We start from the raw sequence: 133862 nt of genomic DNA, 5'->3' as shown, positions 1-133862 counted from the left end.
CATCAGGGTATGGGGACACTAAACCCACCTGGATCTTTGGAGTGACAGGGGGACACCAAGAATTGTCTGTATTGGAGGCTGAGATGAGTTTAACAGGGGACAAGTGGCAAAAGTACACCATTGTGACCGGCCCAGAGGCCCCGTGTATCCTTGGCGTAGACCGGCTCTTGGTGTAGCCACTGTGAACACAGAGAAGATCAAACAGCTATCTACCCTGCCTGACCTGTCAGGAGATCCCTTCGTTGGGGGATTGCAGTGAGTTGAAGAACAGCCGGTGTCAGTTCTACCAGGACAGTTACACCAGCAGCAGTATCACACGAACCGAGACTCCCTGGCCCCCATCCAGGAGATGATGCATCGATTGGAAAGCCAAGGAGTGATCAGCAAGACTCGCTCACCTTTTAATAGTCTCATAAGACCAGTGCAAAGTCTGATGGAGGGTGGAGGTTAACAGCAGACTGTAGTGGCCTGAATGAAGTCACGGCACCGCTGAGTGCTGCTGTACCAGACATGTTAGAGCTCCAGTATGAACTGGAGTCAAAGACAGCCAAGCGGTATGCTACAGCTGGCATTGCCAACGCATTTTTTTGCAATTCCTTTGGCAGCAGAATGACGGCCACAGTTTGCTTTCACATGGAGGGGTGTCCAAAACACCTGGAAATGACTTCCCCAGGGATGGAAGCACAGTCCTGTCATGGACTAATCCAAACTGCACTGGAAAAGGGTGATGCCCCTCAACATCTCCAACACATCAATGACATCATCGTGTGGGGCAACAACGCAGAAGTGTTTGAGAAGGAAAAAAGAGTAATTCAGTTTAACATCTTTGCTGGCGACATGGACAGAGTGCACCAACGGCACCGAGCTGTGTGGTGCGGTGACACGCTGAGGGAAGGGATGTGCCATCCCGAGGGACCTGGACAGGCTGGAGAGGTGGGACGTGCAAACCTCATGGAGTTCAACAAGGCCAAGGGCAAGGTCCTGCACATGGGTCAGGGCAATCCCAAGCACAGATACAGGCTGGGCGAGGAGTGGATTGAGAACAGCCCCAAGGAGAAGGACTTGGGGATATTAGTGGATGGAAAACTGACTGTGAGCCAGCAATGTGCGCTCACAGCCCAGAAAGCCAACTGTGTCCTGGGCTGCACCCAGAGCAGTGTGGGCAGCAGGTACAGGGAGGGGATTCTCCCCTTTGCTCCGCTCTCATGAGACCCCCCCTGCAGTGCTGGGTGCAGCTCTGGGGGCACCAACATCAGAAGGACACGGACCTGCTCGAGCGGGGCCAGAGGAGGCCACGAAGATGCTCGGGGGGCTGGAGCACCCCCCCTGTGAGGACAGGCTGAGAGTTGGGGGTGTTCAGCTGGAGAAGAGAAGGCTCCGGGGAGACCTTAGAGGGGCCTCCCAGGACTGAAAGGGGCTACAGGAAAGGGGGGAGGGACTCTTGATCAGGGGGTGTAAGGATAGGATGAGGGGTAACAGTTTTAAACTGGAAGAGGGGAGATTTAGATGAGATCTAAGGAAGAAATTCTTCCCTGTGAGGGGGGTGAGACACTGGCACAAGTTGCCCAGAGAAGCTGTGGCTGCCCCCTCCCTGGAAGGGTTCAAGGCCAGGTTGGATGGGGCTTTGGGCAACCTGGGCTAGTGGAAGGTGTCCCTGCCCATGGCAGGGGAGGTGGACTAGATGATCTTTAAGGTCCCTTCCAACCCAAACCATTCCATGGTTCTATGGTTCTGAAAGCTAGTTTCACCATAAAAAGAAGCAAGGTCAAGGGAGCTGCACAGGAGATTCAGTTCTTGGAAATAAAATGGCAGGATGGACACTGTCATGTCACTATGGATGTGATCAACAAGATAGCAACTATTTCTCCCCCAGCTAACACGAAGGAAACACTAGCTTTCCTAGGCCTTGTGAGATTCTGGAGCATGCGTATTCCAGGTTATAGTCAGCTTGTGAGACCTCCTACTGAGTAACCCAAAAGAAGAGCTATTTGGAGTGGGGTCTTGAGCAACAACAAGCCTTTGAGCATATCAAACAGGAGATAGCTCGTGCAGTAGCTCTTGGGCCTGTCCAGAGAGGACCAGCCGTGCAAAATGTACTCTACACTGCAGCTGGGGAGCATGGTCTTACCTGGACTCTCTGGCAGAAAACACCAGGAGAAATCCAAGGTCAACCATTAGGGTTTTGGAGCTGTGGGTATTGAGGATCAGAAGCCCACTACAGCCCAACTGAAAAAGAGATCCTAGCAGCATATGAGGGGGTTTGAGCTGCCTCAGAAGTTGTTGGTACAGAAGCATATCTCCTCTTGGAACCACAATTGCCCATGCTACACTGGATGTTCAAAGGAAACATCCCCTCTACGCATCACGAAACCAGTACTACATGGAGTAAGTGGGTAGTGTTTATCATGCAATGAACTTGACTGGGGAAACCCAATCACCCAGAAATCCTGGAAGACATCACGGACTGGGCAGAAGGCAGAGATTTTGGAGCATTGCCTGAGGAGGTGGCTCATGCCCAAGAGGCACCACCATATGATGAGTTGTCAGAAGATGAAAGGCCTTGTGCTTTGTTTACTGATGGATCCTGTCGTGTTGTAGGAAACCACCAGAAGTGGAAAGCTGCTGTGCGGAGTCCCACACGACAAGTTGTTGAAGCCACTGAAGGAGAGGGCGAGTCAGTTTGCAGAAGTGAAAGCCATGCAACTAGCCCTACGGATTGCTGAATGAGAAAAGTGGACAGTGCTTTATCTCTATACTGACATAGCCCACTGATGGGAAGTAGAGAATAAATCTTTCGTTTTCGCTTGTTTCCATGTGCAGCCTTTGTTTCTGCTTTATTGAACTGCCTTTATCTTGATCCATGAGTTCTTTTCCATCTTATTTTCTCTCCCCCATCCTGCTGAGGAGGACAGTGATAGAGCAACTTGGTGGGCATGTGGTGTCCAGCCAAGGTCAACCCACTCCAGATGCCAAACAGGTTGTCGCCCAGCTCAGCGAGCACAGGCCCCAGGAGCCAAAGTTGCCCAGATGGGCAGGTGACTCTCTAACGTCTCCCAGTGCCTGTGGCTCAGCCTGGGGGCATATGGGGGCCCCTTGAGCATGATCAGGTGGGGCCACTGGCCCTGTGGTGTCCTTGGATGCGCTGTAGGAACATGCTGCCCTCCCTAAGCCCTACAGACAGCATCCCCTGAGGCTTTGGTGCTTGCCAGCCCTGCTTGGGGTGATCCAGTGTGCCAGGGCAGAGCACCGTGCCCCTCTTGCCTTAGCAGGATCTGTCCTGGCAGCTCTACCTCACTCAGGAGGTGTCTTGCCCCTCCTGGCCTTGGTATTCTGACAAGCTAAATTAGATTTCCAATAAATAAATAATGACAAATAATGGGATTAAATGGCTGCTGAAGCAGGGGGAGGTGTGCTGTGCTCAGAGGCTTGCCCCAGTGGCGGGTGGCCCTGGCAGGGCTGGTCCGGAGCGAGCCCCAGCCAGCGGTGGGGCTGGGTCTGCCGTCTGTATCAGCAGCACCCTGCGCTGCTGGGCCTGGAGCTGGCGCGTACGTTGGTGCCCCAAATACACACCTAAGGAGGACCCCCCTACTCCCTGGGCTCCCCTGGCCACAGACTACCAGCACTCTGCACCCTCGGGCCCTCCCCTGCTGCCCACTCCTCACCCCGCTATGCTTCTCTCGTTCCCCGTCTCCTCTGATAGATCACCGAGGCTGGTATTACTATAATCCCTGGCTTACTTTAAATCCTCCTCCCAGCTCATGTTTTTCCAGGGGGGAGGAGAGAATCAATGCACTTTTGTGGCACCCGCTTGGCCCTGGGGCTGGTGCTGAGCTCAGATGGCCAAAAAGCCCCGGCCATCCATGCGAGGGGCTCTGTCCCCCCCAGGGAAGGTGCCCGGGGTGTCCTGCAGCCCACAGCGAGTGGTGTCCCCAAGTTTCGGAGCTGTCTCTGGGTGTGCACCAGGCACTGGTAGGAAGAAGAGCTGATGATGCTGGGCGGGGCGGGTGGCTCCTGCTCCCCAAAACCCTCCCTGCAGCTACCTGGGGGACTCGTCTCCCCCTCCCTCTCACCTCACTGTCTTCTGCAGGCTGAGGTGACCTTGTCACTAATTTTCCTTTCAACCACCTGGAATGTTTGTATTTGCTGCTCTTTCCCAGAACCCTCCTTAAGGGCATTCTCCCTGCTGGTCCCAGGGGTGATGGGGAGCGCTGGGGGAGTCGCGCTCCCTTGGGCAGCTGCCAGCCATTTGCCTCCCTCAGCACTAAATGGGGAATCAGGGAGAAGCCGTTTGGGATATTTGTTAATTTATTTCTGCACATCCCCCTTCTGCAGCTGCTGGGTGAGGGAGAGGCTGCTGAGCACCCCGGAACAGGCGCGGGGGGACACGCGCGGGGCTTTGTGTGGCAAGGAGCTGCTGATAAGAGGGAATGGCCCCAAGCTGCGCCAGCGCAGGGTCAGACTGGCTCTTAGGAAGGATTTCTTTCCAGAAGCCTTGGAATGGGCTGCCCAGGGCAGGGGGGGAGTCCCCATCCCTGGAGGGGTTGAAGAGTCGGGTTGACCCAGCGCTGAGGGATCTGGTGGAGTTGGGAACGGTCAGTGTGAGGTTCATGGTTGGACTGGGGGAGCTTCAAGGGCTTTTCCCACCGAGATGATTCTGGGATTCAGTGCAGGGTGCCGCGGCCTCACCCATGGCCCCACCACCGCAGTGGGGCGCTCCCTGGTGCCGCGTGCCTGAGCCGGGGTGCGGGTCCCGCGGAGCCCGCCCTCCCCACCGCGGGGACGGGAGGAGGGCGGCGGGCGGTGGGGCCGGGGAGCACCGGGGGGACGGGAGGAGGGCGGCGGGGGCCGGGGAGCACCGGGGGGACGGGAGGAGGGCGGCGGGGGACGGGGCCGGGCGCTGCGGGCACACGCGGGACAGCGGCGCCCAGGCCCCGCCCCTTGGCGCGCGCGGCGGGTGGCGGGCGGGCGCGTGCGCTGCGCATGCGCGGGGTGAGGCGGCACCTGCGCCCGGCGGGTCAGGGGGCGGCGGCGGCGCGGAGGGAGGTAAGGGCGGGCGCGGCGCCATTTCCCCCGCGCCCCGGGCACCCCGCGGCGCTGCCGGGTCGCTGCTCTTCCCCGGAGCCTTCCGACGGGCCCCGGCAGCCCCCTCCTCGCGGGGGGCAGCGCCTCCCCGCTCCTCTCCTCGGCCGCTTCGGCCTGTGGGTCGGGCAAGGGCCCGCCGGAGGGTCTCGCCTCGGGCCGAGCTAGGAGCCAGGGCCTGGGGAGTCGAGGGGGGGGGGCGAGGCCCATCGCGCAGCTCCCACACCCGCACCCCGCTGTTTTTATCTGCAAACAGGTGCTGGTGGCTTGCGTGAGGGGCTTCGGTCCTGCTGCAAGTCGAGGTTGGCCTCTGAAATCTCTGGCAAAGGGCTGATGGGCGAACGCAGGTTGCAGCCGGCGTTGCTAATGCGGGTGTCACGGGTGGCAGCGTGCCCATCGGTGTCGTGGCTGTGCCATGTCCGCTGACCTGCCGGGCTCTGGAGCAGCCTCGCATAACCCATTAGACGTTTTTAAAGTGTCTGCTCATCACTTGCTAACAAATCATTTCTAAACGGAAGGTCTTGTCAGGGCTGATGGCGTGTGTCAGGAAGGGTTTTTGTGACAGGGGGCAGGGACCATCTTAAACCCCACTCAGCAAGGGTTTGGAAAAGCAAGAGCAAGGCTTTTGAACAGCTCACCTGATGAGGGGAGAGTTTCCCAAAGCTGTCAGCCCCAGGGAGCTATGCTGCAATTCCTGTTTGTCTCTGTGATATTTGCATTTTCGTCTTTGCTTTAGAACCACTGGGTTGCACAGATGCATCTCAGATGTCCCGTGGCACATCAGGTTAGTTCAGCTGTGCTTGATTTGGGGTGTTTCTGTGCAGGGGAAGTGAAATCGGTGAGGCGTGAGTTAGTCTCTGCACTTTCCACGGAAACTAACTTGAAACAGAAGCAGAAGTTTTTGATTTTGGCTTTGTGGTAAGCGCTGGTTGAAAGAGCTGCAGAAGAGCAGAAACAAAGTTGAGCAGGGCCCCCCGCGATTAATGCAGAAAGTGGGTTTTGACCTGAAAGTCAACAGTCAGAATAGGAGTGCTGATCTGAGCAGTGTCGAATGCTCCTGTTCCAGTTGGGTGGAGGCTGGTCTGGTGGTGTCATCACTAAAGCAGCACTACATGTCCACACCCTTCCCAGGAACGTCGGTAGCAGGTGTAAGCAAGTTAGATCTCATCTCTTTTCATACCAGGCTCTTGCCAACTGGCTCACTCTTCTGGTTAGCAGATTCAGGCACGTGTTCAATCCTCAGATCAGATTCCAGAGTGTGTGGGTAGGCAGGCCAAGCAGATCAAAGCTATTGGCATCCCCTGGATTGAGGGGAGACGTGGGTTACGCAGCCAGTGCACTCATGCCAGAGCACCTTCAATTTATAATTTTCTTATTTGGGTTTAGCATCTGTAATGTACTGACTCTGCCCTGGACAGAAATGGGCTGTGTTCCATTCTACTTAGGGCGAGGAAAACTCTGTCTGCAACGCCTTGTTCTTGCCTGGTTTATCTCGGCCATCAGCACTGCACTTTCAGCTTCCTAGAGCTTTGGTGTTGTTCTTCCAGCCTGGGTCCCATTATGAAACATTACAAATTGAAAGGCAGTGCACTGAGTGCAGCTCTGGCAACCTCACTGACTGGTGTTTGTTTTTTAGTGACTGTTATGCTGGAGGAAGGTGTTCCCTGGACAGTCCTGGAGACAGAAGTGCTGTATTTCTAGAGCAGGTACAGTACAGACAGCAGCCAAACAAACCTCTTATTCCGTGTCAGGCCTTTACCTTTGCTTGCAGAATGTCCCTGGGAGGGGGAGGACTGGTTGGCACTTGGCCTTTCTCTTGGACCGCTGACTGTGGTGCCGGGGTTGTTGCAATGGGAACTTGCAGCTGTGCCATAGCAAACTGGCCTGCAAAGAGCATTGCCAGAAAAGAGGAGCAGAGGAGCTGGGTCTCTGTGCCTGAGAAACCCCTTCTGAGCTGCAGAGATCATGCAGAAAACAAGCGCAGCTCCACTTGTAAGGTGAGTCAGCATTCTTGGGGTGATTAAGAACTGGTTTGCCAGATGACTTGTATTGATGCTGGGCCTGTACATCTTTTATATCTTTCCAGTAGAGCAAGTCAGATAGGAGGAATTATTTAGCTAGTGATTGCACAGTGGAAAGGAAGGCCTGGTGATGGTGATCCCTGGTGATTTTGCTGTTTCTGTGATAGCCTGAGGACACAGGCCAGAAGAGATGTTTAACTAGTGATGGTGTGTTTGGAAAAACTAGACAAGCTTTCAGATACAGAGTTTTCACCAAAAGTGGTATAATTGACACTAAACTCTCAACAGGTGTTCTCACCTGGCACTTACAGTGGTGACCTCCTGCTGCTTCCATTTTGGACCTGATGGAGGACTTGTGTGCCTGAAAACTTGCCCAATTCCCAGCTCTAATATCTAGTAAGAGAGGTTGCCTCCTATATACAAAATTTGTTCAGAAGTGGGAATGGAAATAGCATGTTCTGATCTGTGTGCAACTTTCTGCAGAATCCACAAGTCAAATAGCCATTTTGTACTATTTCTGAACCCTGCAGATTGCCTTGGTACGGCGCCACTCCGTCCTGCTGCAATGAGTGGGAAGTCCTTGCTCTTAAAGGTCATTCTCCTTGGGGATGGTGGAGTTGGGAAAAGCTCCCTCATGAACCGGTATGTCACCAACAAGTTTGACTCACAGGCTTTCCACACAATTGGTGTGGAGTTCTTAAACCGGGACCTGGAGGTGGATGGACGTTTTGTGACCCTCCAGATTTGGGACACTGCGGGACAGGAGAGATTCAAGAGCCTGCGAACCCCCTTTTACAGGGGAGCAGACTGCTGCCTGCTGACCTTCAGCGTGGACGACCGGCAGAGCTTCGAGAACCTCAGTAACTGGCAGAAGGAGTTTGTCTATTATGCTGACGTGAAGGACCGTGAACACTTCCCATTTGTAGTCCTGGGCAACAAGATAGACAAACTCGAGAGACAAGTGAGCACAGAGGAGGCCCAGGCCTGGTGCATGGAGAACGGTAACTATCCGTACCTGGAGACTAGTGCCAAGGATGACACCAATGTGGCAGTGGCCTTCGAGGAGGCCGTGCGACAGGTGCTGGCGGTGGAGGAGCAGCTAGAGCACTGCATGCTGGGCCACACCATTGACCTGCATTCCAGCTCCAAGTCAGGGTCTTCCTGTTGTTAAGAGTGGCTGCTGCTTCGGGAACGTCGCTCGAGCTGGCGGCTGGATCGGAATAAGCACAGGCAGCTCTGGGGCACTCTGAGGAGAGGGGCCACAAGGACAATAGGTGTTTTTGCTCACTGGGGAGTTGCAGCCTCACCATCTGAATTCTGGCTGGAATTTTCAGGCACAGAGCATGTATCTGCAGGAGGCAGCTGTTAAAAGAGCATGTGAGCGTAGTCCTGCTTCCATCTCTGCCTGTTGTAGCAGGTTGAAAGGACTGGGTTAAAGTCCTTTAAAGTCACTAAAGACAGTAGTGATCTGATCTGTACCAAGAACTGCCTGCGAAACAAAGCTGAGAGCTCTCTAGACACTCTTTGAAGTATTTTAGTCCTGAACTCAAAAGAAATACTAGACCCACTAAACTCATGACCTTACTGCCAAAGGAAAGTCTGCTCAACATACCGAACAAAACCTGTTGTAGAGACTCTAGCCCATGCGACTGTGAGAATGCCAAATACTAGAGTGGCTGAGATGTGTGTATCTGTTGTCTGGGGTAAGTGCTTTGTGTCCTGAGACTCAGTTGTGCTGAGAGTTGTTGGAGCTCTGATCTGAAGCAACGTACAAAGGAGAGATGGACCTGTGTTTGAGTGTGGCAGCATCGCTTCTTCGTAGCTGCCTATTTCTGGTCTGTTTTTCCTCACCTCTAACTTTGTCTTGTGCGAGTGTTATTTTGTGGAGAGACTGTCTGCTGCTTGTTTAATATCTGTTTCCTTGTCTCTTGTGGAGGCTCAACACCGGATCTCACTTCTCAAACCTTGAAGCCCTGGATGAAAAATACCGATGTGGACACTTGCTGTGTCATGTCAAAGGGTTTAGAGTTACTCAGGAGTTCAGGAGATCTGGAGCGTGAAACTTCAGCTGGTTTCTGTCACAAGTAATCGCTGTGTCCAGATGATATGCTCTAGCAGCCCGGATGGTGGGTGGGTGGGTGGGATGTCTCCTAGGTGTGCAGGTGGCTGGGGGAGTCATGTGTGGTCAGCTGTTAAATCCACTCACTGGGTGCGCAGGGCCAGTGACCACTGTGCTTCGTTAGCTGGTGCATCAGCACCTTCAGTTGCTTTAACACGGGTGTTCCCATCTGGATGCTGCGGCATAGAACCATTCACTTTATTTCCTGTTGTGTCAAGTGCAGTGCTGCTGAACGCAGTTAGCTCATGCCATTGTCCTGGCCCTTACTCCCTAACGGGGAATTCAGTACATTTTATCTGTAATTCATACAACCAGCTTCACTGGTAGAGGATGTCTGCTCTGTTAACTGGCCTTTGTTAGTGGCTGCTGTGCTCAGCCCACTGGGGAGAGAGCTGCACTGCTTCCACCTTTGTTCAAGGCGCCTGAAAAATGTTATGGGGGGTGGGCAAGGAACCTTCTAGAAAAGGGCGCCAGGCTTTGCTGATCCCAGCTCCTGCCCTTGTTAGGTGTTAGTCCCAAGCTGTCTGTGTAGCAGAGATGAGTGCTTGCTGACTGCTGTCATTACCATTATAACCTCATGTCCTGCAACTTCCCATGCAAGCGTTTGTCTAAAACTATGACTTTGCCCATAAGCACATAGGAGCCTGCCGTGGGGAGAGCTTCCCCGAGTACGTATCCTCTAGCTGCTGGATGTGATTCCCACTGTGACGTAGCTCAAATCGAGCAGCCTGTGCTTTGGAGCAGGGCAATCTCTGCCTTGGTGCTGGCTGGTGGCAGCTAATCCCCATCGCCAAGCAGTCTCTGAGCATGCAGGGAGTCTCCTCTGGGGGAACTCGGGGTGATCCTGCTTTCCTCTGCAGGGCACCCACGTGTGGAAGGGACTGAAGCTTTAATGCAAAGTGCTTTAGAAGGATCTGATTTCTAAACAGGACTGAACACTCATATTCACGAGTATAGATAGGAAGTGCTTGCAGTCTCTGAAAAACCAGGTCCCTTGAGGTATAGGAGAAGGCTCTGCCTCTGTAGGTACAGCAGATTTTTACGGGATATTAAAGTTATTGTTACTGTTTATTTACCAATGTCTGTTTATTTACCAGTGTCTGTCTCCCCAGGCCTCTAGATTTTTCTTCAGTTTGACACTGCTTGATATTTCCTTCAAAATCGCAGACTCTCTGATCTGTGGTTCTGATTTACATCTCTGACACATTCCTGCAGAGCTGGTTTGCGCAGGGACCCGGGGTTGGACCCAGCTCAGGCCCTTGTGTGCTGCTCGGCCCTGCCAGAGGGGCTGCTGAGGGAGCTCCCTGCAGCTGAAGCTGCTGCTTCCCCAGCACGGCTCTCGGGGGATCTGTGTGAGGACTGGCACCCCCGGGAGAGGGCAGAGACTGACCAAGCCGCGCTGTGGGAGGCCCGGGTGCAGCACGCTGTTTGCAGTAGCCTGGGTGCGTGTTGATGCTGACAGCTGAAGCTCGAGAGCCTCATTGTGCACAGGCTGTGCAAACAGTGTGTACTGCCAGAGGGTGTTACACAGCATCTTTCATTCCTAACAGACATTGGATCGTTGACTTTTTTAAAAAGCCACCTATTTTATTAGGCCTAGGTGTTTTACAAATCCATTTTAAAAAGTATAGTATAATATATTGTTTAACTTATTTTAAACGATACGCACAATTTCCAAAGGAGACAGGATTTTGAACTCTTGTTGCAAAGTTCAGTGCCAACAGCCACCCCCTCCCTGTGTCCACTCACGCTGCTGCGGTTGTTGCTATCGCTACAGAACTGGAATTGTAAAACCGAGATTCTACCTTTATTTAAGCAAATAAACCATGGATGTATTCAAGTGAATTCAGGAAGTGGCTGCCTTCTTGGTTTATCAAAGTTCAAGTTGGCTCCTGTTCTCCTGAGGGATGTGGACCTGGGTTGGTTATAGCATCTGGCAGAGAGAAGTCGCTAAGGGATCAGAGGGGTTGGTTATTCCTGAATGAACCTAGCGAGACCAGGAGCTGAAGGAATAGAACTTACCAGCTGAATCCAGTGACCAGTTTTGTTTTTTCAAGAGTATCAGAAAACACTTTTGTTGTAGAAATATTCCACGTTGCTTCCTTCTGTCACCAGATTTTAATTTTCTGCCTGGGCTATCAGCAGCAAGTCAGGTACTTTCCTTTTAATTTCTTCCTGCAATCTTGGAACCGGTCCCTCGAGCTCCAGGGGGTTGTAACCAGGCATGATTTCCATAGGATGCTGAAACAGAAATCAGCATATGGGGACTGTTCTCTTCCGCTGCCAGGATGGTTGCTTATTTTGGGATGCGTTCTCTGTGTTTGCAGAGTCTGTGCCTGCTGTTTCTGTTGGCAGAACCTCTGAGTTTATTTTTCTCCCATGTCTGCTTTCCTATCCACGCTTCCAGAGGCAGCGCAGGGTTTCAAGGCCTTGGGAACCCTGCTTTTTAAATGTGGGCTGGAGTGTCTGGGGGCCTCCAGCACCTTCAGCTGTTCCAAAACAGCTGAAAACAGGCAGCCAACATGACCTGGTGAGAGGAGTTGTGTGGTAGGGCTGTCTCAGGTCAGCGAGGGTCTGTCTAAAACCATCGGAACCAGTGACTCCCCTGATGGGAGATGTTTGTAAGAAAATGCGGGGCAGAGGCAGGAGCGAGGCTGTTCCCTTATTCCCAGCTTTGCTGCTGCAGGCAATAGCAGGGGGCTCAGTGTCACGGCCTGGGGAGAAGATGGATCCCTGGAGGGCAAAGGAGTGTCTCCAAAGGAAAGCAGTGAGCTGCTTCTGTGGGGAACAGATGCTGTAGCGTATCCCCGTGTGCTTGCAAAGGAGGAGGAGTGGTGGGGAGTCTCCTGGTCACATCCACCCCTCTCTCCCACAGCCCTCTTGAGGATTTTGCTGCTCTGGACCGGGTAGTGCAGCTGTAAGGCCATGCAGCTGCTTGGTGGGATGAGGAGACTGAAATCTTCTCTAGAACCACTAGCTGAGGAGCCCCAAATGGCTGCAGTTGCCCTGGGGTTGCTCTCTGGGTGATCGAGGCTGCTCACACACTGAGTGTTTCCTGAGTGCTGCTCCTCTCTCCTGGCTCCTCACAGCAGTGCAGCTGTAAGGAGGTTTGTGGGAGCACAGGCTCTGGGCACCACATGTTCTTGCATGTTTGAGGAAGAGCAGAAAGATAGAAAGTCTAAAAATGCCCTTTCAAGAGCTTCTGAACCACACTCCAGTTCTCAACAGGGAGTTTGTTGCTGCTCTGGTGCCAGGGGCGCTGGCACCCCCTGCTCTGGAGTAGGGAGCACTCCCCGTTCTGCTGAGGTAGGAGGCGATGGCAGCTCCCACAGTGGTTGCCCAAAGAGGTGTGAGTCAGAGTCCCGAGACTGGGAGTCTGGACCCTGGGGCAATCTGTGAAGTCAATGAAATAGTGGGCGACCTGCTGAGGCGATTGCTTGGGCAAAAGCAATCGAGGATGGACGGAGATACCCCTTGACCCCAGTGCTTGCGTGGCTGGTGGAGCAGCTCTTCCCTGGTGGCTTCAGGGGGTCCTTTAGGGGATGGTGCATGTGGCCACGTGCGGACACAGGACTCCTGTCTTCATGAGCAGTCAGGTACAGCATCTGCCTGTGCTATTGTCAGTCCTTCCCGCGAGAACTTCCCACTTGCTGTTGGCTCCTCATCCCCGGGCATCTTCCCTAGCAGAGCCAAACTGCGTGGGGAAACGGAGGGAGACCAGCTGGGTGCCTGAGAGGTGACAGGTGAGACCTTCCTCTAGGGCAGATGGGCCGTGGCCCTGCAGGCAGGGCTGCCTGCCAGCTGCCACCCCTGCCAGGGCATCGCTCGCTCTCACGGCCCTTTCCCTGCCCTGACTGAAGCCAGCACAGAGCTGCCGGCGAGGAGCAGCCTGCGTGTGCCCTGCCACGGCTGGAGCGCCCGCTGCCCGCTCCGCTGAGCCTCAGCGCCGGCGGAGGGCTGGGGGCTGAGCCAGGGCAGCCGCTGGGTTTGCCTCGAACTCCGCTTCCTTTCCTTGAGCCCTCCTGCTCGTCCCACACAGCCTTTCCCCAGGGCTGAGCCCGAGGCCTTGCTAAGAGAGCAAGCGGGGACTGTGCCTGCCTGTGTGGCTCCAGAGGAATTTGCTGTGTAGTTAGGGGCTTGCAGGCGGGCTTTGGAGGGCAGCATCGGGCTGTTTAGGGTAGCTTTTATTTGCGATTCCCTTGCTGCATTGTACAGGAATGAGCCCAGCGTAAATGAAGGCACTCGAAGGGGACAGTAGTTATTTTTTCTGATGCGTGGCCGGTGGGCTGGCGTTTCGGGGGCTCCCAGGGCACCCTTCCCTGGGGACGCACGGGCAGGGTGCCCGCCGTGTCCTGCTGTGCCACGGCACCGCCAGCCCGGGCAGCCGCCGCTGCGGCCGGTGGCCGCGGGGAGGAGACGGAGGACCGGGGATGCGAGAGCCCGGGAGCGAGGCGGCCGGGAGGAGCATCATCCTGCTGGGGCTTTGCCCGCGGAGGCCGCCGCAGGGAAGGGCTGGGGAATGGGGCTGTCCCTACATCTACACCCTTGAGCGCCCCCATCCCCTCCCCTCTCCTTGCTCTGCGCAGGGGGGGGTTGTCATCGCTGTCCCAAGGGCTTGCGTGCCCGGTGTCCCTTGCTAGCAGGGCACAGAGCCATCTCCCGGGGTGGCAGGGCATGGGGTGAAGGGGTAGGAGTTGCTCCAGGGTCCCTTTCTGTGGTCCAGCCTTTGTGGGAGCAAACTGCTGCCACATTTCAGCTGCTAGACAGGGGGAGAGTGTTTGATTGCACTGGCTCCCCTCCTTGGAGCGCTCGTGAAGGGCCAGTTTACAGAGGTGTGGTTTGGTAGGAGGCAGGGTTTATTCTCTGTCTTTTCTCAGCCAGCTCCCGGAGGGCACTGGGTGCCCAGGGAAGGAGCTGTGAGGGCAGGTCCCCTATCCCCAGGTGGGGTGGCAGCAGGACACAGCCAAGGGCACACCTGACAAGAGGCTGCATGTGTCCTTCAGCCCTTGGACTTGCCCAGTGTCCTGGCCATGCTGGCTGCTTTCACACGCTACCTCACACTGCTGTCCCCAACCCTCACCCTGGCCGGGGGGCACCAGTCTCTGCCAGGGGAAAGAGATGGTGTTTTGTTCCCCGGCTCGCTCCTGCCCAGCGGCTGATCGTGCACACACAGGGCCCTTTCAGCATGGGGAGAGGAGGGTGATGGCATCTGGGAACGCAGGGAACAAAGGGCCCCATTGATGCTGGCTGCAGCCCCATGGGTTTCTGTGAGCCCGGGGCAAGGCCAGGGTGCAGGCACAGCTGGGCACTGAGCTGGGGCAGCAACAATGCATGAGCTAAACCTCCCCTGGCTGGGCTGCTTGGGAAGCCTTGCTGACTGCCTGGACAGGGCTGAAGCCAGGGGAGAGAGAGGGGGAGCACTGGGATTTGGGCTAGAGTCCCATTTAGGAAGAGCAGCGAGGGTCCTGCCATGGGTAGGTAACAGCCTGCCAGCTCTCGGCCCACCCTGCTGCTCGTGGGCACCTAGCTGTGCCTGAAATCTGCCTCTCGGGCAGATCTGCTGCACATGGAAGCAGTGTCAGGGTTTGAGTGTGGGCTGGGAGCATCCCTCCATGGCCTTGCTCCCCAGAGGCTCCTGAGCACAGCTCCTGGGGGGAATTTCCAAGAGAAGCAACATCTGAATCGATAATTCCTGAGAGCTGCTGTGAACACGTGCATGTAAGGGCAGCGTTCGTCTGATCAGGGGCAGAAAGACACCACCTGATACACACCAGCACTGTGCAAGCTGTTAACAACCCTGGGGCAAATGGCACGTAGCCACCCACCAAGCGCGTGGACAGGCCACGTAGAGCCCTGCGACAGTCAAGTCCACCCTCGTGCCTAAACAGGACCATCCTACTTCACACAGGGCTCTCTGCAGGTGAGAGAATCAGGCATCCTGCGTGGCTCTGGTCGTGCTCGTACCTCACGCGTTGCCTGAGGTGAGCCAGCGAGCTTTGCTCCAGCCGTGCCGATTAGCTTTGCTGTGGTCGCGCTGTAGGTGCTACGTTAGGAGACGTGGCAGAGGCTGGCACTGCGTAGGCCGAGCGTTAAAGGGCAGCAGCACATCACCAAGCACGAGCAAGCGGCTCCTGCGAGACCCCAGCTTTCCTCTGGGTGGCTGGAGGAGAAACAGAGGTTTTAAGGGCTCCCCAGCTGGGAACAGAGATTTTGAAGTCAGGGCTGACAAACCTCATGGCTGGGGTGGGAAGGAGGAGTGGGCAGAATCCTGCAGGGGCTGCTGGCCCACACACTGGGCTGGTGAGTGCTGCCCCTCTGTGACCTTCTCTGCAGCCTCCCTTTCCCTGCTTTTTTTTGGCCAGGTGGGGTGGGAAAACCAGCACAACAAACGGACAGACAGACGTATATCTTGTTCAGAATGTTCTTAATTTTAATTTATTTTCTTTAATTTTTATAAAATACATCTTGTAAGATAAGTCTCTAAAAACTTGCTCCTTTTTATTGCTTGTTAACAAGTTGAAATTCTAGATCAGAAATGAAGGAAACACTTTCAGTTGATTAACTCTCTTTTTGCGTGTGTGTGTGTGTGTGTGTGTGTACACATGTGCGTGTGTGTGTGTGTGTTTGGGGTCTGGGGACAAGGGTGGGAAGGAGGATCTGGTTATTTTTTGTTAAATGAATACCAAAAAGACCCCAGCAAACCCCCAAGAGAGATAGCGTTGATGTGAATTTCAAGATCTTGACTGGTTTCTCCTCACCCTGCTGTCCCTCCTGGCATCTCCCCCCTCCCCAGCCCGTGTGCGTTGGTAGCCTGGCCAACCTGTTTCAGCACTGCTGGCAGCAAGGATCCTTCAAATGCTCTGCTCAGCAGATCTGCTCCTTTATCCTTGCCCCTGCTGAAACTGGCGCTTAAAAAAATATAATAATAATACAGACAAAAAAAAAATCCATGCAAGATGGAGCTACAGTCTGCCACTGAAAGTAGTTTCTCCAATAAATAAACACAAAGATTAGCATTAAGGAGAGTCAGGGAAGAGCAAAACAAAATACCAGTTGGCGAGGAGGACTGGAAACAGCATTTTGGTGGGTCTGGCTGGACCCATGCTACCCAGCCAAAGGGCTTTCCTCCACCTGCCGTGGAGAGTGATCATGGGGGAGAGGTCGTCTCCACCAAACCCCTTGCCCCACTGCCCCCTTCCACAGGAAAAGACTGAACTGGCACCAGAAAAGATCTTGTTTGCAGAGACGGGCCGTGTTTCCGCGCCATGCCCCCCAAACCGCCGCCTTTCCTCCCCTCCTCAAATCCTTTGTGGGTTTTGGCTGGAAGCGAGATGCTGCCAGTCCCTCCCGCCCTGGCAGACACAAGACAGTTGTCCTGACTTGCAGGAAACGCGGGGAGAAAAGTGAGGGGAAGAGGGGGACAGAACAAAGGAAAGTTACGTTGGACACGGGTGAGAAACAGATGAAGCTCTCCGATGCCGCGGAGGTTAGCGAAGCGGACGTCACCCCGGAGAAGAGCACCATTGCGAAGGGACGGGAGCGTGCGGCGAGCGTGGCGCTGGCAGGGCAGGGCGGGGGAAGCCGTGCAGTCCGGAGGGGCATCCCCTGCCTATGGAGGGACAGCTCTGGCTTTACGCTCCCGGGGCGCGGCGCAGAGATGTCCCAAATCGGTCAAACCTATCTGCTGCCTCTCTGCTGCCTGAAGGGTAAAGCCAAGAGTTGCCCTTGTCTGCAGAGACACCAAACTCCTTTAGGCTTTAATAGGGGCAGCTGGGTTAGGGCTTTATCAGCATTGGGGTCAGCACTCTCTTCTCCGCAACGGGAAGATCCTTGCCCTGAACTCCCTTTGCCTTGGCTGCAGCAGGCAATTTGGGGTAAATTAATCTTTCTTTGCTAAGGGAAAAAAAAAATCCTTCTCTTATTCTCCATCCATGGGTGGTGACAGCAGACAGCTCCAGGAGAGTCTCTAGCAATGGTACCAGGACGGGGCCAACTTCCTTTTCTCTCTAGGTAGCCTCTTGCTACTCATGGAACAACCTACACGGATTTCCTTCTCCCAGGAGTGTGAAGGCCTTTGCTCATCCCTAAGCAACATCAGGACACTGGAGCAAGTCCCTCCTCTTCTCTGGCTGGTTTTGATGGGCTTGGCCCTAGAGCGAACCGGTTATGGATGAGCAGAGAGAGAAAAGTGCATGAAGAGGTGTCCATTGGTGGGAAGCTCTCCTTCCTGGTCACGCTCAGCATGATGGATGCGAGGGAGGAAGAGGAGGGGAGTCAGCAGCAAAGGCAGAGTTAACGCAGGAGACCTGGTGTCAGGTGGCTGCAGTGTTAAAGCCTCAGGGTTAGAGAAAAGAAGGGCTTTTGGTCTGTCTGGGCTCCACCGGGCGGGCTAGAACTTGGTGCCTCGGCCCATCAGCTTGAGGACGGCAAAGTTGTAGGTGGCGGCGATCATGAAGGTGAGCTGTGGGTGGGAAGAGAGTGAGCGAGGGGGGAGGAGGAGACATGAAGCTCCCGCGGGCAAGGAGGGCACACAGGGTGGGACTCCTCGCTGGGGTGCACCCCAGGTGGCATTCCCCAGCCCAGCACCCCAACAGGGCAGTTGCCCCGCGGAGCCCTGTGGCCCCACTGTGCCGGTGGGACACCGTGGTGTCTCATGGCTGGTGTGAACAAGAGGAGAGGCAGGGAAGGGCAGGGGACTCGGCACACGGGCCACAGGGCCTCTCCCCGGTAGTCTCCTAAAGCCTCTCCAGACCCCCTCCAGCAGACACCTCTACCTTCTTAGGGCCTGAATTCACTGTCTGCACTTATGTGCCAGAAAATGACACAAGCGCAGGCTCTGTCACGTCCGTGCCCACCACCTCCATTGCCCTCTGCCCCCAAATCCTCGCCGGGTGGAGGAGAACGGCTGGGCGGGGGGAACACCAACTCACCAGTGAGACCAGCGTGGCAGCTGCCCCCACGAAGGCTGCAATGAAGAGGTGGAAAGTCATCTGGAACTGCAAGGGAAGAGCGGGGTGAGCTCCCGGGGTCCTGCACGCTGGCTGGGGAGGCCAGCGCCGAGGCCGCCCGCTGAGGGGAGCACACGTGGGGTGAGGGATGGGGGGGTGCTCACCTCGCTGGTCTTGCAGATGGAGAGCAGGTTGGAGCCGCACACCTTGCCAGGGAAAGCGTTCCAGGGCAGGACGCCTGGTGAGACACGGAGAGCCGGGTGAGCCGGGCACGGCGGCCAGCCAGCTGCCTGGATCAACCTCCCACAGCCACGTGTGTCACACACCCCCCAGCGTTTCAGGGCTTCTTCAGCACCTGCCCCTGCTTTATCCCAGACTTTTCCGCCTGGGCCCGCTCCTCCATCCCCTCTCCTCCACCCTGAGCCCTGGCAGCAAACCCAGCACTCACCATACATCCTGGCATCCGCACACAGGGTGCCGATGCTGGCCGTGGTCTTGCTGGGGTTGGCAATGGACTGGCAGGTGGTCCAAGTGTTAAAGTAGATGTAGACTGGCACCGCGGAGCAGGCGAAAACCAGGAGCCAGATGATGGTCAGGACGTAGGTAATGCCCACAAACTGCAAGGGGCAGGACAAGCCGGGGCAGAGCCGTGGTTACTGAACAGCCAGGGACACGGACAGGAGAGCACGAGGGTCCCCAGGCAGGAGAGGGCGTGGGTCAGGCAGGGGACTGAGCTGCTGCCTGCATCCAGCTCCGCACTGCCCGCCAAACCCGGCGCATCCCCAAGCAGCCAGTACGGAGCAGCAGCCTGAGCCAGACGGCCCTGCAGCTCACAGCCAGGGCCAGCATCAGCCCCAGGCTCGTGGCCTGCATGGGGGTGACTGGTGGTGGCAGCAGGATGGCTGCCACGTCCCATGTGGGGGGGAGAGTCGTGGCCACGGCCAAGCACTGTTTGGCCTCTGCGGGAGGGCAGCTGCAAAACCCACCTTGGCGTGCAAACGCGGCTCTCCTGCCCTCCCTCCGCGGTGCCACCCCGAGCGGCCCCCCCCGAAGGAACCGCAGCCATCCCCCTCTGCTCCTCCAGGCCATGGGCTCCCCTTGCCAGCACTCTGTCAAGGTCCCCAAGCACAGCGGAGAGGACAACCCCGGGGGCACCAGGTGCCAGGGAGCCTTGGGCTGCTGGGACCACAGGGATGCTCGTGGCTCTCCCCGCTGATGCTTAAACATGAAGCGGTTTTGTTAAATTGTGCTGCTTTGGTCCCCGGGGGCCACGGCAGGCCTGGGGGAGGGCGGCTGAGCTGCGCTTCCCTTTGGGATACCCCAAAACCCGGACCCGGACGGCCGCAGTCTCCTGCCCTTCGGCCACGCCGAGCGTGGCGAACCCGCTGCGGGCGCGCGAAGGGGTGCCAAACCCCGGTTAAGATCACCTTGTCAGGATGTCCTAGCCACTTTCCCAAACACTGACACACCCGCTGCAATGAGTGAGCTCGCTGGGGGCCTCGCGCTCCCCTCCCTTTCGGGCCCCCGGTTACCGTTGCGCTGAGGCCCTTGCCGCAGATGGTGGTCTTGTAGTCCCCGAAGATTTGCCGGACGGCGCCGGTGGTGTAGAAGCCTTCGGCCAGCAGCAGGGCTCCGTAGAGGAAGAAGAAGGAGGCTGTGCCATAGATGACATATTGAAAAGCGTGGATGCTGTGGGGGAGAGGAGCGGGCAGGGATGCTCAGGTGCCAGGGCAGTGCCAGGATGCTCAGCCCTGCATGTGGCGTGGCTGGGGCAGCCTGGCCACCATGACTTACCCTCCCCACGCCACCCCGGGGGACTGAAACAGAGGGTGAAGCCACGAGAGGAGCGAGCCAGGGCAAAGCTGTAGCGAGCAAGGCTGTGGGCCGTTGCTGACTCCCCCATGCCCCCCATACCTACCCAGTGCAGAGGTCCAGCTCTAGCCAGGGCACCTAGCGAGGGTCAGATAAAAACAGGCGTGAAACGGAAACAAGTGGCCACTGGACCCTGCCATGGAGCCACAGCACCGGCGCATGGCAAACACAGCCTGGGGTCTCCATGGTGCCTGGGTGACAGCATCGCCCCGGCCAGGCCAGCCGGACACCTCCTCCCGGCGCAGAGCAAGACGGAGACACGAGGGGCCCCTGCGTGAGGGCCACGCGCTGCAGCAGGGTACTTACACGTCCATGAGATACTCGTAGTCCTGGTAGTTTTTGGAGAAGTAGGTCTCAATGAGCTGCTCGGTGCCTGTGAGGGCTTCATGCCCACAGCCACAAAACAGCGCTACCCCGAAGAAGCACAAGCCAGTGGCAACCAGCGAAGCAAAGGGTGCCCCGATGAGACATCTGGCACAGCACTCGAGCAAACCTAGGGAAAAGAGAGGTGGGGTGGGACGGGACCGCGGGGCTGCGGAGCCCTCAGAGCCTGCAGCAGGCGAGCACAGCGGGAGGAGGGTGCCCGGCGGGAAGCAGGTTGAAGAAAAACCCAGAAATGATTCATTGCGGCGCTGGAGAGCCAAACCCAGCAGCTTCCCCGCGAGCTCTCTAAGCACCCACTCAGGATCGCACCCACGCCCGCCCAGGGACAGGGGGTGAGGGCGGTGTGGGGCACCGGGGCTGCGAGGCAGCCCCCAGGTGTGAGGTGGATGGGCAGCCGAGGCGAGCCAGCCGTGCTGACCCGTGCAAAATCGGATGGAAATACAAAGCGATGTAGCGTAACGCCAGCAGGACCTGGCAAACAAGCTGCGAACGGGCTCCCTGCGGCCAGCACAGCCCAGCTGCGAGCGACAGCGACGCCAGCTGCCCTGCCTTCTTTTGCCATCAGAGACAGAGGGGAACCCAGCACCTCCACAAACCCCAGCGGGGACCCAGCAACGTGGCCTTGGGGCAGTGCGGGAGGAGCCGACACCCCCCTCCAAGCACCCCGGGCTTCCCCCGGGTAGCACCCTGGGGTGCACCCGTCCCCTCTCCTGGCACCCCGCGGGCAGCTCGGGCTGCAGCAGCCCGGGTACGCGGGCAGATGTGCTTATGGAGAGGAGCCATGTTTGTTCCCCAAACGGCAGCGCTTGTGTAACAGATTTAATCCTCCAGGACAGATACTTGGCAAGAGAGCACATGTACCTGGGGCGGGGAGGGCAGGGAAGCAAGGGCACGTGACAGCGGTTGCTTGGATTGCCTAAACGCTGGATTTTTTTTTCAGCAGTGGGGCCACAAGCACCTGCTCCTTCTGCATGTCAGGGCTGTAATGTGCAGGATCCTCAGCTCAGGTTCGCGATGGGCTGGGTTTGGAGGTGCTCAGCCAGCCACTCTCCTGCCTGGTTTGGGGGCAGGCAGCCAGGTGAGTTTGCACCCACTGGCATCTGGCTCCGGAGCATCAGTTTGGCTCCAGCTAAGCTGTGATAACCCGCTGCTGGCTGCGCAACACCTCTGCTCCCCTTCCCCGAGGTGCGGGTTCCAGCACCCCGCTGACCCGGGCACAGCGGCTGCCTGAGCACATCCCGTCTGCTCATTTTGTGCCTTGAATGCCAAAAAGTCACCCGTGGGAAGCGTTCCCACAGCCAGCCTCCCCCCATGGATCCCGCACTGCTTATCTCCTCCCTCAAAGCACAGAAAGCCGTGGGGCCCTGGGCAGCAGTGCCCTCCCCTCCCCGCTGGGAGCAAGGGCGCGCAGTGGCACCGAGGACAATGGGGGATTGTCCTGGCACTGCCACCCGGGCGGCTGCCCTGCGCCGAGAGCAAACAGGGAACAAAGGCAGCGCTATGGGAGAGCGCAGGGACCCCTTCCCCTGGTTTGCCTTGGATGTGGCAGGTCCAGGGGGGTCCTGCTCCTCCTGGCCAGCGCTGCTCCCCAAACCTCGCTGGGCCCCACGGGGGCGGCTCTGCGCACCCAGCGGTGTGCTGGGCCAAACACGCCTTTTTTTTTATTTTTATTTTTGGCCACCCGGGAAGTCGTGTGGCAGGTGCCCGTGGCTGGGGCATGGGGAATGGCTCCGTTCCTGGGGGGCTGTGGGTCCTGGGATGCGGCAGGCCCTGGCAAGCTCCCTGACACAGCTCCGGCCCCTGAGGCTTTGGGAAGCCACACTGGGAAAACCAAGGAAGGGGAAGGGAGGAGAGAAAGAGCCCTTGTGCCACACAATCCCGGGCCTTGTACCCGGGCTCAGCTGCTGCCGGATCCAAACAATACGCTGCAGGCAGGAGGAGGAGGAGGAGGAGGAGGCAGGGTGCCAGCAGTCTATGGCACCCCTGGGAACAAAGCACCCCTGCTGCCCTGGGGGGTATACTGGTAAGTACTAGCTCTGGTGTATCGACAGGGAAACTGAGGCACAAGGAGTGCCTCTGTTTTTCCAAGGCTGCCGGCATACAAGTGGCACGAGCTGTGACAGGTCTCAGCGTCCTGCCTGGACCTCCTTAGCTCCCACCAGCCCCAGGCAGGAACTCTCATCTCTCCAGCCAGTGCGGCGAGGGCTTGGGTGGGACTGGCTGTGGGGAAGGCATCTGTCCCCACAGACAGCGCATGAGCACACGGGGACAGAAAACCACTTTGGGGGAAATAAAACCCGCTGTCCTTGCTGTGCCAAGGCATCCTCCCCCGGCAGGTGGCCATTGCCAGCATGGCAGAGGCCACCAGGACCTGACTGGTTTTAGGGGCTCTGCTCTGGGACAGGGTCCCCAGAGCCACCAGTGACAGCTCTCCGGGTGTCTGCCACCCTCACCCCATACTCACCCATGGCGCTGGACTTGGTCAACTCCCCCGACCGCCTGCTCGGCTGCGTTGGTGCTGTCTGCAGAAGCCCTCGCCAGGCGGTCCCTCGCCCTGTATTTCCCCCTCTGGGTGCCTGTCCCGCTCTCCAGCAAAGAAAAGGGCTCTCTGAGTGACAGCCACCCCCCTTAAAGGGACAGGACCCCGCCCCCCCCGGCCCCCCCAGCCGCACCCCTTGGCTGCCAGCTCCTGGGTGCCTGGTGGCTGCGTGGGCAGAGCCGCCCCACAGCCCCGCCTCAGGGCTTTTGGGGGAAAAGGCTTTTGCAAAAGAAAGAGCAGTTTGGGGGTCAGGGGTGTTCATGGGGTGTCCCCTTGTCGGTGGCTCTGGGGACACCCCCCGAGCCCGGCCAGGCTGTGACAGTGTGGGAGCCTGACCGCATGGGACAGCAGTTACCTCCCTGACCCCCAGCACCTGCCAGCAGGGAACGGGGGTCCCCTGCCCCAGGGGACCTGCTTTTAGCCTTGGGGGGATCCAAATCGGGAGTTCTCCCCTTTTTGCTGGGAATCCTGCAGCCGCTTTCCCTGGCCTCTTGGTCCTCATGGGGGAACGGCGCTCAAGTGGGCACAGCCCCGGGTCCCCAAGTGACAGATGTGGCTGCAGGGCTGCAGCAGACGGAGCCAGCTCCCTTGGGGGCTCCCATGGGTACCCCAGATCCCTCGGGTGCCCCACGTCCCATGGGTGCCCCCAGCTCCCCTGGGTGCTGCGGCTGCGGAGCCAGCACAGGGCCGGGGAAGCCTGCAGAGGGCAACCAGCCCCTTGCCAGCGGGCACGGGGTGGACAAAGCCCTGCTGTGTCCCTCAATGCCCCGCTTTGTGCCAGGCAGCGAGGTGGCAGGGCCTGGCTGTCCCTGGGGCTGGGATGCTGGTGGGCTGGGGGGGTCTCTGGGCTACAGCAGGCCAGGAGCAGGGTGGGCCACCCCTGCCCCTTCCTCGCCCACCCAAAGAGCCACCCCTTGGCTTGCCCGCAGGTGTGCTGGGGAGAAACAAACACCTCTTGGGCAGCTGTGCAAATGCTGCCAGAGCTTCAGGGTGGACACTTGCACCCCACATCGGTGGGACCCAGCTCTTGGCCCCCCAGCACCACTGCCTGGCTCGGTTTCCCACTGCAAGGCAGGGTGGCCGGGGGCTGCCCCGTGTCCCCAGCTGACTGTGGGATGGGAAGGGACGGGGAGGGACAACAGAGTGGGGAGAGCCTCCACCACCACTGTAGGTGGCATCTTTGGGCACCTCCCTTAACCCTCCAGGTGGCACCCAGGTGGCCTGGCAGTGATGTCAGCTGGCCACAGCCACCTTGTAATGGCCATGGGAAGGTGACAGCCTTGCAACATCCCTTTGGAAGTACCCCATGATCCTGATGGCCACTGGAAACCAGCAGGGCCCAACCTGCACCCCAGGGCAGTGCAGGGGGACCCCTGGCCACCAGGAGGAAAAAATATGACATCAAAAACCTCCATAAATATAACATATAAAATATAACAGAAAAAAAAATAAAATATGACATTGGGGAAAAAAATAGAAGCCCTTTTTTTCTTTCCATATAAATTCCAGTCTTGCCAATTCTGCAATTTCTGAACACCCTGGTGGGAAGCAGCAGCTTTACCCCATAGGGGTGAAAGTGGGCAGCTAAGAGCGACTGTGATTTCTGCTTAAAATTCTTTGTGACCGGGCAGTGTTTGCCAGCAAGCCATTCCCTCCTGGGATGGAAACTCCTCGGCGCTGCCACTGGCATCACTTGCTGGCAGCAGGGACCAGCCGATCTCCCAGCAGTGCTCCTGCCAGTGCTCCAGAGCGGCGCTGCAAAACAGGGAGATGGGAAAAGAGGGAAATCCTCTCCCTGGATTTCTAAGGCTTGAGGGAGAAGAAAGTGTGCAGGAAAGTGGCTGGGGTTGCCTTTCCTCCGCCAGCAGTGTGGGTACCCCGCACTGAGCAGCTGCACCTCAAACGCTGCCCCCACGCTGGGGGGGCAGAGCCCCAGAGGGTACATGTGGCCACGGGGATGCTCAAAAGGCCTTCCTGCATCCTTCTCCCTTTGCATTTCAGTTGGAGCGGCTGTGAGAGCCTCTCCTGCAAATCCTCAGTGCATAACTGCACGCTTGGATCAATCCTGCAGCTCAGCCCCTTCCTGGATGAGGCCCTGAGGGCAGCGTGTGGCTGCAGGGAGCCTGCCAGCCCGCATAAAAGTTTCCTTTTTGGCTTGTCCCTGCCAGAGAAAATGCTGCTATTTCTCAGGCAGGAAAGGGAGATGCATCCCTGTTTGCCAGCCAGGAGAGGGCCATGGCAGACTGGTAAAAATAAACGTGCTTATAAATCAATCTGCATCACCTTGCAATTTGTTCTGACCCTTGGACAGTGGCCAATTATGTCCAAAACCACCCCCCCCAGGGCAATTAAGGGCTTAGCTACCTGTGCTCATTAATAGAGTCCGGGACTGCCACGCTGCCCCGTGCGAGGCACGCCGAGGACTAGACATGGAGAGGCTTTCCTGCCCCAGCCACCCGCCACCTGCACTAAGACACTGGAACGGGCTGCACCAAAATGAAGTATTTGGAGGAAATCACACAGACACATCTCTAAATCCACACCCCACATGGTAAGGCCTCGCTGGGATGTTTGTGTGTTTTTCTCTTCCATCCTCAGTGTTTCACAGCTGCGGCTCAGAGTCGGGCTTTCCCTGGGCCCTGGGGAAGGCAAGTTTGGGACTGGGGGGACAAACAGGTGACACCAATGGCAAAGGGAGAGCCACAGAGGCGCCGCTGATCCGCACCACTCCACCGCATTAGCACAAAGAAGTGAGGTGGGAAAGCAAGCAGGAACATATGGGGTAGAGGACCAAAGCATCTTCCCTGTCCCTGTCCCTGTCCCCATAAGCAGCCGCTTCACCCATAATCACCACAGACAGCCTGTCACACCCGCTCCCATCATGCTGATGGCACAGGACAGGCTCCTGCTTGCCCTGGCCCCCACCGGGCACGCTGGGCACATGGGCAGCCCTCCCCGGGGTGAGCCAGCCCGCAGCAGGGACACCAGTCGCAGCGGGGACCAGCTGGGAGAAGAAGGTTTCCTGGGTTTCCTGCTCGCTCCCGGCTGCTGCAGCCCCACAGTTTCAGGGAGGATTTTTTTCTCCTCCTTAATTGATTTCTTTACTTACGTCCCCGCAGGCTAGTTTTCTGCGCTGCCCTGGGCATGGGGCCGGGTTTTCAAAGATGTACAGTGGCCCAAATCACACGCTTCAGTGGGTGCCGACCCTACAAAACACAGAAAGCCCCTCTGCTCTGCACCCCCAAAATGCAGGCTCAGCCCCAGTATCCCCAAGAGGAGCCAGCAGCAGCGTGTGCAGCACCTTTATCCATTATACACGGGGCAGTGGGAGAGATCCCAGTGCATCTTGTCACAGCTGAGAGCCTTCCTTGCTGCTATTTTTAGGCAGCCACTTCCCTGGCCAGGCTGAATTTCTCATAATCTGCTGCCGATTTTAACTGTCCCTCTTCACCCACCTCTCTGCTTTGGTTCACCCATCAGTGGGGTAAAAACACCCCGGCCTGGGAGCCCGAGCCACGTCCTGCGATCGAGTGCCCCAGGGCAGCTCTGTGGCCAGGGTGAGCCAGGTGGCTTCCTGCAGCAGCCAGGGATGCCCAGGGATTTTCCTGCGGTGCAAAATCTCCTGCTCTCCCCGGCAGCCCCATCCACGCAGAGAGGAGATGCGGGGACTGCGGGAAGGTCACAGTGGCACCGGCAGCATCTGCCCAGCTGCCTCCTCCCGGCGGTGCCAAGGACGCCAGCCGGAGCCAGCCCCGCTCGCCACTGCCCAGGCCTGGCTGCGCTCGCTGTCCTATTTGTATTCCTGGGTTGCTGCAAGGCCACAAAATGTGCTAATAAAAATTAAATTTTAAAAAAAAAAAAAAAAATCTGGCTGAGGCTGTCAGAGGACAGGAGGGCACGCTGAAGGACAGACAGACAGGCCAGTGTTGGAGGGTGACAGAGGAAGGGCGGGGGCTGTTTGGGAGAGGAGCGGGCTAAAATCCTCAGCGGCCTCCACGGTTACCAGCCTTGGGCGTGGGGGTCGGCAGCAGTGGGACCCCGCACCCCCAGCCCCCCAGGAACGCTCAAGGCTCTCAGGACAGTAACGAGGGCTGCAGGCAGCGCGACAAAGCCCTGCCAGGTAGCCCGGGGGCAGAGCCCTCCTCCCTGGCACCAGCACCCACCTGCCTGCATCAGCTGCCGGCTCCATCTGGGAGCCCAGCGGCAGCCACAGAGGTGTGGGGCGGCTGAGACCGCGCTGAGGCTGCCTTCACCTCCCCACCTAGTCGCCCTTTAGAGAAGATGAGCAAAAGCCCACACCTCCTTTTTGGTGTGCCTGGCTGTTCTCTCCTGCAGGAGCTCGATTCTTTAAAAATACCAAGTTTTAAAATTCGGAAGGTCTTCTCGTCCAGCCCGTCACCATGCCTGGGCTCACTGGTGTAGGAGGAGCCGCGAGGGCCACCAGCCCCACAGCCGTACCTGGGGCAGCGTGTCTGGCATCCTGGGGGTGATGCCTGCAGGAGCCCCGCTGCCGCCCCGCTCTCCCCACATCTTTTGCAGGCTGGGAAGCCCGGGGTGGTGGGGCCACACGGCGCAGGGGTGTGGGCACGGCTGCCCACACCTCGGGGGGTGGAATCAGGGGCGCAGGCAGCTGCTGGCAGCACAACCCGGGGCCCAGCTGATGTAAGAGGCAGCCCAGGCACCGCAGAGCCTGCTGGCTACTTGCTGCTCCTTTTACCCACCAAATAGCCCTGCTGTTTGCTGCAGAAATTGGGGATAATATGCTGGTCCAAACCGCTTTTTTGTCCTAGTTTCTAATTTTCCCCCAAAATTCTCAACAAGCTCCTCGCTCAGTGCAGCGAGTCCCCTGGGTTAATTACAGGTTTGGGGATGAAGGTAATTTTTTTCTTTCCCTGGCTGATTTTCCAGCAGATTTGCCTTTCATATCCACTGCCTTTCTCCTTGATTTTCTTCCTAAAGGAGAGTAAACAGACGCCTCGCACTGATGTTCTCTGGGCTGTTCATTACTCTCTTGCTCTGCTGTTCGTGGGGTCATATTCTTGAACTGTTCTCATTTACCTTTCAGAAAATCCTGGAAGGGAAAGACAAATGTTGTTCTGCCTCTTTGGAGCTGATGGTGTCCGAGAAGAGCAAACACAGCCCAGGATCCCTCTGCTTCTATTTGCTCCTGCAAAGCCAAAGCGGGCTCTGTAAAGGGAGGGTGCAGGCAGCGTCAGAGCCAGGCTCAGCTCTGGGGCACCCCCATTTATGTCTTGCTGCCCGTGGGACCCATTTTTGAAAGTGTCAGGTGAATTCATGTGCCTCCAATCAGCCAAGGAGGTGTTAACTTGTCTCACTCTTTCTCTGAGAGGAGGGAGAGTGATGCTGAGGGAGCTCCTGGGTTAACCAGGACAGTCCTTGAGCAGTGGAGGTTCTGCTGGTGATGTTTGGTCTTGGATTTCTACCCAGAGAGGGAGCTTTTCCCTGTATTTCCCTCCAGAGCCCAGGAAGATGCTTCTCCTCCTGCCTGTCCCCATGCCAGCCCCAGCCTCGGCTCACCCACACATGCCAGGGGTGATGCCCCTCCCAGGGGCGCACTGAAGAGCTCCTGGCTGGGCCGGGTGGCAAAAGGACAGCAGTGAGAGCCCCTGGGGTGGCATTTCTGTCACAGCACCTTGTGCCTGAGCCACAGAGAGCACACTGCAGTTTCAAACCCAGTGGTAGGACCAAGAGGTGGGTGTGGGAGACGCAGACGTTTCCTACCCAGCACCCACTGCCTCTCCCCAGAGTCACAGATGTGGGCAGCTCTCGGACAGTCGGCTGGACAGCCGCGGCCACACAACCCTCCTGCATCCCCCTGCAGCGGAGCCGGGTGGAAACAACGCACAGATGCCACGCAGGGACCACTCCCAGGGTGGCACCGGGGATGGGGGGACTCGCTGGCTGCTCGGCTGTTACATTTACTTGGGCGATACCACCGAGCAGCCCCTCCGTGCCGGCGGCCGCACCGGGGGAACCAGCCCCCTGGGGGTGGCGGGGTGATGACATGGCAGTGATGAGATGCCTTTGCCAGGATGCCACCTGCAGCGGGGACCCCAGGACAGGCACCCCAGAGCCTGTAACAGCATGGGAGGCAGAGGACAGAGTAGGGGAGCAAAGCCAGTGTCACACTTGGCTCCTCAGGGCACCATCCTCCACAGCCAGGCTGGCACCCAGCATACTGTCCCCCCCAGCCTCAGTGGCACCGTGACACCCACCAGCTCTGTGGGATGCAGGTGCCATCACAGCAGCCTCACACCCTGACTCCCGCAGCCAAGAGTCCCCTGGGAAGCAGCTGCTGCCTGAGCTGCTGCTGTTTGTGCAGCAGTGGGAGGATTTGCCATCTAAGTAAACAAATCCTTCATCTCCCCCGCGGCGGCCGTGCCAGGGGAAAGCCGCTGGGGGCACAGGGCAGGGGGCGAGTTTCTTATTACTTCTCCCCTCTCTGCTTGACACCTGATGTCACAGATGTGTAACGCTTCATTTTTTCAAACTTGTCCCTCCCGGGGAGTCTCCAGTGGAAAAAAAAAAAATCCCATCCAGTTAGGCTGAGGTGGGCAGCCGGTGGTTAACACCACGCAACGCTACCGCGTGTTTTGCTCCGGGTGATCTCCTTCCGCTTTCATGCTCGGAGACCACCGGGGCTGAGGGCAGGAGAGCCGTGGTGGAAGGAACAGCAAACAGAGCTCATCAAACCCCGCAAGCGCTCCTGCTGCAGTGAGGGATGAGCATCACCATGGCAACCATGGCCAAGGATGCACACAGCCTGGTACCCCAAAGTGGGGAGGAGACTGGGGGACCACGCTGACCCTGTCCCACATCCCCACCTGCCTCTGCTGGTACAACAGCCCTTAGCCCAGCACAGGCCGAGGCATTGATTTTGCACAGTAGTTTCTCTTCTCCCCAGGCTCAGGCAGGGTCAAGGGCTGCAGGGGGGGAGGCTAGGGGAGGCAGAGGGGCTGGGGAGTCTTGCAGTGTCAAAATCCAGTAAATTTTCCCCACAGTAATTGAAAATTCTGGTGGCAACCAGAGCAGGGGTGAGGCCAGTGCTGTCGCCCCCAGCACTGCTCCCCAAACCCCTTGGCAGATTCCAACCCCTTCCAGCCGCCGTCCTCGCCGAGCAGGGCCAGATAAGAGCATCCTCAGCCAGGAGAGAGCTCAGCTCCAGTCCAAGCTTCTTCCCTGTAATTCCCCTCCCACACCCCCAGCCTCAGGAGGGAACCAGCCTGCACCGCAAGGTGATTTGGGGACAAGGTAGGCAGCAAAGGGGTGACACATGGAAAAAGAGAAGGGACACGAGGACAGGAAATGGCCAGGCCACTCTGGGAGAGCGAGGTCCCCACTGAGGGTTTTGGAATCTGTTCCAGGCTTTGCTGCTGGCCCCAAAAGTCTCACTTGACACTTACCTAAATTAAACCTCCTCATTCAGCGTGTCCAGCTTGCCAAGGTCATGGGATCAGCCAGTACCGTTGCCCAGCCTTCCCTCTGCCCGCAGTTCCCTCCACGCTTGCTTTGTCTGCAGATACGACCCATGTAGTTTACTCAAAGCACCATCGGCGCCAGGAGGCACAAGGTCCGCAGCCCATGGATGGGAAAAGTCAAGTTGGGACCATCTAGGCCATATCTTCAGGCCAGGGTGGGAGTCCCCTGCTCGTACATGATGGGGGGGACATACACAAAATATTTCCTTGAGAAGCTGCCATAAAATACCAGAAATATGTCAGACACATGAGGATAAACACCTGTTAGACGAGGTTGGTTTTGAAGAACAAGCGTTGGACGCTTTGATAGCTTTCAGGAGAGCAACATCTGACATACCTCTGAGCTGCACAGAGGATGCCCAAGGGCTCCAGGATGCTGGGCAGGGCTCGGGCAGCCTTTGTGCAGGTGACAAAGCTGCAGAGCCACCAGCAGCCCTCCCTCGGCTGCCCGGCCAGCTCCCCTCCAGCACAGCACCCAGCCCCAGCCACGCGCTACCCGCCTCGCCTCCATCACAGCAATCCCCAGGATGGCACGACATACCCCAAGGCTGCACAATGGCACAGGGGACCAAATCCCTATGGATCACCCTGAAAAGTCCTGTCACGGATGCAGACATGGGCCCAGGGCCAGATCCTGCATTTCTCATTGCCTGGCTCTGAGCGATCTGCTCATGGCAGCAGAGCGGTGCGGGGCGGCGAGGAGGGTGGAGGAGGTGGATGGGGCTGGCCCAGCCGGGTCCTGCTGTGCTGGGACTGCCTCCGAGCCTGGGAGAGGCTTGCCAGCCTTGTCACCTCCAGCCACCTGCTCATGTGTCCCAAACTCAGCTCCCCACCAGCTCAGACTCTCAAGGTCAGGTGAGGTCCCTCAGCTCAACACCCCCCCAGCTGTACGGAGGGGCTGGGGGCACGTTTCCTCAGCACATGCAGCAGCCCCACAGCCACAGTGATGGGCTGAGCTCGTTAGGGAAATGAGCCCTGCTGCAGCATTCCACCCCCAGGCTGGTCCCCAAATAGGCCAGATGCACCCCGGGGACCGCCTAGATGAGCCGGTATGACCCTCAGCATCAGCAGAGGACCCAGTGCTGGGCTGAAACACAGCTCAGAGAGGTCACTGAGGATGCTCTCTCCCCACACGGTATTTTGGGGACTGCTGGCTGGGCGGTTGCATCTGGCACAGCCCTGGAGAGAGGTGCCAGGTTACCTCGGAGCGGGAGGAGAGACGAGGTGACCTCTGCGCCTGGCTGCTTGGGGAGCAGGAGGGCCAGCTCCAAGGCTGCTGCAAGGCCACCCCAGCCCCACCGGCCGGCTGCCCTTGGCCAGTCCCACAGCACGGAGCAGCCCTCCGCAGCCGCTGCACACAGCACCCGCCCCGCATCAACAGCAGGGGTATTTTTAGCCTGGAAAAGCGCCACAAAATCGTAGAGTGACATTAGCTGGAGTTGGGACCAACGTCTCATTTCACCTTGCAATCTCCTCCGGGTCGCCCCGCCCAGCTCAGCGAGGCACTGGGTCCTGTTGGCACTGTCTCATAAACACCAGGCACCCACTGGGCTGCCCAGTACCGCTGCCATCCTGTCCCCTCTTCCCATGCCACAGTGTCACCTTCCCCTCGGAGCAGCTCCAAATCCCCCCCCGCATCCCATGACCTTCCTGGGCTCCTGGAGGGGATGTCCCACCCTGCCCTGCTGGTGGCTACATCCGAACCCAGTGCCCGCTTGCCCGGCTGAGACACGCTGGGGGTTTGGGCTCTCTGCTCATGTGCTGGTGCTGGCAGGGCCCCAGTCTCCCCACCAAAGCACCACCACAGTTATTCATCCCTTAGCCATGCATTTGTTGCCCGGAGATGATTTTTGCTCCTGCTGAAAAAGGAAAGCGCCCGCAGCCCATGACACAGCTTCTGCAGGAAAAGACGGACCAGCATGACACTGGGGAACCAGACGGATGTGCCATTAAACGAGAAGGAAGCGCCCAAGCTGGGTGCATGCTGGGCAGCCAGGGAGAGCTGCGGGCTGGCAGCAATGCACAGCCACCCTCAAGAATGTGTTTTCCCCGGCATTAATTTCACACATGATTAGACACCTCAAAACGTTTGCTTTGGGGGAGCCTGCCACCGTGCCCACCCCAGGGCGGAGGGGCTGTCCTCTCCCTGAATGCAGGCACATGGGGCTTTCCTGTTTGTTTTGCTGCTTTCCTTAGAAACAGCAGCGAGACTGTGTCTGGTTTCCCTCGCTTTCACTGGTCAGAGGATTAAAAATGGAAAGGGGAGCTGGCATAGCCCTAAACTGAAGGCACAGAGGCCTTGATTCTTTCACAAGGAGCACTTTGCTCCCCAGCGCTCATTAAGCATTTAAGCAATTGGTACAGAAGCACACAGCAGCACTTGCACACCGAGTCCTCTGCACGCAGTGTCTCTGCTTCACGCCTTGGTTTCTGCAAAGGAATCCCAGTCCTAGGGCAAGAGAGAGGAAGATGTGCAGAGCTGGATGGTTTGGCTGGGAGCCTTGGGAGAGAGGAAGGAAGGCAGGAGGGAATTAGGAGACGGGGATGGAGATGCCTGCGGTGTGGTGCTCTCTAATTAAAATAAGCAGAGTCTCCTAGAGCGTCTGCCCCTGATTAATGGCAGAGTCGTTACCCTGACTTTGGTGGGAGGCTGGCCCTGGTGGGAGGTTGGGGCTGCAAGATGCAGAACACGCAATGCCCCTCAAAACGGGAGCTGCCTCTAAGCTGCTATCAACCCCCTCCCGGAGGCCCCCGCCCTCCGAGCCTGCTGGAGGGGAGCTGGAGCAGGTCGCTTAAAGCCCACCACAAACCTGTGCCCACCTGAAGCTTCTGCCACTCCTGGTGCCGAAGGTTCTCCTGTCTCTGGGACAAAGGTGAAGCTCCAAGCTGACTCCAAAGGACAGACCAAGGAGCAGAGCGGGCAGCAGCATCCCAGCCCCCGGCCCCCCATGGGTGGGGGAGCCCAGTGGGGCTCTGTGGCCCTACACAAAGCAAAATGCACTCCTTCGCCCACTGCCCTCCCTCCCACTGCCCCCTCAACAAGAACAGCACAAAACTGATCTTACAGGCAACTGTTCATCCTGAAATCGAGCTTAAGCACTGCTCAACCTTTTCTCTGGAAAAAAAAAAACCCAACATTTTCAAGGGGTTGAATCATTCAGCCCTTTGTGTTGTCTGCAAATGCACTACAGGGTTTATCAGGCGGGATTAAATATATAGATGTGGCAATGCGGGGGCTGAGCAGCAGAGAGAGGTCGGGATCCAGTCGGTGTGGGTTGGCACAGCCCTCCTCCAGGCTCTGGATCCAGGCAGATTTGCAGTGGGTAAGAGTCCGGCCCCAGGGGAACAGTTTGACGCAGCCTCAGAGATAGCGGAGGGAAAGGGAAGGGGAAAAAAGGTATCACGCTCTCCTCCCTGTCTTAGCAACCCCAGCCTCTGCTGCCTGCGTCTCTCCTATTAGCAGGGTCTGGCACCGTGAGGGGACGGCGTCGGGGCAGGGCCAGAGGGATGCCCCGAGAGGGCAGTGCCAGTGCCAGCCCTGGGGACTGCACCAGGACTGCCAGGGCATGGCGTGGGCCGTGCCCCCGCCGCGCTGCCCCCGCAGGACAGCCTGGCAGGCGATGCCTGCCGCCGGGAGCCCACTGCCCGCAGCTGCCTGCTGCCTGGCATCTTCACTGTTTACAGAAAAACCACCTCGTGCTCTGATCTGAGGCACACGGGGGAGAAGCCTGTTCTTGTCGCTCCCAAAAATCCCCCGGCCGGGATGTGGCGCAGTGACTGGGGTCCCCCAGACACGGCTGGGCTCTGCTTTCGCAACCTCTGCTCCATCCCCCCACCCAGCCAGAAGCAAACCAGTACTGCCTTTGCCTTCCCGATGGGATGCTCACTGCCTTCATTTTCTCAGAGTTTATTTTCAGCACCGCTTCACTCCTCAAAGCCTGCGGAGCTGCAAGGCGGGCAGGAGGGCCATGGCTGCACTGACCCCTGCAGCCCTGCTCACTGGGGAGCTGTGTTGCCACAGTGACTTCGCTGGCCTCTCCAAGGGCCTCGTTAGCTCGCCCCTGGTGCCCTGCTGGCCACAGCACGTGTGGCTGAGGCTTGTAGCTGGTTATCTTCAGAGCCCATGCTCATGGCTGTCTGCAGAACCGGCTCCAGAGCCACTCCAACCATCCCCAGGCCCCTCAGCGGGTGCGGGCACAGATGCAGGCACACTGCATGAGTGCCTCAGTTTCCCCGAAGGGTGGAGAGGATGTGGCTGGCTCCCCTCCTCCCAACGGTGTCAGGTCCACTTAGCTCGGACAGTCTCTGGAAGAGGAGCTGTCACACAGTGTGCGTTTGCTCTGCGCCCCAGGGATCCACGATCCTGCTTTGCCCCTCCCAGCACCGTGGCCCCATAAACATTAATGGCAACGGTAATCGGAGGAGACTTCTCCCAGCTCCTGGTGCTGGAAGAGCCGATGAGTGGGGACGAGGACTCCTGCACGCTGCCTCGCAGCTAAGTGCCCGCTGCCTACAGCCCCTGTCCTCTCCCCTGCGCTGGACAAGGCGCCCCAGGCTCGGCTTCGCATACCCAGCTCTCACTCGCGCTGCCTCCCTACAGCAGGGAGCTCTCAAAATCCTGCGCTGGCTTTCTGCCCAGGAGAAGCCAGCGCAGACCCGAGCCCCTCGCTTGCCCTGGGGAGAGAGGGGCCATGGGGAGTACCATGCTCTCCTCCTCCTCCTCCACTGAGATTCTCCTCTGTCCTCTCCCCTGCAGCAAAGCGGCTCCTAGCCATTACCGAATTGTAATTAATTCAGATAAATGAGATGAGCTAGCCACAGTAGGGTGAACGGAAACCTGAACGACATATCCTCTGGGAATCATTTATTCTGTGCTTTTCTCCTTTTTTTTTAATACTATTCGCTTTCTCATAAATTAATCACAGATTGCCTAGGACCAAAGGCGACTCTGTGGCTCGGCTGGGTGGCCCCAGGGAACAGGGCAGAGGCAGCTGAGCAGCCCGAGCCCCAGCCCTGCCTGTGCCGCCCTAGTTAACAAGCAGCTCCCCTCCCTCTGACTCGGTTTCCCTCTCCCTGGCAGCCTCTGCAGCTCCCCGCATCATGCAGACACGACCGTCCATCTTGCCTTCTCCAAGGAGCTCACCTGTCCCTGACCAGGGACGGGGCTGCCCATCCGCTGAGCCTCGGGGAAGGACAAGCCCAGGGAGCCCAGCAGGAGGGCTGAGCCCCCCGGGCTCTGTGGCCCGGGCAACCCGCGGGCCGGGCCTAAACTGTAGCCCCGGGGTAGGCACAGCCAGGCCAGGCAGAGGGAGCAGGGAGCCCGGCTATTCCCAGCCGCCCCCTCCCGCTCAGCCGCGCGGTACCTCCAGGGCATCCCCCAGCCCCGCACATCCCCTGACTCCGGCACATTTCTCGTCCCCGGGGCAACCCCCAGCCCCGCACATCCCCTGACCCCCGCCGAGCCTCAGCCCTGCCGCATCCCCCAGCCCCGGCGCAGCCCTGGACCCAGCGCATCCCCCAGCCCCGGCGCGTCCCCGGCCCCTCGCAGACCCCCGCGGGAGCCGCCTCCCTCCCCCAGCACGGGGACAGGGCCCTGCCGCCCCGCGCCGAGCAGCCCCCGCGGGGGACGTGGGCGCCAGGACAGCCCCGACGGGGCGGCAGAGGTCCCCGGGGCGGCGGTGAGGAGGCGGGCACGGCTGCGGGGAGCCCCCCACCGCCGTGCCCGCCTCCTCCCCGCCGCGGCGGGCGAGGCTCCGCCCGGCTCCCGGGGCCCGCAGCCGGCCGGCGCCCACCCCGCGGCGGGCTCCCGCTCGCCCGGACTATGAGGAGCGGGACCGGGCGGGGGGCGGCGGCAGCGGCGGCGGCAGCGGCCCCGGTGCGGCGGGAGCGGGAGCGGGGGCGCCGCCGCCGCCGGCCGGGTCATGCCCGTGCGCCCGGGGCGGCGGGGCTGCGGGCTGCGGCGGGATGGGCGCGCTCCGGGCTGGCGCCCTCGCCTTCCTCCTCCTCCTCCTCCTCGGCTGCCTCCTGCCCCGGCGCGGCCCGCTCAGGTGAGCGCACGGCGCGGGTGCTCGGCGCTGCGCGTCCGGCGGGGCGGGCCCCGCTCGCGGGCCGTGGGGCTGCGGGGGCCACTGCCCTCCGCGCCGCTCCCCCGGCATCCCCGCGTCCGGGCCCCCATCCCCCGAGAGCCACCTTTCCCCGCCGGGACCCGGGCATCCCCGCCTCTGGGAGACGGATCTCTCCTGCGGGACCCGGGCACACCCCACACTCCCCCACCCCGAACCCGGAGGAGCCCCGGGACCCGCCCCCCCCCCCCCATCCCGACCTCTCTCTCCAGGGGCTGCTCCCCCCCCAGCCCCAAGCCGGACCTCCCCACAGGCTGCCGGAGCTCCCCCAAACCTGGCCTCACCCCCCTCATTTCCCAGAACCCCGACCCAGCGGCCCGGGGACCCACCAGACCTTCCCCCTCCCGCCCAGCCGCACACAGCGGGGCTCTGCCTGTCCGCAGCGGTCCCCGTCCCAGTGCTGGGTCCGCGATGGTCCCCCTGGCCCCAGGCCAGCTGGGGACGCTTGCCACAGTGGGAGTAGGGGCCAGCTGAGCCAGGTGATGGCCCCGGCAGCTCTTTCTCCAGGGCCGCAAAGCCCCTGCAATGCCCAGACCCAATCCTGGCTCAGGGTGTTTGGAGGGGCTCAGGACAGCCCCTGACTCAGCCAGTCACCCAGGCCAGTGGGTGCCTCAGGTCCCATGGGTGCAGGAACAACTCTTGGCCCACTTGGGTAGAAAATCCAAAGCCCCCAGGTCCCTTTTTCCCTCTCTGGCCACCTTGGGTGCTACGTGGGACAAGGCGGGGTGCAGGGGAGAGCAGACCAGGCAGGGAGGGGTCAGGAGGCTGCAGAGCCCCCGGGCTGAGCCTGCTCGCTGCCCCCACCCTGCCTCCCACCACTGGGAGCAGCGCAGGGGGGAACAGCAGCTTTTGTGGTGGGGAGGGGGGAAATCGTATCAAAATGTCATCGCTTCACATGCGGAAACTGCTTGTCTCAGGGTGGCATTTTTAGGCGGACGCGAGCACTTTCCAGCCCCGTCATCCCCTCGCTTCACAGAGGTGCTCAGCCCCCCAGTGCCTGGGCCAGATTAGTGGCAGAGTCCCCCGGGGCAGCCAGTGCCCGAACTAGGGGGGCTGCAGCCAAACCTTGAGAAGAGCCAGGCCGCAGGGGCTGTGCCAGGGACTGTGTGCCAGCGTGGTGCCAAGTGCTGCTGCTGGAGGTGGCTGTACCCGGGTCCTTTCTGCACCCGCTGCAGTCCCCAAGGTCCGAGCATCCCTGGGGCTGCAGATTTGCAGCTGCTCGGCCAGTTAGCTGAGCCTCTTCAAGGAGGCAGCTGCTTCGTGCCAAGGGAGCCTTCCTCCCACATGCTCCAGGGGACAACCCTCATCCTCCTCTCCAGCGGAGGAGGACATGGGTCACAGCTATGTGGCAGGCAGAGGCCTGACTTAACTCCTTGCTACCCTGGCCTCTTGCAGCCCTCCTCCCAAAGGCTCACCTTTCCATGCAGCTCCTGGAGGGGCAATTTCTCCCAGCCTTTCGCTCTTGGTCAGGACCAGTCTCAGATGTGCTCTGCTGCCCGTCACCAATTAAGGGAAAACCTGCCCATCTGGATCATTTTGAGGTGGCCATTGTGGCCATTTCTAGCTGGCAAGGGTGCACATAAGCCCCTCCAGGATGAATCCCACTCCCCTGAGAGGAGGTAGGAACAAAGTGTGTTGGTAGGAGCGAGGAGGTAGGAACAAAGACTCCAGGGGGTCCCAGCTCCCAGCATCATCCTCTGATTGTGATAAAGAGGTTGTAGCTCCGAGCAGGAGTGGACATGGACCTGACGGAGTTATGAGGCAGCGTGCAGCAGCACCAGCAGCGCGCTCAAAGCTCCCTTTGTGTCCAGAGGTCTGCGGCTAATTCCTCTCCATCACAGCCACATGCCTGGCAATGTGGTGAGCAACTGTCTCGCATTGTTCCTTGAAATGATCATTATAGACTGACGGAAGGAGAGAAACTGGCAGGCTAAGATGTGTTCACAAAAATATCCCCTCCAAGGTCAGTTTCAATAAGTCTCCATCATCGTTGGGAGCGCTGCGTGGGAGAACTCATGTCAGCTCCGTGCCACAGCCAGTGCAGAGGTGGGCCTTGCTGCTCCTCTCCTGCCACATCGTCTGGACCTCTGGCAAGGTGTCACAGCCCCAGCTGTGCTCCTGGGCACCTCCTCACTCACGCCAGGCCAGCTCATGGCTCGGGTGTGGTGTCCCCCAGGCCCCCCGAGCCAGGCAGCGTACGGATGTTTGCTCAGCAGCTCAAGCTGGGTCTGGCTGTTGAACCCAGGTGGGACCCTCCCGTCCCACTTTCCCCCTCCAGCACTGGCACAGAGCCTGGCTGCCATGCACAAGGCCATAGAGCTCTGCGCCCCGTCCCCACCACACCGCAGGAGCTGGGAGGCACCCAGGCCCAAACGCCATGCCAGGGGACACGGCGGGCAGGGGCTTTGCTGGCAGGGACACAGGCAAAACACGGGCACGCAGCGCTCAAGCTGTGGCAGGCGAGGGGGGAAGCTGCCGGCATCAGAGCAGGAGGAGGGAGGGGTCCCGGGGTCAGCCGCTGACTTGGTGCTGGAGCGCAGGCACAGCTGCTTCCCCACAGGGTGCCAAAATGTGCCTGCACACTCGGGTCTCCTCTGCCCCGCAGGCTGGTCTCAGGGCGGGAGGAGATTAAAGCTGCTTCCCGAAGCTCGCCCCAGCCCATGTCACCCTCTGATTTCCTGGACAAGCTTATGGGACGAACGTCGGGGTATGATGCCCGGATTCGACCCAACTTCAAAGGTAAGGGGAGGACGTGAGGCTCCCAAACCTGGCAGCACCCCACGCTTATGTCTGCCCCAAACCAGGGAACGAGCAGGTATGGGTCTGGGGGCAGGACTCTGACCCAAGTCCCTCCGTCCCAACACCCTCCCCAGCGTCCGGCAGCTCCTGTGATCACAACCACCCCGCGTGCGCCTGCTTTGCCTGGCAGCGCGGGCAGCTGCCGTGCGTGCGGGGTGTGCTGGGGTTCACCCTGACCCGCCGTGGGGTGACCCCAGCAGGCAGGGGGGTGTTGGTGTGCGCTCATCCGCGCAGCGCGTGCGGGAGGCGGCATCCCCACGTGTGCCTGTGTGGCCCACGTGTCTCCCTGACCAGCGGCGAGAGGAGGCTTCACACTCTTTTCCAGGTCCGCCTGTCAACGTGACGTGCAACATCTTCATCAACAGCTTCGGCTCCGTCACCGAGACCACCATGGTGAGGGTTTTGCCAGCGTGATGGGCTCCTCTCCTGCTGCCTTGGGGCTGTACGGAGTGCCTGAGCCCACGGCCGTGCTGACGGGGGTCCTGTGAGTCCTTCTCCAGGGCTGGGCCTGGCACGCAGAGGAGACATGCAGAGCCATAGCAAATGGCTGCGGCTTTTCTGGGATCAGTTAATCGGAGCTTGGCTGTGTGGGACACATTCCTCACGCCTGAGCTGGGAGAAACACCCTGAAGGGTCGGAGCGAGGCAGCCAGCGGTAGCTCCCTGCTGTTCACAGGCTCGGCTGGTGCCACACAACACAAGCGAGCTCTGTGTCCCCGACATCCTCAGCCTCCTCAGGTGCATGAGGAACTCCTCTGAGGAAGTCCCAGGGCTAAAAATTCCCTGTCTGTGCTGCTGCAAAACCTTAATACCATCAATCATCACATCAACCTCCCATAGGGCCACAGAGCCCTGCGAGGAATGCTGCAGGCAGCAGCTCCTGGTCCTTCTCCTCTCAGTTGCTGTGGCTTTGACTTTTTAATTTCCCCTGGCTGCCAAGGGTGTGGGAAGGCTCCTGAGCTGCCCCTGCTCTGTGCATGGTTAGTGTCAGGCAGGCAGCACCTGCAGGGCTGAGCCTCAACTGAGAGACCCCCTTCCACCTTGTCCTCTGTCTCTTCTTCCTCCTCCATCTTTTCCTCCTCCTCCTCTCCCCGGGCACTGTGGGGTGCTCCTGGCTGACGCTGTGCCCTCTACCCCAGGACTACCGGGTGAACGTCTTCCTGCGGCAGCAGTGGAACGACCCCCGCCTGGCTTACCGCGAGTACCCCGACGACTCCCTTGACCTTGACCCCTCCATGCTCGACTCCATCTGGAAGCCAGACTTGTTCTTTGCCAACGAGAAAGGGGCCAATTTCCACGAGGTCACCACTGACAACAAGCTGCTGCGCATCTTCAAGAACGGCAACGTGCTATACAGCATTAGGTAGAACCCTTCTCCTCTGGTGCAGTGCCCAAGGGGGAGGTGAAGCTTTCCTCTCACCTTCTGTGGGACAGCTTTCCCCACCACCAACAGCCCCAGCCCTAAGCAACCCCCTCCTTTCATTTGCCTCTTCCAGGCTGACGCTGATCCTGTCCTGCCCCATGGACCTCAAGAACTTCCCCATGGACATCCAGACATGCACCATGCAGCTGGAGAGCTGTGAGTACCTAGGGGGGTTCAAGCTGTGCTTCATCCTCCCCATCCCATCCCATCCCATCCCATCCCATCCCATCCCATCCCATCCCATCCCATCCCATCCCATATGATCCCATCACAAAGGCTGACATTTCCCTGCTTCTGGGGGCAGTGAGCATGTCCCACCCCGCCCCATGGCTCCCTCCATCCCCTCCAGTTGGCTACACCATGAATGACCTCATCTTCGAGTGGCTGGAGGAGCAGGAGGCCGTGCAGGTGGCAGAGGGCTTGACGCTCCCACAGTTCATCCTCAAGGATGAAAAGGACCTGGGCTATTGCACCAAGTACTACAACACAGGTGAGCACCCCAGGGACCCGCTGCCACCCCCCTGCCATGGCCCGGGGGTCCCTTTTGCCCATCAGGGCCATCTTTCCCCGCAGGCAAGTTCACCTGCATCGAGGTGAAGTTCCACCTGGAGAGGCAGATGGGTTACTACCTGATCCAGATGTACATCCCCAGCCTGCTCATCGTCATCCTCTCCTGGGTCTCTTTCTGGATCAATATGGACGCGGCACCGGCCCGGGTGGGTCTGGGCATCACCACTGTGCTCACCATGACCACACAGAGCGCTGGCTCCCGTGCCTCCCTGCCCAAGGTCAGTGTGAGCTCCATGCCGGCCCCCCACGCTGCAGCCTGCCCGGGGCACCCAGGGTGCCCACTGCTGGCTCCAGAGCTTTGCCAACGGGGGCACCGCGTGTGCCGAGGGGGAACATGGCCCTGCTCGCTGGGTCAGCTCAGGCCCCTGTGTCCCAGCTGAGAGGGCTCCTGTGCTCCTCAGGTGACACTGGCAGTTGGGGGGGATGAGCGAGGTGGGGGGAAACAGGTCCCTGAGCCCCCTCTTGGCCTCACAGGTGTCCTACGTGAAGGCCATTGACATCTGGATGGCGGTGTGCCTGCTCTTTGTCTTTGCCGCCCTGTTGGAGTACGCAACCGTCAACTTCGTCTCCCGCCAGCACAAGGAGTTCATGCGCCTGCGCCGGCGCCAGCGACGGCAGAGGATGGTGAGTCCCTCCCGTCACTGCTGTCATGACATCTGCCTGTTCTTAGCCACCAAGAGGACACCCCAGGGCTGCAGGGCCAGTTCCTCAGCAGCTGCCGGGGCAGGGCTCGGCACTGGGCTGTGTCCCACTGCCTGGGGCTTGCGGCCAGCCCCTCCGGCACATCAGGGCATCTCAGTCCTTCTGCCTGCCCGAGCAGCACAGTGCACAGCACCCATGGGTGCCCCAGGCCCTGCCAGCACAAACACCCAGAATGTTGTTGTCCTCCTGCCATGATATCCTCAGGCTCTGCTTCCTCTAAAAAAGCAGAAAAATAAACAGCAAGGGTGGGGGAAATGGCTTTTCCCCTTACCTGCAACCCCAAACCCGGGCTCCTCACTGTGCCACAGTGGTGACAGGGGCTCACTGCTGCATCAGGGCGGGGGAGCACCAAAGGGACGTGGTGACACCCAGAGACAGGGACTGGGCTGCAGATGGGAGTGCAGCAGGGCCTGGAGAGGCAGGGTCCCACACTTGTGGGACAACCCTCCCCTCCGTCAGCCCCTCAGCGCAGGCATCAGGCCTGCGAGATGCTTGGGGGAGGCACATGGCTGCCCTACTCTCACTTCCTTGCCGTAAGCACACCACGAGGCACCAGACCTCCGTGGAGAGCATGAGTACACAGACACAGCACACAGGCTCCCCTGGGCAGCCAAATCTCTTCAGCACGTGCTGAAGATGGATCCCAGTGCCCAGACACTGCTGGGGGGCTTTTCCCCCACCACGTGGAGCCCCCCATCCCCTGCCGTCCCCATCCCGGTGCCCAGATCCCTGGGGTCGGGGCAGAGCCATCGGTCACCCGCTGTCCTGTTTCTGTTTGGTGCGCACTGTCGGATGCCAAAAGGGCCTGAGCAGCGGGACGGCCAGCCTGGAGTCCCTGCGGCAGCTGAGCGGCCGGCACAGCGGCGAGCACACCTACGCGACGCTCTCGCAGCTCTCCAGCTCCCGGGTAAAGCACGACCCTCCGGCAGCCCCCTGTGCAGTGCAGTGTGACCCTGGCCAGCCTTACCCTCCCTCCCTCAAAACAAGCCCCCCAGGAGCTGGCCCCGAGGGCCACCAAGGGTCTGTGGAAGAGGCAGGGCAGTGATTGGCACAGGGCACGTGCCCGCAAGATGGAGCTGCCACTCCTTGGGCTGAAAAGAGATTTGAGAGGGATGGGAATGGAGCAGACACCCCCGCACCGTGCCTCAGTTTCCCCTTCTGTAAAGCAGGACCAGCGCAGCCCCCTTTGCTGGGGGTGTGTTGCTGGGGCGGACAGATGGCCACTCCTGGGCTGCTGCCCAGCTCCCCAGGCCGTGCCCACACCTCTGGCAGGCTGAGGGCTCTGCCTGCCTGGCTTTCCCGGCGCAGGCAGCTTTGAGGCACTGGCGGCTGTGTGCAGGAATTCCAGCGCAGGGCACACGGGTGCTTTGTGGGGCAGGGCAGGCTCCCAGGCTGGCAGAGTGATGCTGGGGGGGCGACCGCAGCTCCAGGGAGGAGATCAAGCCTGGTATATCCTTGTCTCCCCGCCCAGCCAGGCTGCCCTGAGCCTCCCCTCGCCATCATCAGCCCTTGGATGCCAGGGGAGGCTTCCCAGCTCTCCCCAGCATGCTCCCTTGCTCCCTGCCTTTCGCACCCCCTGAGCACTGACTCCTGGAGATGAACACCCACCCAAACTGGGCAGGGAGCCCTGACAGCTCTGCCGAACCCAGGAACCATCTACCGGCTTAAAACAGGCCAATGTGCAGCTGCCCTGAGGTGGAGGCTGCAGAGCCACACCAGGGTGCCACTGGCAAGGCACTGGGTGCAGGCAGGAGCATCCCGGTTGCTCCTTGGTCAGAGACGGGAGCAGAGCCCCGCTGCCCACAGCTCCCGTGCCAGAACTGCCTGATGCAGCACAGCCCAGGTGCACCTGCCTGACGGCATATCCCTCCCACAGACCCCGCAAAGCCCAACCCAGGGAGCTCCCTGCACCCAACCTTGGCCCCCAGTAAGTGCCCCGGGGTTGTCCCAGCCCAAAGGGACCCAGCTGGGAGGACCTGCACTGCCATTTCCTCCCCCAAACACCCTGGCTGGGCCTGCTGGCTCCCTGGGGTGAGGGTGTTGCTGCTGCCCCCCCCGCAGGGCACCCCAGCTCCCCAACCCTGGGGATGGCCACAAGCTCTCAGCCTGGGACAGGGGAATAAAACTCCACTGCAAATGAGAACTAATCTCAGCAATTTGAGCTGCTGCTCTCCCACTGAGAAATCTTGCTTAGCCGGCAGATTGCTGAGTTAAATAAAGATGCCAGGGCGCAAGCTCTCCGCATGAGAGCCCCCTTGCCGGCTGAGCACCTGTGCAGGCTGACCTCAGCGAGGAGGCTGCTCTCCGTGGTTTGGAGGGCAGGGCCAGTGAGAGATGGCATTTGGGATCCGGCAGCGGGGCTGCATGTGGGCACGGCGCGAGGCGAGGGGCTGGCCGGCAGCACGCCCCGGGAGCAGAGACTCACTGCAGCCAGATATGGCACCGGTGGGAGAGAGGGGGTATGAGCCACAGAGACCAAATGAGTGGCCCAGGGGCTCAGCGAGAAGGCAAACGTGCAGCCCAGGCATGCAAGCTGGTCCCTCACCAGATCTTTGACCCACAACCCCCCCAAGGATAAAAGAGCAGGACGAGGCAAGTCACTAATGATGTGCAGCTGTCAGTGGGGAGGAGCGGGGGCACCGCTGGCCGGCACCCGAGGGGCCACGAGGCGAGCAGGGCTGTGCTGTGAACGATGGCAGTGGGCTGCAACCCGCGGGTGAGGGCAGGCACGCGGCGCTCTCGGCAGTTTTGCAGGCTTGCTCATGGGCACGCAGCCCCATGGACACGCTGCTCTCCCTGCCAGCCTGGGGGCAGATGGGGTGAGCAAGGGCAGAGAGACCAGCAAGGAGTCCAGCTCTCTTTGCCTCCCTCCTCTGCTGCACCAGGCAGCTTCTGCCAAGCATCTGTGGGGAGAAACAGAGCTCTGGGGCCTTGGAGGGACTGGGAGGCCCTGCAAGCCCTGATAGTAGCCGGGTTCCTGCATCCCTGCCCAGCTCTGCCCCAGCAAGCTGCCTACCTCCTCCTATTCAGTCACAGACATGCTTCCACCCTGCAGCAAACACGGCTGCGGAGCAGTGCCTGTGCCCCTAAGCCCTCTGCACCCCCAAGCTCCCTACACCCCTATGTGCTCTGCACCCCAGTGCACCCTGCACCCCCTTGTGCCCATTTCCCCCTGCCCTAATTCACCCCCATCCCCCCAGCTGCCAGAGAGCCGGGCTGCCCAAGCCCCCAATCCAGAGCTGGGAGGAGGCCGGAGGGGGATCAGTGTTGACCTGCCAGCGTCGGTGTTGCCCTTGGATGCACCCTTAAAACACTGCTGGATGACAAGGCAGTCGGTCAGTGCACACCACTGCCTGCCTCCATCCGCAGCCTGCCAGCCCCGTGCTTTTGCCTGCACGCTTTGGGCTTTCTCAAAAAGCACCTAGCCTTGCGCTGGACACTTACAGGACCGTATCGCCCAGTGGGGGGGTGTATAGGACACGTGGCCACAAAAGCCTGCTCGCCCTCCAGTATCAGCGCCCATGGGATGCCTTGGCTGACAGCCTTTCCCTTCGCCAGGAGGAAGAGCTTGTCCGTGAGAGCCGCTTCTACTTGCGAGGCTACGGGCTGGGCCACTGCCTGCAGCCAAAGGACGGGGCTGGGGAGGGCCCTGGCATCTACAGCACCCCTCCGGCTGGCATGCTGCTGCGGGAAGGGGAGAGCCTCCGCAGGTGCTACAGCGACCGGGCCAAACGCATCGACACCATCTCCCGAGCCGTCTTCCCCTTCACCTTCCTGATCTTCAATATCTTGTACTGGGTCATCTACAAAGTGCTGCGCACGGAGGACATCCACTCGGTGCCCTGAGGCCTGGAAAAGCATGACTGCCTCTTGGTCTGACCCCCCCAGGGCGCCCAGCACCACGAGCTCAGCCAGAACCACGTTTTGTTTCCCTCTGTCCTTTAGCAGTGGCACAGCTGGGCTGGGCCTCGGAGCCTGGACATGTGGCAGCCCCCATGTCCCTTTGGATGCCAGGGCACCAAGGTGGGGGAGCAGCAACCTCAGATCCCCGTGGTCAGCTGGAGAGAGGGGCCCCTCCTGCCTCCTGCATGGTGTCACCCCTGGGTACCAGGGATGCTGCGCTGCTGGCAGAGCCCCAAGTACCCAGGGATGCTGCGCTGCCAGGGCACAGGGGAGCTCCTGGTACCCAGATATGCTGCACAGCCGGTGGCCAGGGAATACCACCTTCCAGCCAAACACCCTCCACCTCTCTGCACCTTCCATGTCTGGCTGCTGCTTCTCTGGGCTGCATCGCTGAGCTGTGGGCTACGAGCATGCAGGCGAGAGGCTGCTGTCCTCTCTCCTCCCCTGGCCTGGAGCTCGGTTGCAGGAAACAGCAGGCAGCACCCCTGCCTGCCCCCAGACTGCGTGGGGTGCCGCTATGGCCCCATAGCCCCCAGCCCAGCAACAGAGAGGGCCCTGCAGCCCCCAGCCAGCTCCAACGCAGAGCAGAGCAGTGGGTCAGGGATGCTTCCCTCCCTGCAAGAGCCCAGAGCTGCCCATCATGCCCGCAGCTGCAGGCAGGACTGTGGCAGGGATGCTGGGCAGGAGGCTTCTTTCCTCCAAGGAAACGCCAGCTCTGGGGCAGGCAGCAGGCAAGGCCGGTCCCGCTGACAGTGAAGGGGCACAGACAGTGGCAGGCAGGAGCCGCTTGGCATGGGGGAGCTGGCACTGCACTACCTGCAGGTAGGGCCCATCTTCCGAGGGAGATTTTTTGGGATGAAAGTAGTGGGGGCAGCTTGGCCGGTCCCTTCGGAGGAGCAGAGTGAGTGGTGGCATCCCCAGACTGCTGCATTCCCATGGCCCCACAGTGCCAGCAGAGAGCCGGAGGTGAAAACTGCCCCGTTCCCCAGCTTTCCCCTCACCCTGTCACCCACACGTGGTGTCCCCGAGCAGGTTCACACCTGCTGCTCCTCCACGGGAGAGGAGAGCGTCTGAAACCTCAAAGGACAAGCTCAGCAAGACTTCCAGCCCCCCAGACCTGGATATCCTCCACGCTTAGCAGGAAATAAAAGCAGTAGGTGATGTTTATGTAGGTGCTACAGAGAGAAATGTGTTGATGCTCTCCTTTCTCCCTGCTCACAGCCAGCCCAGGGGGGCTCAGCCCGGTGTGGTCTGTCCCCCCACGGCCCCAGGTGCAGGAAAGGGCCCAGGGTCTTCCAGGCAGGGCAGGATGGAAATAGGATTTTCCCCTTTCCTTGGAGGCTGTGGTGCCACCATGGCACAGCAAGGGCCCCGGTTACTCACCGGTGATGGCAAAAGGGACTCTGCAGGGCAGGAGGTTAGCGCTGCCTGCTGAAGCCAGACCCAGGCAGACACCCCCACCGCAGCCCCCGGCCCAGCTCCTCAGGCAGGCATGACCCTCTCCCTCGCACGACTCACCAGGAACAAAGCCCTGCACCCCCCGTCCCCTCCCCAGCCCCCTGAACCCTACAGAGCGCTCAGCTGCACGCACCCATTTCACACGTTGGGCAAGTGAAGGAGAACCAGCCCAGGCCACACCCGGGACCCAGCGCTGTGCATGCCTTCCCCATTGCGGGGGTCCCTGTGGGGCCCCAACGTCTGCCCAGGCTAGGCTTTCAACTCTTGTTTTTGGGGAGGCCCCCTTTGGAGGCAGAGGAGGGGGTGCACCTCATCTCGCCTGGCACCCCGAGGCAGCGCTGAATGGGGAGGTGCCAGCACCTGCAGGCGCTGGGCGGCCAAGCCACCCTCTAGCAGCGGTGGGTTTTTAAACAGCAGCAATCTTCCGACGCAAATAAAGCCTTTCTGGGATTTTCAGTGGTGTGCTGGGAGTTTGTCTCTGCTAAGGACTCTGTGGCCAGCCCCAGCTCCTGGCGGGGGGCCCCCGCATGTGGGAGGGACATGAGGACAATGGCACAACAGTCCTGTAGGGACAGGAGCCCTGATGTGCACTTATACCCAGGCATCGTTACCTCCATGGGTGATTTTTCTGACTTAATTGGTGGTGACTATCGGGTTTTATCTTCCACGTGGGAGATGCCAGCAGGGCTGGGCGGGAGCCCCCCCCCCGTGAGCTCTCAGTCCCAAACCCCATCACTCTCCTCCCCCTGCCAGCTCTGTGGGGTGCTCCCTGTGGTCACCCCAGCTCCCTTCCATCCCATGAGGCTTGGCCAGGGGACAGGACCCAAGATGGGGCAAATGTGGGGCCGGGGTGGGGGGGGGGCTTCGGCTCAGCGCTGGAGCTCAGACACCCCAACATGGGCGAGCGTTCCGACGGGCGAGCCTCCCTGCGCGGCCCCTTTGCACTGGCTTGCTGGGCGGGCGCCAGCCTTACAGAGCTGCCAGCTGTCCTGGGGGGCTTACGCCAGCCCTGCAGTGCCATCCGGGGCCAGCGCTTTTGTCCCCAGCTGGCGCAGGGGCAGGCAGAGCCCGCAGCTGAGGGCCGAGCACCCAAGCAAACATCAATCTCCCTCTGTCCTCCTGGCCAAGTTTCACAGACCGGCTCTGTTGGTACCTCGCAGCCCCATCACCCGCCCGCCCCGTCGGGGTCTTCTGCGGTGGGAAGGAGAGAAAGCGAGGTGCACCCATGCCGATTTGGTGCTGGGGTTGTTCTTTAGATGGGACAAACCAAACCGAGTTTGGCTCCTGCCCCCACCCCAAACCGAGAGAGGATGCGGCCAAGGGGAGAGCCGGGAGCCGTTTCACACAGTGTGGTACGCCTGGTTTCTTCACTCCCTGCTCTCCTTTCCCTCCCTTGCCAAACTTCAGGTCTGGGCACCCAGCATCTGTTCAGAGATAAACACTGCAGTCAGCTCTAAGCCACTCGGCTCCAGGAACTGGTGCATCCCCCAAAAATTAAAATGGTAAAAACCCAACACATCCTTCCTAAGCTAAAGCCCCTGGGTCCCATGCGCTGGTCGCGGCGAGGCGGGGGAGCCTCACTGCTGGCACCGTGCTAGCAAAGGCATGAGGAGAGCGCTGCCCCACGGCCCTGCAAGCCCTTGTGGTTCGGCTGAACCCGGGAGCAGTTTCGTGGTCAGGAGCAGCACTCAGCCCCTGCCCCTGGTCCTCTCAGCAGCCCAGTTTGGACTGGGAGATGCTGGGACACCCACACAGCTGCAGGGCTGTCACTGCCCTCCAGGACACCTTCAGTGGGTCCCTCACATCTTGGGGACAGCTGCAGTGCCCAAGATGGGAGTGCTGAGCCCTGTGCCCTCCCACCTGTCGCAGCACAGCCAGGGGCCAGCCCAGGTGCTTCCATCCCCCAGCAAAGCCCTCAGCCTTCGACAGAGCCAATTTTCCATTTCCTGCCCAAGGCTGTGCATTGCGGGACATATCCCCGGGAAGCAGCTGTGGGCACGGAACCAACAGCCATGGCCAAGTTAATTGCTGGTTTAAATGGAAGTTAATGGAGTTACACCAGGCTAACAGGACTCCCAGACAGTAAAATGAGCCTCATCAGCACGGCCAGCTTCCCAACAGCCTGCCAACAGCATAGCCAGGGCTGGGCGGCCACAGCCACACAGAGGTTTGGGGCAGCACGGCCTCTCGCCAGCCCCAAGGGCTCCCTGGGGTGCCTGCATGGGGCCAAGGAAACGTGCCCTTAGCCAAGCACTGCGGTGGCATGCTAGCCGGGCCCCCGCTCCACCAACCAGAGTGCCTGATCCTGCTGGAGCCAAGCTCTGCCACTGTGCATGGCGGCATTGGGGCACCAAACCTTCCCTTCCTCCCCCACCTCCTTCACCAGGTGAAGCCTGGAGCTGCCCTGGGGCAACTGCCAGAGGTTTAGCAAACCACCCTGCCTGAGCGGAGCAATGCCGCAGGACAGCCTGTCCCACCGCCAGCCTGTCCCACGCTGTTCGGGGCACCGGGTTTAGAGCCAGGGGAGTTCAGTGCAGCAAGAACAGCGACAGCTCTGTCAGGGCTCTGAGCGCTCAGCGCCCTTCGCATGTTGCCTGGGCATGGATTTTTTTTTTAAAGAAAATATCAAGCTCCAAAGTCAGCCAGCCAGCCCTCAGCAGGCCAGGGCTGCTCCTTACAGATGGGGAAAGCGAGGCACGAGGAAGGTGCCAGGGTCTGGACTGGCAGTGTGCCCTGCTGGGATCCGGCCATGCCACGGTGCACAGGGCCCTTGCAGAACTGCAGATGCGCTGCAGCCAGCCCCCTGGGGGCAGGATCCTTCCACCACAGGGAAGGTCCAGGTGCGGGGTGCTCAGGCAGCATGGCAGTGCCAGCACCCCAGCCCTCAGCACAGCTCTGCCAGCACTGCCCCCAGAGGAGCCCCAGGAGCCAAGGGGCACTTTGGCCCCCAGCACACCTGTGACGTCTAAGCTGCAGCATCACACCACAGCCCATCATCTCCGCCTGCTCAGAGGGGCCTCACCAGTGCCCTGCCAAACCCCACACCCTCCTTCACCTCCCCCTGCATCGCCTTGGGACCAGCCTGCACCGCTCAGGGGATGCCAGCCACGGGGCACCCCACCTGCTCCCCAGCCCAAGGGGGGTGGCTGTGCTAGGTACAACCAGGGGCAGGGCACCTGGGAAGGGGCAGCGAGGGAGGGCTGGAGCCTGGACACAAGCAGGGATCAGCCCTGCAGCGCTCCCAAGCCCTGGAAATACGGGATAACTGCCCGGCTCCGGGCTGTAGTTTTGCACAAGAAAGAAGAAAGCCATGAGGTTTTCCAGCCCCCGAAGCGGCTTGTTTTGTCCCACTTTGAGAAGCCTCTGCGCTTCAGCCCAAGGGGCAGGGGGAGGACCCCGGCACTGAAACAAGGAGCGATTATCAAACCACAGGCTCTGAAGAGCTTTTGTTCCCTGGCAGCGCCAGAGCAGGGATCGGAGGACACCTAGCGAGATGCCTCGCTGGCCCCGCGCACCAGCGGCACCCAGAGCCCTCCCCCGGGGCAGCAGTCCCCCCCTGTCCCCCCCTGCTGCTCCCTCCTGCTGCGGCAGGGCCCGTGATGAAAGCTCCAACGGGGCTGCAGGGTTGGTCCAGCCCTGGGGGGAATGCCCAGGGGGGAAGAATAGGCTCCTCGTTTTCCATTTCCCACTGCTCTCCCTGCCAGCCCACAGACGCTGCCAACGCCGATACCTCCAGCAGGGTGAGGCCCAGCAGTGCTCTCAGCTGTGTGACTACTGCAAAACCAGGGATTAAATCTGGGGTTCATCTGAGACACCGACTGGGATGTAGGTGCCCCTTACAGCTCTCTGGGTCATGCTGACACCGGCATTGCCCCTTCCCAGAGGTTCTTGTCTCAACCCTCAGTCAAGCTGGTTTTACTGGTGCAGAGAGGGCTATGCCCAGTGACTATGACTTATTCTTGTGGCTGAATTTGTTTTGAAGAGAGACCACAATCTTTGAGTGCAAAGGTCTGGATGGGCACAGGACCCCAGGCAGAGACACGCTGGATCCAGCCCCCAGGGATCCCCACAAGCAGGCAGAGCAGCTGCACACCCCGGGCTCTGTATCAGCCTCTTGCCAGCGCTGGGTCAGGCTCTGGGCTTCACTCTGATCCTTGGATCCCTGCAAGAGGAGAGCCAGGCTCTGCAGAGACCCCATTCCCCTTCCTTACCTCCCAACCTACAGTACCATAAAACACCCTGAGCTCAGCGCAGAGACCCTGCCAGCTCCTCAGCACAGCCGGGAGACCTGTGCTCTGAACACCGCACACGCAGACAGGACAGGCAGGCTGCAAGATGCTGTGGCACCTGAGGCATGGACTCTCCATTGAAGTGCAGAAGGAAAATCCTTCATTATTACAATGGTACACACTTACACTCTCGCTACCTTAGCGCTGACGTCACAATAAGCAAATCAGCAGCTAGACAGTCATCAACGCTCTTATCCCACAAACAGTTCCATACCACACAGGCAGTCTCGGTGCTGCCAGTTTCTTCACCACACTAGCACAGCCTGGTATCTCTCTTCCAAGGCCTGTTTCTCCTCCAACCCTTGCTGCTCCTCCGGGCCAGCACAGAGCCGAGCTGACGCTTCTCCAAGCCAGCACAGGACAGAGCTCCTGCCTGGCTCCCCAAGCAGAGTTCTCCCAAGCAGAGCTCTCCCAAGCAGAGCTCTCCACCTTCGCCGAGCTCCCCAAACAGAGCTCACCCAGCAGAGCTGACCAGCTGATGTCCACTTGGCTCTTAAGTACTGAATCTCCCCCAGCTGTGCAGGGCTGACAGCCCAATGCCCACTTGCCTCTTAATCATTGACCAGTAACACATGATTTGACTCTTAACATATGGAATCTCCCACAGCTGCACAGAGCTGACACTCCCACATCTCCCCCTTCCTTGTTTTACAACTGCACCTGCAAAGGCTTTACCAATTAAGCTTTAGGCAAACCTCAGAAAACAAAATATCCATAGAATAATCACAAAATAAGGAAGGTAACTCCTTGAGGGGCTCATTACTCCAGTCATACAAGCAGTTTCTCTACTGATTACAGTTTATCCCATCACACAAGCCTTAAGCTTAACAAATACTCCAATCTGCATTATCTTATTATTTTCCTTAGGCTTAACAAATACTACAGTCTACATTATTTTTAACAAATACTACAATCTACATTATTTCCTTAAGCTTAATAAATACTACAGTCTGCATTATTTTATTATTTTCCTTAAACTTACCAAATATTACAATCTACATTATTTTTAACTTAAATACTACAATCTACATTTACACAAAGCCATTGCTTGTTGACCATGTGGTGTATCCAGAGATTTCCCCCTTCTTTGTTTTTAAATCAAGACTCATAGATTCTTAAGCTTTTTAATCTCTTGGGGGAAGGATGCTTATGTACATATGACTCTGGTGGATTCCAGTGTACCCAATCGTAATTCACTTTGTCTTCATCACAAACTACGTATCTTGCCCAAGGTGAAGCACGATAGAGGAGTTCACCATTTTGAGCACAAATCACCACTTTGCATATCAAAGAGCCTGCTGTCTCAGAGCTGATGGTTTCCTCTATGGCCGGAATGGAAGAAACAAGAATCTGCACCATCAAATTTGTTGAGATCACCTCTGGAGTTTTTTGATACACGGCTGTGCACAGCATCCAGCAGAACAGGGATGCCCATTGAGTGAGCAACGTCAGTCATTTCTTTCAGGTCATCTGGAGTTCCATAACGGCTTGATACTGCAAAGCAGCTTGTGACCTGATAACCAAAACTGGCATAGTCCACATGTTCCATAATACTTTAGTATACAAATTAGTCCTTTTAGAATAGACAAGGGACACCGCATCACAGTGTCAACACCTTCTGTAAAAAACCGTCGCTTTTTGTGTTGAAGGGAAGCCGGGATGGACGATGGCATTGCCAGACTCGGCCGCAGGCAGTCGCTCCGTGGCAGGGGGAGGCCTCGGGGAGGCCCGGGGCCGCCACTGCCAACTCTGAGCTTGCAGGTGGGGGGATGTGAATGCTGGGTACAGCCATGAGCGATTGCCTCCAGTATAGCTGTTGTGAGTTTAAGTCTGTCCTCATTAACGCTCTTCTGTAGTTCTTTAATAACAGAAAATTGGAGTCCTTCCCAACATGGCTGACGTCCTGCCTCATAAATTAGAGGAGCAACAATCTTTCTCGCCATGTCCATATCCCCTTGCGCCAAGGCTTCTTGCCTCACTTTTCCCCATGGATCATCCCCCGCTAAGGGAGGACACAGGCCAGGGTCTCTTTTAGGATTTACAGTGCCAGGGTCTAAAGGATTATCGCAGTCAAAAGACCCAGCACATAAACCTTGCTGCAGGGGTTCAGAACACGTGTCCTCATCCTCTGTCTTAACAGACTGACCGCATTCCTTATCTTGTCTTTTTATTATCTCAAAAAGAGTTCTCCATGTCGGCAAGAGTTCTGCCGCAACCTGATACCCTCGTGTTGCACACTCCCACAGTCTTCCTCCTGCTTCCTCCCATGTCAGAACAGTGAATGCAGTAACCGCAGCTGCCACCCACTTTAGAATTCTCTTCAAGGCATGTGAGTTAATATGCACCTTATATTTTTCTTCCGAGGATATTAAACTCCCCATCACTCCCCCCAGCTCACCTTACTCACCCTGCAGCGGTGATTGATGCCAGCTCCTGCTTCCTCACAGCAGCTCTTAAGTTCTGTGAGGTTTGCCACCGGAGTGATCCAAGCTGGTCACACTTATCACCGCCTCACACGGGGCAACATCTGTGGCAACTGAGGCACAGACTCTCCATTGAAGTGCAGAAGGAAAATCCTTCATTATTACAATGGTACACACTTACGCTCTCACTACCTTAGCTCTGACTGCACAATAAGCAAATCAGCAGCTAGACAGTCATCAACACTCTTATCCCACAAACAGTTCCATACCATACAGGCAGTCTCGGTGCTGCCATTTTCTTCACCACACTAGCACAGCCTGGTATCGCTCTTCCAAGGCCTGTTTCTCCTCCAAACCTCACTGCTTCTCCAAGCCAGCGCAGGACAGAGCTCCTGCCTGGCTCCCCAAGCAGAGTTCTCCCAAGCAGAGCTCTCCACCTTCACCGATCTCCCCAAACAGAGCTCACCGGCCAATGTCGATTTGGCTCTTAAGTATTGAATCTCCCCCAGCTGTGCAGGGCTGACAGCCCAATGCCCACTTACTTCTTAATCATTGACCAGTAACACATGATTTGACTCTTAACATATTGAATCTCCCACAGCTGCACAGAGCTGACACTCCCACAAGATGCTGCCTGAAGAAACGCTGTAACACCCAACCCCTGCCCTGCCATTGAGGCTGGACAAGCTGCCACGGCCAAGAAGCAGCAGTGCTCCAGGTGAAAGGCAAAGCAAGGAAGATGAACCCAGTGGTGTGTCTCAGAGGGGTCCAGGAACCCAGGTGGGTTAAGAGAGTAGTGGGGAGAGAGGAGGAAAGGGAACAGGGGGAAGAAGGCGCTCTGAGGAGGACGGTACCGTCAGAGGGCTCATTCGGGAGCTGCTCACAGGTTTTGAGTCTGGGCTGAAGTCCAGAGCCAAAGCCAAGCCCCAGGCCCGTGGGGAGCCCCTTCCACAGGGCCCCGTGTGAGCACGCCCGGGCCCGCGGGCGCGGGGCGACGCTGCTGCAGGACCAGGACCGGGCCCGGCAGCAGGGAGGAGCCGCACGCAGCGGCTCCCGCCCCGACCGCGGCCCCCCAGCACCTCCCGATGGCCCCGGTGCAGCAGCCGGGAAAAGGCGCGGGCACCGGGCAGACCGGCCCGAGCAGACCCCGCCTCCGCCGCCACGTGCCCTTCCGCCTCGTTCACGTGAGCTCCCCTCACGTGACCGCCCGGCGAGGGGGCGGGCCGCGGTGCGCGCCGCTCCCGGGGATTGGCGGAGGCGTGGCGGGTGCGGCGCCGCGATTGGCCGGTCGGACAGTCCGTTGCCGCGGCGGCGCGGCGGGGACCATGGCGGCGGTGCGGCGGGTGCTGCGCTGGGCTCTGGCGGCGGCAGCGCTGGCGGCGGCGGCGGCGCTGGACAACGGGCTGGCGCGGACGCCGCCGATGGGCTGGCTGCATTGGGAGCGCTTCCTCTGCGCCATCGACTGCGCCACCGACCCGCGCCGCTGCGTCAGGTACTGCCGGCGGCGGGCGGGGGTGCCCCGGGGCCCGGCCCCGGGAATGGGGCGGGGGATACCGGCGCCAGGGGAGCCCCAGACACCGGCCCTGGGGCTGTCAGGGTTGGGGACAGGCGGCCTGGCGCGGTGCTTTGCGGCCCTGGCACCCGATGCGCCTTCCCCATGGCAGGGCAGAGAGCCGGGCTCGCCCCTGTACCGGGGCCGGGGCCTTCCCCGCGCTCCTCTGCCGTTCGTGTGCTCGCGGCCGGCCCAGCCCCTTGGCGGAAGAGCGGCACCCGGTTGCCGTGTTGTTGCTAGAAATCGGGCTGCCACGTTCTCCGCTTTCTTTCCTGGTGGTGCTGCCTCCCCGTGCCCAGCGAGCAGCTCTTCGTGGAGATGGCCGACGTGATGGCTGCCGAGGGCTGGAGGGATGCGGGCTACGAGTTTGTCTGCATTGACGACTGCTGGATGGCCCCGACACGCGATGAACACGGCAGGCTCCAGGCTGACCCAAAACGGTTCCCCAGTGGGATCCGCAAGCTGGCCGACTATGTGAGTGCCACCTGCCACGATGCAAGCAGTGCCAACAGTCGGCAACCCGACCTGCAGCCCTGCTGGGAGCAGGGGAGGAGAGGGAAGGCCGGGTGGGGAACGGCTGCGCAGCTGCTGTGCTAAGGCCCTGCCTGCCAGCGTGGGGTTTTGCTTCCCTCAACGCCCCAGCTCCACTATCTCCTGCCTCACGGCTGCCCCATCCCCTGTTCTCTTTCTGCCTGCAAGCACAGGTCCACTCCAGGGGGCTGAAGCTGGGAATCTACAGCGATGTTGGGAACAAGACGTGCGCTGGCTTCCCTGGCAGTTACAACCACTACGACCTGGATGCCCAAACGTTTGCCTCATGGGGTGTGGACCTGCTGAAGTTTGATGGCTGCAACTCTGACACGCTGGAGCTGCTGGCAGAAGGTAGGCGTGGGCTGGAGGCAGCACTGTGCCATGGGGTGGGAGTATTCTGCAGGCAGCAGCAATTCTAGGCCCAGGGTGGGCTCCAGGGAGTTGCTTTTCTCTGAGCGTACTCATTTAAGGGATTTGCTTACAAAAGCAGGCATGAGACTCTGTTCGCAAGCCCAAGGTAGTGAGTGTTGCTGGCCCAAGTGTTTTTTACCTGTTCAGCCTCCTGGAGCTTTCACTGGTGTGCACAGCTTGAAAAAGCAGCTTTCTCACACCAGAGACCACATCATGCTGAGCATGGAAACATCGACTGTGTACTCTGGGGGCTCTCTGTGCAGACTGCTGCCTCAGCTCTTAACGCAGCAGAGGCTTTGCCCTTCTGCAGTGCCTGTATTGGAGAACTCAAAGCATTTCACACACTTAACCCATAGTCCCTTTGGGAGGCCATATCAACGCAGATCAGCTTGAAGCTAGAACAGCTTGTGTCAGCTGTAAAAGGGGCAGTTATCAAGGCTTTTAAGAAAAAAAATGAAGGGAATTCTGGCATGAAAATCCGACTGGGGTTTTCGTTTTAAAGTATGCCAGTGTAAATCCCAGTTCAGAAGTTATTTGCATGCAGGCTGGCAAGTCAGCAGCTCACCGTGCCAAGGGGGCTTGGCTACAGACTCTCTGCAAGCACAAGCAAATCCCAGTGCTGCAGGAGCAGATCTGTGGAAAGAACGATGCAGCTCGGAAGGTGGTTTTCTCTTGACTGGGCTTTCACTTGCTGGCACAGTCAGCACCACGGTGTTCGGCAGCAGGAATCCTGCACACGCTCCTGGTTCTGCCTGGCAGGGAGAACCTGCCCAAGGGACAATCCTCTTGAAGCCAGCTGGTGGGGCATATGCCAGCTGCCACAGCCAGGAGCACAGCTCAGCCCTGTCACAGCTGAGCTGAAAGCTCTTCTTGGATCATACATGTAACCCAGATACAATCCACTTGTATTGAACCAGTTCCAGGCAGGAGAGCAAACTTTTAGTTCCCTGTCTGCTGGTGAAAAGGGACTTAACAGGGCTGTCTGGGGACAAGGACAGGAAAAAAGTAGTGCTTTTGCATTCCTGCCCAGTGCATATGGTGCAAATGCCTCCTAAGAACATACTCCTGCAACATTACCCAGCAAAGCTGAACCCAGCAGCTTGATAGATACCAACTTGTATTTCCCAGATACCTAGAGGAAAAAATACCATACAGCAAAACTGCAGTCTTGTCCCATGACTGTATGTACAAAGAGATCAGCAGTCTGGGAGCGATAAGCCTGCCCATGACCTGTAGCAAAGCTGTGAAGAAGCTCAACCTGTCCTTAGGAGGCAGGAGACTGGCTGCAGACTAAGCTCCCCTGTCCTCCCTGTGCTGTTTCAGCCACGATAATGTGTTCAGCCTTGATTTTGCAAGAGTGGAACTGAAACCTGAACCTGTGACACTGGATTAGTTCCTCTGTTTGACCAAGGAGCTTGTGTAACCTCTGTCTGTCCTCTTCCCTTAGGTTACAGGCGCATGTCTCTGGCCCTGAACAACACTGGGAGGAGCATTGTGTACTCCTGTGAGTGGCCTTTCTACTTGAGGCCCATACAGCAGGTAAGGAGTGTTTCTTAAGGCTTATTGTGGGGCTGAAAGTGAAAAGAACAGAAAAGCATTAAGACTGCAAAACAGCCACCCAAGAAACTTGCTGCTCTCTGGTCTGACAGAGAACAAGACTGTAAGGTGAAGGAAAACCACTTTTTCCCCTAGAGCCCTGAAGTATTCCTGAGGTGAGTCATTACTCTGCTGAAAAGAATTCAATAGGATCCTGCAGCATGAAGGCACGGCCCAGCTGGAGCATGCCAGAGGACACAGCAGCATCCATCTGCTTTCTGTTTCCAGGGAGCCAAGCAACAAAACGCTGGCAATGCAGATACACAGCTAGCGGATAGTTTGGTGTTACTCCTCCGGGACACGGAGTGCTGCAGACTCAGCCTTACAGTCACCTCTAGGGACCAGGAGAGAGATTTTAGGACAGCGTATTTAATAGGAATTCTCCATATTGTTTGCTGACAGATTTCTGCCAGCCAGGCTCCGTGGCCAACATGTTGCTCTGCACCCATAGCTGGCTTCCCCTGTGCCACCATGACAGGATGGTGCCATTCCCTCTCCCTGGGAGTTAAATGCATTAGTCACTGAAGGGTGTAAACCCAAGAAATGGCAGTAATTACTGGGATGTCACACTTTAATCCCACTGGCCCCATCACACCTTCAGTAAAATAGCGCTCAAAGGAATTTTCTAACAGAGCTAGGTGGCCACAGCTCTTCTCCCAGGGGAAGCAGTAGTGTTGTCTGGAACGTGGCAGACTGGAGTTACTGGGCACAAGGTGTCCTAGGGAACCAACATGCACTAGGTCATGCAGAGAGCTGGTGGTGGAAGGTGTTACCATAGTTCTCCCCCAAACTATCCCTGATCCAGTCTAGCCTTCTGTACAGTCCTCTTCTTGTACAGCCAAGCCCTCTGGCTAATCACATTCATTGTTTTGGCAGCCCAATTACACAGAGATCAAACAGTACTGCAATCACTGGAGGAACTTTTTTGACGTCTATGATTCCTGGAGCAGCATCAAGAGTATCTTGGACTGGACAGCACTTCACCAGGACAGCATTGTGAAGATAGCTGGGCCAGGGGGCTGGAATGATCCTGACATGGCAAGTAGAGCAACGCCCACCTCCCTTGTGGCACCAGCAAAAAAGTCTTTTCAACAGCTGTAGGCTCAGAAGGATGGGAAGGGAGGGAAGCATTGAGGGGAAGGGCTCTGATGGGGTCCTAGGATCAAGAACTTGATGAGAAGATCCCTGGCTGGAGAGGGAAAGAGAACTACAGCTACAGACAGTGCCGAGGAAGTCTCTGTAACGCAGCCTGCAAGCAGTGCCAGCTCCGAACACAGGCATGGCAGCGGGAGACAGTCTCGGAAGTGCTGATCTCCCACCAGAGGGAAAAACCCTGGGTGCCAGGCTAGATGCCAGCATTGCAGGGAAGGAATAGCTGTATCCAAAAGCAGATTCTTCAATGCTGCCTAGCCAGTTAAGGATCCTTCTTTAGCTCCACCAGTAGTTCATCCTAAATTGCTACACTAGTCATGCCTTGCCTTTCCCAACCAGCTGGTCCTGCTCCTGGTGCTCAGCCTATCTAACCAGTCCCCAACTAGGGGTCCCACCCTCAGCATCCTGTCATTTACCAGTGCTTGGGTTGGTGGCCCAGTTTCTCCTCAGCAGGCAGCACGATTGAGCATTTTTGTTTTCTTGTCACAGCTGGTGATTGGAAACTTTGGGCTGAGCTGGGACCAGGCGGTGACTCAGATGGCAATGTGGGCTGTGATGGCAGCTCCCCTCTTCATGTCCAACGACCTGCGGCACATTAGTCCTGAGGCCAAGTGGCTGCTCCAGAACAAGGAGGTGATCGCCATCAACCAGGATCCGCTGGGCAAGCAGGGATACCAAATCACCAAGGTACAGCAGGACCAGGCCGGGGTGCAGCGTGGCGCACAGGCAGCCAGTCTCTCAGCTAGGGGACACTGGGAACACACGGGCTACAGGGGAGTGCTCAGTGTTTGGGAACAGAGGCCCAGCGAGCCCGCTTGTTCCTGAAGTCTGATTAAACAGGCATGAGGACCACCAGTTCTGCCTCCCCTAACATAAACACTGGGTTTATTTTCTCCTCTGCAGGACAAGAACTTTGAGCTGTGGGAGCGGCCCCTATCTGGCCGAGCCTATGCCGTGGCAGTGCTGAACCAGCAGGAGATTGGGGGACCCCAGAACTTCACCTTCCCCCTCACCTTCCTCGGCAACGGGCTGGCCTGCAACCCAGCGTGTGCCGTGCAGCAGGTCCTGCCAGCCAGCAGGGACTGGGGGGTTTACAGCTGGGTCTCCTCCCTGAGCGTGGAGGTGAACCCAACCGGCACCGTGCTGCTGAAAGTAGTGGCACTATAGGAGGCACAAGGACAATCTTTCTGTAAGCCTCGGACTCTGTCTAAACTTCTTGTCACAAGAAGCCTGTCTCCTTCCTCCAAGTGGGGTGCCTTCGTTCTCTCCTCAGGCTTTCACTACTCAAGTGCTTCTACGTGGACTTTGAACCTTCATGGACAAATACCCATCGCTCCATCACCAAGAGGTAACAAAGAAAGGGGTGCTGCTTCTCTTCTGTTTACCCTTTCTCTGGCACCTCACCTAACTCCTCCAAGGGGCCGTAAGGGCCCCAGCAGGGCAGCAACTCCCGTTGGTGCCCACTGCCACTACCAGCCAAAGAAATGCAAAGGACACATGCAGCATCTGACACCTCTCCGTGACCGTTTCAGGGACAACAGGGGAAACCCACTGCCTTGCTTTTGCTTTGCCAGGCTGGGGCATGCAGTTGAAGAACAAGAAAAGCTGCTCCTACCCCTGCAGAAGAAACCCAGCACTCTCCTCAGAGCATGGGCATCTACCTTCTGACAACTCAGGGTCTGGCCTAAAGCACCGCACTTCTTAGCAACTGCTCTCGACAGCTGCCTGCTTAGTATAAATGTGATTATCATGCCTTGGGCCTCAGCTTTTGAGGGTTCCTCCTTACCCCAGGAGTCTTCCCCTCACCACTGGCTGTCACTTCCCTTTAGATGACAACTCCCTCCACCCTCCGCCAGGGTCCCCCTTGCTCAGGGAGCCGCCTTCCAGAAATACCTGTGTGCTTGCTGTACTGCTGGCAGTAGCCTTTTGGCTGAGTCACACAGGTCCTTCCAAAACAGGAGATGGATACTTAAACACTCACACAACCATCACATCCAAGTATGTTCTCTTCTGACTACTACACAATCAAGATATCTTGATTTGTTCTTATTTCTGTGATTAAACATTCTGTGATAAACACAATCTTTGATTAAAATGTCCCTTAAAAAGGCTTTTTCTTAGTTTCACTGTACAGCATGGTCTCTGAGATTAAATCAGATTTTAGATAACAGGCCAGTTTGTTCTAGTCACTAAGTTCTTGTGAAATTTGTCACAATTACTCCAAACAGCACTGGGTAAAGCTGACAGTGTAGCCATACAGTCCATCTCCCAGGCGGAGGCCAGTGCTGCTAACAGCTCAAGCAGCCGGAGTTTGAAAATGCTAATCACATCAGCCAGTACAGAATAAGCAGAAGCACATGTTCCATTACTGTTCAGTGACTGAGCGCTCTCAGTCCCTGTGAAGAGGCATTTCTCCATCCTCCAGCTCTTATTTTCACTACAAGGAAGTTATTCTTAAGAGAGCGCTCTGCATCGCGTTCCCAGCACCCGCTGGCAGTGACCTCCCTGCTCCCAGGAGCACAGCACTGCCTCGAGGGGTGATCCTGTCCATGTCAGGTACCACACTCAGTCACATCTGAAGCTTAGTGCTGTGCTTCAGCTTTTTCTTTTAAGGAAAATTCTAAGGGGTGCCAAGAGCAGTCAGAGCGCCGCATCCTGGCACACCATTGCCATGCGTGACAGCACAGGGCTGCAGGAACCACGGGCACGGAGCTGTCCCTCGCCTCCGAGCTACCGTGACACACAGGTCCCCACCGCGCCGCAGCACGGAGCCACTGCTCGATGGTGCAGGGGACACTTCACTGGCTGGAAGCCCCCAGTCCCAAACCCACGAGCAGCTCCAGCACGTGCGTTGCCCCTTCGGGCAGCACAAGTGCTCCCCGTTTGTAAAGAGGGGCACAGCCAAGCGCAGGGGCTGCTCCGGGGTTACTCTGGTCCCTACTCCCCGTTGCTGGGTGCGAGGAATCTCATCTGCCTCTCCTCTCAGGCAAGGGCTTGGAGAGGGAAAGAGGCCTACTCTTTTTTTTTCTCCAATCACTACTTCATCTACTAACAATTCAAATTTACCACAGCATTCCTGAAATGGAACTGCTATAATAGAGACATAAACTGTTTTAAATAAAACCAACTGCAGAAGTTTAGAGGAGGCCCTTTTGAAGACTGCCTTCTACCACAGCTCATAAACGAGCCTGGAGAAAAGCAGCAGCACAACGCTCAGGCAGAGAGGCCACTGGTGCAAAAATCCATCAGAGCCTCACGCTCTACATAGTCTAAACCACCTCTTGGTAACACAGGAGGGAGATCCCAGCCATCGGCAGGGTTTTTTCAAAAGCCTTCAGACTGCAAACTGTTCACTCACTGAGCAGCTTTGCAAGCAGCACCTTCCTGTTGGGTTGATGTACTTGCAAGTCCCACCCCACCAACAAGAGAAGATACATAAAAACAAGCAACTGATCATTCCAAATACTTTAATGTGGTCCATAATGACAAGATGGAGCTTAAAACTGGATCACCTGGCCCTGTAAGAAGGAAGAAACAGAGCAAGTTTATTCACCACTGAATGTCACCACCCTTTCTCAGCCACTCACAGTACAGAAACCTACCTTTCTCTTCTTGTCTCCTCCCAGTTCAAAGTGCTTGCACCTCTTAATGGCCAGCATCCTCTTGGACCTGCAGTTGGGCTCCACGCACTCCAGCCTCAGCACAATCTTCTTTGTGGTCTTAGCCTGGGAAGAGAGGAGCAGAGCACATAAATGAACAAAATGTCCGCAAGCAGACAAATTGCTGCTTTCAGAAAAAGCTTGTTATCTGCACTCCTGAAGAGTCAGCAGCTTGTTCTCAAACTGTAAAGAAAAATACTCCCAACACGGGCTCCATCTGTTAAAAACAAGAAGGCACCTTAAGCATCTTAGTGGATCTGTACCTTCACGATAAAGGACAGTGGCAAAAGCATTCAGTGGGTCAGGGCTGGTCCCCTGCAGAGACCAGTCATGCTGGAAGACTCTGTGCCAGCGAACGCACCAAGGAACAGGCACTTCTGCAGTGGGGGAGAACAGACCCACAGCGCTCAAGAGAAGTTCAGCAGAAAGCTGGGCAGAAGAAACACCTGAAAGCAACATGACTGTCAAACCTTCCCCAGAAGAGCAGCGCCACAACGAGCTCCACGCAGGCCCACAACTACTGAGAAGTTAGATGAAACCCAGGACGACAGAGGGAAGAATCCCAAGCTGCACGGCTACACAGCTGGACAGAGCTGTAACTACCTGTCATACGCCTCGGCCAGTCCCCCGTATAATGCTGACTAGGAACAAACAGAAATGGGGATGGCAACGTACAGGTGCCAAACTGTGAGAGCAGTACAGATGCTTCAGGTACCCCACTTGCAGAAACATCTTCTCCGAGGTCTCCCCACTTCCTGGCAGAAAGTCAACTTGAAAAACAGCTCTCACTTTTTTCGTCTTGCTGGAAGGCTTCCTGAATGTCTCCAGCAGAACACCAGGGCTTTCCAGCAACAAACCAAGTAGTTCTATAAGCATAACTAAACAGTTCACACAAAAGCTATAATAAATCAGCCCGCTGGGTTTTCCTTCCCTGCTGGAAACACCACAGGTTTTCCCCTCGTCCCAACTATTTGGCAGGAGGTGGAGACACAGAAGGAAAACATGTTGCACAACTACAGTCCCAGGTACCTACACTGAAGAGGGAGGGTGACAGCAGCAGGTTTCTGCAACTCATCTGTAACAGAATGCACTGCTGCCCTTCCACTGCTGCTCTGAGACTCTAAAGAAAGGCCTAATGCAGCAGCTCTTGTTTCCTGGCTCAGCGATATGGATTTCCCCGGAGACAGCAGACTGCAAGAAAACGATGTCAAGTTCTGCAGTGCCCCCAAGAGTTGCACACATTTTGCTTCTACCATACCCTTGTCAGTGAAGGCAGCCTCACTGTGCAGAGCCTCACAAACCCAGCAAAAAGTTTCAGTGATAAACTACTGACACTTCAAGAACGTAAAGAGAGCAAGCAGCAGGCTCCCCTTCCCTTCGCCATACTCTTCATCTGCGGCAAGCAATGAGGAAAACATTCTTTGCACTAGAAGTATCACCTCCCATCACAGAATTGAGGCTCTCTGCAGAACCTGCTCTGCAAACACATGCTACATCACTCCTGCAAAAAAGAAATCGCGTCTACATGAGGTGGAACAGCAAAGGAAGAGGAGCGCATGTGGCTGGGGAGCTTACACTCCCCGGCCAGCACTACCAGCACACAGCTGCCACAGCACAGCGTGAGCACAGGACTGCCACAGGCTGCAGTGTCCCCCATCGGCTGGGCGCAGGGACTGCCAGCAGCAGGCCCAGGAGCAGCACTCACCTTCTTACGGAAGATGGGCTTTGTCTGGCCCCCGTAGCCACTCTGCTTCCTATCGTAGCGTCTTTTTCCTGCAGGAAGAAACGGCTCTGTTCAGGCAACAAGCCCAGAGGGGCTGCAAGCACAGCTGGCACTCTTCCCAAACCCCGGCAGCGCTCCCCTGCAGCCGTACAGCCCAGCACAAACACCCCCCCTCTCCCCCCGCCACGTGCTCGGCCCACACCCATCCCCCGGGGCCCCCCACAGCACCCCCCGGACCCCCCCCGCGCCTCACCCTGGGCGTACAGGGAGTCCTTCCCCTTCTTGTACTGGGTGACTTTGTGCGGCTGGTGCTTCCCGCATTTCTTGCAGTAGGTCCGCCGGGTTTTCGGGACGTTCACCTGGAGGAGCAGGGAGAGGCCGCTCAGCACAGGCAGGAGCGGCGGATGGCGCCAGAAGGCCGCCGCGCTCCGAGAGCCCCTCGGGGAGGCCCCGCGCCGCCGGCCCGCGCCCGCTGCCTCCCCTCGCCCCCCGGCCCCGTCGCCAGCCCAGCGTCCGGAGCCGCGGGAGGGCGGCGGGAGGCGGCGCTGGGCCGGATGGCGGCGGATGGAGGCAGCGCCGCTCCCCCCGCACTCACCATCTTGTCGGCGGCCGCCCGGAGAGAGGCTGCGCCCCGGAAGCGGAAGCAGCTGGGAGCGACTGAGCCTCGCGGGGAGCTGCAGCGCCCCCTGGCGGCGGGAGGAGCAGGGCCGGGGGGGGCGGGGGGGGGCAGGTGGCCGCGGGGTGACAAGGGTGCGGGTCTGTGGGATGCGCAGGGTGTGGGACGGGGGGCAGGGGCAGGCAGCCGGCAGGAACATGGCGCTGCCCCCACCCCGGCCACACGGCCAGGCCCCCCGGCTCCCTGGTGCGGGGCAGGCCCAGGCCCAGCTGGAACCCGACAGCCCCTTGGAGGAGACCTGACTGTCTCCAGAAGGAAACACAACTGCTGCTTTTGAGTCAGAAACCAAAAAAAGGGGAACCGAAAGGGTGGGGTTGGCCGGCCCCGTCCTTCCTCCCTGCGTGGCCGACCCGCCGTGCCTCCCTGCCTCCCCGCTGCCACAGCCACCCCCGACCCGCCGGGCTCTGAGCGGGCGCGGGGCGGCGGGCGCAGCGGGCCCCTGGCTGGCCGGAGCGGTGGTGAGAGGGTTTGGTGAGTGCGCCGGGGCACGGAGGGCCCAGGGGAGCCGGGTCCCAGCACCGTGCGGTGCGGGGAGAGGCACAGCGGGGAACACGAGGCTGGCGGTGCGCCGGGTGCCAGCACGGCCCCGTAAACGTCGCTGCGGGGCAGCCATGGCAGCGGGAGGCCGGAGCCTCCATGTGGCACCTGCTTGTGGCCTCACACCTCTGCTCGCCTCGGCGGTGCCGGGGTCCATGGTGCCTGCCGGGGGCGGGAAAGCCATCCCGGGCGCAGGCCACATGCTGCCAAGCTGCGCGTGAGCCGAGCTGGGAAGTCTCAGCCTTGTCCTGCAGCCTGGGCAGCTCTGAGCAAGTGACATCTGACCGGGGGTGGGACAGCTGCCGTGGGGCCACAGTGCCAGCGGCCATGGGGGTGCAGCAGAGCAGGGCGGTGGGGTGGTGTGGGGGTGCCACTCTGGGGCTGCACGGGAGCACAGGATCAGGGTGGTGTGCAGGTGCCAGGGATGCCAGGGGTGCTCCAGAGCAGGGGTCGGGGTGCTGACAGTGCCTTTGACCGTTCCTTGCTTGTGCTTTTTGCAGTGGGCGCTGCTGTGGTGCAGCTCTTTGTTCCTGAGTCTCTCCCATGCAGGAGATTCTCTCCTCTGTGCCTCCCACCCTTCATTTTTGTCACCCTCCAGGCTGCACCTGAAACACAGGGGCTGGGGAGTTTGTCATTCCCAGACACCCTGTCGTCCTTCCCACTTGTCCTGAGCATGCCAGCCCCCTGCCAGCCCCCGTTAGCCAGCAGCAGCAGGCAGGCTTGGCTCCTTAGCAGGACACCACGGGCAGGGGCCAGGGAGCCCCAGGACCGTGGTGGGCTACAGCATCCGGTGGCGCAGGGCTAGTGGTGTGTGCTGGGCCCAGTGGTGGTGTCAGAGCACGCTCGGCTGAGGTGTGACAGTGGCAGGAAGTCACATTAGCTGAGGGGACACACACAGGACATGCTTCCACCCACCCACTCGCCACCTCTGCTGTCGCAGCGGGGCAGCGATGGCTGGCTGCGGAGGTGAGTCCCGTGGGGCACCCACCACCCCAAAGGACAGACCGGGACGGATGAAGGCTGGTGGCAGTGCCGGGGAGAGGGAGGCTATGCCATGCTGGGGACAGGGAGGCTGTGCTGGGGACCAGGTGGCTGTGCCATGCTGGGGCAGAACAGCCCTCTGAGATGCTCATCATCCTTTCCTCTCTGGCGGCACTGTCCCAGAGGACACAGCGAAGACGTGTCCCATCTGCCCAGCACTGCTGGCAGTGACCCAGCTGCTGCGACTCAAGGTAAAGCTTCTGGGGACCCGGCACTGCAGTCAGGATGGGCTGGAGCCCAGGGCCGCTTCGCTCAGCCCCCGCGTCTGGTGGGGGGGACACACGATGGGAGCCCCCCTGCTCTTGGCACACAGGACCAGCAGCCACATTATATAGCTCGGGAAACTGAGGCATGGGGTCACTCTGGGCTCGCCCACCACCCCACCAGCAATTTGGGGTCAGTGGCCACTCCAGCCACCTGCCCTGTCCCCAGCAGGGACCCCAGTTCCCTCCTCCCCAGGCCTGGATCAGCCAGCAGAGGCTGGTGTTTTTTCTAAAAGACTCTGATGATTAATTTTTAAACTTTTTTTTTTTTTTTTTTTAAACCAGCCAAACAAGCTGGAAAGGCCTGAGCCATGAGGGCCACAAGGGGAGGGAAGGGGGGACCCTGGGAGCGGGAAGCCCTGCTTGTGTCCAGTCTCTTCAGCTGGGGCAGGACTGCAGCAGCAGGATCTGTGCTGGGAGGGTCTGGGGGGGGGGGGGGGAACGCCCCTGCTCCTGCCCCCGGGCTGGCATGCCCTGCAGAGAGGCACAGCAGGTGCGACCAGCTTCTTTGGTCCCCACCCAGTCCCTCTCACAAGTGAGCCAACGTATGTCTCCCGCTCAGACCCACCTCTGGAGGAGGAGGGCTGTGGGCACCAGGGGAGGGAAACAGCTTCTCCCAGGTTGGTCTCCAGAGCTGTGTTTGTGGGAGAAAAAAGGGAACAAGGTGGAGGTGAAGGAGGGAGCAGGGCATGTAGGGGGTTGGACATGGAGGAGTGCTCCAGCGGATCGCAGGTCAGCAGTGGCTCCACACCATCAGCTCCCTGTTAGGTCCAGGCTGGAGGCAGGTGTTGGTTCCAGCCCAGGGAGGAGGAGAAGCCTGCAGCTCCAGCTGCACAGCTCTGCGGGGTGCTGGGACCGTCTGGGTGTCACAGGGCCCGGGTGCAGCATGGAGCGGCAGAGGGAGAGATGGACGGGCTGCTCCAAGAGACGGGCCAGGGTGGATTCCCGGCCCCCTGAAGGCAGGGCAGCAGTGGGGTGCGGGGCTCTCACTGAGCCCTTTCCTGCCCAGGACGCCCCTGGAGAGGCCCGGGAGGAGAGCTTCGCCGAGGAAGGCTGGGCTCTCCCCTCTGGGTGCTGGCTGGAGACAGCCCTTCAAGCCTGACCCCAGCGAGGGCTGCTCACAGGGGAGGAAAGGGGGTTGAGCATCGTCCCTGCACTCCTGCGGGCCGTGGTTGCAGGGGGAAGGAAGGCGTTAGGGCTACGCCGTGCTCTCGGCAGCACGTCTCTGCGGCTATTCGGGGCCAGGACCTACCCACGACTTATTAGGGACTGGCCTCCCGCGGCCATCCCTCGCACACTGCCAAGTCAGCGCCTCCCCGGCACAGAGCCTGCGGTGCGGCAGGAGGAAACGGCCCACACAGACAGACACACACGATGTTGGAGGGGAGGAGGGAGCCTGCTGGGTGTTGCTGCTCGGGCTCTGCGCTCCTCCCCAGGGCTACGCTTCTCACAGCCTCCCCGGCTCCCTCCCTCTCCAGCCGTCTGTTTCTGTCTGTCCATCTGCACACCCGAGGGGGCCCATCCAGCACCCGGTGGGAGCCAAATCCAGCTGGGTGGTGGCTTGGTCCGCAGCCTGGTGTCAGAGAGGGGACAGGAGAGGGAGAGGTCGCATTGTAAATACCCCACGCTGACCTGCCCACACACCTCTGCAGCTGATTCCCCCCCTCCGTGGGGGTTCCAGCACTCTCTGGCTGCCCCTCAGGCAGGGGGGAGAGTGCACCTGAGCGAGGTCCAGTGGTGGGCAAGTTTTCAGCTGAACAAGTGCTGTGTCGGTGTTGTCCTGCTCACAGCAACCTGCCGAGCACAGCGTGGAGGAGGCTGGAGGGGCCGACATGGCCAGTGTCATCCTGGAGAGCATCTTCTTGAAGCGCTCGCAGCAGAAGAAGAAAACATCTCCCCTCAACTTCAAGAAGCGCCTGTTCCTGTTGACGGAGAGCAAGCTGTCCTACTACGAGTATGACTTTGAGCGGGGGGTGAGTCGGCAGCCCCAGGGCCATAGGGGCTGTGCCATGGCGGTGCCCACGGGTCACCAGTTGCCCCTTGCCAGCACCCAGCCCCAGGGGTGGTTGGACGGGGATGGTGGTTGGCTTGAGTCTCCCCAGATCTCCCCCTTGGCAGTCATTCGAACCAACCCCGTCTCTTGCAGCGCCGGGGCAGTAAGAAGGGCTCAGTGGACATCGAGAAGATCACCTGTGTGGAGACAGTGGTGCCCGAAAACAACCCTCCCCCTGAGCGGCAGGTCCCGGTGAGGAAGGTCCCAGGGTCCCCGCTTGTGTCCCCCTGCCCCTCACTGGGGAAGCAGGGAGTTCCCCTGCCCTGGGGTGGTGGGAATGGGGCACAGCCCTGCCTGCCCTGGGGGCTCTGCACCCACAGCTCGTACCATACCAGGGGTCTGGCTTGATGCAGGGCGGGGGGAGCAGGGGGACGCCAAAGGCTGTGGGTGCCAGGGGAGATGCCAGCAGCCGAGCAGCAGGATGCCAGCGTCCATCTCTGCCTCTCTCTTCCAGAGGAAAGGAGACGATTACAACAACATGGAGCAGATCTCAATCATCGAACGGTTCCCCTACCCCTTTCAGGTGAGTCCTCACTGCAACCCCTTTGTGGCTCCGCTCTGCCCGGCTGCAGGGTGCTGGGGGGAGGACCCCAGAGGGACCTGAGGGCAAACACAGCATCACTTCCCCAGTGCCAGGTGTCACTCAGCTGTTTGGGGCCGCCCTGCTGCTGTCTGCGCTGTGTGGGGCAGGCAGGTGAGCCTCTGCCAGCCCCGAGGAATCGGGCAGATCTATTTAAGGGGGCTGCTTAGATGGAAACCTGCTTCTGAGCTCTGCCTTGCCCCTTGCTGATGCTGGAGGGACACTGTCTGCTGGCTGCCCACTCAGCCCCCAGCCCAGCTGCCTGCCCCTGCTGGCATCCAGCACGGCCCCCCAGTGCACCGAAAGTCACAGAAGGAAGTGGAAAGTCTCGGGGGAGGGGGCTTATTTATAACCTCTCCGTCACGGTCCCGCGAGCACCGTGCAGGGCCGGCACACACCGGCAACAGCTTGTGCTCTGCACTGGCTGCTTGGGGTGGCCACAAGCCTCAGCTCCCCCCCGTCCTCCCCGGGAGACCCCCAGCTGGGGCGCTGAGGCATGTGGTCCTGCAGGTGGTATATGACGAAGGGCCCCTCTACGTCTTCTCCCCGACGGAGGAGTTGCGCAAACGCTGGATCCATCAGCTGAAGAGTGGTGAGTTTGGGGGCTCTGCGGCTCCCTCGGAAAGCAAACGCAAGCAATGAGCTGTGTGTGTGGCACAAGCCACAGCGCCGAGTTTCTGGGGACTCACTATCTCGTGGTTATATTATCTCATGTTTATGGAAGAGCAAGTGCTGATCAGAAACTTCTCCCCTGAGGAGCGCACTTGCCCCCACATGCATCCTGAGCTGACACCAGCTGCGCCTGCCTGGGGGAGGTGGACACTCGCCTCTGTCACCCTCTGACTTCTGCAGCACTGCAGCCACCTCAGATGAGGCTTCTTGCCCTCTCAACAAGCCTTCTCCAAGTTGGCTCAAGCAGGCTCAAAGTTCCAGAGGGCAAGAGGAAATAGCACACACGGCATGCAAGGCGAGGGCAGGGCCGCCAGTGCTTTAGGAAACCCGGACAAAAAGCCTGCTGGAACCTAGGGAGTGTCTCTCCCAACCCACCCCGAGCCTCGCTCAGTGCTGCCGGGCTCAGGCTCAGCTGCATGGGTGCTGTCGCCTCGAGCTGGGAGTGTGTTGCAGCGGCACTGCGCAGAGGGGCTCGGGTGCCTGCAGTCGGCCAAAATCTGCTGGAGCTGCCTGTATGTGTCTCTTGGTGCATGTGTATCTTTCTGTGGCTTTGTGCGGGTGGGGGTGAGATTAGCTGCTCAAATTGACACAGGGAAGTTTGCCTGAGCGAGGCGGAAGCAGAGCAGGCTGATAACGGGGAAGTCGGTTATTTCACGAGAGCCCTGCTGCTCTGCCCTGACAAGCAGCCAGCCCGCTCCCCACTTCCCTGCTATGGGAGGGGGGTTGCTGCAGCAGCTGAAGCCACTGTAAAATCCGCAGGGAAAAGGGGAGAGAAAATGCTGGCGTTTTGCTGCCGGGATGCCCTCATCCTGCTCCACCAGAGAGGAGGCGCTCTGCACCCTGCGGAGCTGCTGTGGCCAGCACCCTGCTGCCGTGGTGTTCAGGCACATCCAGTTGTCCCTCCAGCCTGGGGAGAAGTACGAGGAAGCTGGTCAGTGCCTGCCCGGCAAGGAAGTGGTCTCCCAGCAAGGGAAGTCTCTGAGCAGGCAGGGGGTCGTGGCAGTGCCCGGCTCTCCCCATGCACAAGCCAGGCACAGCACTGGCCTTCCACCCCACTTCTGATAAAAAGGGTTCAAAAGAACTGCGAACTGTCAGCAGCCCAGGGGATGCTGGACTTTTCAGCTGGCAGGAGGGCCGATCGCAGCAGGATTTGGCCTTCCAAGCATGCTTGTGTCCTTTTGCGGAGCTTCTGAAGAGCCTTGATCAAATCTGAGGGGACATCCCTAGCCCTCCCCAAGCTAGGGGCTTTGTGGCACAGGGTTTGCGTAGCCGCAGCACCGAAACACGAGCGATGAGCTGAGAGCTGAGGGAAACCTGAGCAGCAGGGCCACATCTGACCCCGTGTATCGGTAGCACAGCAGAGGTTGAAACGGTTCAATGGGGCTGATCATCTGCATTCAGGGAGCAGAGAGCATTCCACAGCGGGCTGGGGACACAGCCCCGGGTCACACGCATCTCCCCTCCTCTGCCACAGTGATCCGGTACAACAGTGACCTGGTACAGAAGTATCACCCCTGCTTCTGGATTGACGGCCAGTACCTGTGCTGCTCCCAGACAGCCAAGAATGCCATGGGCTGCCAGATCCTGGAGAGCAGGAATGGCAGTAAGACACCGGGCACCCTCTCCTTGCCCCATCCCCAGCCCCTGGGGATTACTGCAGAATGACGCCAGGGATCTCTTCTCACCTTAGTCCCTTTTGTGTTTCGAAGGTTTAAAAGTTGGCCGGTCACATCGCAAGACAAAGAAGCCTCTTCCCCCCACTCCTGAGGAGGACCAGGTAGGGGCCTCGTGTTTAAGGAAAGTCTACCTGGGGAAAGCCAACATGTTCAGTGACTGACAGGGCATTGCTCTGAGATGTACAGGCCAGGGCTCTGCTCTGGAGAGGGCTGTGAAGATGGTGCCCTAAGGGAGAAGGAGCTTGAACCAGGGGATGGAGCCCAAAAGCCTGGAGAAAAGTGAAATGATCTCACCCCTGAGGTTCCCCAGGGGGAGCTGGGAGGGTAGAGAAGGACTGATAATAGGGTAGAGGAGAGAGGTAGAGAGAAAGCAACCTTTTGTGAGGACAGGTCTCCAAGGAGGAAATGTTGCAATAAAAAGCGCCGGGGGGGCGGATTGGTCTGGTGAAGATACATGTGGGAGCTGAGGTGAACACTGCGCTGACCTGGCCTGAGCCCACTGCCCTGCCAGGCCTGGGGAGGGTCTGGCCTGGGGAACAGTGTGTCTGCCAGCCTCACCATGTCCCGTGCTCTCCCTCGCTCTGGGGAAGATGGTGATGAAGCCCCTGCCTCCCGAGCCGGCCCCCAGCACCGCAGGCGAGATGAAGAAGGTAGTGGCCCTCTACAACTACCTGCCGATGAACGCGCAGGACCTGCAACTGGAGAAGGGTGAGGAGTACCTCATCCTGGAGGAAAGCCACCTGCCCTGGTGGAAAGCCCGTGACAAGAACGGGTAAGAGCTCCCACTGCCCACGGCACTCGCCCCGCCGACGGTGCCCTCTCTGGGTGCCAAGGCCCTGGTGGGCAAAGACACCCCTTCAGCATCGCGGGGGTTCGGACAGGCCGCCTGCCTGCGGGCTACCGCCCAGGGTGGCATGTGAAGAGGGTGAGGGAGACTGAAGCAGACTGTGGTATCAGCCCTCCCCAAGCGTGAACCCCGATGGGTGTGCGCCAAGGTTTTTGAGCCTGTTTCTACTCAGCCTTCTGGGGCGGGAACCTGCTTTCCCCTTGGCTTCCTCCATCAGTGTGTGACCAGCCCCTTTTCTCCTGCAGGAAGGAAGGATACATCCCCAGCAACTATGTCACTGAAACCAGCAATTCCCTGGAGATCTTTGAGTGAGTAAGAGAAGGCGCAGGGACGTGGCATGTTGCACTTAGTTGGAGACTTTTTACATTCAGTTCTGTTAACCTACGCAGCCTGCGAGCCCAGCCTGGCTGGGTCGCTCTCCCTCCTACACACCCTCTGAGAGCCCCCAGCCCCCTGACAGCCATCCCTGCCCTGCACCGCCTGTCCTGGCTGGGCCAGGGTCAGACCAGGCTGGGGGCACCGGTGGCTGCGGTGATCTCCCTGACGACTGTGTCCCTGTTCCAGGTGGTACTCAAAGAATATCACTCGGAGCCAAGCAGAGCAACTGCTGAAAGAGGAGGTAAGTGTTGACTCTCAAGGCTGGGTCCTTTCTATGAACTGTCCCTCTGTGGGCTGCTGTCACGTTGTGTGCAGCACGGGACCACCCCTGGCTTGTTCTGGGAGGGGAGTGTTCCCCCAGCAGCCCCAGGAACCATCTCTACCCCAGCGTGACCTCCTCCCGACAGGCACTTCAGGAGGTGGTCCCCCAGGCAGGGACTGGAAGTAGGATTCCTCTGACTTACTGCACCCTCTCTGGCCATACTGTGATCTTCACTCACTTTAAGTCTTGCCTGTTACAGTCATGCCTCCCCACAACCATGCTGGCCCCTCTCCTCTTTCTGTTTTAGGGTAAGGAAGGGGGCTTCATTGTCCGAGACTCTACCAGCAAGACAGGGAAATACACCGTCTCCGTCTATGCCAAGTCCTCTGTGTAAGTGGCTCTAAGAACAGCTTGTTCCTACCTCAGAGGGCCCCTCCAGGCACCCCTCGCCCTCTGCCTGCCCTCCCCATGCTGCTGACCCCACGTAATGCCTCTACAGAGACCCCCAAGGCACGATCCGCCATTACGTTGTATGCTGCACCCCCCAGAATCAGTATTACCTGGCAGAAAAGCACCTGTTCAACACCATCCCAGAGCTCATCACATACCATCAGCACAACTCTGCTGGTTAGTGTCTGGGGGGCGGGGTGAGGCCAGCAGTGTTTTTACTGATACGACAGTATCCTCACCTTCCTGCACTGAAGGCAGGAAGCTTGTGTTCCCTGCTGGAATGTGAGAGGTAAGCGTGGCGTGGCAATCTACCTTTTTGTGTTTCAGGGCTCATATCCAGACTGAAGTACCCCGTGTCTCAACACCAGAAAAGTGCTCCTTCCACAGCTGGCCTCGGCTATGGTAAGCTGGGCTACCTCACAGTTCCCTGGTTTAAGGGCCTGTCTCTACCAGCAGTAACCTTCCAGGGGTGGGGTCCTCGCTGTCCATGGCAGCAGGGCTCGCAGCCCTCCCAAGAATCACTTCCCAACACTCACTGGCCCTCTGGTGACAGTACTGACCAAGAGACGCAACAAGCTACTTTGCTCCCCATCCTCTAGAGGCACAGCTCTTGGATTCCCTGGATTTTTTGAGATGTTTTTTCAGGCAGCGCGTGCTCATGAGCTCTTCTGGGGCTTGCTAGATGAGATGACTGGGAGCAGCCTGCAGGGAGGTCACCTGCACCCACGTTACACTTGCGCTCTCTGTCCTAGGGTCGTGGGAGATTGACCCGAAGGATCTGACCTTCCTGAAGGAACTGGGGACAGGGCAATTTGGTGTGGTGAAGTACGGGAAATGGAGAGGCCAGTACAACGTTGCTATCAAGATGATCAGGGAGGGCTCCATGTCAGAGGACGAGTTTATCAACGAAGCCAAAGTCATGATGTAAGTGGTGAGCAGCCTGCAGGTCAGTGCTGGGTGTGCCTTGCCAGAACGGCTGCACTCCTGTGGTGTGGAGGGACAGTCTCAGGCAGCCTCGCACTCTGTAAAATGCATCCAAGAACTTACTGTCTTTGTGCTCGTTCCCCAGTGAGCTTTTCCACCGTCAGCTGGGCAAGGAGCACCTTCCCTTCACAAACTCTCTTCCTTCACAGATGCTTCTTTTGCTGCTTGGCCTTCTAGATGCTCAGAATTGCCCTTCTTATGCCCAACACAGGAACCTGTCTCATGAGAAGCTGGTGCAGCTCTATGGGGTCTGCACCAAGCAGCGTCCCATCTTCATCATCACTGAGTACATGGCCAACGGCTGCCTCCTGAACTTCCTGCGGGAAACTCGGCGGCGGTTCCAGCCTGCTGAATTGCTGGAGATGTGCAAGGACGTCTGTGAAGCTATGGAGTACCTGGAATCCAAGCAGTTCCTGCACCGAGACCTGGTAGGGCTGTGGCTGAAGGACACATCTCCAGCTCAGTGACAACCACAGCATGTCCTAGACAGGGTCCAGCACATTCACCAACATGAGAGGCAGTTCTGCAGCCTTTTCTGGAGATCTTCCCTCTAAGCTTCCCTGCCCACCCGAGCATGGGTGGGATGCGCTGAAGTCACTGCTCTGCAGTGAGTTAGCAGAGATGGAAGAAAGGGCAGGACTAGGTAGTTTTACAGGGGATGGGAAACATTTGTGGCTAGGGCAGGGTTTGCGTTAGGCAGCACAGGCAGAATCGCAGGCTCAGACATGAAAAGGGACCTCCTGACCCCCACGAAAAGCTGAGCCTGCAGTTTGTCAGGCCTTGGGCTGGCATTGCCAGCTTGCAGTCCTGCTAGGTGCCGTACCTGATCTCCTTCTGGTGCTGCTTTGTTCAGCCCGCCAGGGAAGTCTCCCCTCTGTAGATAAACAGGATGCCTGGAGGCCTCTCTTGCTATCTTTGCTGAGGACTTTGTAGCTTGCTCCGGTCCGGGTGAACCTGCAGGAGATGTGAGGCAAAGTGTGAAGTGGGTGGGGGCGAGGTGAAGTTCCAGGTGGTACAGGGGGATGGGCGAGGCAGGAGCAGGTAGGAGTGACTGCCTCCATCTCTCCATCCACAGGCTGCTCGCAACTGTTTGGTGAATGACCAAGGAATTGTGAAAGTATCAGATTTTGGCCTTTCCAGGTCTGGTAGATACATCTGTGTCACCTTCCCATCTCAATCCCCCATCTCCTCCAGTCTCTCTATGCTTTAGTCTTTCTCCCCACCATCCTCTAGCTCTGTTTTTCCTTTGTCTTCTCCTGTCTTTCTGCTTTATCTGGCTGAACCTTCTGCCCCTCCACTTTCCACCATCCCTTTCTTTCTTCTCTGTCCCTTTTCCCACTCTCTTTGCTTCTTTCCCCCACCTCTAGTATCCTGGCTGCAGCTTTCTCTCGCATCCCCTTTTTGCTATTATCCCTTTTGACTACTAGTTTGAAAGGGACATTTCTGCCTGTTGAAACCCATGTGGAGTGCAACCTCTGGTCAGTCTGAGAGCTGTTGATTCCTTTTGGGCTTGATGGGTTGCATGGAGGAGTGAAATGTGAAATCTGAGACAGGCACCACGATCCGTTTATCTGCTGCAGGTATGTTCTAGATGACGAGTATACAAGCTCCATGGGGTCAAAGTTTCCAGTGCGGTGGTCCCCCCCTGAAGTGCTTCTGTACAGCAAGTTCAGCAGCAAGTCTGACGTCTGGGCTTTTGGTAAGAGCGTGGCGTTAATGACATGGATGCTGGGAAGAGAGGGTGCCGCAAGCACAGCGATCTCTGCAAACCACCTTCAGGCACAGGCGCTCCCCTGCCGTGACCTGTCCCTGCCGTTTCCTCTAACAGGTGTTCTGATGTGGGAAGTTTACTCTCTGGGAAAGATGCCTTACGAGAGGTTTAACAACAGCGAGACAACGGAGCACGTCATCCAAGGCCTGCGCCTCTACCGGCCACAGCAGGCCTCCGAGCGGGTCTACGCCGTCATGTACAGCTGCTGGCATGAGGTGAGTTGCTCTCACCCTCGGTGACGGCTCCCAGCTGCCCTGGGGGGGCTGACACAGCTCTGCGGCTGCCCGGGGGGCGGCTGGCAGGCTGCAGCAGGGCTCCCCCCTCTCTCCCGGCAGAAGGCCGAGGAGCGCCCCACCTTCACGGCGCTGCTGGGCAGCATCCGGGACATGACGGACGAGGAGCCCTGACTGCAGGCTGGGCCGGCCCGGCCTGCTGAGCCCCTGCCTGGCGCCGGGGGCTGGCACTGCTGGGCCGGTGCCGCCTCACCGCCTGCCGGACGGGACCTCAGCACCGCTCTCACGGACACGGCACCGGCCACCCGCGGGCGAGCAGGCGCCCGAGGGGCCCTCCCGGCCACCACCGCAGCTCCCGTCACCGGCAGGGCCCCTCACGGCCAAGGACAGAGGCGAGGCCCCTGGCGGCCGCGGTCCCGGTGCCGGCCAGCCCCGCCGGGCTCCGCGGGCGGCGGCTGGCCGGGCCCGTGCACAATAAACGGTTCCCCACACCGACGCCTCCTCGGCGGGACCGGCCCGGCCCGCCCCGCCGGCGGGGGGCGCGCGCGCGCGGGCATGCGCGGGGCGCGCGGAAGGGGCGGGGTCAGCGCGTGCGCGGCGGCGGCGCGGCGCGACACGTGAAGGTCGCGGCGGTACCGGTAGCGCCGGTAGCGGGATGGACGCGCCGTCCGCCGCCGGGCTGGGCGGTGCCGACCCCCAGCTCCAGCGCTTCATCGAGGTGGAGACGCAGAAGCAGCGCTTCCAGCAGCTGGTGCACCAGATGACCGAGCTCTGCTGGGTACGGGCGGCCCGCGAGCGGCGGGCGGGGCCGCCGGCTCCGGGGCCCGGGAGGGACGGGGCGGGGTTGGGTCGCGGTGGTGGGGCAGGCGGGCTGGGACGCTGCGCTGAGCTTTGCCCCCGGGGGGGAGGAGGGAGCTGGGGACAAAATGGAGTCGCCGTGGGAAGCAGTCCCCGCTCCGGTGAGCCCGCGGGAACGGGCCAGGCCGGGGGGAGCCCCGCGCGGCGGCCGGGGGGATGCGCCCGAGAGGAGGAGGTTCCCGAGGGGGGATGCCGCCGGTGTGCCCGAGGGCTGGAGAAGCGCGGGAAGCACGGCCGCGGGGGGCGGGAGGGTCGGGCCACGCTTCCCCCGGGCCAACGGGTGCCCCGCTGTGTGCAGGAGAAGTGCATGGACAAGCCGGGGCCAAAGCTGGACAGCCGGGCCGAGACGTGCTTCGTGAACTGCGTGGAACGCTTCATCGACACCAGCCAGTTCATCCTGAACCGGCTAGAGCAGACGCAGAAGTCCAAGTCGGCCTTCTCCGAGAGCCTGTCCGACTGAGCAGGAGCCGTGCCCCAGGGGACACCGGCCAGCCCCCGCGGGGCCGGGCCCTCCGCCGCGCCGGCTCCGGGTCACTCTGCCGCCTGAACGAGCCGGCGTCGGCTCTGGGGTTTAGGATTTAATTAAATGCCAGTCTCGGGGAAGTTGCAGCCAGATGAGAGCCCACGACAGAGGCACAGTTGCTCCGCCTCGGGGTGATGTGGCCCTCCCGGCCCCGTGGGCCAGTAGCCGTCTTTGTGCTGGGACTCCAGGGCTACCGATGCTACGCAGGGAGCATTTGGAACTCGCACGCTCAGCGGAACGGAGGGGTGAGGATGCTCGCATCGGGGGGTGCTCCCAGCGCTGATGTGAACCTCAGCTCTGGGCGAGGCCAGCCTGCGACTGCTGACTTACACGGTGCTGCACAAAACCACCCCTCCGGGGTAGATGCTAACAAGCCCCGCGGGCGCCGTCGCTGTGCAGCGCGGTACAGGTACCCTTCGCCAGAAGAGGTTTTGGGCACAGGGATCATCCGAGGCACTGTCACTACTGGAAAATACTTTCAGGCTTCCATAGGTAAATCATTCATGTGGCCAAGTGACAGATTTTCAGATTGCAGCACAACTCTGTCAATACTGACTTGCTCCATTAACTGCTTTCCCCTGGTCAACGTAATAAATATTAACTGGGTCAATTTTTAACATGAGATTCTCCTTTGTTCAGGTAGATGACCACTGAGAATTGGAAATCTGGCCTTCTTGTCACTCCCCCTCCTTCCCAGGGATCCCGTTTATTGCAAAATTAGTAGGGAGAGGGCATAATTGTCTTCTGGCTAGAAGGTTTGCTCTGAGTGCTGATTTGTTGCTCAATTAATTTGGTGCCATGAATCAAACTTGTTTCTGGGAGAGGCTGTGGCCGTTCCTCCTCTTCCCCAAAAGGTTCCTGCTGTCCTGTAAAGGTGTAGTTTCTTTAGAGAGACTAAATGCAGGAAATAAGTAACCAGCTACTTCCTGACCTCATGCGGCTTTACCTGTGGCGGTCACTGGAAGGAGGCCTCTGGCTGTGTCTTCTGGGCCTCTGCCCCCAGGACACAGAGGAGCTTCTAAGTGGATAAACAGAGGACTGATCCGCTCTCTGGAAAGGCAGCACAGCATTTCAGCAGTGTTTACGTACAGCACGGCTCTGGGAAGCCTGGAGCGACCCCCTGACCGTGTCTTGGGACCTCTACACAGGAACCTGGTAAAGCAGTTCTGCACGTGCCCATCTGCCGTGGGGGGCTGGACCGGGCACCCGAGTTCCTAACACGGGTGGCTTGTAGCTAGCAGCCTTCCTGGGAACAAACGCAGGCTCTGTTAAGCAGAGCTATGCAGATACAAAACCCACGTAAGTGAGGACACAGCTGTCTAGTTACCTTTCAGAAACTTACCTCAGCAGCTAAGGACTCTTAGGTCACTCCTGTTCCCAGGGTAAGTGATTCCTTCTCCCTATCAAGTTTGTCTCAAGCATCCACACGGTTCTTCCTCCCCCTGTAATCCTTTACACCTTTCAGTGCTGGCTCAGTTCTCAGTACAAATGGATCACTAGCCACTTGGTAACTGAACAAACAGGGTTTTAATAGAACACGGTAAGCAGGTGCTTCATCAACCTGCACAGCAGATGTTGCGTGAAGGGGCTGCTCCCTCCCCAAGAGCCACAGCAGCATGTGGCAGCACCACTGAAGTTTTTGAGTTTTGGCTGTATTCTGTTCTTGGATGCGAATCTGTAAATAAATTCTAGCAGAGTGAGCAAAACAAGTACTTGACAGAGGAATTTTTGAATTAATATTCTGGGTATGTCATCTTTAAAGCCAGACATCCATCTTCTCTCCGTGTAATCTTAGCGCAATGTTAAATTATTCTGTAACTGTTAATCTTTATAACAAGTACATTTTTAAAAAATGCTGTGAGGCCTCCCCAAACGCGTGGTCCTCACATTCAGTAAGGGTTAGCACTGTGTTAGTGCTGCAGCCCTCTCCACACCTGAAGTGAAGAGGCTCTGGATTCCAGGAACCGGGTGGTTCCCAGGGCTGCTGCCCGTAGCCACAGGAGGCTGCTGTCCCTGTCAGCCTCCCTGCAGCGGCAGGTCACCCGTCACACCTAGGGCAGCTAACTGCCAACTCCTGCTAGTGCAGCAGTAGCTAGCAGCAGCTGAGGCAGCTTGTTCAACCTCGCAGTAGAACTGCCCAGCAGTGGGAGCAGAAAGCTAGCAGTTTAGAGGCTTCCTCACACACTTTTCACCTTTCTCCTCCTCTTCCTCCTCTGCGCTCTGAGAGCCTTTGTCCTCTGAGGGCAGAAGAGGCTGGTGCTGACATGCCTGGTGTCTGTCTGCACTCCTCCACGAGGCATGCAGGTCTGCCCTGCCTTGCTGCAGCAAGAGGGGCAGGAGGTTGGGGCTGAAGGGCATGTCCCTGAAGGCGTGCAGGAGGAAGATGCCAGACACGATGGTGAGGAAGCCGCTGATGGTGCCAATGATGTTGTCTAGCACCATGTGTTGCCACTCCTTGAAGAGGATGGCAGAGCACATCATGACTGCTGTGGTGAACAGCACGTAGTACACGGGTGTGACCACAGATGTGTTGAAAATGTCCAAGGCTTTGTTCAGGTAGTTGATCTGGATGCTGATGCAGATCACCAGGCACACCAGGAGCACCCAGCCCAGTGGTTCTTTCAGGACTGGCTTCCCAGAAAACAGTTCTTTCAGGGCAATCCCCAAGCCTTTGACGCAGGACACAGAAAGCGAGCCGATGGCGGAGCAGACCAAAACATAAACCAGGACGTTGCTCTGTCCGTAACGGGGTCCAGCCACAAAGATAAGCAGAAGGGAGCTCACCAGGACACACACAGCAAATACAATGAATCCTTGGGGAAAGAAGAATTCAAGAGCTCTATCAGAGAACAGTAGCACCAGTAGCAGATGTAACTGCACAGCAAATAGAGACGGAGGACAGGCGGGTAACTGCCCCATCAGTCTGTCTTTAGTTTCCAGCTGTAGGGACCGCAGTGGGGAAGCAGAGCTGGTCTGCAGCCTGAGCAAAGTTACAGAGACAACAGCAGCTCTTTACAGTGCTGATCACAGCACGGCCTCACAAGTCAGCCTGTCGGGGGATAAAGCTGCCCCTCCTGGAAGGGGTAGGGGCACAGCCAGTCGCTACAGCACTGGACGAGGTGGGGGGCTTGCTGACGAGGAAGACGAAGGAGCACAGCTCTGCGGGAGACCCAGGGCGGGGGCAGAAGACTTGGGAAGCCCTAGCTGAACTCTGCAGGCTGTGGTGGGATAAAGAGGAAAGTGCCACATCGCGGGAGTGCGAGGCCCTGCCAGAGTGCTCCCTCCAACGAGCAGCAGCATCTACCTGTTAATCTGCTTTACTCTTCTCCCTGTGCCTCCTTCATTTCCTGGGGCTTATTCTGCCATTCATGCTATTGCCCAAATCATATCCTTGCAGCGTGATTCACCCTCTAACATAAATGTCGGGACTACTTGATCTTGAGCATAACTCCTTGAATTGCTCATTCATCTTTGCCTGAAGTTCCTCCTCTATCTTGCTTCAGCCACATCCCTGCCGCCCTCGTGTACAGGAATTCCCTCTCCTATCCTGGCACTGCCACAGGCCAACCCTTTCTGCTGACAGCTGCAGCTAATTCCCATGCTCTTCCCTTTTTGCATCTATACCTCATAGACAGTACAAAAAAAAGCCCCACACTTGGTAACTGTTTATGACCCAAGTTCTCACTCTTGCTTTGGCACAGACCCAGTGACTTGGGAGCATCACCCACACTCCCTCTCTGGGAAGTGGGGTGCCTGTCTGCTGCTTCCATCTGGGGTTAAGAGGACCTGACAGTCCTACGAAGCCATTCTGAATCTGACACGTCCCCCTGTGTTTTGAGCTAGTTAATAGGGTGTAAATCCTCTGAGCACGTGCATTAAACGCTGTTTGACTGCCACCAATCTTTCACATTTAGAGCGTGGAGACTCCAGCCTTTTTCCACCACAGAAGGCAACCTACAAGCTATCCTGGACACAGGAGTGTTTCCTCCACTGGTGCACAGAACAAGAAACAGCTCAATCACCCTTTAGTTCAGTCCTTCCCAACCTAGCCAAGTTGTATCCTACCTTCTACTGTCATTTCCAAGCCTAAAGTTGACAGGAGCCCTTTTAAGTACCTGGATCTTTCAGCTTCTCTGCCATTGACTCGAGGCTGGAAACCCCTTCTTCCTGTGGAGCATGGATCACCATCACCGTGGATCCCAGGATACACAGGATGCAGCCAATCTTCCCATGAACATTCAGCTGCTCATTCAGGAAGGTGGAAGACAGAACTGCACTGAAAGATAGTAAAATAAACCCAGAACCAATTAGGCCAAGATATGGAATACCTGAGGGAAGAGACAGAGAAAGCAGAGCAGCTGCTTTCACCACTAAGGGGTGGTAGGTGAGGGAAGGGTGTTTCTGAGGCTGCTTACCTAACAAGGACACTTAGAGCACCCAGGGGAGTTACCAGCGTTGCAGGGGCAAAGGCGTAGGCAGCAAAATTTGCTGCTTCTCCAACTCCCACTGCAGGAGAAACACTGTCAGGTGAGCATCAAAGTAGGAGCAATTCGGCATAATAAAAGTTTGAGTGCAGTCAGAAGAAAGCCTCAATTTCCACCTGAGCATCCCGTGTTTCTCTGAGGTGTGTGGTGTAACCAGGAAAGCACAGCACCAGCAAGAAGCCTGATACAGGTTCTCTTGGGAAGAGAAGGCTCGTGGTTACGCACGGTGATCCTTAGTCACACATGGCTATGCAGCTGAGCAGTAACCACAGAAAAATATTTCCATAACGTCCTCAAAGCTGAAAGGAGTTTTGGCCCTTTTCATATTTATAAGTCATGTTCTTCTCCTGGAACACCTTTTACAGCTTTTTAAAGGGTAAATCCAGTACAATTGGTTATTAATCTTGAAAAGTGTAAATTAGAGCTGCTAAGGGCACTGTAGTGCTGGATGTGCCGCTATAACTGCATCAGCCGGGCAGAGCATCTCGGAAGCACCTGACCCAACCCAGTCAGACCAACTCCTCAACTCCTGTTCAGCGGTAATGCATGAGAGTTTAGAGTATTTGTTATAATTACATCAACGACGTTCTCAGATAAAAATCAAGCAAACAACGATCATAGTAATAAAATACGAAAGCAAGTGGGAACAATGACAAACTCTTTAAGTGTTTTGCCTCGGTTTCAGAGCAGGTACTTACTGCACAGCAGCCCTGCCCACCAGAGCCACTCCTGCAGGTACGCGTGACCTCCTTGTCCTACGCCAGGGAGAAAGAGTGAGAAAAAAACCTGAAATGAAGCTCGTAAAAAGGCTCATTATCCTGCCAGAGCTGCCTCGGGGACGCAAGCGGGGACAGCCGGATCTCTAAGCACAAGGCTGCCCCCTCCCACCGCGCCCTGCCCCAGCCGTGGGCAGACACCCAGTACTTTTACCCCAAAAGCAAAGATTTTATCCCCTGGTTCTCCCGCAGTTTGAAACGCGTCTCTGTTGACTATCCCTGTGCAAAAAGCCGACTTTTAGACCAAAAAGCCCCACAAGCCAGGCGGGGGGCGGCCGGGGCCCAGCGCTGCCCGGGCCGGAGGCTGAGGCGGCTCCCGGGGGCCGCGGCTGCCCGCCAGCACCGGGCGCTCCGCGCTCCTCCGCCCCGGTACCGCGGCGGTACCTGCCCTGGCGCGGCCGCGGCGGCACAGCCGGAGCAGCCCCTTCTTCTTGAGGACGAAGCTGCCGCCGATGAAGGCGCTGGAGGCCAGGGCCAGGCCCAGCCCCACGTAGAAGCCGCCCCCCATGGCAGCGCCGCCGCCGGGCGCTTCCTGTGCGCCGCCAACACCCTTCCCCCGGCCCCGGGCGGAACGGAACGGAACGGAACGGAACGGAACGGAACGGAACGGGCGGGGCAGCCGCTGCCAGCGCACCGGGCCTCGCCTCCGCCGGCGGCCGGCCGAGCTGGGCCGGGGAGGCTCCGGCGGCGAGCCCGGGGCTCCCGTGAGCGCCGGCCAGGCCCTGCCGCGGGTGTCGCCCCACAGCGGCGCAGCGCCGAGCCCCGGAAAGGCCCCAACCCCGGCCCTGGGCGGCAGCGCCCGGCCCGGGCAGGAGGTGACCGGGTCGCGTTTTCCGAGCTGAAGCAGAAGGGATGAGTAAGAGCAAGGACGATGCCCCGCACGAGCTGGAGAGCCAGTTCGTGCTGCGGCTGCCCCCGGTGAGAGGCGGCGCGGCCACAGGCCCGGTGTGCGCGGCCAGCCCCGGGCTGGGAGGGGGCTGGCGAGGTGGGGGGGGGCAGCGGGGAAGCTGCGCACCTGGCGAGGGGCGGGGAAGCAGGGGGGATGCTTTTGACCTTGGGGAGTGAAACAAAAATCAACTCAACAGTCAGAATCCAGTAGAACTGCTAAGCCCTCTCAGTAGCCCGTGGCCACTCTTTTGAACAGATTTTTCCACGACCCCCTCTTCAGAGGTGCTCCTGCCACCCCGAGCGGGAGGCCCAGAAGACAACTTAGAGGGTTAGAGAGGAAATTTCTGTGCGGGTAGAGCTTTAGTCAGTGCTGGGTCTTCAGTTGCTGTGGCTGTCAGCGCACTCGATGCTATTTGTGAGGTTGTTTGGGGCCTCACGCCTCTGTCCCGGCCGTGGGGTGTCAGGAGGTGTGAAGGGCGCTGGCAGCGGCAGAGCCGCAGGGTTCACATGCTGTCGGGAGGAGGGGGCAGCTTTTATTGGAGCTCTTGCAGTCGTTTTTCTGCACTGGGATGGCAGGGGTGTTTAAAGCTGGGTAGGTTGGATAGAAGCCTTCAGGGATTCTCAGAGGAAGCACACCCAGCCCTGCTATAAGTCTGTCCAACCTCCCCAGGAATACGCCTCCACCGTGCGGCGAGCGGTACAGTCTGGAAATGTCAACTTGAAGGACAGGCTCACCATTGAGCTACACGGTGAGTGAGGATCAGGGCATCTTAAAACTCCTCTGACTGTCCACAGGCTGTGCCACTTGCAAGTGTTTTCCTGTGAAATTTCTGCTCCCTGTGAATGTGTTGCTCAGTTTAGCCGTTTAGTGACAGCACTAACCTGTCCCCTGGCTTTCCGCAGCGGATGGGCGCCACGGGATCGTCCGCGTAGACCGGGTGCCGCTGGCAGCCAAGCTGGTGGATCTGCCCTGCATCATCGAGAGCTTAAAAACCATTGACAAGAAAACCTTCTATAAGACAGCAGATATTTGTCAGGTATGGGCTGTCCTTCTTGCCTGCCCCAACAGCTTAATTCCTTGCTCCTGTCTCCAGGAAAATCCTTCTACGCTTTGGCAGCTGGACACCCCGTGTAACGTGGCCAGTTTCTGTGTTTTTGCAATGTTAGCAGTTTAAAATTCCCCACCCTGCTTGGGGTTTAGAAATCCCATTTCTGAAGCATGAAATGTGATTGTGCTTGTAACAGCTTAACTGCTGCTGTGTTTGGGTAGGAACTGAGCTGGGTGTGAAACATTGTGTTTCTCGTGCCCCGTGCTGTGAGTCCCTTTGGCTCACAACATGCAGTGGGCAGTCACCGTTCGTTTTCCAGAAAAGTTTTCACATCCTTTTGTCCTTGCATTACGATAAGCACCCTTTATGTTTATGTGGGGATTCCAGATGCTTGTTTGCACTGTGGATGGTGATCTCTACCCCCCTTTGGAAGAGCAGACCGTGAGCACTGACCCCAAGGCAAACAAGAAGAAGGACAAGGACAGAGAGAAGAAATTCATCTGGAACCATGGCAGTGAGTAGAGGCTGTGCCCAACCCCTCCATCCCACCACACCAGTATCCCCACAGCTGTGCAGGGCACTCACCACTGCCGTGTCCTGGCTGTGCTGCTGCTCCGTTTTCAGTGCTCTCTCTGTTCCTTCTCCCTTTTGGCATGCAGCTCTCCCTTTTGCCTGACACATGCAATCTGTTTCCTCTGTCACAGTCACTCTTCCCCTGAAAAATGTACGAAAGAGACGATTCCGGAAGACAGCTAAGAAGAAGGTGGGTTGCTTCTCACACATAGAGATGCAATAACCAAGGGATGGGAAGTCAGAGACTTCAGAGCTGTAACTGTCTATTAGTCCAGAAAACATGTAATTTCTTAACATTGCTTCACATGTTTCCTTTCCCAAGATGAAGGTGAAGGGAGGGTAGTAGATTTAAACACCTCTTTGGGTGCTTCCTCCATGTTTTCCAAGATGCTCCTGAGGGGAGAATCCTCTGTGCAGAGAACTGCTGGACTCCGTTCCTGCGGCTGCCTTGCCATAGTGCATCTCTTCCTGCTCACAGAGAAGAAAGGAAGACTCGCATGGAAATGAGGCTTCACTCATTCCTGCTTTCCCAGCTGAAATCTTCTCTCTATGCATGGCCCGTTCACTTCCCCGACAAGGAACACTACAAATAGAATAACTGTCATTTCAGCTGGGGGAGTGACAACAGATGGAGCTCAGAGACTGTCTCTGTGCATATGCAGAAGCCAGGCAAGGTGTTGGGGAGATGCAGCACCGTGAGGTTGGGAAGACTTGTTCTTCTCTACTTTGCAGTTTCTGAGAACAGGATGGAGTGCTATTTTACATGACATTTGGGAAACAAATTACTTGAGACATTCTTATAGCCCACAGGAGAGGTTTGATGTCACTGCATTGAGATTCTCGGCTAATGTAAAAGTGAAAAATGAAACCTTCTTTTGGATGAGATGGGAAGGAGTTGAACTGACCATCCATCAGGAAACGGTACCTCAAGGACTTTCTGCATACACACGGAAAGTCTCGTTTCATAAGTAGTATAAGTAGAAAAGTGAGAGCACACAGCCCACCGAGGAGCTCTGTACAAAAGGGATGGATTGCTTTCTGGAGGTGCATAAATTACTTTCAGGGTAAGCACGAGCAAAGACTGAGCAGAAAGCATAAAAGAGAGGGTTGAAATATGGCTCTGTCCAGAGGTGGAGGGTTGGAGTTGATCAGCACCAGCAGCGTGCGTGAGGCATTTAACAGTGTCTCTGTTCTCTTTCCCCTCTCTGGCCCAGTATATCGAGTCTCCTGATGTGGAAAAAGAGGTGAAGCGTCTCCTGAGCACAGATGCTGAAGCTGTCAGTGTCCGTATCCTTTTAGGAGAAAAAAAGCTCAAGCGGGGGAGAGGACACTGTGTGTGCCCTGGAGGTTGTGGAAATGAGAGACAAGTTCAGCTTGGTGTGGGTGTGAGAGACTGGGAGATAAGCACACAAGAGGCACTGAAGTTTTGGAGCTTCATCTTTGCCTTGTTCAAAGTTGTGCCAGGGCAGGGTCAGACTGGCTCTTAGGAAGTATTTCTTTGCAGAAGGGGTTGTTGGGCGTTGGAATGGGCTGCCCAGGGCAGGGGAGGAGTCCCCATCCCTGGAGGGGTTGAAGAGTCGGGTTGACCCAGCGCTGAGGGATCTGGTGGAGTTGGGAATGATCAGGGTGAGGCTCATGGCTGGACTGGAGGAGCTTCAAGGGCTTTTCCAACCGAGATGATTCTGGGATTCTGTGAAAGCTCATTGTTTCTTGACCTTCCTTGCAGATTGTACTGTTGTCCTGAGCAGGAGCTTAAGTAAGAGCAGAGGGGAAGTCAGCAAAAAAGGGGGCTGGGATGGTTTGTCCTGGATGTCCCTGGCTGCAAGGCCAGACTTGGAGGGACAGTAATCATGTGCAGTTTCTAGCATTCTTTTGTCATACTGCATCTTTCGTGTTCCTCTTTTTCCCTTGACTCGTCTGTTCCTGCTGTCAGGCTGGGAAGTCATTGCTGAAGATGAAACAAAAGAAGTTGACAACCATGGTTCGCTCACCAGCTTGGACATCTCCTCCCCAGGGATGTCAGGACATAAGCAAGGCCATGGCTCCTCAGGTGCAGTGGGGAAGGCTGTTGTTTTCGTTCTAGCCACTAAATAATCGGTTGGGCACATCCTCTCTGGAGTAAGCCCTAAGCAGAGCAAAGGAGAGAGGGTGCTGAGACGGGCACCCTGCACTTACGTGGTTCCTGGCAGGCAAAGGGTGCTGGGAGGTCATCAGCTGTGTTTTTCCTCTTCCCTTTTGCACCCTTTAGAACATGATGAACTGCGGGAGATATTTAATGACATCAGCAGCAGCAGCGAAGATGAAGATGAGAGGGATCATCATGATGACGAAGACCTGAACATCATGGACACTGAGGAGGACTTGGAGAGGCAGCTGCAGGACAAGCTGAATGAGTCCGATGGGCAGCAACAGGAGAACGAGGGGTCCAACCAAATAGGTGAGTGAGCGGCAGAGCGCAGCAGAGTCAGCGGGGCGCCAGGCAGGCTGCCCACTCTGCTGCTGCTCTGGGTCCGAGCTCACTCTCTCTTCCAGTCATGGGGATCCAGAAGCAGATTGACAACCTGAAAAGTAAACTCCAGGAGACCCAGGACAGGAGGAAGCGCCAGGAAGATCTCATCATGAAAGTGGAGAACCTAGCCCTCAAGGTGAGAGCTCTCCTGGGGTCTCTTCAAGTCTTCTGCTTAGCGCTGGCTTGCCATTAGATCCAGCAGGGTGATTCAGCTGCTACCCTGGAAAAGCCAGCGGGGCCTTTGCCTGCTGGGTTAAAAATAATTGTGTGACCATACACACTCCAGCATTTCTGCATGGAGGCAAAACAATCCATGAAACTGCAGGAGGTAAGGGGGTTGGTTGTCAGTGCAGCTTGGGACTTGCTGCACTATTTGACGTGTGCCAGCTGCCCTTCAGTTGAGAACACATTGGTAACTGTGGTCTGGCGTGTTTGTCTCTGCAGACCCGTCTCCAGGCCGTGCTGGATGAGTTCAAGCAGCAGGAAGAGCGAGAGAAACAGCAGGTGAGGAAAATCCCCCAGTGGGTGGGAAGGACTGGGGCACAACACGGTTCTAGGCTTGGCCTCTGACAAAGTTTCCTGAATGTTTACACCACACCAGCTGCTTTGAACTCCGGTGTTACAGGTGAGGTGAGGTTGTACCTCATGTGTAGTTGCATGGAGCTTCCCAAGACACAAGGAGGTGTAGGAAATGGGGTTGACTGCAGCCTTCTGGAGGTGCAGTGAGCCAAAACGTGTCGAGTCTGCAGTCCAAGGCTGCTGAGTAACACATGACACAGAAACCCACTGGCACACCTGCATGAGAAAGGCAGTAGCTGCAGGCTCGTTGCAGATTTCTTGCCTGGGCAGCTCTGCTGAGTTTTAACCAGGCACTAAGGCAGGAGGTTTCCACTCCTGGGTTCCTGTTGTGCAGCTTCCCCAGTGAGTTCTGCCGCAGAGGTGCCCAGGCACGGCTCCGGTAACATACGGGCACAGCAGCTCCTAGTGAGGGGAAGATCTGCAGGAACCCTGAGTGCTTGGGCTGGAGCTGCCGTGAGTCCCAGCCACGCCTCACTGCAATCCCTCCCTCCCTCTTCCCAGATGACGTCCCTGCAGGAGCAGCTGGAGTCCCTCATGGAGAAGTGAGGAGCAGGCCTGGGTCTCTGTACCTGCAAGCAGAGCTGGAAGTGTTGCTCATCTGCCGTGCTGAAGTCTGTACTCACACACTTCTGCCAGATGTGCTGCTGGGCAGTGCTAGAGGCTCCGTGTCCAGAGCTGCTCTCACATACATCGTGCTGGGTTTGGCTGGGGCAGCTAAAGAGTCAGGCTATGCCCGCGAGAGCAGCCGAAACGCTGGATTTACTGTAAATATTCAGGACCATTCTCCCAGAGGGCTTTAGTTCTCCCTAGGACAGTGCAGTGCAGCTTTCTGCATCTTCTTGGTGGGCTGTGGCCTGGCAGGAGCTTGTTCTTGTGTTTGAGGCATGCTTGTGTCTGCAAACCAGACTCAATAAAGTACTGTTTCCAACCCTGGTGTGTTCCCTTCTGGTCTCTGGAGCACAGAGCAGCACTGCTGAAATCCTTCTTGCAGGGCTGGGCCAAAGGGAGACTGTGTGTGAAGGGGACCCTGCGAGCTGTCACTCTGTGGGAGGAACAAGGCCCTCCTGATCATGGAGTTTCTTTAATTCCTTACAGACTAGGCAGGCAAATCCCAGATTGACCTGGTAGGGTGGAAAGAGGATTAGAAAGGCAGTTCCAGAACGCAACGGAGGGCACCAGGGGCGTCAGCGAGGGTGTGCCACAGCAGGACATCCCTCTTGCAGCCTAAAGGGCAGGGGAAGGGGAGAAGGCTTCCAAGCTCTGCCCCCAGCACAGAAAGGGAGAGGCCAGCAGCAGCCCTGGGAGATGATGCGTCCAGATAGTCAAGAAAGGGAGATACCCTGAGGAAGACAGGGAGCTTGGGAAGGGCCGGAGTGCACCCATGTGTGTCAGGCTGTGACCTGCTTCTGGGGGCTGGCAGGAGCGGCCATGGAGGAAACCTACCTGCTGAATGTGGAAGGGGTCAAAAAGAAGATTCTGCACGGAGGCCAAGGGGAGCTGCCGAAGTTGCAGGATGGGAGCAAGGTAAGTTGTCTTGGTTGTTACCCCAAAGCCCTAGGAGAGGGGAGTGGGTGCGACACCCTGCCCGTTACGGTTAGATTCCCTGCTCACAAGCTGAGCTCCAGATCTGTGGTTTGGGGAGGTCCCATCTCCAGGAGATCCCTCGCAAGGCGGGGGCAGGAAGGGCTGTTCTGGGCACGTGCAGCCCCATTTTTCTCACAGTGACCGCTGGTACTGCCCACTGCCTTCACCTTGCACTGGTGCTGTCACTTGCCTCCTCCCTCGCTCCTGGGGCCGTCGGAGCTCAGCACCTACGATGGGTTGCTGGAAATCTGCCTTTCCTGATGTGTGTCAAACAGGAGTGAGGGGTGCAAGGCGGGAGCTCTGGGGGGGTTTATGAGATTTCCCAGCCCAGGGGTATGGGCAGATGAGTGTGGGTACTGCCAGGTCCTGGTGTATGCTGTGGGAGCGCCGTGTACTGGGTTATAAAGGGGGATCCAAAGAGAGCAGCAGGATGTAGTACCGATGGGTGTTAAGATACTCCACCATCTGCTTGCTGTCAAAGCAAGTGGGTAGGAGGCACAATCTCCTGCTGTGGATGGAGAGCTGCCAATCAAACCAGCACCTTACTGGGAGCAGGCTTGGCCCCACATCCTGGCCCCGTGGCAGAGGGATTCGGGGCTGGTGAGGGGATGGAGGGCTCTCACTGTGGTGCCTGCCCCGGCTTGACACTGAGCTTTCTCTGGGGCAGATCACCTTCCACTTCCAGACGCTGAAGGATGACTTTGAGCGGACAGTGATCGATGACAGCCGGGAAGCTGGCATCCCCATGGAGCTCATCGTGGGCAAGATGTTCAAGCTGGAGATCTGGGAGACGCTGCTCAGCTCCATGAGAGCCGGGGAGGTGGCCGAGTTCTGGTGCGACGCCATCGTGAGTGAGGGGCCCGTGGGCACCCACTCCCCCTCCTTTCTGCAGAGCCAGGGCACAACACCATGCACCCAGAGGTGCTCCAGCCTTGCCTGGTGCAAGCACAGGGGGCACAGGTGTCACTTAGCCACAGCAGCAGGGGCGCTGCCCCAGAGGAAGGGGGTGCAGGCTGGCCTCATGCAGCTGAGCAGGGTGCTCCCCCTCCTTGCAGCACACGGGCATGTACGCCCTGGTCTCCAGGGGCATGCGGAGGATCGCAGAGGGCCAGGACCCCCTGGAAGGGCAGAATCACCGCTGCGGCATGGGCAACATGTTTGACTACCACAGCACGGGCTATGACGACCTGGACGAGCTGCAGCGGACACCGCAGCCCCTCATCTTCATCATGGAGTTGTTCCGGGTAAGGGGGATGGTGGGGATGGCTGCCAGCACAGGGGCTGCCGGGGCAGGCAGCTCAGCTCCTGGTGCCTGTGCAGGTGGAGGAGCCCTCAGCGTACAAGCGGGACACCTGGGCGATGAGCAAGGAGGAAAAGCTGGCAGCAGTGCCTGTGCTGCACAGTGAGGGCAACCGCCTCGTCCTCCGCAAGGAGTTTGGGCAGGCAGCGGCAAAGTACCAGGAGGCTGTCATCTGCCTGAGGAACCTCCAGGCTAAGGTGAGTGGGACCCAGCCACCTCCTGTCATCCCTGGCTGGGTTTCCTCAGTGAAGCACTCCCCTGGGGGCCCTGGGTGCAGCTGTGAACCACCCACTGTGGCTCCCTGGGGCAGGAGAAGCCGTGGGAAGAGGGCTGGCTGAAGCTGGAGAACCTGGTCACGCCGCTGGTGCTCAACTACTGCCAGTGCCAGCTGGAGCTGGGCGAGTACTATGAGGTGCTGGAGCACATGACGGAGCTCCTCCAGAAACACAACGGTACCCCCCACCCCCCGCTGTGCCCATAGCCCCCATGGACACTGTCCTCTGGCTCCCCCATCCATGACAATGCTCATCCCACATCCCTCTACCTGTGATGGTACCTTGGTCATCTGGATCCCCATGTCCACTGCAGAACCTGTGTCCCAAATCCCCCTGCCCCTGCCCTGGTTTTCCCTGCCCACAATGGCACCTGCAACCCGTGTCCTCTAGGTCACCCTGCCCATGATGTTGTCCCACACCATCCAGCTCCCACTGCCCACCATGGTTCCCCTTGCGCATGACGATCCCTGCACATCACCTCCCCAGATGTCCCTGCCCATGACAGTACCCCGACCTACAACTGTCTTCCCCCTCTCTTCCCTTGCCTGCGATGGCACCTGTGCTCTCTGTCCCCAGGGTCCCCAGCTCCTGTGGCTGGTGGCACTGAGCTACAGGACCCCCACGGGGGTCTCTCCTCTCCCGGCAGACAATGCCAAGGCCTATTTCAAGCGGGCGAAGGCCCACGCTGCTGTCTGGAATGAGCGGGAGGCACGGGAGGACTTCCTGCGAGCGTCTAACCTTGACCCCTCCATGGCGGCTGCTGTGAAGAAGGAGATGAAGCAGCTGGGGGAGAGGATGAGGAAGAAGCACGTGGAAGATCGGAAGCGCTATCAGGGACTCTTCCAGCCACCCCGGGGGCCACGGGTCAGCATGAGGCAGGAGAGGAGGGAGGTGGGTGACAGGGTGATGCTGCAGGAAGAGGCACCCCAGGGTGAGCTCGGTGTCCCAGAGACCCCTGCACAAGGGGAGCAGGGTGCAGGGACCAAGGAACAACCAGGGGCTGAGCAAGCAGAACAAGGGACTCCTGGGGCTGGGTGTGAAGGGGCAGCACCAGACGGAGAAGCAGCCCAGGGGCAGCCTGTGGGGGTAGAGCTGGAAGCAAGAGATGGGATGGGACTGTCAGAAGAAGCAACCCTGGGTACCTGTGGGGTGGAACCAGAGAGCTGGGGAGCAAGGAGGGAGGCAGAGGAGGAGGCGGCAGAGGAGGAGGAGGAGGAGGAGGAGGAGGAGGAGGAGGCGGCGGAGGAGGAGGAGGAGGAGGAGGGGGCGGAGGCAGAGGCAGAGGAGGAGGTGACAGAGGAGGCAGAGGAGGCGGGGGAGGAGGAGGAGGCAGAGGAGGAGGAGGAGGTGACAGAGGAGGCGGCGGAGGCAGAGGAGGCGGAGGAAGAGGAGGCGGAGGTGGAGGCAGAGGAGGAGGTGGCAGAGGAGGAGGAGGAGGCAGAGGCAGAGGAGGAGGAGGTGGCAGAGGCAGAGGAGGAGGAGGAGGAGGTGGCAGAGGAGGAGGAGGAGGAGGAGGTGGCAGAGGCAGAGGAGGAGGAGGTGGCAGAGGCAGAGGCGGAGGAGGAGGTGGCAGAGGCGGAGGAGGAGGAGGCAGAGGAGGAGGAGGAGGAGGCAGAGGCGGAGGCGGAGGAGGAGGCGGCGGGCCCAGCAGCAGAGGTGGAAAAGCTGGCTGTAGGGCAAGATGAGGCAGCAGGGCTCAGACAGGGGCTGGAGCAGGGAGCCGGTGGGGCAGAGGGAGCTGACACAGGGAGCGTGACCGGGGCTGAGCCAGGCGAAGCCCCAGAGCCAGGGCCACCCAGAGAGGGACCAGGGCCAGCTGAGGGGCTCCCGGAGCTAGAGGACGAAACACCCACAGACACGCTGGAAGAGAGGAGCTGCAGGGAGTAGCAAGCAGGCAGCCGCTGAGGAAATGCTGGGGAAGGCAACACCCCCCCAGACAGCTTCACCCCTGGGGCAGTGTCCCAGGCTGGGCACTCAGGGGCAGATGAGGAGCTGGGCGGAGGGGCAGAAGTAGCCCCCTACCCCGTAGCAGCCAGGGAAGGGGGTGATGCACCCCCAGGGCAGTGCAGAGAAAACAGAGCTCAGGACCACAACCCTGGGGCACAGCCTGCCCTGAGCAGGGCCCACTACCCCTGGATGGGGGAAGGCTGCTGGACCACTGACGAGAAGGCACAGCCCAGGCAGCGGGGCTGCTGTATGCTGAGAGGGAGCCCCAGGGCACAGGAACAATGCTGTCCTCACCCTGGGGCCACCACCCCGCTGTGCAGCAGAGCCCGCTGCCTCCCTGCCCTGACTCATCGGCTCCAGTGCCTTTCAGCTGGACCCTGCTGAGCTTTGCTGGCTGCGAAATAAAAGCTCTTCCCTGGCACCGTGTGCTGGATTTGTTTCTGGACATGACCAGCTTCCCTGATAAAAGCCCACACCTGTGCCTTACGCTGGGGCCTGTGGTGCAGGGATGGGGATGGGGCATTTTGCTCTACCCTCGAGAGGGGGCGTTAAAGAGGTTGTATTTTACCCACATTTAAGCTCCTGAATCTCTCCTGTATGAGAGCTGTCCCCGTGCTTTCCCTGCAGTAGCACCACGTGAGCTTTTGCCCAGCATCACCAGCCCTTCCAGGCAGGGGGGAGAACAGGTCCAGCCCTACAACTATCAGTCCTGGGCAGGCTTCACTGTCAGCTGAGGCTGGGCTGCACCCTGTGCCTTGGGGAGGGCCTGAGAGGCCCCAGCCTTGCCCTGGGCTAGTCCTCAGCTGGTCCCCTCACTGTGCCACAGAGAGAACATGGGCAGCACTTGGGACAGAGGCACCTGGACACCTCTGGGCACTGGAGACCTAATGGGGCTCCAGGGAGAAAGCACGGAGGGAGAGGACTGCCTGCCCAGCGTCCCACTGCTGCCTCCATCCTTCCTGGGGCTGAAGGATTTCCTACAGCAGAAGTCCCCAGGTGAAGAAGAGGGACTGTCCCTACACAGCCCCTGTCCCAACCCTCAGGCTGCCATGTGGCCCCAAGCAGACCTTGCTGGAAGACGACGAAGGAAAATGGTGGTCAGGGGATGCACCTGCTCTGGGGAGCCCAGGGCTCCGCTCACAGCTTGTGCTCTGACGTGAATGGTGTGGACAGCCAGGGTGACACAGGGACATCCGTGTCCCAGCAGCTCTGCAGGAGTGGTGCCAGGATGGCACAACGCAGGAGCTGCCCTGACTCAGCCAAGGTGCACAGATAGAAGAGGCCAGAGCACCAGTCTGGGTCTCAGTATAAATACAAATTTATTCTCTTTCCAGAGCAGAGATGGCGCGAAGCAGCAATGACAGCAGCACCACGGTACATGGTTACCAGAGCGTTAGCCAGCCTGCTCCCCTCCCTGCAGCATCCCAGCTCTCAAACACAGCCTGCGCCCCCAGCCCGGCCCCCACTGCTCCCTGCACTGGGGCCAGCAGCTCTGCCCTCATCCCGCCTTTTCCTTCCTCCAGCTCCCCCCCCCAGCTGGGTACTCCTGTCCTCATCCTCAGGCCAGAACCTTGCTCCTTCCCACGCTCCCCCCATCCTGCCACTGGGATAATGGGGGGGGGTCTGGCCAGGTGTCGCAGGCTGGCCTGTGGTCCCTCAGCACACAGCATGCTTACAGCCAGGCTAACACCAGTGCCACGTGGCACCACTGCACTCCTGTTGCTTGCCCGGGTGTGGGAGGGGATGGCAAGGACAGCAGCCTACACTGCTGCTAGCGTGCGGCACAGGACCCCAGACACCCGGCCGTAAGGCTCGCCCTGCCTCCTCCCCGAGGCTTCGCGCCTCTGCGGCGCACCGACGCCGACTGCACAGACCTGTGCCTCCAGACACTGCCTTGGTCCGAACCTCCCTGAACAGCTCACCACCGCATCCCGTCCCAGCCAGCGACAACAGCCCCGTCCCTGTCCTCACAGCAAGCCCTGTTTTGGGCAGAATGTCACGCTGGCATGCAGCCCTGCCTGCACCCTGCCCTGTGAGCTCAGGTATCTCATATCCCTTCACAACCTGTGGCCCCAGAGCACCAGGATCATCTCAGCCTCCGCTCTGGGGCACCCCACAGCACCTGACTCTACCTCTTTCTCGACATAACACTGCATGAGACAGCCAGCCTGAAGGAGCCTTTGGGACCAGGAGCCACCACCACCGAGCTACCCTGCCAGCTTGCAGAACAGCCACCTCTGCTGCCCGGCGGGACTCACTTGCTTCCAGGGAATGCCTCTGGCCCCTCAGCCCAGCTCAAACTGGGGGACAGCAGCAGGGCAGCTGCTCCTTGGGGGCAGCGAGGAGGCACCCTGCCTGCCCACACCACTATGCTCCTGCATCACAGCCCAACGTCCTGTGGGCCCCAGGGCTGGAGCTATGGCTGGAGAAACCCCTTCCTGCAGCGCCATGGGGATGGGCTGCCGCAGGAGCCCAGGCTCCCCAGGGATGGAGCTGGGGCTGGGCAGGACAGGCTCTCTGTCTGTGCAAAGGCACAGCTCCCCAGGAAAGCAGGCGGGACAGAGTACCTGCTGCCGGTCTGGCCCTTCACTGGGCGCCCAGTCCTGCTCCAGGGCAGCACCAGCAACACAGAAGGTGCTGGTCCCCACAGGAGTGGATGTTGGGCTGGGCTGAAAGTGAAGGACAGCTACACTTAAAGTGTTAGAATTTAATGGAGTGAGTCCATGAGAGTATTTAGGTACAGAACATGTATATATAATATATAGAAATATATGCAAATTAAATGATAAGGCTCTGTTATAAAGACCCTCTCAGGATAAGGCTACTAGCTGGGCTGAAGCTCTAACATGGACTCATCCCTACTCCATAAATCTCGCAGACTCTCCCCACCAGACAGTATGTGCTGGCTGGCTGCAGAGCCCTGGGTGGCAGAGAGAGTACAATCCGTAAGGCTGGCAGCTGGATGCTGCTCGAAAGAGTTCTTTTAAAAACCGTATGGCTCCAGGAGTGTTTTGGTGCCCATAAACCTGGAGGCCCCTGGGCAGAGCGGGGATGCTGAGCTTTGCATCCCCCGAGGGCTGCAGCCTGTGAGCGCTGGGGGAGGCAGGCAGCTTTCACCTTTCACAGCTTGAGTTCGTTCTTCTGAACCTTTCCACCCAGGCTTGGACACTGTGGCCAAGTTACCGAGCCAGCCTCCTGGGGAGCCCACAGTCCCACTCCTGCATGACCTATGTTGCCCTGAGATCTTCTGGAGCTGACAAGCATCCTGCACGACCGTCTCAGAGGGAGTCTGTGCGAGGTCTGCCGCAGCACAGGGAGCATGGCAGGGAGAGGAGGGGGAGGAAAGCAGCCAGGTAGCTGGTTAGGAAAAGCCTCTGGCTCACAGGAGTTGTTAGATAAGGGAGGTCATACCTGAAAGAGAAATGGTCAGGAAAATAGGACCCAGAGCCACCTGGTTAGGATGGGGCTGCTGCAGAGCCAGAAGGATCCTGCTCAGGAATGACAGAAAGTGGCCAAGGGTCTACGTGGGCAGAGGGGGAAGCTCTCCCCCACCTCATATTAGTGCTGGCACCGAGCAGTGTCTCCCCGCTGGCACACACATGGGCAGCCTGGGTGAGGGACCGAGTGCTGGTCCTGGGCTGGAGCACAGAGGGGCAGCAGAAAGACCAACACCAAAACCCACTGGGCAAGTGGACCACTGTCCACACATGCAACTCCCAGTCCCCATCCCTGCTGGGAAGAGCCATCCATGAACAGCTAGGAGAGCTTGCACCATTTCTTCCATCGTGCCAGGTAACTGGGGCCTCGACCTCTCCTGGAAAGGGGTCTGGGCAGGGATGCAGCGAGGAGGTGGCTCAAGGTGATCACTGCAAACTTGATGCTGACAGGTCTGTCCGTCTTCGCAGTGGAGAGCCCCGCAGGGTGCGGGGTCCCAAGCAGGGCAGGAGGCTGCCTTGCAGCTCATCTGAGGAGATCTAGTTGGTCCGTACTCTTGGCAGCTCTGATTGCCTCTCCTTGCAGGTGTGAAACCTCCTCCTCATCCTCTCTGCACCCAGGCCACACACCAGTCCCAGCAGCGCCGCGGCAGCATAGCTCTTGGCTGTAGGCGCTGCGGGGGATCGGCCGTCGCAGGGAAGCTAGGATCAGGGCAGGGGTCTGTGGGGAAAACCTCATCTGAGGGAGCAGTAAGAGGCCAGAGAGGGGGATTTCACTCGAGTACCTCGAGAGTTGGGGAAGGCGCTCCGCAGCTTCTCCATGATGTCTTCCAGGCACACGCTGACTTCCTGGGTTTTGGCTTCCACCTCATCTGCAGTGGGAAAGAGGGCAGGGGGGTGAGCAGCGTCTTTGGGCATCTCTGCAGGATGGCAGGGCACAGGCAGCTTCCTGCAGCATTAAACCAAGGGAGCGGAGCCTAGAGCTCAGCCCAACCCCAATCCCCACCTGCAGTTTCGGTGTCAGGGGTGTTGTGCTCTTTCTCCTTTGCCTGGCTGCCTTCAGACTGATGTGGAGATGAAGCCAAGGAAGATGCTGCTGAACCGTTGCCATCTGACTCTGTCGGAGGCTGGAGAGAGAAGGGGGGGTTGTCACAATCCTCTGTCCTTGCTCTCCCCGCTTCTGACCATCCCTTTCTGCCACTGTCCCAGCTCTGTTATGGCAAAGCCCACCCCAAGGATGGGCTTCCCCAGATCCTTGCTCAGAGTACCTGCAGCAGCAGCTCTCTCAGCCGGTGCAGCTGGGACTCCAGCTGCTTGTTGTGGTCCTCCAGGATCTGCATGCGGGTCTCCAGGCGGCTCTTGTGCTGTCGGAGGATTCGTGCTTCCGCCAGGAGCTCATCATTACGTGGATCTTGCACTGATTCAGGGGAGCTTGTAGCCAAGGTTGGAGACTCCACCGCCTCATCATGCTGCCATTTCAAACGTCTCAGCTCTCCCTGGAGGATCCTGCAAGATAGCCTAGGTCAGCATCACCTCTCTCCTTCCTAGAGACTGCTGGAAACACCCGACAGCTGCACACTTGGGGGTGGCCCATGACTCGGAGACAAAACACCCCTGGAGGCTTTGCCACATGTGAAGCTTGAGAACCAGCACACTCTGAGACTTTTTCCCTGCACTGCAGGGTGGTTTGCCTGCAGCTCTACCCAACTTGCGTAGTTTACAAAAAGACACACAACTGCTTCCTAAGAGGCTGAGAACAAAGGCAGGGAAAGCATCACCTCCTCATGAGCCAACCTGCCCTCCCCAGACCCTCACCTCATGTGGTCCAGAGGGGCTCAGGGACAAGGGAGACAGCAGTGCCCTGGGTCACTTCAACCATTTTGGGGTTCAGGAGACAAACAGGTTCTGGGGATGGGGGCAGGAACATTTTGGGGAACAGAGTCTTCTCCCTTCCTTGGAGAACACACCATCACTGAGTGCTCCCATGAAGGTTTTAGGGCTCAGCCTAGACACCCTCCAAACCAGCCCACTTAGCTCCTCCAATGCCCACCTCTAGCCCCAACAGATATCTCCTGGCTACACTCTGAGCTCTGCCAGGCTTCTCCGGCCCCCTCCCCTTAGGCTACAAACCCCACTTTCAGAGTTGCCCATGCCCTACCTGTTTTCATCCTCTAAGTGGGCCAGGATTCGCTCCAGCTCTCCCTTGTCATCCATGTTGAGGCTTCCTGGAACCTGCTGGCTGCCCCCAGGCTCTCTGTCAGTGATTGGGCTGGAATGGCGCAGCAGGTACTGGTCCTCGTCCCTGTTGCAGCAGGTGGAGGAACATGAGTCTCATGTGCCCTTGGGGAAGGACAGCCTGGAGGGACGTGCTTTCATATGGGAGCTCGTTCTAGCTGCTCCAGGTCTAGAGCTCAGGAGTGGCTCAGCACCCCCGGATAGCTGGGGGTGCCCAAGAGCCTCAGACTCAAAGGAGCTGGGAAGGAAAATGTTTCTATGCCCTGGCTTGGCTGGGATTGAAGCCACAGGAGCCCTGACTCAGCAGGAGGTGAGGAGGAGGGAAAGAAGGCAAAACTCACAGGCTATCATCAGGGGACAGGCTGTCACTGAAGAAGGAACAGTTCTGATTTTCCATCTCTGCAAGCCTGGAGGAAAGAGAAACAGGTTGAGATACGATCAGAGACGCCCCAAATATCTGCTCAATGCACCCTACATACAGCAGCCCCTGCAAGACCCCTCTCTGGCAGGGTCTCCCAGCTGGCCTGCACCAGTCTGGCCCTCTTTACAGGCCTTTGAGAAAATAAAAGACACTGCTGCTCTGGGTTAGTCTCCAGACAGTCTCTGGAATAAAGGGCTGCTGCCATGCAGCCGGCTCAGCCTCTTCTCACATAAGCAAAAGAGATGGGTGAAAGCGTATCAGCTCCAACCTGGGGCCTGAGCTACAGGCTCACTGTGCTCCTCGGGTCCCCACTCTGCCTGGACCCGTGGGGAGGGCAGAGGCATTACAAACCACAAGATAGCAGTGATGGGAAGCACGCAAGCACTGGTGAACGCATAGGCAGAGCAAGACATGGAGGGATCTGCCTGGTAAGAATCCAACCAGGAGGTACATGGAGGCTGCTTCACCGCTAAGACATCTGCTGCCAAACGCATGGTGTTTGCTGGCAATTTGCACAGCATCAGCCGTGTCCCAGGCAGGAGCAACGTGGTGCAGGCAGGTTTGTCTGGCCCTGCAGCTGCCTCTTCCCAACAGCACTGCAGCCTGAGCTGCCGCAGCCAGCTTCTGCCTGCCAGGCAGCACACTGGGGAGTGTGGAGGGGGTTGAGGGCAGCAGGAGCTCCCCATGTGTCTGCCCAGGAGCCCCTCCACACCCATTGGAGCCATGCTCCGTGCCCTGGCGTGACAGCAGTGCCCAGTGCTGATACCTGCTGGCAAAGTGCTCGATCCGGGAGTGGGTGTCGGCGTGTGGTAACATCGGGGAAGAGGCTGGTCTGGAAGAGACACACACTGGTCAGCAAGGCTTGGCAGTTCTTGCTCAAAGCTAGAGCTTGGAGAGGCTGCCCTGGTCTCATCTGGGCTGAGAAGAGCCAGGGACAGGCTGGAGACGGAGACTGAAATCTCTGCTCCTCCAAGAACTGGGTGCTGTACCACCCCCAGAGCAAGGGCCCCCTCCAGCCCTCCCACGGGAGCCCTGTCTTGCAGCTGAGATGCTGCTTCCACCCATGGAGCCCACATATCAGCCAGGGTCAAAAGACACAGCCCAGGGCACAGTCAACTCACGTCTCGGAGAAGTCGGCCTCGAGTACAGACTGGACAGGCAGGTAACCTCTCTGTGGGTGCTTGCTGAAGTACTGCTTGGACCGAAACTTGTTCTTCAGTGTTGTGGCAAAGTCTCTCATGTTCTCACTGGACGTGGTCTGAAGAGACACAAACATTACCAGGTGCTGCTTAGTGAAAAGTGTGGGTCCACAGGTCAGCATCTGCAGGAAAGAAGTCCCTTCAGGCTGAGAGCTCCACAGAGGAGAAGTCAGACACAACTGAGGAAGCAAAGGAGGGCACACAGCAGCTCTGTCAGCCTGTCACAAGACCTGGTACAAGCCAAGCTGGGCATTGGTGGGTGTCATGCACCCCACAAGCCCCAGAATAGCAGGGACACAGGCAGCCTCCAGCATGCAGAGGGGAAAAAATACATACAAGGGATCCACCAGCCTAAACACCTCCAGGCTTCTGCCATCAATGGGGACCTGCTCTGAGCCGAGACCCTCCCAGCCCAGCCCCATACCGGGGTGTAGTACTCCATGATGGGGTAGTGCAGCTTGTTGCCCTTGCCGGCTCGGCCAGTGAGGAAGCAAGTTTGGCAGATATCCACATTGAACTGCTTCAGGCTCCGATACCTGGAGAGATCAACAAGCCATAGGGAGGCAGTGAGAGTCAGCAAAAACACATCATTTTGGAGCCCAAGAAAAGCTCAGCAGGGGACACAGGTGGTCTGTGTTGCTCTTGCACCCTACTGAACCCACAGTGCTGACGGCTGAAGTCCCCAGAAAAGCATCCTGCTCCTTCCCCCTCTGCTGGCACATGGTCTGACCTGCCCGAAACACTGCTGCTGCAGAGCTCGGGGTTCCCCCAACAGCACAGAACAAACTCAGCTCCCTCCTGCAGGACATCATGCACTTCCCTTGGGGGCCAAGGTCCCATATCACAACGCCTACCTGAAGCCCTTGATGGGGCACTGCCGGCAGACGGAGCACTTGATATGGTGCTTCACCTGCTCGGCCATGGTCACCCGGTGCAGCACGGCCAGCCACACCATGGACTGCGGCTCCAGGTTGGCCCACTCCAGGAACTGGGACGCCTCGATGGCTGGTTTCCCATTGCTCTGGGGAGGGGAGAGGAAGGGACTGCTCAGAGCTGGGACCCAGCTGTGATGGGGCGCAAGCTCCTCGCCACCTCTGGGAGCCTCTCCCCAGCCTGGCTGGGCAGAGGGGATGGCAGTGGCCACGGCACTCTACTCACAAAACGGAAGCAGCTGCGGATGCTGGGCTCTACATTGCTGCCCCCGAACGCCGCCACCTCCCCCAGCTGGCGCGGGACCTGGATGGCCTCGTGGAGCAGGACACCAAGGTGCCGCTGGTCACACAGTCCCCCAGCGTTCGCCACTTGGCTGAAGAGATCTGCTGGCAGGATGGACACACAGCCCCATTAGAGACACGGCTGGTGCCACGGCACACCCGGCAGGACAGGCATGGGGGAGCAGCGTGTGGTCAGAGAGGGGCCCTGACGCCTGTCTTCAGCAGGGAGCTCAAGTAAGAGGGAAAAACTGAGCTATGATTAAATAAGCTCTACCAGTATCCTTCCAGCTCCCAATAACCAAGAGTCTTCTTGAGACAGAGGTTACATCCATCACTTCTTTAACAGTCCTGTCCTCTATGAATCTGCCCAATCCCTTTACTTAACCTTGGTGTACTTGGTGCTTCCTATGCTAACCCCTCCACTATATCCCATGGCAGAGTAGCACAGTTAAAACGCAGTGAGGAAAGGGGCTTCTTTTGATTTGTCTGAAACCTATTTCCCAGCCATGCACCCCCAGTTTTTTTCCTTCTGGGAAGCACGGGTAACTGTTGCCTGTTTGCCTCTTGTGCACTGTTCCTTATAGTGCCATGCAAGCAAGATCACCACAGCACCAGTCAGTCTGCAAAAATGCCTCCTAATTTAGGCGGCGTAGGCCTGGGGAGGGAGAGGTGGCGATGCAAGCAGATTAGTCACTGCAGGAAAGCTGTTTCTTTGCTCTTTCTGGGCAAAGAAGGACTAAGCCAGGAAACAAAAGCACTCCCACTTTCCCCGGGTTACTCCACACCAGGCCCTGGGGGAGGGAGACAGGGGACTCACACTGAAACTTCTCCTTGACCTCTGTCCCGCACAGACATGCAATGCCCGTCTTGAAGGAGAGAGCCCTCATCTTCCCACTGCGGCCACTGCAAGGCGAGATATTGCACAGGTTTGCAAACGTTTTGGAGTTCTATTTCTGCGGGGGGATCAGCAAGGCAAGCCCGTGCCAGGCAGCCCTCTTGCTAGGGGCCTTTTTGCAGCACTGCCAGTTGGAAGAGCAGCATGGAGGTTTCCTTCCAAGCATGGCAGCCCCACAGCTCAGGGGACGCTAAGGGACCGGTACCTGTCAAAGACATTCAGCAGCCAGTTGAGGCTCATGTCCACACAGAGCGGCACGTTCACCAGGATGCCCCGCTCCTCCTCCAGCCTCTCGTAGAGGGCAGTCAGGCAGTGGATGACCTCTACCACGTCCATCGCCCGGTCGCTGGGCTGCAGATCATGCTCATTGAAGATTTCCAAGGCTGTGGCCAAGGTCACCATGTCCACTGCACAGAAAGCACAGGCAGATGGATCAGAAACAAAGAGGAAAATGGGAGAGGTGAGAACCAAGAGGAGAGACACAGCCCTGCCCTGACGTGGGGCAGTCTCAGCCCCACAGTGGTGGGGAAGATGCTGGCAGGATGAGCACAGCTCCAGAACTGTTCTCCCACCCACAAACCCCTCCCAAAATACCCACACCTCCACCTATAGTCAACTTGAGCCTCCATTCTGTGTGACCTTCCTTCTCTGTTGCTGTGGCCAGCCATGGCCACAAAAATGCTACCCATGAAAGGCACTGTGGGGAGCCACAGGCACCCAGAGCCAGCCTCTGCACGTGTTGGGTCTCCGAGGGGCTGGTGTGGGAGGTGAGGGGACACAGCCATACAGACCCTACAAGCAGCTGCCCAGCAGTGGAGCAGTCCTGTCTCCAGCTCTGACCAGCAGCAGGTGTCGAGGCACAAACTAAAATGGGGTTAGGACAGCGTGAGCTGCCCTGGCTATTCCAGATTTCTGTGGCCACAGGTTGTATGTACTACTGTGTTTAGCAGTCAGCAATCTTTCTTTCCTGAAACCCTTTCCATTTCTGAGACCGTTTATGTTCTCAGTGCCTGGGGGATCATGTGCCATTTCCACAATGTAACTTCACTCCATGGAAAAAGTGCTCCCTTCTCCTGCCAAAGCTGCTGAGAGTTGCACTGGGGACCCCCAATTCACAGGCCACTGAATATCACCCCTGTTCATCCTAGTGTCCACACTGCCCATGTCTGCATACGGCTCTCATGTGTCACACTGCCTTTTTCCTGCATGGCCACTCACTCCACCAAAACTCTCATCATGGGGAAGCTGCCTGGGCAGCCTCCTTGTCCTTCTTCAGTACATCTTGAACAAGCAGCACTTATGTTCTTCTACATCCTTTCTGGGCTGGGAAGAAGGCAGCAGCGTAGCATGTGAGATGCAAGAGACAGACAACCAAAGATGCACAAGTAGCACACAGAAGGGCTCTGCTTTGCTCTCTGCCCTTTTCCTCACGGTGTTTGGTGTTTCTGAAGCTGTTTCTGCTGCATGGACATCTTTGCAGGGTGGCAAAAGCTAAGTGCTCCTTTCCCCCATTTGCACTACATCAGTCCTGGGTCCCTGGGTATGGGACAGCCTGGTCACCACAGTGTCATGAAACTACTCTGCAGCCAGGACACCCTCACTGATTGCTTTCACGGGACATCAAGGAGCACAGGTCTGCCTGGGACCCCACTGCTGCCTGGCTGTATCTCCTCCCTGTTGGGAACGATTAACTCAGAAAGGGGTTTTCCCTCATCCTGCCGCTGTTTAATTTTGACAGAGCCTTAGGCAAAAGGCCTTGCCAAAAGGTCTCCAGCAGTGGAGGATGCTGCATCTATCAGATTCCCATCCGCCTGCTCACTGATAGCCCTGGAAACTCCTCAGCAGTTTCCAAGGAGCAGCTGCCTTGGAGAGCCACGCATCGTGTTGAGCTCCTATCACATCATATTCACTTAGCTATTAATCCTTGTTTCAACTGGAGTTTTACCAACAGTACAGAGTCAGGTTTATTGGCTCCCTTCCTTCTCTTTGAGTAGTGGAGCCCTCTCTGCTCCTGCCAGTGAGGCTGCTGCTCTCTGTTATACCCACGGCTTCTCCGGGCTCCCTTGGAGCTCCTGGGTGAGCCCTTGCCTGGTACCACAGCTTTGTAACTCTGAGCTGGACCGCTTTGATCTCAGATCCCTTTGACTAACACCTACCCTTGCGGCATTTCCACCCTAAGCTTGCCTTTCTTCTGCTGACACAGACACCTTGCCAGTGGATTTGCTCAGATTTCCAGCCACAGGCTCATCTTCCTAGCACTTCTCGCCTCAGCTACCTGTCCCCTGGTGGGCTCCCGCCTTTGATGTGCTGATAAAAGCTTGTGTTAGTTTAATGCCTTTATCGAGGAAGACCCAGCAGGAGGGAAATACTTCCTGCACTCACATCGCAGAGCTTTTTGCACCCGTCGTAGTTTCATAGCCGTCCGATATGCTGAGAACTTGATGTTGTTCAAATCCGCTGCAATAACACAGGAAAAGAAGAATAAAACCGCAGCTCAACATCCTTATCTCCAGGGCAGGATGCAGCAGTCGCAGTTCCCAGACACCAGCCCCACCAGCAGAAGCAGAGGGGAGAAGGACGGGCAGAGCCTGGCAGGGAGTCACACCCCATTGCTTTGGGGAGCTCTGTGCCACAGAGGGGAGCAGGTGGGCTGGGGGGATCTCACATAGCACCCCACTCTGCAAAAAGGTGGATGTACTCAAATGGTTTTGTGGCAGCCTCCTTACCCAGCGTCTGGTACAACTCCGTCATCTTCGGGTGGTCCCAGCATGTTGTCTGGGCCTGGTGGCTAGAAGGAAAATAGAAGGAAAGCAAGAGTCAAACTGGGAATTAAGCAGCTGCCATGAGAGATTAAAGAAAGGACACGGCTGGCCCTGGGAGAGAGCCCCCCAGTGCCTGCAGACACGGGGGCTGCTGCACCCCAGTGAGCACACTGCTCAGCCACAGCAGCACGGAGGATGCCCACAGGAAGATGTCCCCTCTTGCTGCCAGCCTGCCCTCCCTCCAGCCAGTGTCCCCCCTCATCTGGGGCATCTCAGCAGGCAGGGAAAGCCTGGATCTGCCAGGCTGGGGGTGACATGCTTCGCTGGAGGTCAGTGCTCAGACCAGTCTGCTCACTGCTCCCCACTCCTAACTGGTCATCAACTCCTGTTCCCACCGGACCAGAGAAGACCCTGGGCTGTGGCTGGGATGCACACACTCACTTGATGTAATATGGCACTTTGTTGGGGGAAATGGCTCGTTCCCAGGGGACCTGGACAGATGCTGCAAGGAGAGAGACAGAGATGTCGGATCAACACCAAAGGCTGTTTCTGATGAGGGCCCAGCAGGGCTGTGCCAGCAGGTGGGTGCCTCTGAAGAGGCTGTGCCTTCCCAAATCACCCACCGGGGCTGTCGGAGCAGGCAAGGAGGTGCTGCCCATAAGAGAGACACAAGACTGCTGGTCTTGTCAGAGGCGCCTTGCCTCTCTTGTAACAGGGGCTCTGAATCTGGCTGAGCTCAGAACTCAGGAAGAGACACTTCCTGATGCTTTTGATGATGCCCAAGGCAACGCTGCTGTCACCAGTGGGCAGGGCTCATAGCAGCTAGGATTCGGGCACACACAGAGCACTGCCTGTTATGGCCAGGCTTGGGCAGCCACAGCATTTGCTGTTCCCATTACTCATGCTCTGTGCGTCAGCTGCAGTATCTCAGGAAGATGAGGACACATCCCATATCAGTTACATGCCACCCTATGTTTGTTATCTAGAGGACAAAAGCCCTCTTATGACCCTCAGCTATTTTCCCTTGTCACAGGCAGCTTATCAATCCCAGCAAATGGAAAAGTTGCTCTTCCTTTCAGATAGGAGGACATGGTCTGCAGAGAAACACAGGCCAACAAACCCCACTGACATCTGGAGATCCTGCAGGGCTCAGCATTTCTCAGGACAGACTCCAGACTCTGGAGCACAACCTGCTGCCCATCCTTTGCAGGTCTGAGAGCCATCAGCCATCAGCCCAGCTCTGTAGGAACAGCAACCCTCTTCCTCACCACGTGAATGAAAACCTCCTTAACGTGCACATTTTTGGCCTCCCAGTGACTAACAGGATATGGGGGACTCTTTTTCTGCCATCTGTTGTCTTGCCCACCCAGTCTCTGAGGCTGGCACAGTCCCAGTATCACCTGGGAGCTGCTGCTGCAAGCGTCACAGCTCTGTGCTCTGAAGGGGAACCACACATGTCCCACCCTTGGTCCCACAAGCTGAGGCAGCACAACGCTAACTCTGGGACATGCCTCCTGCTCCAGTTCCTGTGCACTAGGCACTGGCCTGGACCCTTTTTTAGCTGCATGCCTGGCTCTGGGGGCTCTGGGTTCAGCAACAGGAGTCTGCACCCCATTCTCCTGCGCCACAGCCCATGCTAAGCCACTCTCCAGAGGTAGTCTCATGGCAGGAAGCCAGGAGGACCCGCTCACATACAGGAAAGGAAGTGCTGGGAGCCTGGTCCGAAGTCCCGGTGGGCATCTTGGAGCTGCTTCAGGCGTTCGTTTATGGAAGCCTGGAGAATGGGACAGAAGAATTCAGTGGCATCAGGCATTTCAGATTGAAGCCCTGTTCAGGGAGGCTTGTGGATGGACTCAGACATGCCCCAACACACAGGTCCTCTTCCTTCCTCGGTATTTGTGTTCCCCAGTCAACTGAGCACTCTACACCTCCTCCCACAGGCTGAAGCAGCACAGGCCACATCTCCAGCTCACCTGTATCCATATTTTCACAGACATCAACAAAGCCACAGCTGGTACTGAACCCCCCGCCGGATCCTGATTCTCCTCAGGCAGCATCCTTTGTTCCTCCTATTGCCTTTTCCTGCTCAAGACCTCTACAGATTTACCAGCCACTTTCCTCGCACTGAACTGATGCTCTCTTCTCCAGGAAGACCAGCCATACCATCCCTGCTATGCCAAGCCTTACTTTATCATCTTTGAAGCTCTTTGACACCCTTCCCCAGCATCCTCCCACCCGTGGTTTATTTGCAGTGCTTGGTCCTGACTCCTTCCCACCTGCAGCTGCTTCCAGCGCATGTTGATCTGCTCCAGGGTACGGGAGTTCTCCATGGACAGGTGGACATCTGAGATGGCAAGCTGGTGTGCAAGATCATTGACTACTTTCACCCCATCCTTCACAGGGGAGAGCTCCTCTTTGAACAGCTGGAGTCCCATGCCCAGGGAACAGGCACAGGGCAAAGGAAGAAGGAAAAGAAGCAGGCAAGCAGTCAGGACTTGGATCTGATTTCTCTGCTACCAGTTAAGGTGGGCTAGTTGCTGGCATGACACTGCTGACTAACCCTCCCACAGGGTACCTTAGCAGGAAAAAAAAAAACCAACAAACCAAAAATGAAACAGCCAGGCTGGAGATTACTCAGATCTCCTGAGAAGTTGGACGTGGAAAATGGCTCGTCTATGCTGAGTCACACTGTACCTGTCTAAGGTCTGTACCATGACAAGGTGCTCAGCACAGCCAATTGCTCAGGACACTGCAGGCCAAATCCGACCTCACAAAGCTATGGGGCTGTCATTGGGAGGATCTGGCCCCAAGACACCAATTAACGAGGCTGTATTGGACTGAGCAGTTAGGGGCAGCAGCATCTCATCACCTCTGGGGCCAAGTCTGGATCCTTCTCACAGCCAGAAGTACCTTGGTCGACTGGATGTGTTCTGGCAAGGAGTCAATGAAGAGGTCCCCAATGGGTTCCCAGGTTTCGCGCACAGTTTCAGCCTGGTCCAGCGTGGTGCTGAGCTCCTCCATGGCCCCTTTAATCTCTAGCAGCTGCTCCAGTGTCCGTTCGATGTGACGGTGCTGGTCCACGCACCGGGCTGTGAGTTTCTCCCACAGCTCACTGGCCACATTCGCCTGCTTCCAGACAAAGCGGCTGATGTTTTGGATCCGGTGTCGGGGAGAGACATCTGTAAAGGCCAAACAGAAGGGAAACGGAAAACAAAAATGAGAGCCCAGCCCAGAGTGGCCAAGAGATTGAGGGAGGGCAGGGAAAAGGGAGAAAAAAAAAATTTAGGGAAAGCTGGAAAGAGAGGGGGAAACCAAGTGATAATAGTATCCACCTCTGCACCAGCTCCTCTAGATATCCAGCCTGCCCACAGACCTCTGCTCTCTGTCTGTCCCCACAGGCAGAAGCCCTGCTGCCCTTTAAAAACCTACCCCAGAGCACATCTGATACTCTCTCAAGAGATGCACCCCGTCACGGGCTGTGCCAGCAGTCTCTGCCTTCACCCGGGACAGAAGCACTGCTCCAACCTTTGGCCAAGGACTGGAAATCCTGGTGCATGAGGCAGAGCACGGACATGCCGCTTTATGCCACACCAACCACCTCCACTTCATCCTCTCTGGTCCAGCCCAGCGGTGCTATGGGAGAGCTAGGAAAGGGGAGCTCCACGGACCTTTGCTTTCTGAAGTTGGTTCTTCTAATTCCTCAAATGGATGCTGGGAAAGGAAAGCCTGTGCTGACTCCAGGACAGAGTAAATGTATGACCCCCGAGACTTCACTTCTTCCATGAAAGCCTGGAGAGCAGAGCAGAGAGATGAGACAGCAGGCTGAGCTGAAGAATCATGGCACTGCTGCGCCTCTGCTAAGGGCTGCAGTCATTTATTCACTCCGGGGCCCAAGCCTCACTGGAGACAGAGAAAAGTTAACAGAGAAATATTTTTGCGGTTCAGGAGAGGAATGACCACCTGCAAGAAGGTGGCTCCTGCAGAGGTCTGGACTGCAGCTTTGCTGGAGGGGGGAGACAAAACAGTGAGTCCAGAAGGGTGGGTTGAGCCAGGGCTGTGCAAGAGGAACTGCTTTATTGATGGTGCTTTCACAGGCACTGCTTGGAGACTCTCCTCACTCATGCAGTGAGAGCACGGTCATGCAAACAGTCCTTCCAGCAGCTTCCAACAACAGGTCCAGCTGCTGGAGGAGCAAGGAGGGGAGCAGCAGGATGCCCCAGAGCAGCACACCTGCCAGGGCAGACTTCAGAGGCAGGCTGGTTTAGGATGTCCTCTCCTCCCCTCCAGCTGCAGCCCCACACTGGTACTGTCTGATGGATTGGCTATTTGTGTGCTGGGGAAGTGGCTAACTCCAGCAAGGATGAGAGATAACAACAAGCAACAGTTTAGTTTTGTTTTCAAGGTAAAAACAACTAAAGCCCAACATCCACTGGCAACAAGAAGGAAATGCTCTGCTCAGGGAAGCAGGAAACTCTGGTCTGTGTGGGTTTACCCCAGTTTCAGATACGCTGATAATGTGCTACTGCAGGAATCACTTATGTCCTGAACACTGGGTCACCTTTAGACCAACCAACCTCCTCAGACCCTGGGATCCCAAAAACAGAGGCCAGTGAGAGGTAATTCCCTCTGTTGCAGAGGTAGAACATCAGGAGGAAACTAGAACTGATGGGGCCCAGTACCAGCTGCAGCACCTGCAGGTGACTTGAGGCTGTAATGCAGATTAATTGTCTAAAACCAGATGGGCTCCACCTCTCACATGGTATTTGGTATGAGACCAGGGCTCTGCCTTTCCACAGGAAACCGAGATGGAGGAGGGCAAGGACTGGTGCTCTCACAGGCTGTGGGCATGAGCAGTGGCCCCAGGCAGGGCTGCCCACCTGCAGCTCATCTCAGCAGTGAACAGCAGCAGGGAAGGCGGGAGGGAACGTACCGCATGTGTCTCCTTTTCTTGTTGCACCAGGAGGACATCGCCCTGCAAGGGCAGCTGTGCTGAGAGCTCCTCATCCTTCTGCCCGAGCCAGTCTATGATCTCCTGGAGAGGCACCTGCAGTTTCCCACTGTGGTCAGAAAAGGCCTCCAGCCGAGCCCTGGAAGGAGAGAGGGGACAGCAGGACAGTAGTCAGGCAGGCAGGACAGGAGCAGGTTCTCCAGGGAGGGGAGGCACAGTGGCATGGCTGGGGTGGTGACCCCCAGGCACCCCCAGGACCCCACCAGCGACGGGCAGCACCCCTCAGCACAGGCTGTGCATGACCCTCAGCCAGAACAGGTGCTACACAGCCAGGTGGGGTGAAGCACAGAGGTGTTGGGGAGAGGAAACTCCGACGTTATTCATCACGCTGGAGCCCAGAGCAGAGGCCAGTGTCGCTCTGCATTTGTCTGTGGGTCAGGGCTGTGCTCTGGGTAGCACGGTGGGCTTGGTTCATCATTTACATGACTGGGCAGCTTCCAGGAGCCTTGCATTAAGGCAGGAGACAATTAACACGCCCCAGTTAAGCTCTCCATCATGCTGGCTGTGGAGATGCAACCTCTGACAATCTGGAAGGCATGTTCCCCCCACACGGTGAAGAGGGCTCCCAGCAAGAAGCAAAGCACAGAGGAGGTGGCGGCAAGGCCATGGGGGATTAAGAGTCAAGCTGCAGAGACAGCAGCAGCAGAGGATGGAGAAAGCAGCAGAAAGCAAGCAGGAGTAGAGGAGGGGAGGAAGAGGAGGGGATGAGTGGAAATGGAGGGGATGCGTATGTATAGCGAGAAAAGGCTCAGAGGTCTGTGGACAAGAGGGAAAACCGAGCCAACCACACAGTGAATTCATGCGGCTCATCAAGTGAACAAGTTCAAAAACTTCCTGACGAGCACATGCAGCAGGCAAGGCTGGAAGGCTAGGCCAGCCTTGGAGCTTGCCCCAGGCAAGGACTCTTACCGAAGGCTGTGGGATTTCTTTTTGATCTCGTTCCAGCAAAGATTCATCTCCAGAGGGGCCTGGGGCCCGGCAGCGCTGCTTGGAGCCCGGGGGATTACACAGGAAGGTCCTGCACCATCCTGCGAGGCTTCAACCTAGGCAGAAACAGAACCATGCTGCATCCAGAAGTCACTGCTCACTGCTTATGGCACTTGCCTGTGGACACCTAGCCATCTCTATCCTGACCCTGCCTGGCTTTTCAACTCGCAAAGGGGCTGCCCTGCTCCCAGAGGGGTCTGTTAGCAGCTCCAGGGAAGCTGATGGCCATGTCTGGAGGAAGGATGCAGTGCCAGCTCCAGCAGCACTAGAAGCAAAGATTGAAGGAAGGGCTTACTGAACAGCTCCCGTTCTGCAGGATCTCTGCACTACTTCGTTATCCAGCAATTAACTTATCTCACTGTTAGGTATTAAATGAGAGCTGACCCTTGTGTGTCACAGCCCCTGAAGGGCTAATGGTGATTTTTTCCCACCCATACAGGGCTGCTGTGCTTTGAGATGACACAAGAACCATGCAACCTGTTGTTCCTAGGGACCAAGGGGACCTGCCTAGCTCCTTTACGCCATCCCCAGTACTGGGAGCTGCCACCTGCTCCTCTACAGAAGCACAAGGGTATTCCCTGCTTGCACAGCAAATCGGAGATGCTGCTTCTCCTCCTCACCTCTCCAGAACAAGCAGTGGTGGGAAGGATGCTCTAAGAGGCTGTGGAGCAGATGACATCAAAGCCTAACCCAGGCACACAAAGGAAGCACACTTTGCACCGCGTCACTCAGCCTGAAAACTGGGTGCTGATCACTGGACAACAAGTCCTTGGTGGATGGGGGAAGAAATCCTCTCCTAAGCCTTTAGCACCATATCGTGCTCCTGCTTGTGATGGCAGCAAAGACATCATTGCACTTGCTGGCGACAGCAACTCACCAGCAGGACGAGAAGCATCTCACATAGGACTCTGAGTGAGAGGGGATTTCCTCTCCAAAAAACAGTTTGTTGTGCAAAACACACTGCATTTCCTCCAGTGAGATGTTGATGCGCTTTGTTGGGGAAATGGCAGCACTTCAATCTAATGCTACTTTGATATTAGAGCTCATTTGTGATGATTATCCCCAGGTGATTAATCAACCATAATTAACTGCATTAGCACTTTCTAAGCAGCACATACAGCACACCTTTGCCAGAGAAGAGCAGCTGCCTCTGGAGGAAAGCAGCAGCTATTCTGAGGGGAATGTTCTGAGGGGAACTTGTCACTTGTCCTGTCCAAGGACCCCCGGAGGTGTCCAGGGGACAGATCCAGCCAAGCCAAGGCGAACAACAAACCACCAGACAAGGGGTTTGGCTGAACAGCTAAAACAATGCCCTCTCCACGCCAGTTCTCAGACAGAAAGCAAATGATCGCTGAGACTGGTGCTAAGTTTGCTTCACGTAAAAACATCTAACACTAGGCTGTTCTCTACCTCCCCATCCTGCCACTTCAGGAGCATCAAGAAAACAGAGAAAACCATCACAGAGTTCACAGGAATCTTGGGGCCATGAATAATAAACCATTCAAGCTAAAACTGTAGCTTGCGTGTAGAAAAATCAATACTTCACATGTGCACATCCTCATGACACTGAAGTAGGTTATCGCTGCAGTGCTGCCAGGGACACACCAGCCCTCCCCTCTATCCCAAGGGATACCAAGGGAGGGGGATTAGCTCTACCTGGGTGCACATGTAACTGCAGCACATCTCAACAGAAAACAGTCCTCCCAGCCTTGTTTAAGAAGTTAAAATCCCACCAAGCCTGTGACTCACAGACCATGCCCAGTAGATGAGGCAGTGACAGTGGCTGAGCAAGGGACAGGTGCTGAACATCTGCTCCCCCCCCAGGACAGTGAGCAGAGGGGAAAAAGCAGCTCTTTTCCTGGGCACCCCCTAAGCATCCCTTCCCCAGAGCCCCAGCAGCAGCAGCCTGGATCTACATAGCCCCCCACCCTTGAACAGCTTTATTTTCAAGCGCAGAACACTCACGCAGGCTCTGGCTGGTGCATCTACCTGTGTTTAGCCACAGGTCTGTCGCAGGGCCGCTCAGCTTCGCTGGAGGAGCGGGCATCGCCTCCCACCCCTCCGGGTGCCACCAGGCAGCACCCGGCAGGGAAGCAGGAAAGTGCTGTGTGCTTCGCAGAGCGGGGCACCCCGAACACTGACCCCCCAGGAATCTGGAGGGGGGCGGCAGTGCCTCGCAGCCAGCCTCAATCCCAGCTTTGTCCAGTGGCATTCCAGCAGCCTCCAACCTGCCTTAACCCCAGTGGTGCCATCGTGGCTGCCCGCAAAACACAAAGTGGGCAGAGATCTGCCTGCTGCAGGGCACCCCAGCATAGGAAAGCCCCTTGCAGGAAGCTGGATGTGTGCAGAGGGATTGGTCCAGGCACTGGGGAAGGTCCTCTGCAAGGGCATGGCAAAGGTGATGGGGATGAGGTGAGCAGCAGAGACCTTTCCTTCAGATGCTGGAGCACAGTCAGGGCAGCCGGGTGTTAGACAGGGAAGAGATTTACCCAGGGAATGGTCCCAGCAAGCTTTGGCTGCCCAGAAGGTAAATAGTCAGGTCCTTGAGACCTAACCCCCAAGAAGCCAGAGATGCCCTCCTTGCCCTCCACGTGCCCCAGCCAAGCACTGGGTGCCAGCACAGATGCTCCTGCCCGCCTGGACTGGGTGAAAATAGTTTGTTTTTGCCAGAAGGCTCTGGGCTGGCTCCTTGTGCCCCCCACAGTTCTGCCGCCCAGCATTGTTTCCATGCTCTCCTCCACCTACAGGGAGGGAATGAAAAGATCCCTGTATCTCTCCTCTTCCCCTCCTTCCCTGCCTGCACATCTGACTGCTGCTGTCTGTCCCTCGGGGACCAGCATGGGCAGCTTCCTCTGCCCACCACCCCCCAGGCCCAACAGATGCAGGAACAGCTCAGACTGGAGGAGGGGGTTCAGCAAGGCCAGGACACAACTAAAGATGGGTTGTCTGCAGCCTGCCAGGAGCTTTCAGAACCAGCAAGGACAAGAGAGGAAGGCTGTTTCCTAGGGGCAACACCTACACCTGTGGGAAGGAGGGCACAGCAGACCCTCTGAAGGATGTGGGCTGTCGTTAACACTGCAGGAGCCAGCAGCCAGCTGGTGCATGGCACCCAACACACTGATGCCCACACAGCAGAAAGCCAGGCTCAGGCAGGGACTGGGGAAACCTGTGGTGGATATGACCTGAGCTGAGGGTGTTTGCACCCTCCCCGTGTGCCATCTTGCAGCGGTGGGTCCCACAGGGCATCCTGCCCCAGCTCCCCTCCCCCAGCAAACGCCACAGGGCTCTGGCACCCTTATAGAGGCTTGGACTGCTCAGGAGGGCATTTGCCTGCTCATCTCCCTTCTCACTTCATTTGCTGGGCTGTGCATTAACCACCCATGCGCTGGCCTGGTAGCAGCTACTTAACAGCCACTCCAGGATCAGTAAGCCCTGACTCAGCTACCAAGAGCCTGCCCCAGCTGCAAGCCTCATCCTTGCGCGTTGGAGCCGCTCCAGAGACAGCTCTGCCTTCCTCCTGTAGAGCCCAGCTCTCTGGGGCACATGGGTCCAGGCTGATGGCAAGCCACAGCAGGGAGAAACCCCAGGCTCAGCCTTTGCTCTTCATGTTTGAAGCATGATGGGGAAAAAAAAAAAAAAGGCAGAGCCAAGGACCTGATTCATCCTGGGAAGAGCACTGCCAGTGCCCAACAAAAACTTCAGCGCCATCCATCAGTCTCTTGTCAAGTGAGAGGTAACCTGGGGCCAACAGCTACAGGCAGCAAAAGGGAAGCCACGCTCCAGCAGAGCCGAGGCAGCGTGTCCCCAGCCTTGCTGTCCTGGGTGACCCAGGACAAGGTGCTAAGCCAGCTTGTGATGACAGCTCCGTGCAGAGCACAGGCAGCTTTGCAAACAGCCACCAGCACACCTCCGCTCTGTTCTCCTCCACTCTGCCCTGCCATTTGCCCGGCGATCCCAGAGACCTTCACCTCTCTGCCCGGCTTTGGTGAGGAGCCTGGCCTGCTGGCTCAGAGATCCTCAGGGAAGGAGGAGGGATACCAACAGCATGAGCACCCACTCTCTGTTCCTCAAGATAACTAGACTAGAAAGAGGTCAGACTCCTCCTCTGCCTTACAGCATTTGCCAGGGGCTTATTTCCAAGATCTTCTCTGCAACCAGGAAGGTTAGAAACCTATATTTTCAGCAAAAACTGACATTCTTCCACGTTTCCAGGAAAAAAGTAAACCAAACCAAACACACAAGAGCTGTTAACAGTGGCATCTTGCTCTTTATTTTGAAGGAAGCTTGAAATCCAGCTCTGCAGGTTGTCTCTCTTGCTCTACTTTGAGAAACACTTTGCAGCCAAAACGCTCGAGGAGAGCTAAGTCTCATTAAGTGCAAGCTGATGGGGAACCTGAGCTAACAGCTTTCCCTGCCACCAAGAACAGAGGTCCCAGTTTGCTCCACAGACATTTGCAACCACTGAAAAAGCTTCCATGAGAAGGGCTCCCAGACCCAGCTCTTACCTGAGACAGCGGGTGGGCAGTGTTGCTGTGCTGCACCTGCTCTGTGATGTGCCACTCAGGACATCGCGGGAGGACATAGGGCCATTCCTGCATCACCAACGGCTGCATCAGAACCAATGTTCATGGGGATGGAGACAGCTCTGGGCACGAGCACCTGAAAAGCAGCATGAGAGTCTCCGGGTCAGCTTGCACCTCCTCATGGAGCTGACGCCCTTCCCAGCTGCCTAGTGCTCTGCCTTCACACAGGCTGAAGGCTAAAAGGATGCTTTTATTTTTAATATAGTAGTAGTAATGTTGCAATCTTTTTTCATCTAAACATCCACCTCTTTTTTTGCATCTAGTTATACAGTTTGTTGTAATGATACCCTGTGTTGGTGTAAAAAATGCAACATAATCTGTGGATCATTAAAAAGGGTTGGGTTTCTTAACTACATGAGATGCCCAGGGTTTAAGGGAAGAGGGGATCTCACTGTCATGACCACTTATGTTTAGATATAATAGACATATCCCCATAACAAAAAATATTTTCAAACATTTTTTTCTTTTATGTTCAGAAGGAAAATTACAGCCTCAGTCCCCCATACATGCATCCTGCACTATCAGCTACCTTCTTATGAGTTTTTACTCATAATGAGTTATAAAATTCCCTTTTTTATTCTGTTTTTAAAACTGCATGACCCATAAGGCCAGTTAGCAGTGGCCCCTTGTCTGTTCTACAGATCTAAAACACCACCTCTGGTCGCAATGCTGCTTTTGTTGTTGTTTGGACTCTGAATAAGCTAAATTAGTGATTTATCCCACTGCCAGCATCATCTTGGCTTTACAGAAAGCCACGAGAAAATAGAGCCCAGAGAAAAAGGTGCAAGATAAGAGTTACCCGAATCTGGCAAATTTCTAGAACTGAAGCATAATCGCACAACTCTATATTTGGTCAGTGGAAGCATCGTAAAAAGAGCTGAGCACCAACATGTTCACAGCAGGATGGAGCCCTAACGTAAAAAAAGCTGTGAACACTAACAGGGCTTTGCCCAGAGCAGACTCAGCACATCTGAGGTCAGATGAGCAAATCAAGGGTGAATACTGCATGTGGCAGGTCAAGAGGCAGCGCTGAGACACTGGGCTGTCTCCTGCCCAACCCACGGCCTAACTTGGTGATAGCTTTCCTACTTTTAGAAAGAAACTATCCCCTGGCTCCAGCAGCCAGACCTCCTGTCCAGGTGGAGATGGGGCTGCTTCCAAGGTACAGATGGAGCAACGCTGCTGGAAGGAGGTTGTTGGCTCCTCCACACCCAGCTCACCTGGGCCATCTGAGAAACCTCCTGCTTGGTACTGGCAGGGCAGGAGCAGGCAGCGCGCCCTGCAGAGCCAGCAGTCACACTGCAGATCTGGGTGAGGAGAAAGCCCCCAGGCCCAGGTACGCACTGCCCATCTCTCATGCTTCCACATCCCTCACTCCCCTGCCTGAGCTTTCACTGCCTCTCCCCCCTCCATTGCACACATTAAGAGAACAGCTTATCCTGTTGTGACTTTTTTAATCCCTTAGCAATTTCTACAGCCAGAATTCTCTCCTCCAGCAGAACAGCCTGTGCTGAGCTCTCCAACATGCCAATAATCCAATGTCCTGTCCTCTACCCCTCCTACCCATTTTCACAAATGAACATTGCAGCCTGGGCATCGCAGCAGCCTTGCCCTGCTCCTTTCCCCATGCAGACAGGGTTATCAGGACACATTAAGAGTTATAAACAGCAGGGTCTTCAAAGCCCCCCAGCCTCTCGGGGCAAATTCACTTCATGCAACCCCAAGGTTACAGTGGATGATTTCTGTCTTTGACAGCAGGTAACACCACATCCTATTCCTCCAACACTTGTGCTATGTGGGGTCTCAGCTGTCCCTGATCCTGTAAATGACTTCTAAATGAGGGTCAATCTAGCTGAGGTACAATTCTGAGGGCAGGAAAAGTTCTTTAGCCTCAAAGCCTCCATCAGAGGAATGCCATTGAGCCCTACTGCATGACTGGGAAATCCATGGCTTTTGCCAATGAGGTTCTGTGACATCTCATTGCAGCTGCCATCCTGAGGGCTCAGTTCCTCTGCGGTGCAGTACGATGTGATTGCAGTGAGGGTGCTGGCCAGGCGGGTTCAGCCAGCCCCTCCAACATCACACACAGGGGCCCTGCATTCCCAGTTCTCCCAGCACAGCCTGGTCTCTTGTCCCTCCCACCAGCACTGCGGAACAGGAGCAATACTGGGAAGGTCACTAGCTCTGATCTTACCACATTTTGGTCAAGGATAAGTCTCCATGCGCAGGGCAGGTGTGGTTCTGGAGACAGAGATGGGTAAACCATGTCATATGGGTGTCCACGTGTAGGTCGTGGTCGGTCTCCATACTCTCTGCCAGCATTATGGAAATAAGAACAGCCCTTGCCTCACCTCCGGAGTGCTGGGCTCCTGAACTCCTTCAGCGACGACAAAGTCCATCAGGACACAAAGCCATGGCACAAGGGAACTAAAAGGTGTCCGAGGCAGCGGTCAAAGAACAAGACCAAGCTGGAAAGCGAAGTGCCAGCAAAGGCCACTACCTCAAGCATGTCCTGTGCGATATCTTGCTGATGCAGATTTGATGGCAGTGCCTCAGCTGCTCTTTGCCACTCTGCAATAGCAAAGACAAAGCCCAGATGTGGAGAACCAAGATAATGTGGAAATAGCTCAGCTGCATGGGAGCCAGCACAAAGGAGCACATTCACTGGGAGAGAGTGACAACCAGACAGTGAGGCACGACTGCAAGCAAACTGACAGTTACATATGATCCCTTGCCAAACTCCCTGCTATTACAGGAACCAGGCAAGCAGAAATGCTCTTGATCTGCTCTGCTCCTCTGCTGTGGCACACAAAATAGCTCCGACTCTTGCACTTTTACTTTAGTGCTTCAGTACAGCACTGTGTCTAGGCACTGCAGCATGTGGAGTAGATGTTTTATGGATGCTTCCTGGCTAAATGTCTATTGCCTGCTGCCTACACCTGTCAAGAACTGAACGAGTGATCCACTGTCTCTTGCATAGCAGCATTCACTCTCTGCACTCTGCTCTAGGTTGGTCCTGGAGACCTGGCGTACTACAGCCAAGGGACATCATCAATCAAAAAAGATTTAAGTGTTGGCAACTAAAACTGTAATTCCCACAGCCTACTACAAGCCTCTACTTGAAAAATCCTCCTTTGGAGGACCAGGAGGCGATGTGGTCAGGCAGTTCAACCAGATTTAAAGTGAGGTTGATCCCCTGGGCATATTTCTGTGCGAGAAGGAAAATCATCAAGGCCCACATACAGAAGCAGGTGAGAATATCCGTAGGAGAACATTGCAAGAAGCAGTCTTACAGTCACCACAGAGCAGGCACTGGGGCACTGCACCCATACAGTGGATAGAGCAAGGAGTGAAACCTTTCCCACTGGTGGCTCTCACCTGGTCTTTGCTGGAGATCCCCACTCCAAGCCCAAAGGTGGTGAGACCCTTCTTCAGAAGGATCAGGTACAACCTCATTACATGACAGTGCTTTGCATCCTCCCACATGAAAAGCACCCAACAGTCACCTCTGTTCTTAGTACACCTTCAGAAACGAAGCATTGGATGTTTCACAGTGTTGTTACATCTTCCAAACACTTTAGTAACCAAGCCACAGCTCTTTAGCCTGGTTGGAGACCATGATAATCCTCTAGTTGAAAAATAAGAAAGCCAAAAATCTTGATGTTACATTTCAACAGTTGAATGCTTGGGCATTAGGGTGTATTCAAAACAAAGTAGTTGCCTTTTTCCTCTTCCTGCATGCACTGTACCTGTACAAATTCAGCACTGGCAAGCCTGCCTCACTACACTGTTTTTCAGGCAGTCTGACATAGGCAGCCGGAACAGCCTTTGCTCAACCGGTTCTGTTTCAGCTCCACCACACAACTTTGCTCAGTGATCTCTGCACCATTCCTACTTACAGACCCATGCAACAGCAGCTCTGGCCAGCCAGAGAGGCAGTGCTCAGCAGCACCGGCTGCAGCCCATCTCCTGCAGCATCTCCTCTCCATCCCAGCCAACAGTAAGATGACACCGGTGCACACGCTGCACAGTGTATTTCTGCCATTTTTCTGCATTCGTTTAAAATCCTCCTGATCCAAACTCTCTCAAACATCAAGGGAATTCACACTGCAGCTGATCTGCATCGCTAAAGGTAACCCTCAGGCTTAGGGACCTGCTGCTGAAGCTAGAGTCCAATGTCAGATGTTGAATTTCTGGCTCTCTACCACATATAACAGCAGCAAAGACAACACAGGTCGAGAGGTCTCTCAATCACAAGGCTTCTGCTTTGAATTGCTAATTTCCTCCAAAACATTCTTTCCAGGCTAAAACTTTCCACTTCAGATCTTGGCCTATAAGGAAAAAATATGGCAACATTTTGAGGCAAGGCAGCTCAGCCTTTATCCCATGAGGGGAATGGAAATACAAACACGTTCCCTGCTGCTGGAAATGTTAATGACTTTGTTGTTGTTTAACTTACTGTACAAGAGAAGTAATAACATTTTAGCTCAGCATGCTCAGTGTCCTTTAAGGGGAAAGGTGGGAGGCTTGTGGATATTTCAAAGTTCAGCTCCCATGTGGATGCTAACAAAGGGAGCATTCCCAAGCTGGCAGACAGCAGGACTCCCTTGACAGTGCAATAGCACATCCTGTTCCCACAAAAATTGTTTTCTGCACGTGTAAGTAAATAGTTTAAGCCTGAGATCGAGGGCCAGCAGACCTAATTCCCAAGACCCCACTAGGTCAAGGTTTGGTGAGAGAGAAGGAAGAGAAGTCTTTACCCCACTGGGACCAAGCATACAAACAACACAACTCCCTCGTAGAGCACCGGCCCTTTGTCTCCATCTCTGTCATCTTCCACATGAGCAGGCATTTACAACCCCGTCATCCAAGGGCTAAAAAAACCCAGATGCCAAAGCTGCAGCTGGGCTTCACACTGCACTTCCACCTAAGTACCAGGTCCCCTTCATTAATTAGAATGAAGGGTTCTTCAATTAAGGAGCTGTCCTTAAGAAGTACCATACAGCAAAGGTTGTATCTGGTAGTGAGCAAACGGCACAGAAGATGCCTTATTCACCGAGGGTGGGTGAAGTGGAGCACTCTCGCATCTAATGATCTGCACTCCTAAACGGCCACTTAGACTCTGAGCTCACAACCAAAATGTTGTTTTAATTCAATAGATAAATAGGTGCCACAGGTCCTAATAAAGAAGCAGCATCTCTTTTGCTGGCTCACTCACTCTCCATTTTCCTAAGCAAAAGAACACACATGCACACAGAAACTCAAGCTGAAAAATGTCACCGGTTAGTCTTGCACCAGGGAACTGGGACGATGATGTCCCCGGCTAACCAGGTGAGTGTGGCTGCATGCCCACAACATGGCCATGCAGAACTCTCCGCTCCTCTCTCTGCTTAAAAAAAATAACTTATGGGAATTTATTTAGGAAGATTGAAATCTAAATTTCTTTCACACGCCTTTTCAGACTCCCAGCTGGGTTTTAAGCTGCTCTCTCAAAAACTCCCTTTGCCTAGGAATTCTGCCCATTTCTTCTCCTCCTCCTCCTCCTCAGATTAGACAAGTACTACAAATAATTACCCGAGCACCTTGAGGACCCAGCTGTGAACACACAGCCCCACTGTGCTGGACATGGAGAAGCTGCTGTGTGATAGACCTGACAGGCAAAAGGAGCAGGGGAAGAAGCAAATATCCTCCAACCTCCCAAATGGGACAGTGGGGGGGCAATAATTTGTCTAGTGACCAAAAGGTGGCACCAACCATAAAATTGAACCCAATTCTTGAGACTCAGTTGTGTCCTGCAACCAGCCCTGAAACCAGCTTATTTAAACCAACTAAAAATCCTGAGTCTTATCTTTGTCTATCTCCTCTAAGAGCTTGAGCTTTCCCTTCCCTGCTGTTAGAGGCAGGAAACAGCCTTGCTGCATTGTGAAAAACACATCACCCATTTGCCATTATTATAATGGATCAGCAATAGTGGAAAGGGCACGCTCACCACCAGCAATAGCCAGGGTAATGCTGTGCTAACTTTTGGCTTTCCTGACACTTTGTTTTTCATTCTCAGTGTCAAACTAAAATCTATTTGTCTGTACTGAATATTCTGCCTTGCCCCCAACAAGCTTGTCATTATAATAAACTCCCAGTCAAAGCATGCGTTTCTCTGGCCTTCTGAGACCATGTGTTTTATAAGCAGGCTGTGTGCCACATGAAGTCACATTTCCTTTCCTTTCTTGAGATGTATCAGAGCAACCTTATTCTTATGCTAAGGGAAACAGCAAAGGAAAATGAGATGGAGCTATTTTGGCCCAATTCTGAAAAGCTCAGTTTCATCTCAATACACCTGTGAAAATGAGGGGTTTTTGAAGTCTGATTTTTTTCTGTTCAGTATATCTTGTTTCATCAGACTTAGAATTCATCTTTTATGCTTTTAGGTATCCAGCCTAAAGTGGAGGCCTTGAATATATTTCTCAAAATAGTATTATAATCAGAAACTCACCAGATGTCTCCAGAACTCAGGACTTTTGTTTGAATGCATTCATTTAATATCCCTTCCCTATCTCGCTTTCTTTAGCCTTGAAAAGAGTCACTCCAACATGAGCAACCCCATTCATGGTTACAGTCCTGGCCAATTTTAATGAGTAGGATTGATCTATCTCAGGTATTAACCCAGAGAGAGATAGTCCTCATCTTAATTTCTTCAATTAACAAAAAGGACCTGAACACAGCATGACATCACAACACCTACTCCAACGCCTTCCTGGTCCAGAATTCCAGGCACCCACATTCCTGGGCGCAGTGCTGCTAAACAAGATAGTTTGAAATTGCACGTCTATAGTCTGCTCCCTTTCCGGAGTGCCATCACACGCTTGTTGTCACCAGAGCCCTGCCTGGCCAATTCCTGCAGCAGCAGAGAAAGCAGCTTTCAGCATGGGGAACTGGCAGGGGAGGATGTGAGATGGCACCAGAGCCACGGCAGGCACACGCGCTACACACAGCTGCCAGAAAAACAGAAACCCTCCCGACGCGACCAAGCCTTGTAGCTGGGACTCCGCACAGTGTGTTGCTCTACAGTACTATGGTCAGGCAATAAAGGCCATTAAAGGGACTAACCAAGCAAGAACTCTCACAGCTCCAGAGAGGTTGGTGGCCAGCAGTCGGAGAGAAGGTGTGAAGTACCTTGGATTAAGGCACAGGTAAAACACAGATTGACAAAGATTTGACTATAGATTTTGTTTCAACGCTAAAAACCAAAACCCAAACAAACATGGGTTTCTCACACCGACAGCGCAGGGTTTAGAAGTGTGGCAGTAATTGCTCCACAGCCCTGTCACTGAACACAGGCAATCTCAGCATCGAGCCCCCATGAATACAATGCTGCCAATTCCTCCAGCAGACCCTACGCCTGCAATGCCGTGCCAGAGGGAAGGCTGAAGGGAACCGGCTGGACTGAGGACTGGTAATGATCTGTTGTGCAAAGTTGCACTAAATCTTGGTGAACCACTGCCCAGGCTGCCCCATCTGCTGTGGAGAGCCAGGCAGAGTGCTGAGCCCTGGGGAGCAGAAGAGGTCCTGTGCCTCCTGCGGGCAGTTCTCAGGGCTGCCCGCATCAAAGGGAAGGCCAGCGGTGGCAATATAAGGCCTTGAGAGAGGAGGAGGAGGAACGAGTGAAAGGGGTTGGAGAGAAGCTGGGGGAGGGGAGGGTGGACACAGAAAGGGGCAAGACTGGACTGGGTAAGGTAGTGAATGAGAAGGGCACAGCTGGGACTAGAGTCTGATCCCAGATTACTATTTGAGAAATACTTGGGTTTCTGCCTTGCCCTGCTGTTTAATCCTCCCAGGAGGATGCTAGAAGGCCACCACACACCCTGCTCGGAGCAGTCCTTCAGCTCAGGCAAAAACACTGCCAGGGTGAATAAGCCTTCAGCGTGCAAAGAATCAAAGCTGGTGAAATCGGGATGCTGGCTACTATTGTTTGCCTTAGGAATCCACATTACTGGCTCCAGCCTTTCCCTTGTGCAAACAGTCTTGACCACCTCTCTTGCTCTCACTGTGTCCCCCCGACACCCTTTTCTTCTCTGCAAGTTTCCTCACCCGCACGTACACGGACAGTGTTACTGTGAAGGGTTACACACACACACACACCCCCCCCCCAAAGACAGTATTTCTGAGGTTAACCCTCAGTCAATATTTTCCCCTTTTCCAGCCCAGCCAGGATCCGAGTGGCAAACAAATTTTGTCATGGCCTACCTTCCAAGTCCACCAGGTCTGAGAGACGAGGGGCAGCGGTCGCCAGGCTTCGGGAGCAGGGACTGGGGCTGCCTCTGTGAATCAGCAGAGGAGTCCCTGTGCCAGGGATGCATGCTGAGGCTGAGCGCTGCTGTCGCACGCTCCCTGCCTCGCCTCCTCCACCACCCAGCGCTGCTGTGTTGCTATGCAATCACATCACCAGGAGTAACAGCATCTCTCCAAGCCTGCAAAGAGATACCCTTGACTCGGCAAACAAGGAGGGACAAGGACGATCCCACAAAGTGCCCGGCCCTTTGGAGATCTCCTCGGCCAGCGATCGGTCCGGAGGAGGGGAGGGAGAAGAATGGAGATGCAGACAGACACACGCACAGGAGGAGGAGGAGACAAAATACACATGTAGAGGGAGAAAGAAAAGGGAGGGGGGGAAATACAAATGCACAAAAGGTGCTGTGGTCTGACCTCTGGAGACCTGACACAGGCTGCTGGGCTCAGACACGCTTCCCGCTGCTTGCCGACATCTCCCCACTGCCTTTCAGACTCGCTGCTCTCATTTTAGGTTAGATATGGCCATGCATGTGCTGGAAAATGCCAGACACATTCACCTCCTTTCTTAACCGCAATTTGGGTGTCTGGCACAAGATTTAATAACTTAAAAATAGCCCCTTTTAAAATTAAAGTTAAGGAGCAAAAATAGGATAATCACTTAATTTCAGGTATGTTTCCTATTTTTCTTTTCTAATGAGAATAATTAAAGGAAGAACCAATTCTCCAAGTTGGGAAAAATCCTGATCCAAGTTTTTTTAAATGTCAGGGTATTTTGTCTCAGCTCACGAGTAACAGAAGGGATTGAGCTGCTAATTTGGCTGAGGACACAAGCAGACCTGGAGTTGGGATTTCAGTCCACACATAACAGTTTGCAGTTCTTCAGATCATTCCACCCAAAGATTTCAAAATGCTCAAGATGTTATTCCCATATTACATGTCTTGGTCAGAAAGAAGATTCAAATCTGATCCCAGACCCATGCTTTAGCCACAGGCTGTCTTGGCCTCTCCCTGGGAAAATTAAAACTTGGGAAACATGATCTTCTTGGCCTTTGTCAGAACAACCTTTAATGAGCCTTAGCCCTTCTTTTCCCAGAGCTGACAGACTAAAGATGTTAATTTTCTACTCATACAGCCACATTCTACAGAAATGCCACTGCCGTTGCCCATTTTCATACATTTATTCCTCACAAACAGTAGGAGAGGTGAAGCTGCATTTTGAGGCATATTTGGTTCATTCAGGCCCAGTGAATGGATATGTAATAACAGCTTCACAATTCCACTACGCTTCTGAAAATCATTTCTGGCCAAGACACCTCTCTTCCAGCAATGGAAAACGCAACTGTCAAACTATCAACCGTGCCCTGGGCTGCACCCAGAGCAGTGTGGGCAGCAGGTACAGGGAGGGGATTCTCCCCCTCTGCTCTGCTCTGGTGAGACCCCCCCTGCAGTGCTGGGTGCAGCTCTGGGGGCACCAACATCAGAAGGACACGGACCTGCTCGAGCAGGGCCAGAGGAGGCCATGAAGATGCTCGGGGGGCTGGAGCACCTCCCCTGTGAGGACAGGCTGAGAGAGTTGGGGGTGTTCAGCTGGAGAAGAGAAGGCTCCGGGGAGACCTTAGAGCGGCCTCCCAGGACTTAAAGGGGCTACAGGAAAGGTGGGGAGGGGGTGATCAGGGTGGTAGGAATAGGACGAGGGGTAATGGTTTTAAACTGAAAGAGGGTAGATTTAGATTAGATATAAGGAAGAAATTCTTCCCTGTGAGGGTGGTGACACACTGGCACAGGTTGCCCAGAAAAGCTGTGGCTGCCCCCTCCCTGGAAGGGTTCAAGGCCAGGTTGGACAGGGCTTTGGGCAACCTGGGCTAGTGGAAGGTGTCCCTGCCCCTGGCAGGGGGGTGGGACTGGATGGGCTGTAAGGTCCCTTCCAACCCAAACCATTCTATGATCCTATGAACTACGCGCAGTGGCATGGGGCTTCCCACAGGCTGTGCACTGAGGAGCATTGGTCAGGAAATACTGTCTCATAGAGCAACAATGCCCAACCCACCTCGGTTACCCACTGCTGGGACAACCGTGGAGGGGAGGCCCAGCCTAGCTTTCAGCCAGTTTTGGGACCCTAAGAACAAAGCTTTCTAATTCCACACCATTGTCAAAAGGTGGATGTGAATGGATCAAAAGCTTTTCTAGGTCACCAATTTAATCCTGAAGAAAGCAGTCAAAATACAGTTGACCTTCTATAAAATATATTTGAGAGCATCCCCAAGAAACCAGTGTGCTCCTCATGGTGGTACCAGCTAGAACATCCAGCAGGTGGGTGGCTGACCTTGAGGAGCCTCTCCACTCATCCTAGGTAGGTGAACCAGGAGTCAGGAGCAGAGCCCACCAGCACATAGCGAGGCAAAATGCACAGACACCTCATGTAACTATGCTGAAAGGAGATTTTCTAAATAGCAACCTCCTTATAGTTGATTCCAAAAGGAGCAACACTGAATACTTTGAGTACCAACCCAAGAATACATAGTCACTCCACACACCTTCTGCTTTTGAAAGCTTCTTCAATAGCTTCTGCTTCCATAACAGCTGTACTGATGCAACAAAACTCATTCTGAAAACTGTATTTAGACCAGAAAAAAAGAAGATACAGATAGGAAGTCAGAAAAGTGTTTTTGCTGGGCTATTTTTGTGCATACATACTCACACAAATCCTGGGTTAAGTAAGGAGAGTGATGGGGGAAAAAAAACAGTGCTGGAAGGGCTATCCAGGCAACTCCAAACACACCGTTCTACAGAGAGACGTGACCAAATCCAACTGCAGCATGCATCTGTCACCAACAGTATCTATAAGGGACATGACAACATGGATAAACAAAGTAAGTACATATCAAGCCAAGTTACACATGCACATGAGACAGACATCAGCACAGAGACATTAACAGACAGCATGAACCACAAAAACAAGGTCTTTGTAGTACCTGCATCCTAAATTATTGATAGTTTAGGGATAGCAAAATGCAGCAAGAAAAAATATGTGTCAGTTTAGCTTAAATTTTGAGACAAACCAGAATCTCTGGTGAAAGAGTTCCTTCCATGGCTGGGAGCATCTTCCTAAGTCTCCCAATACCTTCTGTTTTAAGGATATAATTAGGACAAACAGGCAAGCAATTCAGAACTCAAAGGAATTTAGGGAGACAAACTCAGATTTGTCATAAATGCAGCCTTTCACATAAGCACTATGACTTTTTAAAGTGTATTGGAAGGTTTATGAGACAGGATGCTAAATGTGGAGTGTGCTTTGAGTTCTGAAGAGAACTTAATCCAAAAAAATCTCCCAAGGAACTCCAAGAACCCAGCTTCCAGAAGACACAGTGGTACCTACCGTATGCCTTTTCCTAACAAAACATTTCAGACATTTTATGTTTTACTAAATGGCAAATATGTACTTTATTAGCAAAACTAAGAATTTCCACCTATCCAACAGGGCCATCTCAATTTAGCACAATGCAGTGTACAAACATATAATGGATAAAAATCAAGCCAGGTATTATAAGGCATGAGCATAAAATTGAAATCAGATTCTGATTTAGACCAGAAACATTCCCTTTAAAATACTGGAGTTGAAATCAATTGAAATTATTGAAAGATATTCCAGCTTACACTTGTGAAATCAGAATCAGCCACATTGGCTAAACATACAAAGTCACAAAATGCAGAATACCCTGAATACAAATGCGTTTGCTGAAAATCGGTGGTGAAAACTGGAGACATACTAAATTATGGAGACATACTAACAGTATTTTTAGTTTGAAGATTTAAAAAAAGCTGCACCTGGCCTGACCCTAAAGTCTCTATTACTTTCTCTTTATCCAAAGACAACACTAATTTGGCCAAATCACTCTTAAACTGGAATATCATCCATAACACTGAGTATCTTGAATTACCAACCAATAAAAACATTAACTAAAATCCTAGCATTTGCATTTTCAATGCAATACTTCAAGTGTCAATGCAGTTAAAGGCTATTACTTTTTCTTCCCATAACCTCCCACCCATTAACTTCATTTTCTAAAATAGTCCTTGTCACAGAGAATTTTTCCCAAAATGCATACTCTCTCTCCTGTTCAAACACTACAACTTCCCTTCTTTGAAATCTCACATCTCCTGAAAGAGGAGGATCATCTTCCCTCGTGTATAGAAGAGGAAGCGTTGTTACCATCCTCTGGAAACTTTACAAGATTCTTTCACTTTCTGAGTAAAACTCACATGCATCATTCTCTAAAATACTTTAGTTGGGATACACTGATGATTTACCCTAGGAACCTAGAATGTAGGTTGTGCAAGGAAGATTACCATTTACCAGCGTGGAATAAATTCTCAAGAATTGCTTGTATAGAGGACTACCAAGAACACAGACACAGAATGCAGAGTGAAGGCAGGCTTTGGGGAGCACGATGCAGGGGCAGCAAGGCAGGCATACGTTAGAGCATGTTCACACACCTGTATTCAACTGATCTTTGCCTTGAACTAAGTGCTGCAGCATTTTGTCAAGCAACCTCTGATGAGGAACCCACACAGCATTTTGAGCAGAGAAGCAGCTGGTGGAGCCTGATGAGCATAATTCCCAGGCTGGAGAGGCAATTGGAGGTTAGGAAGTTCCTACATGCAGAAACAAGTCACTGATATCCTAACAGCCTCCAAATCCTGAACAGCCAAACCAAAGAACAGAGCTAAACGTTGACTGAGAATATATATGAAAGTGCAGCTTTGCTAAAAGAAGAATATGGGAAGAGACAAAAAAAGAGCACTTTCCCTAGAGCCATAATACCAACAGTGTCCTTGTGGATCCAGCTGCTGAAGAAGGGTTTGGTGAAAGGCTTGTAGACAGGACAATGTCCCTTATGGCTTGAAGAAATCCTATTTCTCCCCAGGAGCCTACAAATCCCTGTTTTCCTGAGACACAGGGCTCCCTCATCTGGGTCTCCTCCTCACTGAAGTAACAGATGAGACCAAGTTCTTACACAGCCATCCATATCAAAACGGCAGTAATTCGGTTTTGATGCAGGATCATTAGTCTCAGTGGTTATGCTGTGCCTACCTGCGAAGGGAAAGCCAGAAGGAACAGATCTCACACAAAAGGACAGACCTGCCCATCAGTTCCAGTACATTGGATAGGCAAGCATGCTTGTGAGTAGAGAACAAAGAGCCTTTTTTTAACAAGAAGGAACAAAACTAGAATTAGGGGCCCTAAATTCAGCTTGAGAAGAATCTTATGAATAGTTACCCAGATATTGTACCATCCTGTTCCTTTTTTTGTTTAAATAACTGATGTCAAATAAATAACTGCACCTCCTTTGTGAGCATCAATAAGCACAAAAATCTTCCAAGCACAAATTCTACCCTGCCAAAAGCGTTTAGAAAGACAGCGGGATACTTACTAAAAGCACAGTACCTGGGGTGAGAGAGAAGAATGGGTAGGAACTGATACAAGCAGACAGCTGACACGCACTCAGAAACAGAATTAATCCCCCTTTTCATTTGTTCCTGCATAAGGATCGAAACAGTCCCCCTGAATGAGAAATGAGAAGGAATATAGGGGAGAGAGGAAATCTTTTCAGAGCAGTGAGCATCAAAAGAATGAGTGGTGGGTGTCAAAAGAGTGTAAAAAGAATTTGGGGGAGAGATGGAGAAAGAAAAGAGAGGAGAAAATGGTAGGAAAGGAAGCAAAAACATGCAGGAGAGAAGGGGAAGGCAGACAGGCGGTTGTCGGGGACTGTTTTGTTCATCAAAAGCTGTCAACACATTTACAACTGTGCTTTCCATCCCCCTCCTTATTTACTGGGCCGAGCACACAAAGGAGCAGGAAAGCAATCACACAGGAGCTGCTGAAGATTCACTTCGACACAGAACAGAGGTGCCCTGAGAGAAAGGAAACTGCTCAGTGATCTGTGTACAATAAACATCACGGCAATGTTACAGGCCTGGAGACTCTAGAGAGAGGGTTGGGAGGAAACCTGCAGAGAGCAGCCTCTTCCTGCAGAGATCACGCTCAGGACTTACAGGCAGCACAGATACTGGAGGAGAGCGAGTCAAACTGTACGGGGATACAGCTGCATATAAAAATATACATATACACAAGAAGCTTATCACTGAATTTAAAGGAAAAGCCCAAGCGATTTAGACAGAGAATAAAATTTTCAGAAGTATCTGTTGCAATTTGCACCTAAACTTAGTACCTGAGGCTCAGGAGCTCAGCCACGTTACGATGACTTAATATGTCGTCACCGAGCCTGTACTAGCACAGTCCGTTGTGTCACATTTCTGGCAGGTACCAAAGCTTGCCTGATGCATGTTCACTCCTAAGCTGCAGAGTGGGATCGCATCTGAGCCTACAGATTTCTAAATGCTGTCAAGGTTAAAATAGTATTTAGAGCCTGTGAAAGGTACCTGCAGCTTTTTTTGCAGACCAACTGTTTCAATTTCTACGTTTGTGCAAGACTGTAGTGAGCCTGAAAATGGAAATTAGATGTCAAAATAATTAAGTTTTTTTTTTTTTTTTAAATCTTACCCTCTATTATGCAGACTTTTTACTCCTACAAGACAGGAAGCAGAAGCAGAGAAATGAAGCAGCATCACAAGATAGGCACTTTACCAAACATTACTTATGTAGTTCAATACCTCTCTTGCCAACTATAATTACTTGGGAGTTACTCGGGCAGGTCTAACAGCTAGATACAGATCTCAGGAATCCTGTGCCAAAAACCACACCACCAAAAAAGACCTTCTTAGCCAAAAGCAAAGTTTGGTGAAATCAAACCATCACCAGATCAAAATCATTACTTTTATTCTAAGAAGCAGAGCCATAATGAGGGAAAGCCATCAGTACAACATAAATCAGCTGGAAGTACACCATAAAAATCTGGAAGAAAATACTTGGAGACCTTGTTCTTTCAAGATATCTATCCTCCAGAGCAAGCTTGTTACCAGTGCGTGTTGTTCTTCACCTAGACTGAGTGTATCCTTTGACTAAAGAACACACCAGGAGCTCCCTCACACACTCTCTCAGGAGCCAGAGCGCTACAAATAAAAGCAGTCCCGTGTGTATTATTAATGACAAGTTATCAGAGTATCTAGGGCCACAGCCAGACAAGAGTTTCACTGTTCTGTGATTCTGTACAGAAGATGAACCCTTAGCCAGGTCAGATCCCTCAGTTTCCCTTATTCTTTTCTCCTCTGTGCAAAGATTTGTGATAAACCATTTTGTCACAGCAGCTGGGAGGCGACTGCCCTGCCCCAAAGGGCTTATAACTGAGCTTTTAACTAAAAGACAAGGGGAGCCAAGCGAGAAGGCGCTGGGTAGGCACAAAAAAACCCCTTAAACATTATATAAAAAGGGCAAAGTTAATTTTATTTTGGTCCCAGTTAAGTGTTATTAGAAGAGTTCAGGATCACACGCATTGGCAGTTGTTAGAGCTGCAGTACAAGTCTCAGAGGTTCAATTTTCTGAGTGGCTACAGCTGTACCACCTTCTAAATCCTTGGGTCCTGATTTATTCATGGAATTAGGCATGCAAAATGCAAGCAGAGGGAAGTAGGCCAACGGGAGAATAGAAAGCAGGGACACAGAGGAACCAGTTTCTTCATCCCAGCTGAACACAGGTTGAAATTAACTCTTTCAGAGCAAGCTCTCTCTGAAAGGGCAACACAGCCTGATGCATTAAAATGCACAAATGAGTCTCTCCCCACAAAATAAAATCATGATTAACAGAAACACAAAGCAAACATGGCTGCAGAAAAATAATTCAGCTTAACTCTACCCCAAAGCATTTGCATTTTCAGATGCATAATGCTCAGGCCAATGTGTCCAACAGGGGAGGGGTTAATGGCTTTGGTACTGGGAACCAGATGTTCAGCTGGTGCAACTCACCCAGATCCATTAGAAGCTAGTGGGGCCATGCCTGCACACCCCAGACAGGATTCTGGCCTGGACTTTGAAATCCTATCTAATACCAACTCAGAGATTTTTCTAAAGGGAAAGGCCTCCATTTTTGGAAACATCTAAAGAGGCCACTAGAACAACTGCAGAATTTGGTTAAGCTGAAATGACCACTGCCCTAGCCTGCTTGTAATATTACAAAAACCTAACATCAAAAGCATGTAGAAGCCTCCTGAGAAGGGAGGAGACAGGAATTTGAGCAGGTTATCAACTTTTACTCATGGGAAGACACGACACAAACCAGCACTCCCTGAGATCAGCTGATACTAGAAATTTGGACCTTGAAACAGCATCCTCTGGAAAGAAAA

At 56.5% G+C, this 133862-nt stretch overlaps 11 protein-coding genes across 25 annotated transcripts; 7 read left to right on the top strand and 4 right to left on the bottom strand.

Annotated features, from left to right (window-relative positions):
* The first annotated feature begins 3950 nt into the window (after nt 1-3950).
* RAB9B (RAB9B, member RAS oncogene family) lies at nt 3951-11064 on the top strand. 7 transcript variants are annotated; one of them, XM_074835104.1, is made up of 4 exons: nt 4984-5043; nt 6716-7076; nt 7389-7496; nt 7631-11064. In XM_074835104.1, exon 4 carries the CDS (start codon nt 7666-7668, stop codon nt 8269-8271), a length of 606 nt encoding a protein of 201 aa, XP_074691205.1. In that variant the 5' UTR covers nt 4984-5043; nt 6716-7076; nt 7389-7496; nt 7631-7665; the 3' UTR covers nt 8272-11064. The 7 variants fall into 7 exon arrangements, with proteins under 7 accessions (XP_074691204.1, XP_074691205.1, XP_074691200.1 ...); XM_074835103.1 differs by lacking the exons at nt 4984-5043; nt 7389-7496 and adding an exon at nt 3951-3969 and having other exon boundaries at nt 6716-6785; XM_074835099.1 differs by lacking the exon at nt 7389-7496 and having other exon boundaries at nt 6716-6785.
* A 4562-nt stretch (nt 11065-15626) lies between these two features.
* Nucleotides 15627-23018, bottom strand: PLP1 (proteolipid protein 1). 2 transcript variants are annotated; one of them, XM_074835097.1, is made up of 7 exons: nt 22888-23018; nt 20346-20532; nt 19595-19856; nt 18616-18784; nt 18332-18405; nt 18150-18215; nt 15627-17680 (listed from the first exon to the last, which is right to left on the bottom strand). In XM_074835097.1, exons 1-7 carry the CDS (start codon nt 22889-22891, stop codon nt 17609-17611), a joined length of 834 nt encoding a protein of 277 aa, XP_074691198.1. In that variant the 5' UTR covers nt 22892-23018; the 3' UTR covers nt 15627-17608. The 2 variants fall into 2 exon arrangements, with proteins under 2 accessions (XP_074691198.1, XP_074691199.1); XM_074835098.1 differs by having other exon boundaries at nt 19700-19856.
* Nucleotides 23019-36327: 13309 nt separating this feature from the next.
* LOC141927813 (glycine receptor subunit alpha-4-like) lies at nt 36328-47893 on the top strand. 2 transcript variants are annotated; one of them, XM_074835095.1, is made up of 10 exons: nt 36328-36508; nt 39189-39322; nt 39708-39775; nt 40521-40744; nt 40878-40960; nt 41154-41294; nt 41378-41592; nt 41849-41998; nt 42879-42983; nt 45635-47893. In XM_074835095.1, the coding sequence occupies exons 1-10, from the start codon at nt 36426-36428 to the stop codon at nt 45920-45922; spliced, it is 1491 nt and encodes a 496-aa protein (XP_074691196.1). In that variant the 5' UTR covers nt 36328-36425; the 3' UTR covers nt 45923-47893. The 2 variants fall into 2 exon arrangements, with proteins under 2 accessions (XP_074691196.1, XP_074691197.1); XM_074835096.1 differs by lacking the exon at nt 42879-42983.
* A 7570-nt stretch (nt 47894-55463) lies between these two features.
* GLA (galactosidase alpha) lies at nt 55464-61503 on the top strand. The gene is made up of 7 exons (XM_074835094.1): nt 55464-55641; nt 56001-56175; nt 56406-56583; nt 58091-58182; nt 59116-59277; nt 59881-60078; nt 60295-61503. The coding sequence occupies exons 1-7, from the start codon at nt 55475-55477 to the stop codon at nt 60556-60558; spliced, it is 1236 nt and encodes a 411-aa protein (XP_074691195.1). The 5' UTR covers nt 55464-55474; the 3' UTR covers nt 60559-61503.
* Nucleotides 61504-62841: 1338 nt separating this feature from the next.
* On the bottom strand, nt 62842-65410 carry RPL36A (ribosomal protein L36a). The gene is made up of 5 exons (XM_074835091.1): nt 65369-65410; nt 65027-65132; nt 64756-64823; nt 62994-63116; nt 62842-62909 (listed from the first exon to the last, which is right to left on the bottom strand). The coding sequence occupies exons 1-5, from the start codon at nt 65369-65371 to the stop codon at nt 62889-62891; spliced, it is 321 nt and encodes a 106-aa protein (XP_074691192.1). The 5' UTR covers nt 65372-65410; the 3' UTR covers nt 62842-62888.
* A 295-nt stretch (nt 65411-65705) lies between these two features.
* On the top strand, nt 65706-77687 carry BTK (Bruton tyrosine kinase). Of its 4 annotated transcripts, XM_074835088.1 has the most exons (20): nt 65706-65920; nt 67151-67218; nt 69081-69263; nt 69437-69535; nt 69798-69866; nt 70434-70515; nt 72070-72198; nt 72305-72372; nt 72862-73043; nt 73364-73426; nt 73683-73737; nt 74066-74148; nt 74258-74385; nt 74536-74610; nt 74961-75132; nt 75404-75620; nt 76268-76332; nt 76773-76891; nt 77021-77178; nt 77299-77687. In XM_074835088.1, exons 3-20 carry the CDS (start codon nt 69123-69125, stop codon nt 77368-77370), a joined length of 1977 nt encoding a protein of 658 aa, XP_074691189.1. In that variant the 5' UTR covers nt 65706-65920; nt 67151-67218; nt 69081-69122; the 3' UTR covers nt 77371-77687. The 4 variants fall into 4 exon arrangements, with proteins under 4 accessions (XP_074691189.1, XP_074691187.1, XP_074691186.1 ...); XM_074835086.1 differs by lacking the exon at nt 67151-67218 and having other exon boundaries at nt 65835-65920; XM_074835085.1 differs by lacking the exon at nt 65706-65920 and having other exon boundaries at nt 65927-67218; nt 69081-69244.
* A 96-nt stretch (nt 77688-77783) lies between these two features.
* Nucleotides 77784-79194, top strand: TIMM8A (translocase of inner mitochondrial membrane 8A). The gene is made up of 2 exons (XM_074835092.1): nt 77784-77974; nt 78353-79194. The coding sequence occupies exons 1-2, from the start codon at nt 77852-77854 to the stop codon at nt 78512-78514; spliced, it is 285 nt and encodes a 94-aa protein (XP_074691193.1). The 5' UTR covers nt 77784-77851; the 3' UTR covers nt 78515-79194.
* An 890-nt stretch (nt 79195-80084) lies between these two features.
* Nucleotides 80085-84388, bottom strand: LOC141927808 (magnesium transporter NIPA2-like). Its single transcript, XM_074835089.1, has 5 exons — nt 84222-84388; nt 83760-83816; nt 82993-83083; nt 82693-82853; nt 80085-81390 (listed from the first exon to the last, which is right to left on the bottom strand). The coding sequence occupies exons 1-5, from the start codon at nt 84343-84345 to the stop codon at nt 80735-80737; spliced, it is 1089 nt and encodes a 362-aa protein (XP_074691190.1). The 5' UTR covers nt 84346-84388; the 3' UTR covers nt 80085-80734.
* An 88-nt stretch (nt 84389-84476) lies between these two features.
* TAF7L (TATA-box binding protein associated factor 7 like) lies at nt 84477-90363 on the top strand. Its single transcript, XM_074835090.1, has 11 exons — nt 84477-84755; nt 85396-85474; nt 85629-85762; nt 86162-86288; nt 86479-86537; nt 87562-87634; nt 88281-88397; nt 88596-88784; nt 88880-88992; nt 89301-89360; nt 89937-90363. Exons 1-11 carry the CDS (start codon nt 84690-84692, stop codon nt 89979-89981), a joined length of 1062 nt encoding a protein of 353 aa, XP_074691191.1. The 5' UTR covers nt 84477-84689; the 3' UTR covers nt 89982-90363.
* Nucleotides 90364-90502: 139 nt separating this feature from the next.
* LOC141927692 (aryl-hydrocarbon-interacting protein-like 1) lies at nt 90503-95275 on the top strand. The gene is made up of 8 exons (XM_074834945.1): nt 90503-90959; nt 91687-91866; nt 92075-92263; nt 92340-92516; nt 92630-92771; nt 93241-93860; nt 94560-94638; nt 95169-95275. Exons 1-8 carry the CDS (start codon nt 90864-90866, stop codon nt 95273-95275), a joined length of 1590 nt encoding a protein of 529 aa, XP_074691046.1. The 5' UTR covers nt 90503-90863.
* A 560-nt stretch (nt 95276-95835) lies between these two features.
* On the bottom strand, nt 95836-128353 carry DRP2 (dystrophin related protein 2). 4 transcript variants are annotated; one of them, XM_074835080.1, is made up of 25 exons: nt 128264-128353; nt 125521-125744; nt 117202-117355; nt 112619-112752; nt 111632-111788; nt 110370-110490; nt 109612-109880; nt 108978-109124; nt 108397-108475; nt 107143-107203; nt 106666-106727; nt 106322-106396; nt 104145-104346; nt 103862-103947; nt 102989-103146; nt 102685-102851; nt 102255-102366; nt 101753-101889; nt 101398-101463; nt 100552-100617; nt 100134-100277; nt 99244-99481; nt 98982-99102; nt 98761-98847; nt 95836-98677 (listed from the first exon to the last, which is right to left on the bottom strand). In XM_074835080.1, exons 3-25 carry the CDS (start codon nt 117307-117309, stop codon nt 98502-98504), a joined length of 2973 nt encoding a protein of 990 aa, XP_074691181.1. In that variant the 5' UTR covers nt 117310-117355; nt 125521-125744; nt 128264-128353; the 3' UTR covers nt 95836-98501. The 4 variants fall into 4 exon arrangements, with proteins under 4 accessions (XP_074691181.1, XP_074691182.1, XP_074691180.1 ...); XM_074835081.1 differs by lacking the exon at nt 128264-128353 and adding an exon at nt 128100-128122; XM_074835079.1 differs by lacking the exon at nt 128264-128353 and having other exon boundaries at nt 125521-125835.
* Nucleotides 128354-133862: the final 5509 nt, after the last annotated feature.

Source organism: Strix aluco, chromosome 10, assembly GCF_031877795.1.
Source record: "Strix aluco isolate bStrAlu1 chromosome 10, bStrAlu1.hap1, whole genome shotgun sequence".
Lineage (NCBI taxonomy): Eukaryota > Metazoa > Chordata > Aves > Strigiformes > Strigidae > Strix > Strix aluco.
Note: the sequence above shows the minus strand (reverse complement) of the source record. Positions and strands in the feature narration are given on the sequence as shown.

Bases quoted from the DNA above. Each gene is read 5' to 3' on its own strand.
- TIMM8A (XM_074835092.1), top strand. From the start codon at position 77,852: ATGGACGCGCCGTCCGCCGCCGGGCTGGGCGGTGCCGACCCCCAGCTC. The intron at 77,975-78,352 runs GTACGGGCGGCC...CGCTGTGTGCAG, and splicing joins AGATGACCGAGCTCTGCTGG to GAGAAGTGCATGGACAAGCC.
- BTK (XM_074835085.1), top strand. From the start codon at position 67,041: ATGCTGGGGACAGGGAGGCTGTGCTGGGGACCAGGTGGCTGTGCCATG. The intron at 74,611-74,960 runs GTAAGCTGGGCT...TCTCTGTCCTAG, and splicing joins CACAGCTGGCCTCGGCTATG to GGTCGTGGGAGATTGACCCG. The intron at 76,333-76,772 runs GTCTGGTAGATA...TATCTGCTGCAG, and splicing joins TCAGATTTTGGCCTTTCCAG to GTATGTTCTAGATGACGAGT.
- RAB9B (XM_074835103.1), top strand. From the start codon at position 7,666: ATGAGTGGGAAGTCCTTGCTCTTAAAGGTCATTCTCCTTGGGGATGGT.
- TAF7L (XM_074835090.1), top strand. From the start codon at position 84,690: ATGAGTAAGAGCAAGGACGATGCCCCGCACGAGCTGGAGAGCCAGTTC. The intron at 84,756-85,395 runs GTGAGAGGCGGC...CAACCTCCCCAG, and splicing joins TCGTGCTGCGGCTGCCCCCG to GAATACGCCTCCACCGTGCG. The intron at 88,785-88,879 runs GTGAGTGAGCGG...TCTCTCTTCCAG, and splicing joins CGAGGGGTCCAACCAAATAG to TCATGGGGATCCAGAAGCAG.
- LOC141927692 (XM_074834945.1), top strand. From the start codon at position 90,864: ATGGAGGAAACCTACCTGCTGAATGTGGAAGGGGTCAAAAAGAAGATT. The intron at 90,960-91,686 runs GTAAGTTGTCTT...TCTCTGGGGCAG, and splicing joins AGTTGCAGGATGGGAGCAAG to ATCACCTTCCACTTCCAGAC. The intron at 93,861-94,559 runs GCGGAGGCAGAG...GCAGTGTCCCAG, and splicing joins AGGAGGAGGAGGAGGAGGGG to GCTGGGCACTCAGGGGCAGA.
- GLA (XM_074835094.1), top strand. From the start codon at position 55,475: ATGGCGGCGGTGCGGCGGGTGCTGCGCTGGGCTCTGGCGGCGGCAGCG. The intron at 55,642-56,000 runs GTACTGCCGGCG...CCCCGTGCCCAG, and splicing joins GACCCGCGCCGCTGCGTCAG to CGAGCAGCTCTTCGTGGAGA. The intron at 56,584-58,090 runs GTAGGCGTGGGC...CTCTTCCCTTAG, and splicing joins GCTGGAGCTGCTGGCAGAAG to GTTACAGGCGCATGTCTCTG.
- PLP1 (XM_074835097.1), bottom strand. The intron at 18,785-19,594 runs GTGATCTTAACC...TGCCCCTTGCAG, and splicing joins GGCTAGGACATCCTGACAAG to TTTGTGGGCATTACCTACGT. The intron at 18,216-18,331 runs GTGAGCACCCCC...CTTCCCTTGCAG, and splicing joins CCATCTGCAAGACCAGCGAG to TTCCAGATGACTTTCCACCT.
- LOC141927813 (XM_074835095.1), top strand. From the start codon at position 36,426: ATGGGCGCGCTCCGGGCTGGCGCCCTCGCCTTCCTCCTCCTCCTCCTC. The intron at 39,776-40,520 runs GTGAGGGTTTTG...CCTCTACCCCAG, and splicing joins CCGTCACCGAGACCACCATG to GACTACCGGGTGAACGTCTT. The intron at 42,984-45,634 runs GTAAAGCACGAC...TCCCTTCGCCAG, and splicing joins CGCAGCTCTCCAGCTCCCGG to GAGGAAGAGCTTGTCCGTGA.
- DRP2 (XM_074835080.1), bottom strand. From the start codon at position 117,309: ATGCAGCCGTTGGTGATGCAGGAATGGCCCTATGTCCTCCCGCGATGT. The intron at 112,753-117,201 runs GTAAGAGCTGGG...GTTTCTGCCTAG, and splicing joins CTGCCCACCCGCTGTCTCAG to GTTGAAGCCTCGCAGGATGG. The intron at 98,678-98,760 runs GTACTCGAGTGA...CCCTGATCCTAG, and splicing joins CGCCTTCCCCAACTCTCGAG to CTTCCCTGCGACGGCCGATC.
- LOC141927808 (XM_074835089.1), bottom strand. From the start codon at position 84,345: ATGGGGGGCGGCTTCTACGTGGGGCTGGGCCTGGCCCTGGCCTCCAGC. The intron at 83,817-84,221 runs GTACCGCCGCGG...TCCCTGGCGTAG, and splicing joins CCGCGGCCGCGCCAGGGCAG to GACAAGGAGGTCACGCGTAC. The intron at 82,854-82,992 runs GTAAGCAGCCTC...ACTATCTTTCAG, and splicing joins GCTCTAAGTGTCCTTGTTAG to TGCAGTTCTGTCTTCCACCT.
- RPL36A (XM_074835091.1), bottom strand. The intron at 63,117-64,755 runs GTGAGTGCTGCT...CTCTCTTCCCAG, and splicing joins AGCCCATCTTCCGTAAGAAG to GCTAAGACCACAAAGAAGAT. The intron at 62,910-62,993 runs GTAGGTTTCTGT...TCCTTCTTACAG, and splicing joins GAGGAGACAAGAAGAGAAAG to GGCCAGGTGATCCAGTTTTA.